We start from the raw sequence: 144,179 nt of genomic DNA, 5'->3' as shown, positions 1-144,179 counted from the left end.
TGCCAACAACATCATGTTCTCCTTCTACAGATGATACACTTGGCCCTGTCTTTCTGTGTTTAACCCTGTCTCTCTTCTAGACATAGCTACTGACTGAGCTTTTACTGTGACTAACTGTATGGACTCTTTCATACTCTAGACTTGAAAACTGGCTCTGTCCTTAATAAAGACAATAAAGGAGCTACTACTGCCATTTACTTTTTACTTTTCTGTAACATAGAAAGTACTCCAAGGCCAGTTGGTCATGGCAGATCCCCACTCACACTGAGCCTGGTTCTGCTGGAGGTTTCTTCCTGTTAAAGGGAGTTTTCCTTTCCACTGTTGCTACATGCATGGTCAGTATGAGGGATTGCTGCAAAGTCAGCGACGCAATACCAGCAACTGTCCACTTGCGCGACATGCCCATCCAGGAGGATTAAATGCTGCAAGTCATTGACTCGATGCAATCTGCCAGGTTTCCTTAAATAGAAAACTTTTAAAGAAATTTGAATAAAAATCTGACATCACTGTTTGATAACTATGATCAGTTAGAATGTGTGTACCTGACTTGGCATCTGTATGATTTGATTGACTTTTTTCAAATGTTTTTTGCAAAGTGCCATGAAATGATATTTGTTGTGACCTGGATTGAATTCATCAAAAGAGAAGTGCTCATCAATAGTTGTGTAAGACCTTTGACCTTTTCTAGAAAAGAGATGTGGACGTTTTAACATGACGTTTGAGAACCTCTGGTCTAAAAAGACTGAAAAGTGACATAGAGAAAAGAATAATTTTCTGCTTAGAAACACAAATTTTCTTTCCATTGAATTAATAATAATTTAACAATTTTTTGTTATTTGATAAGTTATAAGGTAAAGATTATCAGCTGAGGTGCAAGTTGTTATTTATCCTCTTTTCAAAGTTCCAAAATTATTTTCCCACACCAGAGAATCAACCCTGGGGACTCACCTTCCCACAGTGCAGTTCTTTGCAGACCATGTCAGCATTTTTTGAAGTCCAATCTGTCCCGCAAGTAGTTTTAATACTATTATTCACTTTTATTCTGACCCTACCATAGCACTTGGTTTCGCTGTTTCTGTCATTCGTCAGAACCACACTGACACGATCTGTTGTGAAAGAAAAAGACTGATGAAAATGCAGTTTATCTCATGGTTTATATTTCAAATATTAAAAAAGATTGTAACAATAATGTAACTGATCTGGAAAACAAAACTCACAATGGTTATGTAAAAGATTAACCTGATTACCTGGACAGGTCAGATGGTAGCCTTGGTCATCCTTTGTGAGGTTACCAGAGTCACCACAGTGCATTTGCTGACATAACTTATCAGAAGTAGATCTTTTTGGTTCAATAGATTTCCATTTTCTATCTTTTTCCATTTCCAGTTGTCCAGAACAAACATTTGACCCCTCTCCTGTCAGCTGCACTCTATCATGGCCTGTTTTAATGAAACCGGTTTGATCATTTACTGTTGTTACACCATGCATCAGCTGGATTTGTGCAACATGCTATTTGTTACCTTTACATCTGATCAATACAGGCGATTTGCATGATGGGGATGCTGATTGTACACACTGCCATGGATGAGTCACATTAGCAATGCCTGAACAGTTTATTTCCATCCTTTCCACATTTTGGAAGTCTTCCAAATGAATCCATTCAGATCTTAAAATCTCTGCGACCCCCCCACACCCAAAGTTTTTGCACAACATATTTGCCTCTTCGTTTCCTTTGAAATGACAATATATTACAAGAGATTCATTAGTTGTTTCAATAGACACTGGGTCATACAAAACATTTTGTGGGTTATTAGATCAAGATTGCCAAAGGATTAATTTTGCCTTTACATTTAAAATAATTAGATAGGATTGTAATTCATATAGACAATATGTTGACTTTTCCTTGAAGCTCAGGACATGATTAACAAATCATATTAAGTTTTACTGTGAGTTTACAGTTTACAGATGAGTTCTTACCAAACCCGTTGCTGCAGATGTAACCAGTTCTTTTTGGCTGTCCGGTCGACTGAACAGTGTACTCGACCGCTCCCTCACATTTATGTGGTTTCAGGTTGATCTTGATCTTATCTAAAAAGTTCGAAAACAGTTTTATGTCATTTTGTTTTGACTTTGTTTTGTTGTATATTAATGCATACAATAGGAAATATTAAAGACTCACTTGAACATGTGACCATTTTCACTGTGGGCTTTTTGTAAAAACTCACTTCTGGACCAGGCCAACCGTCGCAATCCCACAGACTTCTCTCATTCCCCTGACACTGCAGTTCGTTGAGCCAGACTTTGGTGTTGAGGGGCCTGTACACATCATTTGTGCCATTCTCAGGTTTCCCACAGTGTGTGCTCCTGCACACCACTTCTTCAGTTGTCTTGGTCCAGTATTTATCTCCAACATAGCCCTTTTCATTTCCATAATAAGCTTCCACATGTCCTTTACAGGGGCTGTCTTTGTTCTGTAGGTTCCGTAGGATAATCTTGCCTTGTTTTGGATCTGGTTACAGAGTATAGGATTTATAAAGTAGCACAGCATTTTCTGAGAGAGATAGCATCACACATGAGCATCATGTTTAAAACCAATCTTCATTCTGTACCAAGCAAAGGTTTTAATCCATCTGCAAGTCCAATTTAAATAAGTAGACATGTTTAAACACGTATCACTATTTGGGCTCCTCCTGCATGGAGTTTACACTTTGTCCAATGTTCACCCCAGTTGTACTCCCGCTTTTTCCAACATACCAGAAATTTACGTTAGGTTAATTAGTTTCTCTAAGTTGCCCTTAGCAGTGATTGTGTGTGTGTGTGCATGGCTGTCTGTCCAGTGTGTTTCTGTATTATCTATAATGCACTGGTGGCCTGCCCAGGGTGTACCGGGTCTCTCATACAATGACCACTGGAGACAGACAACAGTTACTCCGGTACCGAGTGGATAAGCTGGTACAGATGATGCGTGTCTGTATGGGGGTGTAGGGTTATGTCAGACTCCATACTTTTGTGCCACCTATATATTCTTCAGGTTTCTTGTTGGGAGTTTTGTTGTTTTTATAACCAAGTATAAAATGTATTTTCTCAGTACAACATAATTTGCATTTTGTTTTTCCCACAAATATTCCACCCCATCAAATTGCAATTTTGAATGTCTTTAATTGATTCTACATCTCTCCTGAAATACTTTTTTTTATATTAATTAATTAATTTGTGCGATCATGTTAGCTTTGGAACCTGATTGATGTGACTGATAGTGGCAAAAAAAGTTAATAAAACTCATGTGTGACTGCAATAAGCTTTAGGTGTCATGACTAAATATCTTATAATGATAATCTGAATTTAGAAGCAACACACTGTCACTTTGAAAGTATAACATCACACAGAGCCAATTAAAAGTACCTTCATCAAGGGGATGAAGTTTGGTCCATTAATGCTTAATGTGAACCGTTCCTTTTTTGGCATGAAATGATTTTACAAGAAACAATTTCAATACATTTTTAAAGTAAAGATTCTGTGCACAAGTTTCAATTTAGTTGTAATAACACAGACATGTTCCAATATATACATACATTTCAACTAAGATTCTGTTAAATATCCCTGTATGAGCTGCACCTTGAACATATGCTTTTTGTAGCCATTAACAATCCTCTGGTGTCATCTTGGCTGGATATATGACCTCTTTTCTTAACAGAACTGGTAAAGCTCATTTAAATAGTTGATTTCTTCCATTGGAGCTGTTTTATGAGGGGATGAGTGGTCAGCAATCCAGCCAGAGTTATAAGAGAACCCCATTAATGTCAACAAAGTGCATGTTGTCAAGGTGCTCATTGCCACAGAAATGTTACCAATTATTAGTCTTGGTGTATGTACTGAACGGTTCAAAGGCATCATTAAAACTCCCAAATTAATAGGACATTACCAGTTAGGACTGGATGTAAACATCTGGCTAGAAGTGAATGTGTTATAATATCAAAATAAGGACTGAAATAAAACAAATTTTATAAATAAAAAACTAAAATATTTTGGTTCTATTAATAAATATTTAAAATGTATTAAAATATTATTTGGCGGGACTAATGAAAGCATGTCTGATGCAGAAAAGCTGCTCTCTCTTGTCAAAATTATAATAAAGCTGATTTGAGTGGTAAATACAAATCTTTCCATAGCATTTACACATAATGTTAAAAACTATAAAATAAATATAACCCACCTCTGCATAATTTTCTTTTACAAAAGAGCAAATTACTCTATTTGAAAATTTCAGTTTACACATTCAAATATTGCATTTCAGTAGTTCAAAATTATTTAATTCATTTGTTCATAAAACATTCCTCAAATTTATACAACATATGATATATGGCAAAATCCAGGATGAAGAAATCTGATATTTTCAAGGTTTCCTTTGGCTAAAAATAACTCAGAAATGAAGGATGGCTATTTTCTAAGACAGGAGCAGCAGAAATATCAATTTTATAACATTAAAATAAATATTTCTTCTTTTGGAAATTCAGGATAAAATTTAACATCCCACAGAGCTATTTTGCATCAATACTTAAGAATAAAGATGAAACTGTAACTTGCCTGATGAGCTTGCCGGCCCAAAGTGAGCTAAGCTGTGGAGGAGCAGAAGGAACCACATCATCGCCACAGCTCATGACTAGCGACTAAGGAACACAGATGATCTGTGCGACTTTATATTGACAAGGAAGTGCCCGCCAAAAATGGATGTGAGCAGCAGACGGCCCATCTTGTGACACTTAAATACTGTTTCAAAATGGATTAAATGGTAAAAAAAAAAAAAAAACTGAAAATGTAAATGTGAATTTCCTATACTTTTTGAACTTTAAATATCTGCAACTAAGCTCCACTGTGATGATAAATGATTTGAGACATTTAAGAATGTGAAATATGTTCAGCCTTATAAAGAATTGACAAAGGCTTTAAAATCGGTGTATTCATTACATTTTAAACACTTTATTAATTTGTTAATTATTATTATTTAAGAACTTTTATAAACTGATGAATGAAATATTTTTAGTGTTTTCTCCTAGTTGTAACTCGATTTATTGAGCTTTTTTATGTAGAAAATGTAGTCGACTAAGTGTAGGACTAAGTAGTATAGAAACTTTTTAATTTATTGCTTGGCAGCTTGTATTCAGATTATTTATTATTTGAACATTGTAAATCAAAAGGAATCCTTATCTTTAAAACATCTAAAATGTCAGATCTTTCTTTCAAGTGAAGATTGCATATGTGATTAGTTTTAGGTATTAACATGGTAATTCTGATGTAGAATAATATTCACCTATAAAATGAAAAGTTTATTTTTGTCAGGTATCTGTCTCAGCAGTAGAAGAGGACTTTCTGTTCTTTCTTGAACAACATGAATAAGACGACTTGTAACAGACAAACTTTGAGTCCAAAAGGTGGAATATCTGTTTATTCTCGTTCTACTGTTTGATTGTTTCACCGCATTCAAACGGCAATGTTACAAATGTGAAAATATATGTGTAACAACATTTTTTTCATCAGTAATAATTAAAATATTGTTCTAAATTTTTAAACAATAAAAATATAGTAAATTAGCAACTTAATAATTTTATTGTAATTATAATTAAAATTCATTCATTCATTCATCTTCTATACCGTTCCTTCCATAGTGGGTCACGGGAGAGCTGGTGCCTATCTCCAGCAGTCTAAGGCCGAGAGGCGGTTTAGAGCCTGGACAGGTCACCAGTCCATCACAAATAAACCTGTGATCTTGTGATGAGGTTTTACCAATGTAAATATTAGGTGATTTTTTTTTTCTTTTTTTTTTTAAACGCTGTGCAATTAAAATCCACTAGCCTGTTTAACAATTACAATAATAATATTAGTTATTATTATTAGATAATTTTTAATCAGTAATATTGTTTTTTTTTTTTTTTTATCTCAGAGCTTTTTGTGGTATTCGTGACACCTAACAGAAGTTCTGTCACAAAATGCAAAGACTTTTCAACAGAGCAGTGAAAACGGTGGCTGTCAACAGAGGCAAATGTCAGATTACATCAGAGAAATGTCAAACTATTAATATTCTTAGAGGGGATAGAATATTTGTGAGGGGTTAAAAAATGATTAACATCCTGCTTCATGTTATCAGAACGCATCAGGAAACTAGAAAAAAGCTGCAATAGAGATTTTAAAGCACGCAAACTTGTCAAGATCAAATTGTTTATATTAGGTCATGATTAACCCAAGCACACATCTAAAATGCTTAATGTTTCCATTTTGTTTGTTTCAGTGCATTTACTGCATTTATTCAGCTTTGACATGGAAGGATGATGAATGACTGAACGTATCTTCAACATGAAGGTTGAAAACTCGCAGAAACAACAATGGATTCTTTGTGCCTATCAAGATACCACATCTGGTTATTTTTACGCCCATCCAGAAACATCCCATTCAGCATCGTACTGCTACGTTTAAGTCATAAAATGTCAGTGGTACTGTATGTTTCTAAAAAGTCAGTTAATCAAAATGGACCTCAGCATCCAAAGAGCTCGGAGGTCTGCTGACCAGAGCTGGCAAATGATGTTATTAAACCTGATGAAGATTTTAAGGACTTAAATTAAAAGAGACTATTATTATTCGCACACCTTTTAAAATGTGTGTAAAAAGCTTTAAAAAATAAATGCATGGTTATTGCTGCTGGATTATCTTACTGTAAAGTTTAGAAAGTCCTACCTTTATGCAAGTATATTTATTCATGTTGTGAAAAACATCCTGTTAGGTTTTCTTTACAAGCACCTCAAAAGTGTTTATTCCTGTAATACGTTTTCACATTTTGTCACATTACAGCCACACATGTCCATGTAGTCATTAGGTTTTTATGTGATTAACCAACACAAAGTGGGGCATAATTGTGAAGGAGTAGGAAAAGCATACGTGATTTTTCTACAGTTTTACACATAAAATCTGAAGAGCTGAATGCATATTTATTCAGCCCCTTTGGATCTGAATAAATAAATTAAATCCAGTGCAAGTCTCCCAATTAAGTTGAGTCTGCTTTTGTGTAATTTTATCACAGCATCATAAAGACCACATGGTACAGGTCAGGGAGAAAGTTGGGGACAGCAGGGTTAGGTTCTAAAACAATACCCTAAGCGTAGAATATCTCAGTGAGCATTATTCAATCCTTCATTTGACATGTCACAACTGCAAATCTACCTTGCTGACAGCCCAGGGAACATGACTCACAGAGACAGGCAAGAGGCCGATGGTAACTCTGGAGGAGCTGCAGAGATCCACAGTTCAACTAGGGGCACAGGGGCAACTATGAGCAGTGCACTCCGTAAATGTGGACTCTATGAAGGTGGCACGTTTGTTGGAAGAAACCCATAAGAAGTCACGTTCACAGTTTGCCACAAGCCATGTAAAGGTGCTCAAGACCAAAATCTAACTTTGTTGCTTTCATGCAAAGGACAACTTTCTGCAGAAAACAAACACTGCACATCACCCTCAAAACATCATCCCCACCAATAAAGATTACAATGGTGGCAACATCACGCTGTAGGGATACTTTCCTTCAGCAGGGAATGGGAAGCTGGTCGGAGTTGATGAGAAGATGAGGCCAGTCCTGGAAAAAGAAACCAGTTAGAGGCTGCCAAAGACTTTAGACTGGAGTTAGTTTTGATTCACCAGCTCACCTCATCCAAACTGTGTAATACTGAGCTATACTGCAAAGAAGAATGAGCTAAAATGGTGGTCTCTTGATGTTCAGAGCTGGTCGAAACATACACCAATAGACTTGGAGCTCTAATTGGTGGTTCTACAAAGTATTGGCTCAAATGGGTCAATTACAGAATGCCAATTTCTTCCAGTTTTTATTTGTAAATAAATGTTAAAACAATTTTTCATCCACATCACAATTATGCATTACTTTGTATTGATCACATAAAATCTCAACGAAACAGATCAAAGTTTGTGGTTGTGCATCAAAATGTAACAAACATTAAGGCTCATGATGCTTTGACACAAAGACACAAAATAATATTTAACAGGTGCTGCTAAAAATGTGTGTCATCTCAAAATCAGGAGTACAGTGCTTATTACCATCTAGGCTGTTTATACAGCTTTTTGTCAGTACGACAGCACACAGCACATCTTCAACCATTACTCCCATCTCTGGAGTCCTGGGTTATCTCTAATGCTCTCTTCTCTTCAGATCGTCCCCCAGGCTTTCTTCAGTGTTTCTAGTGTTTCTACGGTGTTTATATCTGCGGACTGAGATAACCATGGAAGAAGGTTCATTTGATGGGGATCATTAGTCTGCGGAAGGGGTTTAGCTGTAGAATGTGCCAGATTTTTATTTAAAATCTCCTTGGATTTCAATGTTTTCATGATTCCATGCACTCTAACAAGGTTCCCAGAACCTTTTGAGGAGAAGCGTGTCTACAGCATCACATATCCTTCACTGTACTTAACCATGACCAGAAGTTGCTTTTCCACAAATTCATCCATTGATTTCATACAAAAACCACCTGGTGGGTTTGCAGTTGAAAAACTAAATCTCATCATTTCATCTCAACATGCAACAGTGCATACTTTTACATTTGTGATGTGATCCCAAACAATCGGTTGGCATGTAGATGGTGTTTAATGGTTGCTATAGAGACCTTGTGACCATAAGATACCACTTTTTGCTGCAGCTCTCTAATAATGAGCTTTGGATATATATATATTTTTTTTAACCTAGCTTAGCTTTTTCCTCACTTTCCACGATGCCAAGATAAGTGTGGTTCAAGTGTAGCCTTGTATGTTACTGTGCCAGTTGTCATAAACTTTTTCATTTAATATGATGGGCAGGTTTAGCTGAAATATTCTTTTAGCCATTCCTGGTTTCGAGACATACTCTTCCTGCTTACTTTAATGCCATGTTCTCTTTTCTTTCCCACTATGAAGACTGTTTAAGACAAATAGACTTTTGTGTAATATTATTTATACCCCAAGGAACCAGGAAGTAATGGATTAAGGATTAAACGAAGTAAACCCTGGTAACTTGGATCAACATTTCCTCCTCCCCTTTTTAAGGACTGCGTTGGTTTATCTCTAAAATGTTCTATAAAAGATGAATTTGTTTTAGGTTTGTTGTTGTTTAGCTTTATTTGGGATGCCAATAACTGTGGAAGATGCTGCACATATGGTGGGAAATCCCTGCCTCAGACCCATAACTGCGCAAAACAGTTCAAGAAAAATTTAAAAACTGAAGAATTAGAACTCTCACACAGCCTACACCTATGATACACACTCTGCACCTTATTTTATTCTTTGTATTAGTAAAAATGGAAAACATGTGAGTCCGATCTAACATTTATTTGCTCTTACTTTAACACTCCAGTCAAAGCTGCTGTCAACGTTTCAATAACAGCCTACTACTACCATTGCTACCAGCGACCTTTCGACCTCGGTGTCAGATTTGACCTGTGAATATAGCCTGCACACGGACTGTGGAAACAGCAAAAACCTATGTCCAGGCTTCAGAAACTCTGAAGCACAGATAAACCTGCCAGTTAAGATCGGCCCCACTTTGCTACAACTCGCTGAAAAGAATTTGAAACAAAAAAAGGCTGTTTATTTAGAAAATCTTCAAAGCTTTGGTTCAGATTTTTAAAATAGGGGTTCTGTTATAAGGCCAATAAATGAGTTTTCACTTAACCTAAAAGCTAGTGGTTTTTCCTAGTGGGATAACACAAAAACTGCATCTGCCATGTTAAAACTGTTGTCTCTAAGTTTATCGGGGTTCTTGAGAACCCTTATTGTCCATATATAACCCATTTGAACTTTAAACTTTTTTATGTTTGCATTTCATGCAAATACATTGAGGCCCAAGGTTATTTACTTAGAAGAGCATGTTGGAAGAATCTGATCCCAGTACCTTTCTGAATTGTAGGCACTGAAATAATCAGAAAAATAAATATATTAAAAAGAAACATTAACAAATTTATTTGAAAAAGCAGCCAAAGTAGACAGTTACTTTGACTGTATGCTTCAGACACATTCTGTTTTGCTTTACATATTTCAGGCTGTGAACTACCACTGTTCTCAGTTGAAACTAATTACGTCCGTGTAAATAAGAATCTAATATAAATGTGAAGGACGATTGAAGAATCAATTTGAAATATTTAAGGAAGACGTTATTTTAACATGACAGGAAATAACTTGCCTCAGAGCCGTTAACTCTTGAACTAACTATCAGTTTAAGATGTGATGTAAAGATGCTAAGGTGAAGATACAGTGAGATATCGACTGTACAAACCTGCTTAAAGAAACCTCTTTTCAGAAAATCTGAAAAGCATGGGTGAATTTGGCATGTTTTTGAGTTGTTTGTTGAGTTGATGCTGTCAGAAGTACAAACTAAATACCTATTTTGCACTTAACACACCACACACAGCAGGATTACCTCATAATATTATCACAATAATCGGGGCATTATCTATTATGTTGTGAAGCCAAACCTTAATCTGACATAGAAGTTTTAAATTTTTCAAATTTGAGTTGCTTTAATTTATTTATGTGTTTCTCTAAACTAGGGGTTAAATTAAATGTTACACTCAAAGACAAAATGTTTTCAGCAAAGTCAAGAAATGGTGAAAATAATCTACCAAAGTCATATTCAGTAATTTAGAATATTATCGAAAAGTTCATTTATTTTAGTAACTCAAGTGCAACTCATTAAATAAATTAATTTCACACGCATTTTATTTCTGCAAATTACTCCACTTCCAGCTAATGAAAACGTGACATTTAAGATTGGAATGTGACATCAGGACAATACAAAACAACATTTTTAATACAGAAATGTAAATGAAAAGTATGTTTAACACCTGCTTAAAGGTTGTTACTTTCTAACAGTACTTGAATGTCTGACAAACTAACCACATTAGAACACATTTCTAATTAATCGAATCAACTGTATAAATACAATAAAACCTCCTTTAAACTTTTTGGAACACGTGTTTGAGAGAGTGAGGAAAAGCAACTTACTATAAAGCATTTTAAACTGTTCACTGTGTTGATGGAAAGTACTGTGAGGTATAATTTAAGGTAGCTGTAAGCACATCTAAGCTGAACTGAGGCGTATATCAGGCAGATTTTCCTTCTTATTTAAATGCATCAGAAAAAAATATGAATGGGTAGTATTAAAACTTGCATCCATTTTAAACTTAAAGCGTTACACAATTTTCTTAAATCAGATTCAATTCGTCTTAGTTTTCATTCTTTATTGTCTATTTTTAATTTACAGATTCATCAATTTTCTTGTTATTCCCGTCAATCGTACACTAGAAATTTTAAAGAAAAATAAACCATTAGCATTTTGAAATTCTTCCTGAACAACCTTTGAAAAAGATTTTATGCATTACAATAGTATTTAAAATATCAAACCCTGGCTTAAGAACTATTCATTTAAATTCTATCACATGCTTAAATTTATCATGTTATTTCCTTCCTGTAGTATTTCTGATTGTGATTTTTTGATAGCGCAGACTGGTAGCAGCTCTGCATTTTGTGATTTTTTTTTATTAAACTAAATACAGAATGAACACATAATCCAGTCTAACTCTGAAGTCATGTAACAAGGTCTTCAATTCTATAAAAATAGATTTCTGTCGCAGCATGAAACATCAGCCGTACGTTGATTGATGCAATAAGGTTTAAACATTTGAACGTAATATATATTGGATAAAATGTAATTGTGTATCAGTCAAAATGCCCCCTCCCCCACCAACATAAAAGAAGGTGTTATTTTGACAGTGGGTGTGAAATGTGTTAATTTTCTGCCGCTGAATATTAAAGCAAAGCATTCTGGGTGCCTGATTCTCTCAGAGCTGTCTTGACCACATGTTTTCCATTTATCAGCGCAGCGATCAGAGTTGATACATAACTGACTCAACCACCAACTTGTGACAGGAGCCAGTTTAGCAGAAAGCAAGCCACAAACCTTCTGGCTTGTGTGTTTGAAACCAGATCTTCTATCTTGGCAGGAAACACAGATCTTACACTTGCTTCTTCCTCACATGCATTCTCAGGAAACATGAAAGTACTTACTCTCGACTGTGTTCATTAGACTCTATTTCAATTATAAAATAGATACATATGAGCCTCTCATATATGTACCTTCATGTTAATTTCCATCCTTTTTTAAATCCAACTTAAAATGGCGTTAAAGGGCACTCTAATCAGCAGGTAATCTCTCCATTTGATAAAATCTTATATCAAAAAACAGAAATAGCGTGACATTTACCCGTCATGTTTACTACAAAATACCATTACTGGAAAATTTATTTCAGCAGTAATCAGACCTACAAAATAAAACAAAAAATTCAAAATGTTTTATTTATTCCCTATAAAAAAAACAAGCTATTAGTGGCTGATGCTTGTTTTTAATGGTGAAATACATCTGCTTGTATGATTTATGACCTCATCTAACAAAGGCACAAGGGAACAGATACAATTAGTGTTCAACGAGTGAACAAAAATGCTCACATACTGAAAATTTTATAAAACTAATTTATATAAATTTTTCTGATCATCAAGAAATCCAGTTAAAATACCTGTTAAATACACCTTTATCATATGTAAGACACAATTGCTCTATGACTTTAGTTTGACTAACGTGTATAACTCATCTCATCTAGAAAACAAATAACTGCATATAACGACATCTCAAAGATTTTAAGACAAAACGTTTTGAAGGTTTTGAAGAGGAAGAAAGAAAAATAATAGTGAGAATATTTTCCTTTTTTAGATGTGATATTTCTATTTTTAGCAAAACAGCAAAAAAACTTTTATAGTGTTTTTATTTTGTTGTTGTTTGAGGTAGACTGATAGGATATTGTTTGTTTGTTTTTTTTAAATAAAATGGAACATGTGAAAAAAAAAAAAAATAGGCTAGGATAACAGTACTGGAGCCTGGATACTTTCTACAGGAGTGAATTTCTAATGCCAAACATAAATATCTGCATCATTAATTAAATTTTTTTTGCTCATGCTCTCACATTTTGCAGTACACATGAAGCATATCAGCATTCTGCACATTGATTTATTTCTTGCAATTCTATTTCAGGTATAATATGACATTTTAGACACAATTACGTTACACATTTAAACATGTTTTTACCTCTACACACAACCATCGGAAACAGCGTAACCCCACCCAGTTAAGCCAAAGGAAGATTACACCATGTGTAATGTGTAATACCATGTGCTTGAAATGTTGCTGTTGCAGTAAAGGTTGTTCAGACAGTGACTGCTTTCAAAACTAGATTGCTTCTGCAAATAGCATGCAAATACTAAACGTTTGTTATTTTTCAAAATAATCACATTTGTTATAAATGACATATTCTGCTGGGGTTTGTGCTACAGTGATTTCTGTAATAAAGCATAAAGTTTACTGAAGTGTAGAACCACAGCTATGATCAAACTCTCCTTTTCCGTGATGCAAAAAAAAAAAAAGTTATTGTTTCATATATTTCAAAATATAATATACAGCTTTAAAGCATGTACTTAGACTTTTTTTGTAGTAAAGGATTGCTGTATTTTTTGTAGTTGTTGAGGGAAATCTTCAATAACATTTTTAATAAAGTAGCAAATACCATAGATGGGTAATAGTGATGTAAATAAACAAATGTAAATTGACAAATAAAATAGCAAATAATGATGTTGGATTTTGCATTCATAAATATTTATTTTTCGACTTTTTAAAGGTGCATGTGCAGGTTTTGTGGTGGTGTGTGAACCATGTCTGCAGATTCTTAATGCAGTGAGCTTTAAATAATAATATGTTAGATCTGCCTGGTTCTGTAACTGTGTTTGTCATTTAAAATGTTTAGAAAAACAATGTTCATTCCATTGCGTTTTAATATTTGGTTCAGTCTTGGTAATGTTTTTATTTATTTATTTTCATGAGGTTTTTAGATTAAGGTCTTCCTTTGATTAAAGCTGGAAATTTTTCCTCCATCAATGATCTTTATTAATTCAAAGTGTTTCTGTGCACTACCGCTGTGATTGCAGACAGCAGAGGCTAAATGCATGAGATGTTCCAGGGTGTAGCAGGTCCGTGACACCGACAGATTGTGGTTTATTTTAACTGTGAAAGTTCTTAAGAAAACTGTGGACTCTCACCACCAGCACCTCCCCCATTGATAGCTAATTTACTTCTGATAACAGCTTCCGTGCGTGCCTGTGTTTGTGAGTGGGCGGATGCTGGTGGGGATGTTGTTCGCTTTAAAATATACATCTGGATCTTAAAACTGGCCAAACTTGAGGAGAATTCGAGCTCTGTTGAAAAAGTGTCTGAGTAAGAGATTCTTACTCTTAAGCCCACAAATATCTTTCTCTTACAAACACACTTCTTTAGACGAAATGCAATGTTTTAGAGCGGTCCAGCCAGAATACAGACTTGATTCTGGTAAAAAAAAAAAAAAATAGGGCAATGCAAACAATGAAGTCAAAAATATCAGTAAATATTTTGATACTGTATTGCAATATTAGCTCAAATGTAAATAAAAATAGAGAAGCTTTTTTTTTAAACGATGTCCCTTGGACATTATCTTCTCTCCTTAGAGATGCTTGGTCTGGGCCTTAGTTACATGGTCATCGCTGTCATGGCTGTGATGAGCAGTGCCTGTTTTTCTCCAGAAATGTCGTTTTGAGTTTAGGCAAAAAAAAATCTCACAAAGTCTTGACACTTCATCTTATGGCCTGATTGGTGGAGTGCATCAGCAATGATTGATCTTCGGAAAGGTTCTGCTGTTTCCACATTGGTATGTGGAAACTGCTTTATGCCTGGTTCACAGAAGTTTTATGCCGATTTTTACCCTGATCTTCCCCATCCGATATATACGGATTATTATAATGGCTCTTAACATAATCTTATTAGATAATTCTACCGTGTGTGGTGTGTTAAGAGTGATTTAGTCTGCTCGGAAGCACGTCGGTAATGTTCCGATCTTAAATCGGGGATATTCAACATGTTAGATTTTCTAGCCCCTCTCAAAACAAATGAGCACGCAGCCTGTTGAATGTAACGTACAGCCAATCAGAAACACAGAAGGGAATTACTCTGAACTCACATTTGATCTGAGAGGGTTTGCCAGATTTCCCATCTAAAATCTGAATGTTTGAGTGAAATCTGTTCATGTGTGGTGTGTTGTGCTTGCCGTGTGGCTGGACACCACACAGTGTAAGACTGAATCTGTTACACCTATGATTTTTTATCGCCATTTGTGGTGTATCTCAGGTTTTGAACTTCAGCCGACAATTTAAAAATCCTGCCGCGTGAACCAGGCATCAGTGACCTTTAGGTTCCCAGTTTGTTCAGTTTGGTCTGTTGGACGGACCTAGGAAGTGTCATGGCGGTTCCATTTTTTTTTTCCTTTTCTAAATAATCAAGAATCACATTGCTTTTGGGACCTCCATCCACACTAAACCTTTTGGCATCCTACCTCAGATTTGTGCTTTGATTGAATTCAGTCTCTGAGCTCAAACATAGACAAACACTGAATTCTAATAGCCCAACCACATTCCTGTGTAATTCCCACTTTATAGATTTTGTCTGTTTTGGCTTATCTGTCACATTGAAATGTTTTGGATAATCAAACAATTTCAATTTCAAACAATAACCTGAGTAAACACAAAATGCTGTTTTCAAATAATGATTTTATTTATTAAGGGAAAGCTATCCACCCCAACCTGACCATATGTGATAAAAGTAATTTCCTCTAAACAAGATAACTATTTGTGTCACTCCTGATGTGAACAACTGCCATCAACCAAGCAATGAGTCTTTACCATTGTTGTGGAGAAATAGTAAACACCTTTCTTAGCTGAATTGTTTTAAAGCGGACATATCATGCTTTTAAATTCTTCCTTTCACACTTAAATCGCTCAGTTGTGGTCTCTATAAAGTGAAACTGCAATGCTTTGGTATGAATTCCTTATTATTGTAGCCTCACAGGTCCCTCTTTTACCTCTGTTCTGAGGTGTGTCTACAACTCGTTTTGGTGCGGTCTCTTTAAATGCCTTTGAGGCACCTCACACCCCGCCCCCTCCAGGTCAAGGTGCGCTCCACTTTAACTCGTTTGGCCATTTTTGTAGTTGGATATCAATCATCTAGCGCAGCAGAAACAAGACATAATGATGCTCCTGCTATCAAAACAATGGCCACCACGTCATAGCAACATGAAATAAATTAATGTCTAAGATAAAGTTTGTCATTTTAGTTATTTGCAGCTTACTCCTTTTTTTTTTGACTGTAGAATTTATTTCAGACAATGATTTCAGACAATTATTTCAGACAATGACAAATAACAGTAAATAAATAAATCAATTTCAGAAATGCTTAAAACAAACAAACAAACAAATATCCAAATACCATATGAAGAAGTGTTTGGTAAACATTAAATTAAATTAAATTTCCAGTTCCAAATAAATTAAATTAACTTGAACATAAATAGAAACTAGTAAAATAAACATTTTCCAATAAGTAAACTTGTCAGTATATTTAACCTGTGATCTGACATTGATTATTAATTAATATAAATTATCTGAAAAGGGGTATGAAGAAGTAAAACTTATTTTTCATACCCCTTCTCCCTCTAATTGCACTTAAATTAACTTTAAGTAACCTTCCTAATTAACATCTATGTTTTTGATCCAGAATTCACAAACAAAAAATGATAAATAAATATATATACACAATTATATATATATATATATATATACACATATACATACATACACATACATACATACACATACATACATACACACACACATATACACACATATACATATGTACATATACATACATACAAACATGTACATCCACATATATACATGTAACATCACACATGCATACCTACACACACACACACACACACACACACACACACAGTGCTCAGATGAGATACCATTCACCTCACCTCCTCATCCCAGTACCTGTTGAAAAACATCAGTTTTAGTCTTTTTTTAAACAGACTCATGCTTGGACATTGCTTCAGCTCTTTTTGGAGTTTATTCCTTCACACCACTGACTGAAATGCACATTCTCTTTATGGTGGTTCGAACCCTCAAGGTTCTGAAATTGAGGTTTTCCCTATAGTCATAACCCCCCACTCTATCAGTGAACAGCTTTTGAATATTTTCTGGTAGTTGTTTATTTCTAGCTTTATACACCAGCTGAGCTGTTTGAAATTCTACCAGATCTGGGAGTTTGAGGAGGCAGGACTCTATAAATAGTATGTTAGTAAGGTCGTGGAATCCTGCCTTATGAACCATTCTGATGGCCCTTTTTTGTAATGTGCATAATGGTCGCAGTGAGGTTTTATAGGTGTTGCCCCATATTTCCACACAATAACACAAGCTTTGCTGCGTCCATCGTTTCCACAGACAGAAGGAACTGACCTCTGAATCAGATGAAGTCTTTTAGCAAATCCTTCTTGATACTGGCAGAGGTTGCTGAAGAACCTGTCCTTGAATTGGGGGAAATAGGAATTTCCCCACTGATGTTGGAACATTTACATGAAAAACAAAATTTAACCAGGCACTTCAAAGAGGTTTTGATGCTGGGGGACAGTGTAATGAATTGTGTGGGTTAATACACACAATAACCGAAACAAACTTATTCTCTTTCAGCATATGCATACTTGAGCTTGGACTACAAAATCGCAGCGAGAAATAAATATGGGCGGATACGCGAAACTGATCAACCAGAAGTCCATGACCTTATTGTGCTGTTCTGCAGCAAATACTGTGACGTAACAGTTGAAAATACAGATAGAGAAAATTGAAGTGATTGAAAAATATTACCCAAACAAAATATAAAGATATCTCTGCAACACCTCGAGAAACTAAATTTAACTTTTCTGCTCTCCTACAGACTCCAAGTGCACGAAAATATATTTAAAGGCTAAAAAAGTGGATTTTGCAGGATGTGTCCCCTTTAATTCAGCTACATTGGAGGACTTTGCAGCATGAATGTCCTGTTTAAGGTCATGCCAGACAATCTCAGTTGATTTAAGTCCACAATTTTACTAGGCCCAGCTTTGACCCAGCTTTCTTAATTAGACTACAATGGACTGTTATTACTTAGTTCAACTTCAGTACCTGTAAAAGCAATATATTATTAGCACCTGGAAATGTGGATTAAAGCTATTATGTACCAGTGACTCAGCTTCCCTGGTTAGAATTCAGTGGAATGATGAGACTATCAATATTATCATATTCCTTTAGCATAAGATGCTTTATTATTAAGAGTGGCTTGGAACCAATTTCTACCAGTAAACTTGGAAGGATTATTAATTATTATTACTCCCAAGGATTATTATTGTAATTTGATTTTTTTTTCTGTGTCTGTATCTGTGTTTATTTTCTTTGTGATTGTATTGTAATTGTTCTTCCTCATGTACAGCGCTTTGAATGTCTTGTTACTGAAAAGCGCTATATAAATAAACTTACCTTACCTTACCTTACCTCGCCTCGCCTCGCCTCGCCTCGCCTCGCCTCGCCTCGCCTTACCTTACCTTACCATACCTTACCATACCATACCATACCATACCTTACCATACCATACCATACCTTACCTTACCTAGGCCTCTAGAACACCTTCAATGAGTTCTTTTTTTCTTTTCTCAGCCATTCAGATTTGAATTGCTGATCCGTCTTGCATTATTGTCCTGCTGTATACCCTACTGAGCATTTTCCCTCAGAATCTTCTAACAGAGAGCAGAATTCATGGTTCCATTAATTACAGCAAGTCTTAGTTTTATTTTTGTCTTGTTAGTCCAATGAATATTTCCCCAAATGTCAAGATGTTTATTGACAAATGTGAGAATGGCCTATGTGTTCTCCTGGTTTTGAGTGATTTTGGCCTTGAAACTCTGTTGTGGAGAATATTTTTCTCTTTCTAAATGTTCTAAATGTTGAACTGCCACCTAAACGTGGTGGAGGTGTTTGAGTGCTCGAATGACCCTGGAGGCTATGTTGTCCGGGGCTTAAATGCACCCATTAGGGTCTCCCTTGGCAAACAGGCTCTGGGTGATGGGTCAGACAAAGAGCGGTTCAGACACCCTCATGAGGACCACTAGAATGAGGCACGTGATGTTGCCCAGTATGGGGGAGCCGGGGTCTCACCTTGGAGCGAGCGCCTGTTGGCTGGGTTATTCCTCATTGGACCTGGCCATTCTAAGCCCAAACCAGTGACACGAGGCCATCCCTCAGTAGGTCCACCACCTGCAGGGGGATCCATGTGGGTGAAAGTGGAGACCTCGACAACCTGATAGCTGGATGCTTAAACTGACTCTAGGGACGTGGAATGACACCTTGCTGGGGGGAGGAGCCTAGGCTTGTGTAGGAGGTGGAGAGATATCATCTAGAAATAGTCAGGCTCACCTCTATGCACAGCATGGGCTCTGGAACCCAACTCCTCAAGAGAGGTTGGACTCTCTTTTACCCTGGAGTGGCTCGTGGGGAGAGGCGGGAGGCTTGGTTGGGTTTGCTTGTCGCCCCCCAGCTCAGCTGTCTCATGTTAGGGTTTATCACAGCGAATGAGAAGGTGGCATCCCTGCGCCTTTGGGTCAGGGACAGATCTCTGACTGTCGTTTCGGCCTCCGGGCCAAGCTTTGTTGCATACATTGTTCATGGACTGTGTTCTTTACTTCTTTTTTAATTTTTTTTTTTGCGGCACTAGAGGCCTTTATTTTTTGTTTTTTGACAGTATATAGACAGGAAATTCAATTTCAAATCAATTCAGTTTTATTTATTTAGTGCCAATTCACAACACATTGTCTCAAGGCACTTCACGAGGGTTTGGAATTGTATAGGGTTGTTGGGGAGGTTAGATTACACTACTGAGTGTTAGAATTTGGACATTTTAGAATGGGCTATGTGTATGGGTACTAAATAAAATAATGCACTGATAAAGTGTGTCCATGTAGAGCCCACTGGTCACCATTGTTATACTAAAAACCACAAGGATTGGGGGTACCTCTCTCTGTCAGACTGATTATAACCATTGGAAAAGCGAAGGGGTCGCACAGGTAGCAGAATTGGAGGGTGTGTTTACACCTCAACCATAACTAAGCCAGTTTAGGCTAAACCTGACTCCCACTTACTCTGACCAACAGGGAGGGAGGAAGGCTCCCTGATAAACTAAGCCACTTGAACTTTATTGGTATAGTCAGAGAATACAGTTACAAAAGATTTTATTACGTTTTCCAAGTAAAAACACACTTTGTAGTGCCAAATGGTGCAAACATGTGCCATACTGTGCCAATGGGCAAAACGCCAAGGGATGTGTTCACTAAAAGCTCTGTAACTTTCCTTTAGTTTATTTCAGCTGCATGAATCTTGGCACTAGTAATGTCCACAAGTAGATTTAGGGTTTTCAAACATTTTTAGCCCTATTCATGATATTTCTAAAAAGTTTATATATTGTATAATTCAGAAAAAACTGGCAAAGAAATAATTTATTTTGTGTTCCATCCTCATTATCTCCAAAACAATAGCAGCTACTGTGAAATTAATGATTCTGATGGAATCTGTGCTTTAATTTGACAGCAAGATTTTTAAATAGAGTTTGTAATTGCTGAGGAAAAACTCAATTAGAATTGGGCATGTTATTTCAGAATCAGAATCAGAAAAGCTTTATTGCCAAGTACGTTTTTGGACATACAAGGAATTTGTTTTGGCGTAGTCAGTCCAATACAGTACAAATTAAACAGTATAAATATATCTACAATATAATATAAATATATGTGCACAGTTTTAAGTGAGTGAGAGTAAATATAGAGCAGTATAAGATGCAAGAGCAATACAACAGTGCAGGTGATGCAAGTATGGCAGTGCAAGTAAAGCACAAACTTCACAAAATCCCCTTTTAAGTGGTGTAAAGTGCCACGAGAGTTTACTTAATGAGTACAACTGAGAACATATGCTTTACACAACAAGATGGGCAGTTTTTACATTTTTATCTCTCATTCAAGTTCCTTGCAATCAAATGCAGGTACTATCATTTTCCCAGAACCCACACACACACCCACTGACACAAACCACAGACACCTACACAAACAGGAACCATCTAATCAAGACCCTGAGAAATGTTTTTCACTTTAGTCACAGACATAAGTAAGAAAACACGACGACCACAGAACAGACTACTAAACTCATCATGATCATAAGTCTGGACCTCAAAGACGCTGTCAGATTAGTTTTAGGGAAAAACATAAACTAGGTGTGTGGTCTTATTGCAGATATGTCAGGAAAATATATCCTGATATATTACTTTTGGTGTAACTGGGTAAAAATAGTTTGTAAATTAAAGTGGGGAGAAATGGTCTTCTAAACAGAGACAGAGAAACATTTAAAACATTGCAGGACTGTGGGCCCTGAGGTCCAGGAGTTAACATTGAATACTACAAACATTGATATTTTTGGACTATGAGAGGAAGCTGGAAAACCCACACATGTAGTGGGAGAACATACAAAGTCCATGCAAAAAGACCCCAGGCAGGTATCCTAATTAAGGATTTTCTGATAGCTGGAATAATTAGGCATAGTCCCCTTTTCCATCCCAGAAAACCTCCAAAGGGAGGTTAAAAGACATCCGTATCAGTCTGAGCCACCTGAAATGACTCTTTTTGATGCAGAGGAGCAGAGACTCCTTCTCTGAGCTCCCCCTGTATGAGAGAACTTCAGAGCCAATTTTTAAAGGCTGCCAGAAATTCTTGCATAAAATTAATTAAAGTAAAAAAAGAAACACACGATGCCTGTACTTATGAGGTACATTCCTGACTTCTGCTGGTTGTTATGTAAGATAATACTAAGGGGAATGTTTGTTATGTGCCTGAAACATTATGATACAACCTAAATTAACCTTAACCTATACCCTTTACATGACCCACAGCCTTCATGCATTTTAATCTTACTTCTAAAATTAAGTTGTTTTTTTTTTCTCCAGCTGTTTTGTGACCTCTTAGTGTAATACATAATTTCAAAGACAGGAAGACTAATTTATGTATTTACATATCTCGACCACTAGATGGAAAAAGAGGATAGCAGATTGAGACTGAACAAGCCTTACTATAATTTCTGTAGATTTAATTGTTATAAAGACATTAAATGTGCAAAAAGGATGAATTCAGAAAAAGCATAAATATATTCAATGCAAGTAATTGAAACATGTTTCTTCTAGTGTTAAAACCTTTTTGTTTCTGTTTTAGGAGTGGTACCATCGCCACATTGCTGAATATATTTATTTTCAACATTAAGTAAATATTACACAAGTCCACATTATTTCTTGAACCTCTTGCACCAAAAGCCATTTCCACATTTAATTCCCCAGGCCTGATGTCAGCTTTGTTAAAGAGTGAGAGAATAAATCCCAGACACCAAAACTAATTTGGCTTGATGAATTAAGAGAATCCTCCTGATCAAATGCCATCCTAAACAGGGAGCGGAGCAGGCAGCCGAGCAGAGCACAGCCTGTGCTCAACGCTTCTATAAATGAACAGCCTTGCTCTGCGGGGCCCCTTTATTAGTCATCTCTGTGTTGCAGAGCAGAGAAAAAGAGCTTCAAACCCACCACACACATCCACACCTCAAAGCGAAACCAAAGAGTGTGTGTGTGTCATGTTCTGTGATGTTTTCACGCAGCATTTGCAGGGTATCAGATAATATTGCCTGTCCTGTTCAGATATGCTGCTCCAGGTGGAGGGGGGTGGGAGCAGCAGCAGAGGGCTCTACCTGAGCTTCTCTGATCATTACACCTAAAGATGCTCACTGTTATCACTTCTCTGCACTTGTTTATACATTTGTGAGCTGTTCACAATATGATCAGTCTCAGTGAGCAGAACTGGAAATATATGTGTAAAAGCCCAGGCACAAACTGTCAAACTGCTACTCCTTACGATGTTCATCCTGTTTGTTTTTGGAATACACAAATCCCTTTTAAGAACTGAAAACACAATTGTGGGTAAATAAAGTGGAATTAAATGCTGCTTTGTCGTAAAGTTGAGCTAAAATGATGAAACAACAAACCAAAAACTTCACAGGTATTACTGTTGCATATCCTCTGGATTTTACTATGAGGCACTACTTCCTAACATTATAATTGAACAACACAATTTTCTTCACCATTAGAGGCTTCAGCTTTCTGAGCTGTGGAGAATTAATTTTCTTCAGAAAAAGAATCCAACATAAATGAGACTGACACACAGATTACTTGCTGTCCAACTTGTTTTTGGAGTTTTTGCTTAACAGCTGATGGTGGTCAGAGGTCTCAATGTATGGTAGTCTCACTTCTGTCAGTCTGCCCCAGGGCAACTGTGGCTACAATGTACTCTACCACTGTCAGTGTGTGAATGAGTGTATGAATGGGTGAATGACTGATTCTGGGGGCTTGATAAAGCACTATACCAGTATAGGGCTAATACAAGTTCATTTACCATTTAACAGAACCTTTAGGCTCTGCTCTGTGTTCAAATGTACTTTGTTGGCAAACATATTTCTGCAGACTCAATAACTACAAAGCTCAAAACTTTATGTGCCTTTCAGATTAGCTTAAGAACAGAGTCTAGAGAGCTTTATACAATGTGCCTCGATGGTTGGGCAGCTGCACCCAATCCAAACATCATCAAGTTTAACGCAAAGCGTCGGATGCTGTGGTGGAATGCATTTCACAACTAAACTCTAGAGCAGTAGAGATGTGTTCTCTGGGGTGATAAATCAAATGTTTCTGTCTGGCAATCCACTGGAGTTTGGTAGTTGCCAGGAGAGCAGCAGTTTGTCAGGGGTTCGGCTCAGCTTCAACATAACACATTTTGGAGAATTGTTCCATTCTGACTCTATGGAATAAGTTTAGAAGTGGCGAGTTCAGTTCCAAGGTGATGTTCACCAGTTCACAAAGCACGGTCCATAAAGAGATGGATGAAGAACTTGAACGGCCTGCACAAAGTCCTGACTTAAACCTGTCAGAGGTTAATTATAGAGAAGATTATGAGCCCGGCCATCTTGTCAAACATTCCCAGAATAATTTTGTTTGGTTTGAATGTAGTCAGACTGTAGAGAGACATTGTCAGACCAACACAAGGTAAGTTGTCCATTCAGTTGGATTTCTGCTGCTCCACAGATAGTTTGACTTTAGTCTAATGTGGTACAAAGAAACTTTAAATACAAACCAGAAGGTCTAAAGCCCACTTCTTACAGTATCTGCTAAAAGATTTCACGCTGATACAAACATGTCACATTTTTAGGTTTGTCTTCCTCTCTAAGTCTGTACTGCTTTTTAAGTTTTAAAGGCTTTAAATAGTGCATAAATCAAATCTGTCTCAGGAGTCAGTATTTACAATGTCGTTGCTTCTTCTTTATAATGTCTGAAGTTCTGTCAGCCATTCTGCATTTCAACTTCTGGACCAAATCCAAAAGAACAGGACTGGTACACTCATGGTAGAACTCACTTTTTCTTTACAAGACAGTGCTCTGAGCTCCATCCTTGTATTTCCAGTAACATTTCCTTCTGCTGCTGATATGTTTTATAGACATTAGTTGCTTCTGGGATTGAAATTTTTTCTGCTCCCAAACCTGAGGTACAAAGGTATTTGATACTGTGTGTGTAAAAATGCACTCACATCCACTTGTTGCCAATGTTGGCATTATTTTGTCGCTCACTCTTCTGGAAAACACCATTCTGGTACTTGCCTTAAGATCTTGGATGTCAAGAAGATGTTGTTGCTGCCATTGAATCTCTGAAGTTAAAGAATATATTGATCAAGAAAAATAAATGTCAGCTGCTAAATTCTAAGCAACAGTTTCCTGTATGTGAATGTTCTTCTTTCAGAGGTAAACATTGCTAACACAAGAAAACAATTATTTTAAGCACCTCTGCCCTTGTTCAATTGTAGCCAAAGTGATTTCAGCTAGACACTTCCACAGCTTCATCAATGCTTATATTAAGCTTATACTGAAATGAAGCTTGTGCTAGCACAAACATACAGTAAAAAGTGGGTTTTGCTACTTAGTAAACCTTTAAGCTTCTTTGGAAAAGTATCACTCTGCACCATAATCCAAAAGCAAGTTCAACTTTCACAGCTAGAATCTGTAAATCCACAGTTTGCTAAACATAACATCTGTCTGTCCTCTCAAAAGTTTGGGCCCTGGAGCACATGCCCAGCAGAAACAGGTGTACTTAGCTGGTCAATCTTAACCCATTAAATCCATGCCATCTTGCATATAACCTTTCCTGGGAAGATTTTGTAAGTTATAATTGACAAGAAACTCAACATACTTGAAAATAACTTTTTAACAACAGTTACTGATAATGAGAATGTCTATGCACCAAAAAAGTGCATAGACATTAGAACTCAACATTATATCAAATCAAAGTAACTATCAAATCAAATATTAATGAGTGCAATTCTGGGATAGGAAAGGAGTATTTGGATGCTATTTGGTAGAATGTTATGTAGGTCTAAGGCTAAGTTTCTCTGCATATTAATAACAAATTTGACCACTGGATCAGAATCAAAGTGCCCTTAATGATTGATTGATAGATAGATAGATAGATAGATAGATAGATAGATAGATAGATAGATAGATAGATAGATAGATAGATAGATAGATAGATAGATAGATAGATAGATAGATAGATAGATAGATAGATAGATAGATAGATAGATAGATAGATAGATAGATAGATAGATAGATAGATAGATAGATAGATAGATAGATAGATAGATAGATAGATAGATAGATAGATGATAGATAGATAGATAGATAGATAGATAGATAGATAGATAGATAGATAGATAGATAGATAGATAGATAGATAGATAGATAGATAGATAGATAGATAGATAGATAGATAGATAGATAGATAGATAGATAGATAGATAGATAGATGATAGATAGATAGATAGATAGATAGATAGATAGATAGATAGATAGATAGATAGATAGATAGATAGATAGATAGATAGATAGATAGATAGATAGATAGATAGATAGATAGATAGATAGATAGATAGATAGATAGATAGATAGATAGATAGATAGATAGATAGATAGATAGATAGATAGATAGATAGATAGATAGATAGATAGATAGATAGATAGATAGATAGATAATCTATGCTAGTTTCATGTCGAGCAAAACAAAACAGCTCTTTATAACAGAGAGATTAAAAATAACCTGATGATACTGTGGGTTGCAGGAAAAGAATAACAGCATGTTTTGGATGAAAGAATTTCACACTACGCCAACATGTTCATCCGACCAAGAGTCATGATTTCCAATTGCCTTTCCTGCCATTTTTACTTTCTTTTTGTCAGCCAGGGTGAAAATAATAAGGCTGTCGTGGCCTGACAGCAACAGAAGTCAACGCTCATGCATCCCATGAGAAAGAGCCCTCATTAGTCCTGTCCACAATGCTTAAAAAAAGGCAACAGAAATCAGACAAAAGACACTAGTAATATAATATTTTTTACATGGTATCGTTCACTGCAACTTTAATATCATTTCCAGCCTCCTACCCATCTGTCTTTACCTGCATTTTCTTCTTCTGATTCCCTGCTGAGATGTTAATAAGCATCTTCAGCAACATGTTTATCATCCCTGGCATAGGACATTAATGGAATAACAGTAATTATAAATCTGTGTTGAAGCAGACTCCAGGGACCAGCAGGGTGAGAAGGATGATAGGATGGGCATAAATCTTTGATCACTAATTAACAGAAGCCATCACTGTACACTTGGAATGCTGCATCTTATTGGAGCTCAAAAAGGCTACCAGAACTTCCTCTTAATTGCCATGAATCATAATAAGTCATGAAAGTGTCTGAGAATAGCATTCAGCAGATTCATTTCCTACTCAAGGTGATTTGTCCAAATCATGTCACAAATTCTTATGCAGGGATGTTTCCTGCTCTTTACTCACTTTAACTCTAACCCGTTTAGCATGTTTTAGCATGATTTACCTACACCCTTTGTTTTTTCAGCTGAATATTACCCTTTTAATAATACTCCTGTTGGGCAGGAAGACAATTTACCTCCTAGATCAGTTCTGCTAAGACTATGAAGGGGAATTAGAAATAACTTCTCTTTAAAATAGGGAGACCACCACCCCGGCCTGGACCAGCAGACCAGGGTGGTGGTCCCCCTTCATAAGAAGGGTGAAGGGAGGTTGTGTTACAAATAAAGGGGGGTCACACTCCTCAGCCTCCCTGGTAAGGCATATGCCAGGGTATTGGAGAGGAGAGTCTGGCCGATAGTCGGATAGTTGGAAGGTCAGAAGATTCATATACTGATTGGAAACCCCGCCAAAACTCCGGCGCAGGTGAAAACCCACAGTGGTTTGTTTCCAACGAGGAATGAGGTTTCCTCCTTGTTGATTCAGTCAACTGCAACAGTTCCTCATGTTTTCCCCGTTTTGGACGGATGAGAAGTTTACCGTTTTTGAGTTGATCACAGACGCGTGTCACTCTGGCTCCCCACCCTATTTTTTCTTCGGACCTATGACCCATCCTCAAACCGGTGAAGAGAAGAAATCAACATCAAAGTAATTTCGTTCTTTTTTATATTAAATTGGATAAGAGCATTTAGAGGTCTGGGCAGGTTGAAGCATGGTTAAGGTAATTTAGAATCACCAGTAGTTAATTCAAGGTATCAACTTATCAACTATTGCATACAATACTGATTGAAGTGTCTTATGCTGAGCTGTTTGATTTGCTGTGCAACTGTGCTGAATTGCAGAGCGCGGATGCGATCAGCAAGGTACGTGTGTTTTTGTCTGGCTGATCCCAAATCAGCCAAGAGTTAGAAGTTGGACTTTTAAAAGTTTTCCATTCAAAGCAGCTGCAGTCTAAACCTTGTGGCCTGAACATTCCTTTGTCCCAGTTTTATTTTTCCACTGAGTTCCCACCTCAGAGTTTTATGACTCTTTGTTCAAGATTTTGGGCAATCAGCTGCAATCAGCCCCCCCCTTTCCAAGTTAACCCAAATTGTGCATTTTGTCCATAACACGGCACATTTGATCTCTATAGACACTCATTGTGCATATACTTTCTTTTATTATTATTGTTAGATAGTCATTTTTATCCCCCTTGTGTAGAAGGAGGATAAAAGTGCTTGTTAGTTAGGTGAAGGTTTTTGGACCAGAGTAGTTATTATTTTAGGGCTATATGGTTTCAAGAAATGTTCTCATTTACAGGTCCTTCTCAAAATATTAGCATATTGTGATAAAGTTCATTATTTTCCATGTCATGATGAAAATTTAACATTCATATATTTTAGATTCATTGCACACTAACTGAAATATTTCAGGTCTTTTATTGTCTTAATACGGATGATTTTGGCATACAGCTCATGAAAACCCAAAATTCCTATCTCACAAAATTAGCATATTTCATCCGACCAATAAAAGAAAAGTGTTCCCCCACCGATAGGTGAAGTGGCTGATTGAACAGTGACATTTAGCATGGTTTAATTAATAATGATCAATTATTAATGATACTTAACTAATTGTATTTATGAAGTGCTTTGAGCCCATAATCACAACACCAGAGGACATCTCTGACTTCTATTTGTAAGTAATGATTTTTGGTAAAAAAAAAAAAAGTTTTCTGATTTATGATTTTTAATAATACTTTTTGATAAATATTCATTAATCAATAATCATAATCCTTACACTGAACACAAGCAAATAAAAATATTGTACATACATTGTTCATATTAACAGTAGTTTATGGATGCTCGCAACATTGAGCGCAGCTCGGCAAGATCCGCTATTTCACTACCAAGCTCCCCCTCCGCGCTGTGTATTGCCCACTGTTGATGACTAATGCTTGGTTCCCACAACTGGTGGAAACGTGTGCTCAACAAAACACCAAAGTTCAAAGGCAACCAAACCGAATCGTTCAAGAACAAGAGTTTTTCCCGCAGGAAAATGCTGTGTAAAGTTAGAAAGATTCCCTTTTCTGTTGTAAAATGATGTCATCTCACTTTTAATTTGTAAAAAAGTGAAGAATTTTACAGAAGACTATTTTTAGATGCATACCTTCTTCAACACTCCGGAGTTAGATAAATGGCTCATTGCCAGGCCTCTGCAGAGCTGAATGACTCAATGCTTATGAGGGACATCAGCCATTTAATTCATGTATGTTGCCAAAGGGATGCACCTAAAAGTTGCAGGATAGTAGCTCTCGAGGACCAAAACTGGGCACCCCTGATATACACTTTCACAAGATACAGTTGATTAGCTCATTACTGTTTTGTTAACCAAACAGCATCCTTGTTACCACCCTAAAGTCACACTGCTTAAAGCTTCTGGCTGTATCAATCTGCCGACTTGCCGGTCCACTCTATAGCCACACCATGAGCTCCTGCTGCAAGAATCGTCACTTTGTATCTATTACTACATCACACTTGTTACTTAAAGTTCATGGTGTTTGTGACCACCTCCTGAAGTGGACCCGGTGTGTAATAGTGGTGGAGTGACTTCAGCCCCATATTCCTTGTCAGGACCTTACTGTTAATTGCCAGGTGTGTATCACAGAACAAATGGAAGCTCTGAAAGGGGCTTGAGACCCCCTTAAGAAGAAGAAGAAAAAAAATGTTTGACTTTGTGATTAGCTGTCATATGTGCTTTGGTAAATCTACAGGGGTTGGACAATGAAACTGAAACACCTGGTTTTAGACCACAATAATTTATTAGTATGGTGTAGGGCCTCCTTTTGCGGCCAATACAGCGTCAATTCATCTTGAGAATGACATATATAAGTCCTGCACAGTGGTCAGAGGGATTTTAAGCCATTCTTCTTGCAGGATAGTGGCCAGGTCACTACGTGATACTGGTGGAGGAAAACGTTTCCTGACTCGCTCCTCCAAAACTCCCCAAAGTGGCTCAATAATATTTAGATCTGGTGACTGTGCAGGCCATGGGAGATGTTCAACTTCACTTTCATGTTCATCAAACCAATCTTTCACCAGTCTTGCTGTGTGTATTGGTGCATTGTCATCCTGATACATGGCACCGCCTTCAGGATATAATGTTTGAACCATTGGATGCACATGGTCCTCAAGAATGGTTCGGTAGTCCTTGGCAGTGACGCGCCCATCTAGCACAAGTATTGGGCCGAGGGAATGCCATGATATGGCAGCCCAAACCATCAATGATCCACCTCCATGCTTCACTCTGGGCATGCAACAGTCTGGGTGGTATGCTTCTTTGGGGCTTCTCCACACCGTAACTCTCTCGGATGTGGGGAAAACAGTAAAGGTGGACTCATCAGAGAACAATACATGTTTCACATTGTCCACAGCCCAAGATTTGTGCTCCTTGCACCATTGAAGCTGACGTTTGGCATTGGCATGAATGACCAAAGGTTTGGCTATAGCAGCCCGACCGTGTATATTGACCCTGTAGAGCTCCCGACGGACAGTTCTGGTGGAAACAGGAGAGTTGAGGTGCACATTTAATTCTGCCGTGATTTGGGCAGCCGTGGTTTTATGTTTATTGGATACAATGCGGGTTAGCACCCGAACATCCCTTTCAGACAGCTTCCTCTTGCGTCCACAGTTAATCCTGTTGGATGTGGTTCGTCCTTCTTGGTGGTATGCTGACATTACCCTGGATACCGTGGCTCTTGATACATCACAAAGACTTGCTGTCTTGGTCACAGATGCGCCAGCAAGACGTGCACCAACAATTTGTCCTCTTATGAACTCTGGTATGTCACCCATAATGTTGTGTGCATTTCAATATTTTGAGCAAAACTGTGCTCTTACCCTGCTAATTGAACCTTCATACTGCTCTTACTGGTGCAATGTGCAATCAATGAAGACTGGCTACCAGGCTGGTCCAATTTAGCCATGAAACCTCCCACACTAAAATGACAGGTGTTTCAGTTTCATTGTCCAACCCCTGTAGGCCTTGTTGTTTGGAAATGATCTCGGACACTATAAACCAGTTTATCTGTTGAAATACATTTTGGTACATAGCCGAATCAATAAATAGACAAATAAATGAACTTTAACAGTTGGATCAGATTGAGATGTACTTATTCTGCCTATGAACCCCATCACACATTGCATGTACAAGGATCGTTATAGCTAACACTAGCTTCAGTGTCTGCACAGCTACATATTTAGCATTGAGGTGACAGTGTATGCTTGCTGTAGTGAAAACGCCATTGGGAAGTTTCCTCCCAACAAGCCAAACAATTTGGCCTCATCCTCCATCACTGTAGGATGGAGGAGGCAAACCTTTGTGTCCTCCTGTTACTCAGTGTCTTCTATGCATCTGAGCTGGCAAATGCACTTTAGGTGCATTACCCCCACTTACCAGTATGGAGTTTTAAGGGGAGTTTTGAGTGTTACTATTCTGTACAATAAATTAGGGAACTGAAAAAGGTGTGTTGTAAATGTTACTTTTTACTACATTATTTTTTTTATGTAATTAATTGATCAAAATGAATGCTTAAAGTTCCAGTGTTGATGCCATGCCAAGAAAAAAAGGAGTTTTAGTATGGGTAAATCAGGCTTGTTTGAATTGTAAATTACTGTTTATGAAGGCAGAGCTCATTAGGCTCAACAACATTACTCATTACCCTTAAATATGACCTCCTTTTTCTCTCAAAGTAAACATGTTTTGCACAAGCCTTTATCTGCAACCAAACTTTAGCTATGACAACAAAATGATGTTCATCCTAATTACTGTGCAGCCAATTAGTTGCTGTTAAGAGACTGAAAAGCTTTCCAATGATGCAGGAAACAGTGCATTATCTCCCTCATAGCACCATGGAGTCAGCAGCTGCTTCCTGAGGACTGCAGGTGGTATTTAATATGACACATATTCAGTGTGACAGGTGGTTCCCCTGAGAGTTTGAAGAAGAGAGAAGACTCATTTGGAGAAGCAGCTGACCATGGAGTCACACATCCAGTTCCTCCCACTGTAAGAGAAGAAATACGCTTCAAATTTTTGTCACACTCTATAGGAGTGCTTCATCTATGCAGCACATTTGAAGTGGGTTTTGACATCAGCTTCATCTATAATGGATCAGATGGCATTTCTCTGGTGACAGCACCCAACGCTCCTCTTCAGAGACAGGCAAGGAAACGGTCACATGAAACAAACAAACTTATTATCTGTACTCCTTCTCTTTCCTCTTTGTATCATACAGGGTGGGAAAAAAAGGTACGTACAACATATGGAATCAGACGACAAGTCAAAATAGTTTATTAGAGAACAGAATTCATAGTCGAGGCACAACCTCACATTTAGTATAGGCACTGAACTACTGCACTGGAGTCACAGCCTCAACTCGGTCTGAAAACCAAAGCCTGCCATAAACATCGATACTGGCTACAGCTACATGTACAACATGTCTTCGCCAAATCATCAGAACATATATCACTCAGAGTGAATGAGGTCATAACTCAAATCTTGCCATGTGTCAGTAAAAACCTAATTACATTGTAAATACACTATATTGCCAAAAGTATTGGGTCACAATAGCAAATCAATTAATTCTGGTGTTCCAGTCATTTCCATGGTTGCAGGAGTGGTGTGGAGAAACTTGACTGGCCTGCACAGTCCTGACCTTCATCAACACCTTTAGGAGGAATTATAGCAGAGGCTGAAATTCTGGTTTTTACATCTAAAAATAAACAAACTCCTAAACCTTGCGGAAGATGTTTACAAAAAAGTTAAAGTTACTATTGTTGGTAATGGTGGCCCCAGCAACAAATTGGAGATTATAGATTAAGAATAGGATGTTTTCAAAGTTAAAAAATCTGTTTCAAAGTTTCAAAGTCTGTCTACATGTAAAAGTAGACAGACAAATACTTTTGGCATTAAAGTGTAAAGAACCATGCTTTAATAAGGTAAATCTTGTTCACTAATGGGAAACGTTTTCCTTTGATGTTAAATTAAACGTTAATATAAAGATAACTTGCTTGCTAAAATCAAGCTAGATTTAGTCTAATTTCTAAACCCACAGGTGTAAATGATTGTAAAAACCACACTGTTCCAGTACACCCAGTATAATCAAAACACAATAATTAATGTTGGGAGAAGTATTGATACCACCTTTCGCTCAAAAAAGCTGTTTTTAAAAGTCTGCTTGTGGAATAAATGAATTTCGGCTAATGTTGTGAGCTAGTAGCTGGTAGCTTAAAATAGCTATGGTTACAACTATATTTCCTTCATAGATGAGAAATATCTTATATTTTAAACATTGCTAGATATAAGCTTGGTTGAAGTACGTTTTAATTTTCAGAACCATGTTTTAGACATTTGTTTTGACAAAATTTGTTTTAAAGACCTTTAGTCTATTTAGCTGTTTCAGTTCAGTTTGTTGCTTTGTGATAAAGGACTTAATTTCCTCTAAATGCACTTTTGTGTGTATAGAGGAAAAGCAGCCAAAAAGTATTGATCCTATCCACTTACTCAAGGCATGGGCCCGTTACTGATACCATGGTATGAAAAGTTAGAGTTTAAAACCTGCTAATATTTTTACATCATAGCATTCCTTTAAATAAGTCCTTATTAATGATTGACCAGAATTTTCTATACAGAGAATAATGGTGGAATATATTGAGAAATAATAACCTAAAAATACTATTAATTCAACAGATGTTTGTTCTACATACAGGTCCTTCTCAAAACATTTGCATATTGTGATAAAGTTCATTATTTTCTATAATGTAATGATGAAAATTTAACATTCATATATTTTAGATTCATTGCACACTAACTGAAATATTTCAGGTCTTGTATTGTCTTAATATGGATGATTTTGGCATACAGCTCATGAAAACCCAAAATTCCTATCTCACAAAATTAGCATATTTCATCCGACCAATAAAAGAAAAGTGTTTTTAATACAAAAAACGTCAACCTTCAAATAATCATGTACAGTTATGCACTCAATACTTGGTCGGGAATCCTTTTGCAGAAATGACTGCTTCAATGCGGCGTGGCATGGAGGCAATCAGCCTGTGGCACTGCTGAGGTCTTATGGAGGCCCAGGATGCTTCGATAGCGGCCTTTAGCTCATCCAGAGTGTTGGGTCTTGAGTCTCTCAACGTTCTCTTCACAATATCCCACAGATTGTGGGTTCAGGTCAGGGGAGTTGGCAGGCCAATTGAGCACACTGATACCATGGTCAGTAAACCATTTACCAGTGGTTTTGGCACTGTGAGCAAGTGCCAGGTCGTGCTGAAAAATGAAATCTTCATCTCCATAAAGCTTTTCAGCAGATGGAAGCAAGAAGTGCTCCAAAATCTCCTGATAGCTAGCTGCATTGACCTTGCCCTTGATAAAACACAGTGGACCAACACCAGCAGCTGACACGGCACCCCAGACCATCACTGACTGTGGGTACTTGACACTGGACTTCTGGCATTTTGGCATTTCCTTCTCCCCAGTCTTCCTCCAGACTCTGGCACCTTGATTTCCGAATGACATGCAGAATTTGCTTTCATCCGAAAAAAGTACTTTGGAACACTGAGCAACAGTCCAGTGCTGCTTCTCTGTAGCCCAGGACTGGGGAATGCGGCACCTGTAGCCCATTTCCTGCACACGCCTGTGCATGGTGGCTCTGGATGTTTCTACTCCAGACTCAGTCCACTGGTTCCGCAGGTCCCCCAAGGTCTGGAATCGGCCCTTCTCCACAATCTTCCTCAGGGTCCGGTCACCTCTTCTCATTGTGCAGCGTTTTCTGCCACACTTTTTCCTTCCCACAGACTTCCCACTGAGGTGCCTTGATACAGCACTCTGGGAACAGCCTATTCGTTCAGAAATTTCTTTCTGTGTCTTACCCTCTTGCTTGAGGGTGTCAATAGTGGCCTTCTGGACAGCAGTCAGGTCAGCAGTCTTACCCATGATTGGGGTTTTGAGTGATGAACCAGGCTGGGAGTTTTAAAGGCCTCAGGAATCTTTTGCAGGTGTTTAGAGTTAACTCGTTGATTCAGATGATTAGGTTCATAGCTCGTTTAGAGACCCTTTTAATGATATGCTAATTTTGTGAGATAGGAATTTTGGGTTTTCATGAGCTGTATGCCAAAATCATCCGTATTAAGACAATAAAAGACCTGAAATATTTCAGTTAGTGTGCAATGAATCAAAAATATATGAATGTAAAATTTTCATCATGACATTATGGAAAATAATGAACTTTATCACAATATGCTAATTTTTTGAGAAGGACCTGTATTTGCTTAAGCCCTGCATAAAAAAAAAACTAAAAAAAAAACTGCATTACAGATATTATTCTAATTGTAAAAATCAATATATCATTTTCGGAGCAGTTGCTTAATTGTTGCTCTAATTGTTGCTTTGTTAAAAGCAAGTAGATCTTATGCTTGTTTTCAAATTTAGCTTAAATACACTAATACTGTGGAGATTTTACTCATGGTTATTTTACCAGAACAATTGCACAGTGGTTATAGCCTAAAACAAATCATGTGGTCGAACAATACTATTTGTATGTATGTATAAATACACTGTACTGGTGGTGTTGGAATTAATGTCATATAGAGGCTTTATTTTATTACCAAGCTTCAATTAAGGCTGGTCAAACAACTTTGCCGATTAGGTAATTAGCTATTAAAAAATGTTTGTTTAGGGCTAGAAAACATACTAATTTCTTGTCTTGTCTGCTGCAGGTTAAAAGAGGGAAAACTCTGAAACCATTTGCAAAAGATGCAACATTTGGTGCAGACTTTCAGAAAACTTTACGTTGAAATTCATTCATTTTACAGTGATACTTGTTCATAAATTGGCTTGAGATAGTCACAGCCGATAAAGTCTCTAAAATGCACACACAATGATGAGCATCTCCTATCACAATTAATTGCCTCCATGAAACCCTTTTTATCCAGGGCTGTTTCCAGCATATTTTACCCAGTTTCTTTAGTATTCAATGTTTTTTTTCTTTTCTTTGCACCTGTTAGATCAAATTAGTGAAGATTTTTCCTTGATTAGCCTCTGTTTCACCCGTTTCCATGCGTTTGCTCCAAACTGTTTAGTTCTCAGTACTGCCAAAAAGAGAGAGAAAATCTTCCTTACCTTCTCCACAGCCTGCATTGTTTTCAGGGCAACATGAAAATCCTTAATATTGATTTGTTAATTGTAATCATATATCTGTAGTACAACAGATTAATCCTGCTCCAACACAGTGTTAATCCTTATCACTCTTAAACCTCCCTGATTTTATCAGTTGGTCGGACATTGAGTCTGCCAGACTTTGGTGACTTTTGGTGCCCTTGATGTTGAGAGACTTTTAAATCTTTAATTTTAAAAAGTGACCAGCTGAATTAAATTTTGTAAAGCTGCCATCACATGCAAAATTATTTCTACTTGGGTCTACATGTAAAACAAGTGAAGCATGAAAAAGTTAGTTTGGTGTGTTGTCTCTGTCTTTTTTTATACTAAATGATTGACTGACAATCTAGGGATGAAAGTTCACTGCTCCATTAACACTGACTGTAAGTGGCTCCAAGTAGTCGAATAATTATTAGCTGAATTAATTAAATAAAAGGTTAGGTCTCCCTCCTGTTGGAGCCACTCCAAAGGTTCCTCATGCTAAGGTTAGCATGTCTTCATCAGCACAAAGGGTCAGAACAGTGTAGCATGAGGTTAAGCAATATAATTATTGGGTTATTCTTGTGACAGTTGGTTACAGAGTATTACTTATGTTAATTACGTAGAAGGGGCACATAAGTGTGGTATATATGGTGTCTCTGTAACGGCCGTGCAACAAAGCTTGGCTTAGCTGGAGATCAAATTATATAAGCTACAGTGTAGGACTACAGGACATCTGTAGCTGTCAGACTTCCTAAAACATTTTTACAAATAAAGCAAACCACCCATCACCATCACATCTAAATTCTAAGGTAATTACTCTGGATTTTAAAGCTTCTTAAGACCGTATAAACCTAACTGAACCAATATGACAGGTTAATCAAAAAGGTCCTTTGAGACCAGAGTTCAGTTTAGTAGTTTAAAGTAAAAAGTGTTTCTTAATGATTTTATTTAACTATGTATTAATAGTACCTATCTTATATAGTATATACCTATCTTAATAGGTATTTAATAGGTATCTTTAGTAAATAATCTAGTAAATAATGAATATGGCTGAACAGACTCTGGTGCTGCATTGGTATTGCATTTATTGTCATCCAGTAATTAGAATCTGCCTTCTGCTTATTTCTTTATTTTTGGTTAAAAAAACAAACAAATATTGTGCGTTTATAATTTCACAGCCTGTACACTGGAAGTCTTCCAAATTTGCCACAATCCAGCCACTTTTAAAAACCCATAGTGGTCTTGATCCAGAATGAAGGGGGTGTGAAGAAACATCCAGTGTTGTAAAATCTCCATAATAAACTTGTTTTACTGTGAACTGAATAGGAATGTGAAACCAATGACAGAGTTGTGAAATTTGTGTACTGCCAGAACTAAAGAGATAAAACTATAAAGACCTTCTTGAGATTTACAGATTTGGTCGAAGGATGAGTACCAATGTCATCAAGAATTTAATGTTTCTCCTTTTGTTTCAAAGTCACTGCCTCATTTCATTATTCAGCTCAGGAACACGTTTCCTATTTCACTTCATCACCATATAGAAGAGTTATTGAGCTGCTGTTGAGATATGTTTTGTCTGTGGGTTCAGATTCTCATTGGTCAGGATGGGTCGAGCTAGATCCTACAAATCTTCCCTCAAGCATGCATTGTTCTCATTAAACCCCAATGACATCATCGGGCTGTAAAATGCTTTTCTCACACCCACAGGGGAATGTTACACAATCTCTAAAATGGTTAAAATAAAATGTGATCTTCATGTGGAAAATAACTGAATGTACGTTTAAAAAGATGAATTAGTGTTCTAAAAATATTGCTGAGACTCTTTACTGAAACAGATTGTCTAACTGAAAATGAATTAATAAACATCAGTTTAAGTGATTTCTGGATGAATTTGAGACATCTTAGCTGGGTTCACATCTGGCTTCAACTGTTGTTGGGGTCACCTGTAGTGTTTAAGGTGCATAATTCCTGTGTGTGGTTTGTTTCACTGGAAGTTTGGCACATATAATTTTTAAATGTTAATTTTGAGGGGTAAAAATTAAAATGTTAACCTGCTTAACATAAAGAAGGACAATATAACTGTCTCCACACACCATCTGAATTTGTCCTATTCCTTCACTATAACATTTGCTAGTCATTTTTAAGTTTCTCAAGCCTCCCAAAACACATTGTGTACACACAGAGCACATGGCAATACTGATCCACTGAGACCACAAGCGGTTGTCACCATATTTTCTACCATCACTGCAGGGAAACCGCACAGTACAGTGAGAAATAATAAGAACAAGTATATTCAGGTTTTTTTTTTAGGGGGTCCCAAAAATGTCTATACAAACCAGGCTATAGTTTGATATGAAGCAGTGAAATGAAACATGACACGTATGGCTCTACAATTGTGCAGGGTTCAGTTTCCATCACGGAAACAAAAGCAATACCCTTTGTTGAAATTAATTTGCTGAAACCCACAAAAAAAAAATGGAAATACAAACAAAATAATTCATTACTGAAATAAACTTTTACAGACTCGTCTACTTGGTTCCACACACTACAGTGCCATGTAAAAGTATTAAAACCTCCTGAAAACATTTTCACATTATGTCACATTGCAAGCATAAACTTTAATGTATTTTGTTGGGATTTTATGTGAAACACAGAGTATTTCATTGTCAAGTGGAGGCAAGATCATACATGATTTTCAAACTTTTACATAATTAAAAACCTGCAAAATGTAGCAAATATTTGTATTAAGCTCCCTTTATGTTGACACCCCTTAATAAAATCTAGTGAAATTGCCTTCAGAAGCCACCCAATTGGCAAATAAATTCCAGGTGTGTCCAATTAAATCTCAGTACAAATAAAGATGTTTTGTTAAGGTCTCAGAGGTTTGTTAGAGAATACACAGCATAATGAAGACAAAGGTAAGGTCAGGGAGAATATTACAGAGAGGTTTAGTAATTTCCCAACTTTATTGTTCCAGGAAACTAAAACCCTGAACACACCATTCCCACAGTAAAACATGGCAGTGGCATGTTTTACTGTGGGAATGGTGTGTTCAGGGTTTTGGAAGAATGTATTTATGGTGAATACAAATGCACACTATACTCCTTTCACTTCACAATTATGCACTGCTTTGTGTTGGCCTATCACATAAAATACCAATGAATTACATTGACATTTTTGGTTGTAATGAGACAAAAGGTGGAAAAGTTCAAGGTGTATGTATATTTTTGCAAGCACTGTATCTTTCATTTCATACATTTTACCGTTTAAAAATCTTTCTACTTAGTTCCACAGTTTATTATCTCTAAAAGTTTACAATTAAACATGTTTAGACATGTTTTTATCCATCTTTAAAAAATAGATTCAGCTGTTTGTACAAAAGCATTTTCAGAAGACACCACCAGTAACAAACACTTTGGGAGGAACCCAGCCCAGATCTGGGCAACAACACGACACGTCAGTCACCTCACAACCTCAATCCACAACACAAACACCTGGAGGGCAACAGAACGAGCATGAACATGAACAAATAGGAAATAAACAGTAAGGTGACTTATTCAGATCACAAGTTCAGTATGTATCACAAAGAATTTTTTTACTTTAAAAACAGACACAAAAAAACAGGAACACATGGAGACGATATGCTAATGCTAATATAAGAGAAACATATTTATGCTACCACCGGGTATGAATTCTTCCCCGTCACCCAGGAAACGGACATAAACCTGCCCACCCTGCAATTATAAAACAAAGAAAATTTAAATCTTCCCCCTATTTGAGAATTGTTATGTCAGAACCTGAGTCTTTGGGCCTTATCGTTGTAAACCAAGGCACAAAACATGCCCACATCAAAAACAGGTCTGTGAATGCATCTTGGACAAGATCGGGTGTGATGTATCTGCAGATCTGAGAGGTAATGATACACAAGGCAACTTTTCTGGGAGCAATGAAAGTCTCATCATGGCCTAAGATGAGTAATATGAGGGTGTAGTTAGTCAATAGTGCTTTGTTCTGTAGAGTATTAAAAACCTATGCAATAAATGTAGGGCATGTGTTCAGGTTCTGCAGATTTCTCAAACTCCAAATAAAAACATTTCATCATTTTAATTCTCTGGTGGTTGTAAGCTGGTGCACCCATACAAGACTCTGATTTGGCTTTTAAAATTCCCATTAGCTTGTGCGTCATTCGCCCTATGGCCCTCTAAAACAGTGCAGCATGTAATTAGCTGCTACCTGCACTGAAGCATCCTGCTCTTTTGTTCTCCATTTCAGCCTGCCGTCAGAAGAGAGATTTCATCCCGATGAGCAAACAGCCTGACACATGCTTCACATGAGGAGCCGTTGAGGCAGACCTGAGAGGCATGTCTTCAACTGGAAACAAATTTTAGATTTATAAGACATAATTTCAGTGCAGCATGCTCATCCTGATGGGGTAAGAGAGGCAGAGAGAAAAGGTTTTTTAAAAGATGTACGCCAACAACATGAGAAAGCTGGCTCTGGCAAAGGTCCAGAACTTCACCCAGACTGCAAGGTACGTGTAAAAAAAGAGAAAGCTGGAGAGACAGAATCCCTGCAAAGGAGGCTCTGTGCATCCACCAGACAGCTCGTGGTGTCTGTAGATTTGCATTCATACGCCAACGCAGAAGCATAACAACAGTTATATATCTATGAGGTGACACAATGACACAGATGCACATACATTTTAAATGTAAGTAGTCTTAGACACAGTGTGAGTGAGCCAAAGCTGCACATTTTAATGTTTTCTATTTTAAAGCCTGTGTGCGGTGATAATGCACAGAAAATCAGCTGCTTTTAACTACATTTGAGCTCGAATACATCCTGGAGGTTCTGTTTTTATTACCTCTCCTCAAGGAGAGCAGACACAACATTGGCTGGTTAAACATCTCCCAATCTAATGGAATATTCAGTGCATAAAGAATTTAGTCGTTGCATTTATTATACAGAATGAGTGTCTAAATGCAGCTTCATAAACTCGCACTGCAGTTTTTTTTTTTATTAAAAGCAATCATTAGTCCCATCCTTAACAATTCCTAAAAATAAAAATAATTGTAACTGATTAGTTTTTTTATATATACTTTGCTTTTTTAAGTTGATTGGTGTGTCTTTTAACCTTTTAATGCCTGAATTCATTTACAATTATATAAAATATAAAGAAATAAATGCTGTCAAGCAGCTGCTAAATTGGGTAGAGTAAATTGTTGATTTGAAAATAGTAAATCCAATAGATATAAATCTTCGTATGATGCAAATTTTTGACATTAAGAATAATACTGATCAAACAAATGTCTCCGGTGTGTAAATTATTTTGTTGATGCTGCTATTGATAAACAATGTTGTAAAATTAGACTACTAAATAATCCATTCTGCTTCACAGTATTTTAAGTACAGCTTAATACTGTAAAAGCCCAACTGGATGTTCTTCACACCCTGACCGCCAGATGGCAGTAAAGTGTTTCTAAGATGATTAGTAATTAGCAATTCATAAATTCCAGTTTTACGCCCTCCCTGTTTTAGACATGTCCATACTCCAACACATCTGAACCGAAGAGCTGACTCATCCCCTCAGCCTTTAACCAGTTTTTTAGGAGCATAATAATGGCCGGTTCATGTGATCTGGGTGTGTTAATGCAGGGAAACATCTAAAATGAACAGAACCTCAAAGACCACGAATAAACGAGAAAAGAATAGTGCTGTCCAGTTCGCAAAGGTATTGAAAAACTTTAAACAGAATAGGTGCCAATGAATATAGCAAAGGTGATTGTGTAAAAACAAATGTTTTGTGAGATTTTTTCCCTCTTTGAATAAATGTATTCTAAATTAAAGCTTGGCTGTTTCAAAAAATGTAAATCTGTTAAGTGTAAAAGACACATTTATTTTACACACCTTTACTAGCTGTGCATTATTTATTCCTTCGGTTTAAAATAAGCCCCTTGAATTTACTTTGATCATATTGCATCCATCCCAGGCTGTTACCCCATGCTTTGATGACCAGAGTGTGTGTCCATTCTGAAAATCAAAGCACCAGCTTAAAAATGTCCTTTTTACATTTCAATTAAAAGAGAGGGTGCTTAGGTTGACCATTAAGCTTAGAAAGTAAAGGTTGGTTGTCCTCAAATCTTAAACAGTTCTCCTTAAAAGTTGCATTATAATTTACATTAGCAAAGATTTAAAGACCCAGTCTCCTCTTCCACTTGGATTCCGCATCAGAATCAAGTTCTCTAGCAGAGGTTCAGGAGCTTGGAATATCTTAGCTCTTGCTAGGACTGCACTCCTCTGCACATAGATCTCAGAGGTTATTCCTGATATCAGCACCAAACAACTCAGAGGGACAGGCTGCAGAACGTTTAGTCACTAAAGAGTCATAGTTTCTCCAGGACTAGACACAGGTTGCCAGAAACATCACTACAAATGACCTGTAATGTTGCATCTTGTCTGCTGGATGTAGAGGAAGGCAGCTGCCGCCATATACACCAGAGCTTTGCCTGTAACTAGTTCAGCTGCCTCCAGGTAGCTACTTTATTTATTATTTTTCTGTGCTGAGGATTATTTTAATGTAACAAGCTCTCAGAGGAAAAGTGTGGCATTGCAATGCAACATTAATTAAATCCCCCACAGCTCAATAAAGTTATGCAAACATAATGAGTCTTTCCATATCATGTTCTTTTAATCCCTACCACTTTTGTTATTTGCGACTTAGTTCATGTAAGTAAATCTAATGTGCAAGGCACAAATATGCACATTTAAAAGGTGACATTTCCATATTTTTGTGTGTCCTCTCTTGGAATCTTAGGCAAATGGTAGGGTGGGTCTGGAAGCCTTGGAGTAGCAATGTCAGATCTGCTCTATAGAAGTGGGATAGTGAGACATCCCTCCTGTTTCACAAATAATTTATTAATGTATTGGCACAACAGGGTGAAATTCTACTCAAATTGAATGGACTATTGTGAGAGATGTGCAGGTGTGTGTTTCATCTGATATAGTGAACCTTTTATTTTATTTTCAACATAAACTTGCTGGTTTTAAATGTAAATACATGTGCTATGATGTGTTTTTACCTTGGGTAAACCTCAGCAAGGAATCAGAAGTTGAGGAAGTTCAAGAAAAATAAAAACAGTGCCTGAATCTTAACTGAGTTTCATTAAATCTGTGAAACAAATAGAAGATAAATTTGAGTATATGACGAAATAAATCAAAAATGATGCTTTTAGGCTTCCTTTCTGCATGAACAGTAGTGTGAAAAACGTTTTATGGATGCATACGTGATGACTGTGTCACTTGTACCTAACATATCCACTTAGGAGGACAGAGTGCAGCACCAGAAATAACCGACTGTCAGCTGGTATCTCATCTGAGGTCTCCAACAGCAATAGATGTCTGACTCTGTTAGTGAGGTTGACCACCAAACGGGCAAGAAAAACATAGGAGTTGGACGAGACAGTGAACATGGTGAGCGTATGTTTAATGTGGAGACAAAACTCTTTTAATGACGGCCAGAGGCAGCTCTCTCCTCATGTAATGCTTCTAAATCATGTGTAGTCATTTTACCTCATTTTATGCCTCATATTAAATTATTTCAAACTGTTTGAATGAAATTCAATGAAACTTTCTCCAGGCAGCAATAAACTCAAGCAAATTTCACTAAAGGAGCTAAACTGACTCCAGCTGTGATGGAAACAAGAATATTTTTGACATGTTTCACTTGATATTGGCTCAGCTTTACAATGTGAATTGTAATTTTTTGCTGCACCCCGGACCAGCAGAGACTCACTATTGATTAATGGCACACTGAATATGAATGGTGATGGAGAATGGCGCTCACTGGCTCTTTGTGTGCTTTCTAGAACAATCCTCCCAGTAAGTGAGGTGCAAGCCCTTCCTAAATAATAATGGTGAACAACAGCAGAGGCACTACAGCAACACATGACTTCATTCATTAACCATATTAAACAAAACCATGTGACACATGCCTACTTCATTGCTGTGGCATTTAAAAACCATTCAGCTAACTTTCATCAGTACAATTCAACAGTTATTCTACTTCTGCTGCCACAACAATTACTCTTCCGAGGTAATTGCCGATGCCTTTCCTTCTTAACATTGTGTTACCACACACACGTATGCTCTGCAATGAAAAAAACAAACAAACACTCCCTCTTTTATAGAGTTGAACACATCTGCTGACGTTCGTTCGATTGGCAGCAACTGATTGCTACTTTTACTCTTAAATCCTAAGAAAGCATTAATGGTGTAATTTTTTTTTTGTGATGCGTTTAAAACTGTTATGATGAGACATGAACATCCATCATCTGGCTGATATCAGGCTGACCTTTGTCATAAAGTGAACTGCTATAATTCAAGAGGAAAAGCCCATCATGTGACGGGAAGCTGATTTCCCAGGATGCTTCTGTGCGGCAGGTAATTCTACATTCACTCCACGAGCAAAATCATCCCTGCACTGCAGTGTGAGTGGTGGTTAAAGCTCACATTTTCTGACAAGTTTACCTACAATCTCTGTGTCCTCCGTCAAAGAAACGGTGATTGTGCTCAAGATGGGCTCCTGTTGGAGAAAGTGGATGTTTTTCTGACAGGCAGGCCTTTGACCTGCTTGTGGTGTGAAGGCATGTAAAGGACCAATGCTGTTGACGCACTTGTAGCTGCTAGCAGGTTCTTCACACACTTACAACAGAACAAAGAACCACAACCAGACATCCAGGTTCTCTGAATGCCACCATTTATAACTCAACCAAGTAAGGTTATAGAAAAGAGTCAGAGTGAACTGTTGCTGCAGAAGCAGAGCACAGCGCTGCTGTTAAGAAGAGTTTTAGATATGGCCCTATGTTCCTTTAGTATCCAGAAAAGTACCCTGCTTTTATTCTGAAAAATGCTCAACAGTTCAAAGCCGTGTTGTTTCTTCAGAAACCAGGTCTGTGTCAGTTTGTTGTTTGGCTCATTTGTTTCTCTCTTTGATTTCCCCAGAATATAAAAGCTGTCAGTTCTCAGTCTTTACCAGTCACAGCAACCTGCTTCAGTGTCCAGCTCCGAAACCCTCATCTCATAAAATTGTTAAATGCCGAAAGAACTCTTTGACATCCCAGTGTAAAAGACGAATAGATTGTTGGGCATCAAAGAGAGAACATATCTGAATGCAATCCAACTCGTGTGTGTTTTAGAGTTTCTGCTTAGACATGAAGAAAATATAGATGCCAATTTGCATTAATGCCAGTGCTTGGGTTTTTGTGCCTGCGTCACACTGTTTCCTGTAAGCAGAGGGCTTCCACAGCATTACTGGGTCCCTGGGCAACTCCTCCAATCACAAAGAGGATGCTGGCTGTCTGCAGCAGAGCAGAAGAGCATCGCGCAGTGGGCATAGGAACCACGTATTCCCAGCGCCGCTTCACTGGATTGTAGCTCTCCACTGAGCCCAGCGGTGATGGCTCATTACCTGCAAAACAAAGAACAAAATGCGAGGATGATGCCTGTTATGTTGCAAAGTCAGTCAGAAATAAGCATCATTCCAGTGAGTGAGTGAAAAAACGGTGATTATTACATTCCCAGCTGAAAAACCTTCTTTGGAAGAGCTGCTAGAAGAACTATGTTCAAAGAAAGTCATAAGAAGTCCTGTTTGTAATTTCTTCCATGCAGCCAGAGCTACAAGGATATGTTGGCATCAACTATGTACGAGGTCAGTATAAGATAAAATGGCTTGGGCCTGAACAGCGCTAAAGAGGAGCAGTTTAGGCAGAACGATCTTTGCTTCAAGAATATTCTATTTGAGAGGTGACGTGGCAGAAGTTAATAGTTATATCTAACCAAAAAAATCAACCTCAGCTGAACAGTTTTCTAGCTAGCCCTTCTCAATGAGCAGGGAAGCATTATCAGCATTACAAGCAAATATTTTGCTGGTTGTAGTACTCTGCATTTTAGCAAACAAACTGGCAGACGTTTAAACACAACCTTTTGTTATCATAGCTATCATTATATTTTAATTACACAGCAATGATATTGGGTTTTGAGATTATTTTGGTGAGAAAACTCCACTCCTTAAAATTCTGACTTTAGGGTGCCTTCGTATTTATTGTTCCAACTTGAAACTTGACATTTTTACTTCAAGCATGTCGTGCGAATTGATAAGAATGTTGTTTCCCTTTCATTCTTCTTTTTCCAAATTGTGGTGCCTTAAAATGTCTTGGTAGCATAGTGGTATTTTAGAGACTTAGCAGTGAGTGACGTGGTGATTGTTCTAAAAGAACGAGGATCACTGGTGTAGATCAAAACAAATGGATTGGTTAGAATGGCTCGGTCAAAGCCCAGACCTAAATCCTAATGTAAATTGATGTTGCTAGGCTCTCTCCGTCCAATATGACCGAGTCTCAGTTTTTTTTGCAAAGACAAACGGTGAAAAATGTCAGTGTCTAGATGCACAAAGTTGGAGACATACCACAGCTGTAGACTTGCAGCTGTAGCTGCAGAACAATTTATTGACTAGTACACAAATAAAAATACACGCCACACATTTGTAGTTGTGAAAGATTGTAACAGCCATGTATTATTTTTCTCCTACTAAATTATTCGTACTTTGTGTTGGCCTATCAAATGAATACATTTTAGTTTCTGGTCGTAACTTGACCAGAGATTTGAATATTGTATGTTTGCAAATGGTACTTGAACCTCTACTAGATCACATCATTAGGAACTGAACATTTCTGAGACTTTAAAACCAAACTTCATGAATTTACGGGAACATAGCTACAAACAAGGTAGCTGTTCTGACGTGTTAAAAGCCAAATACGCTTTTAATGGTGGACACAGTGAGACAGAGGCCACATTTTCAATGACAGCACTAAACTGGGTTTTTATTTAAAACATTTCTCACAACACAGTGAAGTATTTTAAGCCTGCAGTAATGTTGGACGGGTTTTTTTACTCAGGAAGTTTGAAGTGGAGCTTATCAGGTGATGAGAGCTGGGGGTTGTCTAGTTATCATTCAGTTAGGCAAATCCTCATTATCCATGCAGCTAGCAAGGTTTTAAAGATCCCACAACATAATGATTTGTATTCATCAATCGTCTCATCAGCAGCTTCTAAAAACTGAACTGACACTTTTCCTGAGGGGCAAGAGTGACATGCTCAGCAATGAACTTAACTCAGTCACAAGAGCCCTGAAAGCTGATAAGGATACCACGTCCTGGCACTGAATCCCACATAGTCACCTTCTGTTGTAGCACAGACACCTATCCATATATATATATATATATATATATATATATATAAGATGCCACTCCAGATCTGTTACTGAATATGGGAAACATTTCACACCAGATAGTCATAACTAGGTATAAAGAAGGTAAAGCCTCACATTTAGACAAATCAAGAATCCCAGATTTCCACCTTTTATGTATTTTTGAGCAGCTAAACAAAACCCTGTCATTTTTCCGTTTGAAGTGAGACAAATTTGAATTCATATTTTAGTTGGGGAAATTAAACCACAATGACTCTTTACCTGTCGTTGTGGTTTTTTTTTCCCCCTTTGGCATCAGTTTTAAACAGATAAATTAAAAGAGCAAAAGCTTTGGTAGAAGCTGGGCTGCCAGCTCCCATGATGCACTACTGGCAGGAAAACATCTTCAATCCTCACTCTACCCTCACAAACAACAAGCATGAGGATTTCAGGCTAGTGGAGAAAAGCGAAGATATTGTCTCTTAAGACAAAAAGAACCAACCAAATTTGGTGCAAGGAAGGAACAAAAACAAGCTGACATGTAATTGGCACCAAAGGTTTTTTTTATGCATTTGAAAAACATAACCTGGCAGAATAGCGTTGCCAGTATTCTAGGAAAATACTTATCCCGTAAAGTTGCACACTGTGTGGGCAGGCTGAACGTATGTCACTTATTTCCTGCCTGACCTCACCTAAGGATGTTTCAGTTTGTTGATGTTGGAGGTGAGGCTTGTCTGACTTTCTTTGTATGTCTGTTTGTTTTCAAGTTATTTTCATTTTGACTATTTGACTCTGTTACAGCTATATTTTCAATTGTGTAACAGCCTAACTACTCCCACTGTCCAGCATGTATCACAACCAGCAGGGCAATCATGACTTTTTTTTTTGCCTACAACAATATGCAAAACGTATGATAATGACCCAAACGAGCAAATTCAAGGGAGGAGGATATACAAATGTGATCCTTTACAACCCGTAATGTGATTTTCAAAGCCTGAAACAGTTTGCGGGCACTATTTTTGCGTGTGAATTTAGCACGTTTAAATGCAGGTGCTGACTGGGACACAAAACTGTCTGCTGTCACTTGGGCCAGAAGGAGGCATAGATAGAATGACAGATGACAGGGAGAAAATAAAAATATTAAAAATAGATAAGAATATACTATTCTATGTAGGATTAACTAAGCTCTGATTTGGAACCAATCACAAACAAAAGCCATGATATTTCTACTATGGTAAAACCCCTTGCAACACTTCATTCAATATCATTCCAGCGTAACATCGATGTCAGTGATCAGTTGTTGAACGTGCACAAACCTGACCGTGGCAAAATGCACACATCACTGATCAAACGCGCACAGCCTGTCATTGCATATCATGCAAAGATACACTGTGCTTTTATGTTGATAATATAATTAATAGGAAAGAACTAAAGACATTATAAGGTGGATTAAATCCTTCATTTGCAAACTAGATGCTAAAATTACTTCTTAGCAGGTGAAAAATCACCATTTTAAGGCAGCTTTTCCATGTGGTGACAAGACAGTGTATGCTTTAACCTTGTCAGTAAACCAAACACATTGCTTTATTGACAGTAGCGTTATGTCATTGCAAGGCAATAGGTGCTGGATCAGTTTGATTACTTTGTTTAAATGTGAACATACTTGTTTATGTGGTAAAAATAAATTTTTTGTCACCAAAAAACTATTTAAATAATCAAACACGTTGTATATCGTTAAAATATTGGCAAAACAAACAAAACGAATTTAGTAAAATAATTGTAAAATATTTTTTTTATAATTTTAATAATAATTTTTACATACATAAATATTTGATTTAACTTTTTTGCAGGATAGTTATGTGACGCTATGTTTTAAAATTAGCAAAGCTATAACATACAGATTGCCAACTCCTACAACAATCTATTTTTATGTTGCTAATATTACGTTCAGTCTTAAATATTGTGGCTGTTTATGATAAACTCCAAACTCTTCAAACATCTACTCTGAAAAAAGCAACAGAACCCGGTGAGTCTCCAAAATGAATTAAAAGGGGATTAAAAGGGAGACAAATCAATTAACAGACATATTTGTCTTTTATATTGTTAATATTGATTGGCCAATTTGTTGCGAGTTACGTCGAGAGTGAAATAATCTCATCAGGGCAGATGACAAACCTGCTTTAAGTAGCACAACAAAAGTTAACCAACTGTAACAGTCTGGAAAAACAAGGGCCGAACGGAACAGAAGGAAAAAATCAGCAACTGGATCATTTATATTGATGCAATCCCTGCATATTTCTAGCAACACAGCAGAGGATCTGTTCACTTTTCCTCTTGTTCCAGCTAGTAGCACACGCAATTTCCTCATTGAAATAGGGCAGTCTGCACCTGTTTTGAACGTGTTATCCATTGCACGCGCAATCTTTGAAAATTGCATGCAACTATTCTGTAATATATTTTGGTGCTAAGCCATTCGGTGATTTATAGACTAGACTATAAACAGAAGTATTTTAAAGTCTATTCTCTGAGCTACAGGGAGCCAGTGTAAGGACTTTAGAACCGGGGTGATGTGCTCCACTTTCTTAGTTCTAGTGAGGACACGGGCAGCAGCATTCTGGATCAACTGCAGCTGTCTGATCGACTTTTTAGGCAGACCTGTGAAGACACTGTTGCAGTAATCAATTCTACTAAAGATGAACGCATGAATTAGTTTTACAAGGTACTGCTGAGACAGTAGTCCTTTAATGTTCTTTAGGTGATAGAAGGCCGACCTTGTTACTGTCTTTATGGTGGCACTGTGGTTCTTCCACAGTCTGCATTTATACGGATGTCATTGAACACCTTGACAAGAGCAGTCTCTGTACTGTGGTGAGCAGGAAGCCTGACTGGAAGACATCGAAGCGGTTGGTTGTTGTTAGGAAGTTGTTTAACTGCTGAAACACAGCTTTTTCAATAATCTTACTGATGAAGGGGAGGTTTGATATAGGCCTGTAGTTCTGTAGTAGCAGCTTGTCCAAGTTGCTCTTTTTCAATAGAGGTTTGATAATTGATAATTGATCATTCATAATCAACAGATATCACAGATAAAAGCTCATTAAAATCACTGAAAAAGTTTGTTTTGGATTTAGGGGGCCTGTAAATATTCCAGAACATGGTTCGGACCGGGCTCTTTACCTGGAGAGCCAAATATTCAAAAGAGTCAAATTTGCCCAGAAATACTTTTTTACACTTAAGTAAATCTTTAAACAAAGTGGCCACCCCTCCACCTTTTCTTTGCTGTCTGCTCTTACAAAGAAAATTGTAGTACGGAGGCATCGACTCTATCAGAATGGGAGCTTCATTAAATTCATGTAACCATGTTTCTGTTAAAAACATAACATCAAGATCGTGGTCAGTAATGAAGTCATTGATTAAAAATGATTTTCCTGACAGAGATCTAATGTTCAGTAAAGCCATTTTATATGACTTATTTGGTGATATTAACTCTGTGTCTGGTTGTACCTGACAGTTTATGGCTTTTAAGTTTGATTGGTTATTATTGTCTCTTATCCTTTTGGCTTTGTTCTTTCTGTCACGTATAAGCACAGAGATTTTACAACTATCTCCTATTAGGGGCCCAAGTTTTTCCTGGACATGCTCATTTTTGATAGAGTTACCACTGGGGCCCAGACTGTATTTTGTGTAATAAACACAAAAGATGGTTGATATATAATCAATATGAATGCAAATCTTCCATTTGTTAAAACTGTCAGTGTAACCTCTGCAGGTAGAATCTAATATACTGTATTTCAGAGTACAATTTTTTGTAGTATGTTAATTGTAATATTCTCATAAATAAGGCATTTATTTAAAATGTATTCACAGAAAATGCAGAAATCCTCAGTATTTAAATGTGTTGCCTACTTTATTGTAACTAACATTCATTGTCTTTAAAATGCCTGTTCTGATCTCTCCTTCTTGTCTCCTCTCCTTTCTCTCTTCCTCTCTCATATTAGCAGCAATGCGCACTGTTATTATACATCAGACAGACCTAAGTTGTTGCTGTTTCCATGGAGACCCACATCGCATCCACTGAGTCCCCAAATTATGTGGCCTGGTTAGTGTGTGTGCATGTGTCTGTCAAAGAAAGACTAAGATAGTCATGTTGTTGGAAGAACAAAGTGCCGATGCCGACGTGACCATTTCAAAGTAATCCCGGCTTGCTCAGCCATCATCTCCTTTAGTGTTTTTTTATGAAGACACTTTCTCTTGAGGACACACACAAAGAAACATCTTGCCACAGGTTGCTCAAAGGCTTTCGTCATCGCTTTGATTCTCGACCCACAGGTGTCATGCTAATTCATTCATTGTTTCTTGTTCATTTGACCCTAGTTCTTTGTCTTCTTCACTACTGTTTACATTACCATTTTATTTTTACTTGTTGTTTATAGCTGTATTGTTTTTCTCTCCTGTGTAACTCTTGTTTTCTACTTCTACTTTTACTTTGCAAATCTTAGCCCATTTCTCCAGTTGGTTGCATCCTACTTGATTTCCTGCACTTATCCTTGTTTCTATCTTAGCCCTTTTCAGTTCTCAGTTTTCCTGTTCTGTATTTTTGTCTTTATTTTTGTACTTCTCATACAATTGTCTTTTTTTGTATGTCACCTCTCCAACATTCAGCCGCTGTTGCATTGTTCTCTCTCCTTTCATTATGTTTACTGCCTTTTCTGAAAATACCAATTATACCTTCTATTCACTTATGCACCCCAACAAAATAAACAAGCTCCTTGTAAACACTGTTAAGTTAGGACACAGGAACAGCAAAACTGGCTTTTAAAATACATCAAAGAAACTTTGACTCAGTTTCTTGAGGAAATCTTTTGCTTTCCTTGAGGATTCTTGCCATGTGACTCTGATGATTGTTGTCCTTATTTTATCTTTTTTTTTTACTACTCCCACTATCTTTTACACTGGATTAACAAAGCAGATTGCATTAAATACATGCAGGAACAAACCTGCCCATCAGGTTAAGCAGATGGAAGCAATTTACACCTGTTTTTGTATCAGGTTATAGATGTTTTCTCTTTCGCCACAAATACAGTAGATGCCAAAGAGATTTTTTTTAGTTGTTATTTTAATAAATTGGATCCCTTGACATTTGTTGGTGTTTCTGAATGGTATTTTTGCAGTATTTTGATGATTTCTTTTTTTTTTTCTTTTTTTGCCTCAATGGTTCATATGCGGGCTGCACGGTGGCGCAGTTGGTAGCACTGTTGCCTTGCAGCAAGAAGATCCTGGGTTTGATTCCCAGCCTGGGGTCTTTCTGCATGGAGTTTGCATGTTCTCCCCGTGCATGCGTGGGTTCTCACCGGGTACTCCGGCTTCTTCCCACAGTCCAAAGACATGCCTGTTAGGTTAATTGGTCACTCTAAATTGCCCTTAGGTGTATGAATGAGTGTGTGCTTGGTTGTTTGTGTGTTGCCCTGCGATGGACTGGCGACATGTCCAGGGTGTACCCCGCCTCCCGCCCATAGACTGCTGGAGATAGGCACCAGCTCCCCCGTGACCCACTATGGAATAAGCGGTAGAAAATGACTGACTGACTGGTTCATATGCTTTTTAAACCTAGGTGAACCTGTCTGTCTCTTCTGCAATTGATTCCTATTCAAAAAGTATTATTTGAACATTCTACTATTTCAGTTTGATTTTTACTTTCAATACCTATTGTGACAACTCTGTTGTGTGACATTAGGTTAGGTTTGGGTATGAATTATTAATGAACTATTAATAAGTATCAAAGCCAATTATTAATAAAGTTTGTAATTATAAACAAAATGACAAAAAGTCGGGGCACCACCTGAATATTAGGAATTAATAGCCAAATAGCTGTTAGTTTGAATACCTGCCTAGTGAGGTGTGGTATTAAGAATAGACGAAGGTGTGAATTTTTGCCCACACAGAATAAACAAACTTCTCTCCAAATACAAGCATATACAGGTCCTTCTCAAAATATTAGCATATTGTGATAAAGTTACTTATTTTCCATAATGCCATGATGAAAATTTAACATTCATACAGGTCCTTCTCAAAATATTAGCATATTGTGATGAAGTTCATTATTTTCATAATGTCATGATGAAAATTTTACATTCATATATTTTAGATTCATTGCACACTAACTGAAATATTTCAGGTCTTTTATTGTCTTAATACGGATGATTTTGGCATACATTGGCATACAGCTCATGAAAATTCCTATCTCACAAAATTAGCATATCATTAAAAGGGTCTCTAAACGAGCTATGAACCTAATCATCTGAATCAACGAGTTAACTCTAAACACCTGCAAAAGATTCCTGAGGCCTTTAAAACTCCCAGCCTGGTTCATCACTCAAAACTCCAATCATGGGTAAGACTGCCAACCTGACTGCTGTCCAGAAGGCCACTATTGACACCCTCAAGCAAGAGGGTAAGACACAGAAAGAAATTTCTGAACGAATAGGCTGTTCCCAGAGTGCTGTATCAAGGCACCTCAGTGGGAAGTCTTTGGGAAGGAAAAAGTGTGACAGAAAACGCTGCACAATGAGAAGACGTGACTGGACCCTGAGGAAGATCGTGGAGAAGGGCCGATTCCAGACCTTGGGGGACCTGCGGAAGCAGTGGACTGAGTGTGGAGTAGAAACATCCAGAGCCACCGTGCACAGGAGTGTGCAGGAAATGGGCTACAGGTGCCGCATTCCCCAGGTCAAGCCACTTTTGAACCAGAAACAGCGGCAGAAGCGCCTGACCTGGGCTACAGAGAAGCAGCACTGGACTGTTGCTCAGTGGTCCAAAGTACTTTTTTCGGATGAAAGCAAATTCTGCATGTCATTCGGAAATCAAGGTGCCAGAGTCTGGAGGAAGACTGAGGAGAAGGAAATGCCAAAATGCCAGAAGTCCAGTGTCAAGTACCCACAGTCAGTGATGGTCTCGGGTGCCGTGTCAGCTGCTGGTGTTGGTCCACTGTGTTTTATCAAGGGCAGGGTCAATGCAGCTAGCTATCAGGAGATTTTGGAGCACTTCATGCTTCCATCTGCTGAAAAGCTTCATGGAGATGAAGATTTCCTTTTTCAGCACGACCTGGCACCTGCTCACAGTGCCAAAACCACTGGTAAATGGTTTACTGACCATGGTATCACTGTGATCAATTGGCCTGCCAACTCTCCTGACCTGAACCCCACAGAGAATCTGTGGGATATTTTGAAGAGAACGTTGAGAGACTCAAGACCCAACACTCTGGATGAGCTAAAGGCCGCTATCGAAGCATCCTGGGCCTCCATAAGACCTCAGCAGTGCCACAGGCTGATTGCCTCCATGCCACGCCGCATTGAAGCAGTCATTTCTGCCAAAGGATTCCCGACCAAGTATTGAGTGCATAACTGTACATGATTATTTGAAGGTTGACGTTTTTTGTATTAAAAACACTTTTCTTTCATTGGTCGGATGAAATATGATAATTTTGTGAGATAGGAATTTTGGGTTTTCATGAGCTGTATGCCAAAATCATCCGTATTAAGACAATAAAAGACCTGAAATATTTCGGTTAGTGTGCAATGAATCTAAAATATATGAATGTTAAATTTTCATCATTACATTATGGAAAATAATGAACTATATCACAATATGCTAATATTTTGAGAAGGACCTGTATTAGCAAAATTCTTCAACTTCCAGTTAAAATACTTCAGTCAAGAAACTCTTCAACTACGTTAGTTATTTTAACTACTAAGTAAGATGAAAAAAATAAGGAAAACATAAATAAAAGGATGCCATGATATCATAGTTCAGTGTGAATAGGTTTCTTTTGAGGAATTTGGAATGAGGTCAAATCAGTTCTGAGGACAACAACTGCTCTGTGTTCAAACAACAAGCTCACAATGCAAAGCAAATAGGGAAAGAAAACACTATTTTAATAAAACAATGTTTTAAAAATAACTTTCTGAATTAGAAATGAATAATATTCTGGACAATTGATTATTAATGTTGTGTTAACTAGCCATCACAGTGACTGATTATATGGAGTTATGGACTAACAAGATGCCGTAGTGCAAAGGCCAACTGCAGTGTGAACAAAGCAAGCTCTGTATTAAACACAGGATAACAAAAGGTGACTATGGTCTTAGCAATAGCAGAGCTTTAGCATTAGCAGCTGGGATAACAGAGACACAATTTAGCGCATTTAGAACTACATGGACATATTTTATACAGGTTATTGAGATGGGAGGGAAGGGAATCACCAATAGCCTCAGCTCTAGCTTACTCCAGCCCAACGCAGTTTAATCATTAAAACAAAGCAAAACACAATGAAATAAAAATATTTAAATAGTTTTATCCTAAACTAGCTTACACTGCCCAGACACAACCTCTTACTTTGACCTGTTCTGATGAACAGAAAAGACATGGCGACTGATCTCAGTCTAGTGGCTGGAATGGCCATCTTCTTGGACCGGACGTCAGGTGTGCCGAGCTGTGGTTTCCAATGCCATCTTTTTCAAGGCATTAGAAGGAAAACTGCTTCGTCAACATAATTAGAGACTCAGTCTCTTCTTGGGGTATCTGTAATTCTTTCAGATCTTATTTGCAGGAGGCTACTTTCAGATGGCTAGTCTTATTTTTGCTCAGGTTCCGATCACTGGACACACAGACAAGCACACTGTACTTTACTTAGGATTCAAGGTTTCTTTGAAGATGCAGTTTTTTACTCAGATAGCCCAATCAAGATGTTCACGCATGTGTTCTACAAAACAGAACCTGTTGATAGCCATGGGCAGAGAGAAAGAAATGCTGCTGCACACAGAGTTTTGTAGCTCTATGACATCACAGGGATTCCAGCTGTGACTCCTCCTTTCTGGAACGTGTCATGAAAATGGGTTATTACCGTGCATTCTGGGATTCAGAGTTTTCATCAGTCTCTTTTTGTTCTCTGTGTGCAGGTCAGTCCTTGTTCTCTATCCATGGCTGGGCCCAACAACACCATAGTCAGTGTCCTCAGAGGCCTCAGAGGCCTATGGAAGTAAAAAATATACCAAGATAATACAGTAAGGGCTTGATCTTTAGCGCTAATTTGTGTGTAATATAAATAAATTGCATGTGCAATAAGTGATGATGATTTTGGCATACAGCTCATGAAAACCCAAAATTCCTATCTCACAAAATTATCATATTTCATCCGACCAATAAAAGAAAAGTGTTTTTAATACAAACAACGTCAACCTTCAAATAATCATGTACAGTTATGCACTCAATACTTGGTCAGGAATCCTTTTGCAGAAATGACTGCTTCAATGCGGCGTGGCATGGAGGCAATCAGCCTGTGGCACTGCTGAGGTCTTATGGAGGCCCAGGATGCTTCGATAGCGGCCTTTAGCTCATCCAGAGTGTTGGGTCTTGAGTCTCTCAACGTTCTCTTCACAATATCCCACAGATTCTCTATGGGGTTCAGGTCAGGAGAGTTGGCAGGCCAATTGATCACAGTGATACCATGGTCAGTAAACCATTTACCAGTGGTTTCGGCACTGTGAGCAGGTGCCAGGTCGTGGTGAAAAATGAAATCTTCATCTCCATAAAGCTTTTCAGCAGATGGAAGCATGAAGTGCTCCAAAATCTCCTGATAGCTAGCTGCATTGACCCTGCCCTTGATAAAACACAGTGGACCAACACCAGCAGCTGACACGGCACCCCAGACAATCACTGACTGTGGGTTCTTGACACTGGACTTCTGGCATTTTGGCATTTCCTTCTCCCCAGTCTTCCTCCAGACTCTGGCACCTTGATTTCCGAATGACATGCAGAATTTGCTTTCATCCGAAAAAAGTACTTTGGACCACTGAGCAACAGTCCAGTGCTGCTTCTCTGTAGCCCAGGTCTGGGGAATGCGGCACCTGTAGCCCATTTCCTGCACACGCCTGTGCACGGTGGCTCTGGATGTTTCTACTCCAGACTCATTCCACTGCTTCCGCAGGTTCCCCAAGGTCTGGAATCAGCCCTTCTCCACAATCTTCCTCAGGGTCCGGTCACCTCTTCTCGTTGTGCAGCGTTTTCTGCCACACTTTTTCCTTCCCACAGACTTTCCACTGAGGTGCCTTGATACAGCACTCTGGGAACAGCCTATTCATTCAGAAATGTCTTTCTGTGTCTTACCCTCTTGCTTGAGGGTGTCAATAGTGGCCTTCTGGACAGCAGTCAGGTCAGCAGTCTTACCCATGATTGGGGTTTTGAGTGATGAACCAGGCTGGGAGTTTTAAAGGCCTCAGGAATCTTTTGCAGGTGTTTAGAGTTAACTCGTTGATTCAGATGATTAGGTTCATAGCTCGTTTAGAGACCCTTTTAATAATATGCTAATTTTGCGAGATAGGAATTTTGGGTTTTCATGAGCTGTATGCCAAAATCATCCGTATTAAGACAATAAAAGACCTGAAATATTTCAGTTAGTGTGCAATGAATCTAAAATATATGAATGTTAAATTTTCATCATGACATTATGGAAAATAATGAACTTTATCACAATATGCTAATTTTTTGAGAAGGACCTGTATAGGTAAAAATAAATTATTTTCCAATGATTTTACTAAATTTGTTTTGTTTGTTTGCCCAATATTTTAACAATATACAACAACATGTTTGATTGTTTAAATTGTTTTTTGGTGACATAAAATCATTTTTTACCCTCCCTTGGCATATGTTCACATTTAAAGAAGGTAATCAAACTGATTTTGTTATTTTACGTGATTTTTCACCTACTAAGAATTGCTTTTAGCATCCAGTTTGCAAATGAAGGTTTTAATCTGCCTTATAATGTCTTTAGTTCTTTCCTATTAATTATATTATCAACATAAAAGCACAGTGTATCTTTTGCATGATGTGAGATTACAGGCTGTGTGCGCTTGATCAGTGATGTGCGCATTTTGCCATGATTAGGTTTGTGCCCCTTCAGTAGATGATCACTGACAGCAATTTAACGTTGGAATAATCTTATATGAAGTGTTGCAAGGAGTTTTACCTTAGGAAAAATATTACGGCTTCTGTTTGTGATTGGCTCCAAATCAGAGCTTCGATAATCCTACATAATATCCTCTATTATCTATTTTTAATATTTTTATTTTTGACAACCCAAATCTGTTGGCACATGTACAGAAGATTCTCTCTCCCTGTCATCTGTCATTCTATCTATCTATGCCTCTTTTTGGCCAAAGTGATAGCAGACAGTTTTGCATCCCAGTTAGCACCTGCATTTCAAACGTGGTAAATCCACACGCAAAAATTGCGCACGCAAACCATTTCAGGCTTTGAAAATCGCATTGCGGATGGTAAGGGATGACATTTGCATATCCTCCTCCCGTGAATTTGCGCGTTTGGGTCATTGTCCGATAGTTTGCATATTAATGAAGGCAGACACGCTAAAATGTTTTTGCCCGGTGTTCCGCTCATTTTATTTACGCAGTCCGATTACCACCTTGTTTGTAGATCAGCTTTCCTGACGCAAACAGGTTTGCGTGCGGTTTTCTACACGCAAATCTTTTGAAGATCAGGCCCAAAGTTTTTGCTTACCCCCCAAAATGATTTAATTCAGTGATTCGAGTCACTTCCATGGCCAAATCCTGCACCTGGACATGTAGACTGCTTCTATAAACATTTGTAAAAGAATTGGTCACTCTCATTGACTTTCAGCATGATAGTTTATTAGGATGACACCTGTGCAATAAGCTCAGCGGTGAAATTTCCTTACCACTAATTATTCAACAGTCAATCAATAGGAATATTAAAACAAAGTGGAAGTATTTGGGAATTATACAACTCAGCCTCCTAGTGGTAGCCCAGGTAAAATCACAGAGTCGGCCCAGGGATCCTGAGACACCTAATGCTCAGAGGTCGCCAACTCTTTGCCATATCACAAGTTTCATACATCCAAATTCCATGTAGCCTTCTGATTTGTTCAAAACAGAAGGTGGAGAACTTCATTAAATGAGTTTTCATGGCTAAGTAGCTGCTTCCATGCCTTACATTACCAGTGCAGTGTAAAGTTTCAGATGGGTTGGTGTAAAGCACGGCATCACTGGGCTCCACGAAGGAGTGACGGACCATGCTTCACTGTCTGGTATTCCAGTACAGTCTGGGTTTGGTAGTTTGCAAGAGAACTGTACTTGCCGGACTGCATTATGTCAAGTTTAATATTCAGTGAAGACGGGACAATGGAGTAAGGCTGTTTTTCAGGAGTTAGGCTCAACCCCTCAGTTCCAGTTAAAGGCACCGCTAATGTTTTGGTGTACCAAGAAATTTTGGACAATTTCATACACTTAACTTTGTGGAAACAGTTTGAGAATGACCCTTTCTGTGCCAAAATGACTCCATTGGATAAAGCAAGGTCAATAAAGACATGGATGGTCTGGAAGAACTTCAGTGGCTTGCACAGTCCTGACCTTAACCTGACAGAACACCTCTGTGTATAAATTAGAGCAAAACTGTAAGCCAGGCCTTCTCCGCAACACCAGTTGAAATCTCGCTAATGCTCTCCTGAAAGAATGATCAAAAACTCCTATAAGTGGATTCGTACAGTTTGCGGATAGCCCTTCCCAGAAGAGTTAAAGCTGTGCAAGCTGTGCAAGGCTGTGTTGACATCATAATAAACTCAATTGATTAGAAATGGAAAGTCCCTAAGATCCATCTGTGTGTGAAGGCAAACAGGCATGCTTGTAGGCTTTTGGTAATGCAGTGTCTGTCTGCTTTGATCTCAACAAATAGTTTCGATCATAAAATAGCATAATCAGATTGTGTGTTTCCAGATTTTACAGCCCTGTCATAATGTGATTCATGGAAACTTTTATCTGTGTCATAAGACTTGACATGGTGAATTTTACAATGTCACTCAGGCATAACACAGAATGACAGAATGACTCTAAAGTTAACCACTGATGCAACATCTTAGAAATGGAGAGATGGACTTGGCTTTCTTGGTTACAAGGAGAAATTAACAAATCTTTCTGGCTTTTGTCTTGTCAAGTTGCTCACAGTGCAGGTTTTTCTTAATATTCCAATGTAACAGACTTCAACTGACATAAGAAGGAAATGTCTGGGCTCCAATAATAAAGATAGAAATAAGCCAAAGGATTAGAGAATAGGTCTGAACCATTAAACCTCGGGACACATGTTCCACAATTTGTTCATGTCTGGAAGAACTGTAAGTGTATCAGATAAAAATGGATAAGTCCTGTATGTTGGCTTGCTTCCACAGACAATGCAAATATACAAGTTCAATTACATGGATGAAAACATGATTGCATCTTCAGTACATCCTCTGGAGCAGCTGGCATGCAGTCACAATTTACATGCATCAATGAAACTGTCAGTCACTGAGGCTAACACAATATACAAATACAATACCTAACATATTCAGCTGGAACATGTCAATGGCAAAATTACATTTCACAATTTGTGATAAACGTAAAAAAAAAAACGTCTTCTGGACGTTGGGTGACTTAATGCCAAAGCTTAGTCATACTTTAATTTGATAGTCATTATGATGAAGGGATAGAAATGTATGCGCCAAAGGTCACTCTGGCACCCTGAAGGGCAGAAGATAGCATAGTGTGTGAAATGATTCAATAATAAAAACAAACAGCAAGCGTACATGAAGAATTCAGGATAAACAGGATGTGGAGAATAAGACATGAAGCAGAGACATGGAGCAGTAAACGGAAGAAACCAGCAAATGAAAGAAGAAAACCAGACAACTTATATAAAGGGGGGAGTGAGTAGAAAAGGCATGGAGAGCAGGTGAGAGTAATCAAGTGGAAATGAGCAACAGCTGACAACAATGAAGGCAGCATGAACTGACGGAGAGAGAGGTACAATTAACAGGGCTAGACAGGGAGGAACATAGGGAAGAAATCTAACAGAATATAAATGTATATGGACACAAGAATGAGCCAAGACTAAAGTACACAATAAACAGAACTGAAATGGCAGCAATGGGAGAACATAAACAGGAAATAAACTGAGAAATTAGATAAGGATTATGACAGTTTTAGTCATTAAAAGTCAAAAGAAACTCACATAAGAATATATTTGTACTTTTTCTCTTTTTTATTTTTGCAAATGCTTTTAAAAAAAAGTTACTCTTTTGGGTCAGGAAAAAATCTTTCTTTAATACCAATATATGCTTGGATCAGGACATAGATAGTTTGAAGGCACTGTCCACACCTCAAGATCCTTTTTGTATCAATAAGCCCAGGCTACCATATTCAACCATACTTATATTTCTAGTTTGGATGCTAGTACACAGCAAAAAAAGCGACAGACTTTTTTGGTTTAAATCCAAAATTAGATTCTGTAGGTTTATCTAGAGTCTTCTAATGAATCATTCAATATAATCCAGTTTTTATTCCTCAGGTGCATTAATAGGACCTGGTCTATCATTAACCTGTTGTCCAGACATAAAACAACATTTTTCAAAGGGTTCCAGTCCACAGAAGACAATACATTTATTTTGTAATAGACTTTAAATGTCCATTTGTGTAAGAAAGATAGCCAAATACTGGTCATGAGAGAGCACCCATCCTAAAGTACAGTTGTAGAGAAAGCTGCCTATTAGAATTGGTCTTCTTCTACCCAAACAAGGCAAGGCAAGTCAAGGTAAGGTGAGTTTATTTATACAGCACATTTCAGTAGTAAGACAATTCAAAGTGCTGTACATAAAAAAAAAGAAAAAAAGACATAATAGGAAAAGTATATTGTAGTGCCATAAAGGTAATTAAATAATTAAAGAGAATAAAAAATGAATAATTAAAAAGATGATAATAAAAATTTATTAAATTAATAATAAAAAGATTGATGAGAAAATTAAAGGAAAGTTGGACTGAAAACGTAACTAATAATGCTTAGATGGCACAGTCAAAGGTCACTCTAAGTTTTTAATCTTGATTTAAAGCAACTTAGGGTGTTAGTGCTTTTAAAGTTTTCTGGGAGTTTATTCCAGATTAGTGGAGCATAAGAACTAAAAGCTGCTTCTTCATGTTTGGTTCTGGTTCTGGGTATGCAGAGTAGATTTGAGCCAGAAGATCTGAGAGGTCTGGGTGGTTGATACACTGACAACAAGTCTGTAATATAATTGGGTGCTAAACCATACAGTTATTTATAGACTAACAGAAGTATTTTAAAGTATATTCTTTGAGATACAGGGAGCCAGTGTAAGGACTTTAGAACTGGGTTGATGTGCTCCACTTTCTGAGTTTTAGTGAGAACGTGGGCAGCAGTGTTTTGGATCAACTGCAGCAGTCTGATCGACTTTTTAGGCAGACCTGTGAAGACAGCCTTGCAGTAATCAATTCACTTATAGTTACCCACTGACACAAAAAAGTCCCTGTCCTTCAGGTAGGATGTAAACCAACTGAGTGCTGTTCCAGAAAGACCGACCCAGTTTTCCAGGCGCTCTAATAAAATGGAGTGATCAACTGTTGAATGCTGCACTAAGGTCCAATAATACCACCACTGTGGTTCTTCCACAGTCTGCATTTATACTGATGACATTAAGCACCTTGACAAGGGCAGTCTCTGTACTGTGGTGAGCAACAACCCACTACTTCCCAAATTCCATCTTTGTGTCCATTTGAAGGAATCGGTCGATCTATCCTTAATCTTCTAAAAGTTTGTTCAGCCCCAATCAGATCATCCGTTCATTTCGTGATCTACACACGTTCTTTATGCCTGAAAATAAACTTTTTTCAGGCATAAACGTTTTTTGTCTTCCTTCCATACTGGAACAAGACAAGAATTCCAACTGCTGTTGAGAAGGAGAAAACTGCAGTATTTGTTGATATTAAAAAGTTTTTGACACAATAAATCCTGATTTACTGTAAAAAAAATTCTGGAAAGCTAAAGGATCAGAGGGCCTGTGTTACAATTGGTTAAAAGTTATTGGCAGACAGCATATGAGATGTGATTAGTGTTTGGACATTGCTTGTGGTGTTCCACAAGGGTCAGATTTGGGTCCTAAATTTTTATAGTTTGCAAAATATTTGAAGGTTGTATTATTTGCTGATGACACAAACATTTTCTGTATTGTAACAGTTGTAAAAAGATATCAATTAAGAAATGAAAAAGCTAACGATATGGTTTCATTAAAATTTTAACAAAAGCTAAATAATATTGTTCTGGAAATGTAAAGATGGACAAGGAACTGAAAATACAGATAAAGGTTCAAATGTTTAAATAGCAAACAAAGTAAACTTTCTTGGTGTTATTATTGATGAGGAACTGAACTGGAAACCTCACATCAGATACGTTCAGAAACAAATACCCAAAACTATTTCTATATTGCGAAAGGCCAAACACTTGTTAGATGAAAAAGCATTCAGCATTCTGTACTGTTCCTTAGTTTAACCATATTTAGGTTACTGCGCAGAGGGGGAAATGACTACAAAACACTGCTATCACTAAATAACCAAATGCCAGAAAATATAAAAAAAATATTCAAAAGAAAGGAAGTAGTTTGTGGGGGAAAGCTTTGGAACAGTCTGAATGTGGTGCTTAAGCAATGACCAAACATGAAACAGTTTAAAAGATGATTGTAGATGAATGTAAGACAAGAATCATCATTATTATTATTAATATTACTATCATTATTACAACTTATTATCTTTTATTTTGTTGTACATTGTATTATTGTCTTTAAGATGATATTCACAACGGTTGTACTCTATGGAATGCACTTATGTTCAATAAATTTCTCAATGAAATGTTTTTAATTAATTTTAGGATCCTCCTTTATCTGCCTGATCTTAAATACATTGATCGGCTGAATCCGACAGAGATATAAAAATGTTGAGGATAAACAACAACTTTTCCTCTGTTCTTATAGTGCCGAATGTGCTTTAAATACAACTGCCTGTATGAGGACCCATGAAAGCTAGCTCAGACTGATTAAGGACAAAATCTCCAACTCATACTTTACACATTTTGCTTGGGGGAATGCTGTAAGTTCTTTGTTTTCTGTTAATACCTTGAAAATAGTTAGCAAATGTAGGATCGAAAAATCTTCAATAGTCCATCTTATTGTACAGTCCTACTGAAATGGACAGATGATAATTCGCAATATAATATCTGCTGCCAGTGTAAGTGTAGCTGAAGATCTGTAATGGCTATACATTAAAATATAAGTGACTTAGGTAACTGATCTGATGCCATCACGTGTGCCATCATGCCATCATGTATTTTAATCTGAATAGTATTCACACAAATAAATATTATTTGACGTGGATGTAACTCTACCTGCAGACGTCATACAAGAATTGCCTATTTATTTCCTGAAACAAACTATTCCAACATGCTGAGCACCTGAGAGAAGACCCACCTTGAATCAACCTTGTTTTGAATCATTATGTTAAACAGAAACACACCTCTGGGATTGAATAAAAGTGTAATAAAATCATTTTACCTTTTAGACATTTCTAGGTCCACATAGGGTTTTCTCTAAATACTTGAAAGACTTTGCAACTGAACTCCGACCACTGGCAAGAAGCAGTGTAAAATATGTTGGCTAGCAGCTTACTACAACAATTGTGGGCATCAACAAAGTTTGGGATTAGGGTAATTAATTAGCATTATTTTTACACTGAAATCAGTGTAAAGTTATTTACCATCCTCTACAGTGTTTAAATTACTAATGCTCTTATCATGACATACATACATTAGCCTGGAAGATTTTGTTGGATGTAGGACTTTGCAAAGACTTCCATACATTTTACATTCATTTCTATGGCCAAACCCTGACCCTAACCTTAAACCTAGCCATTACAAGTACACACCGAACCCCTAAACCCTAAACTCAATTCAGACCTTAGTCTTAAACCCAACCACTAACCCAAAAACAGCATGACAAATAAGTGAAGACCAGGAAAATTACCTCTCTTTGTTGGTTAAAAATATTTTCTGATCCTCTCTCAGCAGCAAGTACAAGTACACACACATGCACATACACACACAGAATAATCCAAATATTCTGACAAATTTACCTGGGGTTCCTCACATTTTCTCGGACTCTTTTTCACAGAAGCATTTATTTACGATTCCATTTCCCTCAGTGTCTTGTGCTGAATCTCATGTCTGTCTTGTCAACACAAGACTGACGTTTTACTCAAATGTTCATGCACACACACACTCTGAACGGCTGTCGGGACAAATTATTGATCATCACCCTGAGCTCCAAGAATAGAAGAGACTGCTAGGTTGCATTAGTCCTTCATGTGAATGTGTTAAAATAAAACTGACAGAGGTTTCAATCATTATAAAACACAGCTAAAGCAGTAATATTCTTTAAGGGTTACCAAAATAAGACCCCAGCCAAAAAAAAAAGAAGTGGGCTTGGTGGAAGCTTTTAAAAAAATGCCTCAAAACATTATCTCTGCTGTGATTAAATGTACTTCTTAAGTGTAGGTTCAAAACAAAATAATGAAATTGCTCTTTGTCATTGAAAAAGACTAAACTCAACAGACTTTCAGTAAATAAATTATTGGTTTTCTGAAACTTTATCATAAAGGCAAATTAACACTGTGTAGCAAAACAGGGTGGCTCTGTAAAAAGAGTAGTCATTTGGCAATCTGAAGGTTGTGCATTTGAGCTGAAGTTCAATATCTTGTCTTGTTCTTGGTCAAACAGTCTGAACAGTGTGTCCCTGAACCAGTGATACTGATCCCTGAGTTGCCTATCAATTTTACATATAAATGAATAAATTTCCCAATGTTGTGAGTGCAAAAAGATACGTTACTTGCATAAACAAATCTACAGAGTAAACATGCTGTTTTGTGGCCTGTACAACTAGAACAGCACTAGATATGTTCCATCCATTCACAGTGTTTGAGCAGAAAATCAGAGCAAGGATTTTATCATGATATTTGCTGTAAAAATCCACTTAAAGAAAAACATTTTGGCTTAAAGAGATTTCTTAAATTACTAGACATTTTTTTACAGTTGACATAATAATTTTCATGAATGAGTTAAACGGCTTATAAATGTGGTTTCAAACTACTACCAGTCACAGCCTATTTACTCTTTGTGAGGATATCAGGGAGGAGGATTCAGTGCCTGAAGTGTCTGCAGCAGTTAAAGAGCTGCATATGACTCTAGGGTGTATTACCATCAGTAAACCTGCTGGACCTATCATACATGCTGTGGAAAACTATTTCCTCCTTACAGATTTCTTTAGTTTTTGCTTTTTCTGTCACACTCAAATCTTTCAGATCATCCAACAAATTTAATATCAGACAGAGATTACTAGAGTAAATCTAAAAGGCAGTTTCAGATCAGTATTTATTTTGCAGTAGGATTAAATGCTGCCGCTATTATGCTGCTTTGGGACCTGAAACACTTTCTGTAATTAAGGAACCATTAATTTTGCTCTCAACTATAAAAAGCTGAAAGGCCTTGACCCGAACGCACTTGGAATGTGCAGCAGGTGAATGATAAAAAGCACATCCGTCATGGTAGGTGAGGTTGTTGTTGCACCAAACCGTAGGAAAGAGCAAGGAAGAAGCATGGCAAGCAGGTGAATGAATTTAATAAGAAGTAGACAGGAGTAATATGCCGTATAGTTTTTTTTAGGAGGAGAACCAGTGGAGAACAAGTGTTTGAGCAGAAAACAAGAGAATTGACAAATGGACAAAAACAGAAGCTGATGTTTGTTAGCGAACTGTAAGAAAGGGGCTGAAGAAAATAGGATTTATGCCCAGAAAAGCCAACTAGAACTACCATTAATGAGTAAACAGATAAAGACAAGGTTCCAATGTGCTAGGTGAAGTAGTCATAGACTGTGGATGATTGGATGACAAAGGGTTTTAGTTATGAAAACCAAATCTGCATTGACTAAGGAGATGATGCTGCAATTCATTTTTGGTTCCATCACAATGAAACATGCGAATAGAACTGCCTGAAAGAAACAAGCACATTTCCAAGGTAACTGATGATTTGGGTCTGCATTTCAGGTTAAGGAACAGGGCTGATGCCAGTTATTAAATCTACAGGACGTACACAGGCAGACTTTCACATTTTAGTGTCAAACTCCTGTACTCAGGGCCGTTTTCAGATGTGTATCTGCTTCAAATCACCGTAACCAAATAATTAGGTCATTAGCAGGACTCTGATAACTTGATGGTGTGCTGAGGAGGTCATTCGGTTGTTTGATTAAAGTGAGTGGGAGCAGGTGCACATCCAAAAGTTGCAGGACACCGGCCCATGGGGAATGGATTTTTTTCTCATTTTACAGGATGATGCTGTATCTTTATGTTAAGGAAATAGCCTTAAAATGTTTCTTCATAAAAGGCAGATCAGCTGGGTCCTGGATCTCAATCCAACTGAACTTTTATGGTGGATATTGAAAAAGAGGCGTATAACAAAGGTCTATCCTGCAAATCTAAGTTCTCATCAAACAAACAAAACATATTTGAATCTGATTGATGGTGAAGTTCATTCCTCAAAAAATTCAAGCTTTAAGAAAAGCCTGAGGAAGTTCAACAAAACAATAATCCAAATTTTTTTTTTAGTTATCATTTTTTTTTTTTTTTCAACACATTAATTCCATAGTTTTATTCTCCATGTGGTCAACAAAATATGTGCAATTAATTAATCTAGTACCAGTGTTACAACCAGAATATTGCACCCTGCAAAGTGACACTTCAGTTAAATTCAGCAAGACATGTTTCCTATTAGCTTTAACATCTGTAATTTTTTCAAGTCCTGCAGATTTAGGTTTAGCCTAATACTAGTCCAAGACCGACACAATTTGAATGGCAACTCAAATAAAATTTCTTATATTACATTCATGGGACATGCTGGCTGAGTAGCTATTATGCATTTCCTGTCTTAGTGTTTTTAGTCAAAGGATTGTCTGTCCTTAACAGCAAATAGAAAAATGAGGAGATAAACAGAGAGATACTGACCCAGACCACCAGCTACGATGACTCTTCCTCCAAGACATCCTGCCACAAAATCTGCCCTTTTTTCCCTCATCCTGGATGTTCGGCTGGGCTTGATCCAAACACCTACCAGAGGAGGAAGAGCAAGCATTACTGTTGTTTACCTCAACATGTACTGTTACATGTACCGTTTACTTTCACGTTTCCTTGAGGTCCCACATTGTCATACATTGAGAGTGATATGGCAAAAATATCACATCACCATTTTTTTAAATCCACTAAAATCAGAGCAAGGATTTTATCATGATACTTGCTGTAAAAATCCACTTAAAGAAAAACATTTTGGCTTAAAGAGATTTCTTAAATTACTAGAAATTTTTTTACAGTTGACATAATAATGTTCATGAATGAGTTAAACGGCTTATAAATGTGGTTTCAAACTACTACCAGCCACAGCCTATTTACTCTTTGTAAGGATATCAGGGAGGAGGCTTCAGTGCCTGAAGTGTCTGCAGCAGTGAAAGAGCTGCATATGACTCTAGGGTGTATTACCATCAGTAAACCTGCTGGACCTATCATACATGCTGTGGAAAACTATTTCCTCCTTACAGATTTCTTTAGTTTTTGCTTTTTCTGTCACACTCAAATCTTTCAGATCATCCAACAAATTTAATATCAGACAGAGATTACTAGAGTAAATCTAAAAGGCAGTTTCAGATCAGTATTTATTTTGCAGTAGGAATAAATGCTGCAGCTATTATGGTGCTTTGGGACCTGAAACACTTGCTGTAATTAAGGAACCATTAACTTTGCTCTCAACTATAAAAAGCTGAAAGGCAATCCTCTGCCTTGACCCAAACTCACTTGGAATGTGCAGGAGGAGAATGATAAAAAGCACACCCGTCATGGTAGGTGAGGTTGTTGTTACACTAAACTGCAGGAAAGAGCAAGGAAGAAGCATGGCGAGCAGGTGAATGAATTTAATAAGTAGATAGGAGTAATATGCCGTATAGTTTTTTTTAGGAGGAGAACCAGTGGAGAACAATGACAAAAAGGGAGTATATGTACTGAGGGAGAGTGGAGAATGGACCAATGGACACAGGGATTTGATCAGAAGGGGATCAGGATCAGCTAGTGGGGGAGAAACTGAAGGTAACTGAGGGAGAGTGGCTAATTAACACTAATGAGCAGGGTGTGCAGGAAGGTAACAAAAAACATCTAAGTAAACTGAAATAAGTAAACAACGACACTACCAAAATAACATAAAAAGGGAGGAACAAGATCTATAATGAAATACAAACTAAAACATCTCACCTAGGAATCCAAGGAAGTAACAATAACCTAAACATCAAAATTAAGTTAATAAACTTGAATAAACTGAAAAAAAGCAAGTGAAGAACATGGCAGAATGTAAATAGTGCACAAACTGGATTTTAAAGACTATCAAATTGGTCTTTTAACTCATTAGCAAAGAAGGAATATACATCGCATCAGTTTTTATCACCTCTCGCTACCCTATAAAGGACATTATAGAGAAAAATATTAACTACAAGAACAATCACTTGACAGAGAGAGAGAGCAGAAGCCAAAAGGAAAGCATACATGGAGGGAAAACTGAATTATGCACAACAAGATCTGCCTCGGGAGCTCCCCAGCACACTGCTCCCTTGCCTTTCTCTGGCTTGAAACACCTAACAGATTAAATTTCTATATTTGGACTATGATACAAGGTGATGCATTGCTTTTCCCACCACACCTGGTCTACTATGCTAAAGGAGTCAGGGAAGGAGTTGGAGATGGCAGTTTACACAATAACAAAAAAAAGCCACAAAAAAAAATCACAGCAATATTATTAAATTAAAAAAGCTGTAAGTGGGTTGATTTATGAAACTATCACAATCTGTACACATTCTCTTTGCTTGGGGTAGACCCTTGTTGAGGTCTCCTACATGTAATACATTTTATTACTCAACTTAAGCAGGAGACACACTACACGACTTTCACAGTCTGCACAAGTTTTGAAAAGACACCAACAGACTGGTTTCAGCAGATTTTGTTTCACACTGAAAGACTGAGGTTCATACATTTAACAACTGGATCTGCTGAGGGATCACAGACAACAGGATTCAGCAGACCGCCTAAAGCCGACTGAACGCAGCGAACTCGCGAGGTAGACACTATGTTGAGTAAACAAACAAACAAACCAGTAGGTGGTTGTAAAAGAAGATATTCTCAGAATTCAGACATAATACAATAATGTTCCCCTTCCCCATAAAATGAAAGTTATATAATTTTTCCAAACAGGAAATTCTTCTAATTCAAATGAAATTTGGATAGTATAAATTTTATTTTGTCATACTCATGTTGAGATTTTGGAACATTGATTTTATGTGAGGTTTAATTAAATTCAGTTCAATTCAAATTTAATTCAGTTTAATGTGTATAGCGCTAATTCACAATACGTCGTCTCAAGCCACTTTAAATAGTCAATTCAATCGAATCATACAGAATTCAAGTCAGGTACATACATTCCAGTTAATCCTAACTATTAAACAGTGCAGTCGGATTCAGTTTATTATTCAAATTGGTTAAAAGGTTTTCTATTTAAGGAAACCCAGCAGATTGCATCGAGTCTGGGTGTCAGGTTGTTGGTGGATTTTGGAATGACTTGGGTTTATTGTAAATAAGTTATTAATATATCCTAACACAACAATATAATGTTTGAACTGGATTGTGTTAAAAAAAAATTAATTTATGATAAATACATTGATTCTAATTGGAAAATAATTTATTTAGAAATGTAAATTCCTTAAATCAAGCCCATACTAAACCACTTTGTTTTAATTATTACGGAGTTGTTAATGTTGTTAATAAGCATATTTACCCTTATGTTCAATATTTGTAATATTTGGTTTGTTTTCAGAAGCCCTTCATATCTTATTGTATTTTAGTCTTAAATATCTGAGTGTCTGAAAGGTTTGTTAGGAAACATTTGTGAACAAACTGCATCATGAAATCAAGGAACAGAACAGACAGGTCAGGGAGAAAGGTGTGGAGAAGTTTAAATCAGGGTTAGGTTCTAAAACAATATCCTAGGCTTTGAACATCTCAGAGGATGGTTCAATAAAACATCAATAAATGCAGGTCAAACAGGAAAAGCAGTAATCAAAGTGCCAGACAGGAGGCAGTAGTATCTCTGAAGGAGCTGACCCCTGAAGGTCCCATTTGTATTCGGCAATAACCCATGGAGGGGACATGAAAAACAAGTGAAAATGTGCTCTGGACAGATGAGACAAAAACTCATACGTTCTAACCTATAAGCAAAACATTATTTGTGATTGAAAACTAACATTGCACATCACTTTGAATACACCATCCCTGCTATGAAACATGGATTAACAAATGTTCTTCTGATTTACTATAATGTATTACTTGTGCCTGAATAAGGTCACAAGTAACATTTGGTAGGTTTTTATTACAAATCTGTAAATTTCCATATATGTCCAATCAAGTTTCGAATACAATGCTGCAGCTCCAACCTTTTGCCCAAAAAATGTCTGTTTCCACTTCCACAAATAAAGGGCTGGTGACCTATTTAGTTTTTAGACTGACAAAGGTCAGCCTAAATACTAAAGAGCTCAGTAGTATTTAGACTACTGAGCTCTCTTTCTAGCCATTATCCACTCTTCAGATATTGCAGAGTCGTGTGGAAAGGGACTTGGAAGTGAATACATTAATTCCTTAGAACGTCTAAAACAATTTCATGCTCTCCAACCAAGAGTCACTCAGGCAGACTTGGATGACCTCCAGTTGAAGTGTAAAATGCTAAATCCAAAGAGCACTTTAAAGGAGCAGTGAAGGACACTGCAGCTTGGTCTCCTGGGAGGAGAACGGACGAGTCAGGGAAGATATCTTATTTGCCAGCCTGATAACAGATATCTCATTGAAGGAAAAAAGCTGTTCTTTTTAAGAAAACATAGTTAAAGTTGATGAAAAGTGAAATTCAATGTTTCACTTTAAATCCAATTCCAAGCTTCAGCTGAAGATTTTCTATTCATCAGTACCTGGGATTAACAGAAAAATATTATTTTGTTTTAAACTGTATTTTTCCCATTGCTATTAGCTGGCAATTATGCAAAGAGATGGAAAACAACTGACTTTAACTGCAATTTAACTACTAACTGGATAAGACAACAAAGCAGTAAGACTATTTTAGAGAGAAAACACACATTCCTACTCTTTATTATTATGTTTTGTTTTATTTATTTTTCAATTTTGGTTTAACATCTGTTAAAGGTTAATGTAGTGATCATCTACCTTTTTGGATAAATGGGTCTTAATGGTGTTTAATTAGCTGACTTCGTCTAATACAAATAATATTTCAGGAATTATTATTTAGGAAATGTTAAAATAATATTTGAGAAAATATGATTTTGAATGAGGACCAACAACCTTTCTGGGTAGCAGATCTTCAGCTGGCTCATAAAGTGGGCGAGCACGTGTTCTTAGCCGTTAGTGGTTGGAGCTAACAAAAGAAGCTCATAGTAATTACCAGAATCAAACATGTACCTTTTTTAAAATACCACTAATATGGCGCATTATGGCTGATCTGTGTTTAAAAACCACCCTTTAAATAAAGTTTCCCTTAACTTTAAAAACACAACACATCATTAGCTGAGCTTCTCAACACAAACAAAAACAAACGTCATTAAACGCACATTATTTAGGTTATTTAACTCTAAACTAATCTTCTCTGCCCAAACACTACCTCTTACATGAACCGTGCTGAGGAGGAGTTATCCTGGCCGTTGAGGAAAACATCCACGTGTGGGTAAACAAGGGGTTAACTGTGGGGTGGGGGGCTTTTGGCTGGCCGGGCCGAACTGCATGCGAAGCGGCATGCTGTGTTGCAGTACCTTTGTTTTTCTTCAGACCGGGAAACCGCTTCACTCTGTGTTGTAGAGGGTCTCTGCTGAGAACTCTCTGGAACACAGTCATGTCAAGCCACACTTGTACCTTAATTACCCCGTTGTGTGAATGGATACTGGATACAGAAACAGCTATTCATTCCTACTTAACTTTGTGCATATGATCGTACGACACTCTTGGATCCAGTTTGAAGAGTTATGTCTGTTTGCTAGCAAGGAGATATGTGCACATGTGCCTCTCCTGTTGGTTCCTGTGGGGATCCGCATGGAAAGAGATCTGTTTGTTGGAACGCGGGGTTTTTATTCAAACAGTGACGTCACGGGAAGTCCGTTCTCCTTCTGTTCCTGGCTGTGCTGGAAGTAGGTTAATGTGATTTATTTTGAAAGTTCCAGAAAAGTTCTTACTGGCCTTTTAATGTTGTAACGTTGGCTGGGGTCCCAGCAGTAGGAAGAAGTGCGTACAGTTTTTTTTTTTTTATCTGACATTGCATCTATGGTTAAATATATGTGCCATAACTTGTTTAGTGTCTTGAGAATGATCTGTTGGGCTCTATGGCATTTGATTGTAGAACTTGTGGGCTGGACACAGAATGTGAGCTCTTAACATTGTCAGTATGGCTGAATTCAGAGAGCTTGCCAAAAGACAAAACACACAGCTGTCACATCTTTGGGCCAGGTTACCAATTATTTTACTGGCTGTTGGATAATGTTAGTCTTTTTCATTTTATCACTGCTTGTGGTTTGGGCTCAGAATTGCTCCACAGTATCTTGATGAAAGTACACAAACCACTTTGTTGCCTGGAAGTAGAATCTTAGCTGTTAGTTTCGCTAGTTTGTATAGCTGAATTCAGAAAGGTTGCTGTGGAGCCGGTCAAAAACAAGAACACAGCAGTCTTGTTTCTGCATGTCTACATGCTATATGTGTGACCTTAATGGCTAAATTGGTGATCTTACTAGCCTAATGTGTGTTACTGTTTGGACTAAAACCCAAAAGTATGATATTTCCAACTTATTTTTGGAACTGGAGAAGTCTTTGGATTGAAGGATAAAATGTCTTCAAGAAACAAGAGTTACCTTGTATTTAAGCAATTGTAATTTCTTAGATGACTGATAATCTACATCAGCGTAAAATAAACAAGAAATATTAAGAAGGGAAACATAGTGCTTTAAGAAAATCCTCATTCTATTTTCAAAATATGTTCATATTTGATTTGAGAAGGTCATCACAGAATAGGAAAGGGGTAATTTGTTTTTTTCAAGATAAATGTGTTGTGCTTGCTGGAGGAAGTAAAGCAGTTGCAGTGCAGCTAAATCTTAATCTCTCTGTCAGAGGAGAGATGGCAGAGCCACCAGCAGCTCACCAATAGATATGCTGGCTGCGGTCCAGCTCACCCCAAGCCATCTCGATTGGGTTCAGGTCCGGTGTCTGCGGAGGCCAGGTCATCTGGTGCAGCACCCCATCACTCTCCTTCTTGGTCAAATAGCCCTTACACAGCCTGGAGGTGTGTTTGGGGTCATTGTCCTGTTGAAAAATAAATGATGGTCCAGCTAAACGCAAACCGGATGGAATAGCATGCTGCTGCAAGATGCTGTGGTAGCCATGCTGGTTCAGTATGCCTTCAATTTTGAATAAATCCCCAACAGTGTCACCAGCAAAGCACCCCCACAACATCACACCTCCTCCTCCATGCTTCACGGTGGGAACCTGGCATGTAGAGTCCATCCGTTCACCTCTTCTGCGCCGCACAAAGACACGGTGGTTGGAACCAAAGATCTCAAACTTGGACTCATCAGACCAAAGCACAGATTTCCACTGGTCTAATGTCCATTCCTTGTGTTCTTTAGCCCAAACAAGTCTCTTCTGCTTGTTGCCTGTCCTCAGCAGTGGTTTCCTAGCAGCTATTTTACCATGAAGGCCTGATTCACACAGTCTCCTCTTAACAGTTGTTCTAGAGATGTGTCTGCTGCTAGAACTCTGTGTGGAATTGACCTGTTCTCTAATCTGAGTTGCAGTTAACCTGGGATTTCTGAGGTTGGTGACTCGGATTAACTTATTGTCTGCAGCAGAGGCGACTCTTGGTCTTCCTTTCCTGGGGCAGTCCTCATGTGAGCCAGTTTCTTTGTAGCGTTGATGCGACTGCACTTGAGGACACTTTCAACGTTTTCCCAATTGTTAGGACTGACTGACCTTCATTTCTTAAAGTAATGATGGCCACTCCTTTTTCTTTACTTAGCTGCTTTTTTCTTGCCATGATACAAATTCTAACAGTCTATTCAGTAGGACTATCAGCTGTGTACTGTATCCACCTCCTGCACAACACAACTGATGGTCCCAACAACATTTATAAGGCTTGAAATCCCACTTATTAAACCTGAAAGGGCACACCTGTGAAGTGAAAACCATTTCAGGTGACTACTTCTTGAAACTCATCAACAGAATGCCAAGAGTGTGCGGAGCAGTAATCAAAGCAAAAGGTGGCTACTTTGAAGAACCTAGAATATAAGACATATTTTCAGTTTTTTCACACTTTTTTGTTCAGTATATAATTCCACATGTGTTACTTCATAGTTTTGATGGCTTCAGTGTGAAGCTACAATATTCATAGTCATGAAAATAAAGAAAACTCTTTGAATGGGAAGGTGTGTCCAAACTTTTGGTCTGTACTGTATGTATATATATATATATATATATATATATATATATTCAAAATGAGGTGAGATCTTTCCATGTAATCCATGCAACATTTAGTAACTGCTCACAGTTAACTCCATAAAAGTTACAATAAATATTCTTATATCCTTATGTGTAATCCATGCAATAATTATTAAAACACACAGTTGAAGCAGTGGGGAGTGAAACAAGCATGTTCTCATATTCTGGAGCTGAGAGACTGGAGAGGCCTGTGTGGAGCCACATATTATCTGCCACATGTTATCTGTCTAATCTTTTGCAAAAATATAAACAAGTATATCCAAAGAAATGATGTATGATGATTTTATATTCTTTCACATGTATTGAATAAAATTAGTAGTCTTTGATTAACAAGTTAAAAGATGTATGATTGAAAAGTGGTTAAGAACTGAGAATTAGAGGAAAAACATTAAGGTTTGACATTCTCAGTCAGCTATATATGAAAGAAATATAACATTAATCATTTGTAAAGCATGAATAAAAAAATAAAGTGATGGTTTTGCAACGGTGTTTTAAAGTGAATGCTGACAGCTAAAGAATGAAATGTGTAATACTGTGTAAAGTTTAAAACTGAGCAGAATAGGGAAAGATTGGAGGATGACAAGGAGTGACGAGAGCCTGCTGCATGCTGACAGCGACGGGAGGATGCGACTACAGACCAGGGTGGCGATTATTGGCATCTCCAAGGCTGAGAAGCAGAATCAGTAGGTCACAATGACCATGACTAAAGTATTGAGCAATAATCAAGAAGCTGAGCTGAATAGATTGCGCAATAACTAAGAAGCCTAATAAGGGCCTGACCAGTGAAGGCATCAAGCGCTTTAAAAACAATGCTGAGAGCAGAAATGGGGTTGTTTCCTCGCAGAAGACCAGGAAACAAGTTCGGACGGAGAAATTATGCTTGGATGGAAAAGGAACAGAGACACAGCCCCACTGATCGACTGCATTAAGAAGAGGATCAACCCGTGTGCCCAGAAAGGACTGTGCCTCAAAATTAATAATCTGATTTCATCTAAAGCCTTTTTATCCAGACAACAGAAGTGAACTTGATCGGTGAACAGCTGATTGCTCTAAGTTTCAGGCTTCTGGAAGTCCTGAATCAACTTCATTTATGTCCCCGGGTTTCCTTCAACTCTTCAGCCTCTGGAAACTACTGCCTTCGGAGACATATAACAACAAAGATCCTGTTTAACCATTGAAGCCTGGAGCATCAGTACCTGCCACTTAAGGAAGAAGACTGAAGATTGAGTTGTATTCCCTTCAAGAAACCACTCGTTGTTACCAGAATAATTTTTCTCCATCAGGTGCATGGATGAGACTCCGTCTTCAAAGCCTCTCCAAACTCACTAGTTTCAGCATCAGGGAAAGACAGGTTGAGTTGATTGATTCATTTCTATTATTGAAATTATTTTGTGTTGCCGAATTTAAGCTGTTACTGGCCACTGCAAAAGCATCACTAATTAAAGAAAGCATATAAAATTCTAGTTAAATTGTGGACAATCAATTATTTGAGTCACCGTATTGTTGGCTTTTCATTGGTGGTAAAAAGTCTTCTTGCCTGGTTCCAAGATATTTTAGGAGGTTTTTATAGGTTAACTTAACCAAGTTTGTTAAAACAGCACCATTGGGGCTCGTGCTGAGTTACTAAAATTAACCTAGCCCATATACCAAGAGCCAGTTGTAAATTAGGGAATGAGCAGCCGTGAACAAAAGTGACTGTCGAAGGTGTGGATGACTGCGATAGGCTACTCGGTTGCCCGGACCTCCAGTTGAAGAAGGGCGAGACTTTCAGATGAAGGCTGTCAGAGGCTAGGTGAGTCATTTCCCGACACCAGCTTAAACAGAACTTTCAGTAAACCTGCTTAGTAAGATCTTTCAGGTTTAGGGAAGTCCGGACCCGTGAGATGGAGAGCTGGAATGAGCAATCCCTTTAGACATGGGGAAGTAGGAGGGAGGGGTTAGCTCATCAGACAATGAAAGGTGGCACACAAACAGGGACCCTGAAAGAGAATATATATATATATACATACATATATATACCTCTAGCACTGCACCACCTGAGAGATTTGTTCTGTTTTTACCTTTTTGTGACACTTACATATTTCGGATCATCAAAAACAAATTATTCTCAGACAAAATGTCAGACTTACTGAAGGAACAACAAGGCAACTTCTGTGGAAGCTTCAATAAACATCATTGATTAAAAATAATCAAATTATTGTGTTATTGTGGTAAAAAAGACATCATAAAAAAAAATCTAAATGTTAGTGAAAAGGCATTAAAATCAACTTATCAAGGAATGATTTACAGACCAGGACTAAACACACTCCGGTTTGTTTTTTTTCCAAATAAAAAAAATGACCTGCATTTGCTTTGAGCCTCTTTTACTCAATATTTTGTAGACACCAAATATAATGCCATATATTTTAGTTCCACTGTCTTTCTATGGTGGTGCCAAGCTACCCAATCTCTGTTGAAGAAAAGTATCTTCACACAATGATTCTATCAACACCATATTTTGCTGTGTGGAAACGACATGTTTGCTATGTTCCCCTATAAGGTGGCAAACTGCAAACAGTAGGGCAGATTTGTGGAGTGCGCAAGTAATAATTGTCCCGTCAACGGTTTTCCCAAATGCTCTGAGATGTTCAAAGCTTGGGATGTTGCTTTAGAACCTAACTCAGCTTCAAACTTCTCCACAACTTCCTGACCTGTCCGCTGTGCCCATTAGTCTTCATGATGGTGTTTGTTCACTAATTTTCATTAACAAAACTTGGAGGCCTTCACAGAACAGCTGGATTTATACTGAGATAAAATTATAAACAGATGGACTCTATTTACTAACCAAGTGACATTTTTAAGGCAGGTTGTTGTCACTGGAATTTATTTGGGGATATCAGAGGGACAAAATTCAAACTACATTTTTGAAATTTTTATTTGTAAAGAAAAAAGAAAAATCAAACTGCGTATATTTTTCTTTCCACTTCACAGTTCTGGACTACTTTGTGTCTGTCTGTCTGTCACATGAAATCCCTATACAATAAAGTTGATGGTTGTAATGTGACACAATATGAAAATGTTTAAGGATGCAGGATAGTGCACGATACTTTTGCAAGGCACTGTATATTATGTCTAATTCTACGCTAATTAATCTTTTAAATAATGATATTGTCAGTTCTGGTACCCACCGCTTGGCCCTAATAAAATTAAACCGAGTTTCAGAGAGATGCTTTGTGTTTATAGACGAGGAAGGAGGTCTCCCTGTATATGTGTGCATTCTCACCTCCACTGCTTCTCACAAGGCTCGTCAAGCAGAGAGCAACCAAGAGAAAGAGCACACCATTCTCCCATGAAAAAGAAAACAGGCAGCCAAGCAACATTCTTCTCTGCTGCTTTAATGCTACAAGTAGGAAAGATGAGCCACTTCAAGGAGAAAATGCTGCTGCTTGTCAGCACGAATTATTAATTCTATTGCTCGATCCAAATCCGATGTTTGGAGAGAGCAATGAGGCGGTGATTTATGTTGGCTGACATTACTCTTGTTTCTGTTGGGCCAGCTGGCTGCCAGGGCTGCGCTCACACAAAGCGTCTGTGGTGGTGCATGCAGGCAGCTGATTTGAGTGACATGTGGGGCAGATAGATCTCTGTTGGACTCAGCTGGAGGAGAGGAAGAGTGTTTATTTAAAGCTCAGAATCAATCGTGTTCCTTCCCCTGTTTCGCCCTCCCATGACTATGCTGAATATGGCCTGTACACACCTTTAGAAAGCCAGAGAAAATTTAAGGCTGCGTCTCTCACACACACAGAGATACAAATTGTTGTGAAAAAGTGTTTGCCCCCTGACAGCTTTCTTCTGTTTTGACTTTTTTGTGATGCATTTCAGATCATCAAACAAAGTGTGTGACCTGATTTTGAAAAAAGAAAATGCTACTTTCAACCGATTGTTTAATTTATTAAGGGGTAAAAGCTACCCAAACTAACATGGTTCTATGTGAAAAAAGTACTTGCCCTTAAAACCAGATAACTGATTTTGTCACCCCCGGCAGCAACAACTGCCAAATAAGAGCTTGTGATAACAAGCATTGAGTTTTTACATCACTGTGGAGAAATTTTGGCATATTGTGCAGAATTGTTTGAATTTAGGTTTTCGATGATATAGCATCTCAATCAGATTTAAATCTGAACACTGACAAAGACACTACAAATGCTTTGTGTTCTTTTTTAGCCTTTTAAAGGTTTATTTGCTGATGTGTTTCCGTTGAGCTCATTATGTTTTTGGCCAGGCCTTGTTTTTGTTCAACATTGTTTTTTTACCTTTTGGATCTCTCCCATGAATACCATTTCTACCCGGTCCCTCTTGTAGAATCATGAACACTGACCTTAACTGAGGTTCTATAAACGTTGTCCAGGGTTATTTCTTTACTTCCTGGCCGAGTCATTGATTCAATCTAGGAGTCATTTTGTGGAGCAGTCACTCCTGGAAAGGTTTACCATGGTTCCATATTTTCTTAATTTGTGGATAATGGCTCTCTGAGTTTTGGTGCAGTCCTAAAACCTTAGAAATGGCATCGTAACTCTTTTCAGCTCTTCCTGAATTTCTTTAAACTAGGGCATAATGTGTAACTATTTGAAATCTTTAAACCTGCATCATGTTGTCAGACAAGTTCAATTTAAATGATTTCTTGTTACTACAGCTCTGGCAATATGCTGGCCTGGGTTTGGCTCTTTGGATTGAATTCAGGTTTGTCACAAAATGGGGATTATTTCAGTGAATTTAAAATTCAAACATGGGGTAATTTGGCTTTTAATTAGGTTGGTTTGAATATCTTTTTTTGCTTAATAAAAAAAAAGAAAATGCTGTGTTTTGAATTTTTCTCAGGTCTTTGTCTTTGATATTAGCATTTGTTTGAACATCTGAAACATGTAAGAGGCACAAAAAGCAAAAATAGAAAAATCTTCAAGGGACCAAACACTTTCACCGCACTGTATACATATAAAACACAACGTCAGGACCTCCACATATACACTTCACTTTCATTCTAACAGACAGATCCGCATATTTTGATATGCATGAAGGTAATATTATCAATGCATAGCAAAGCTCAACACCAACTCAGTGATTGGCTAAGCTAAACCTATTCTAAAATACAATCACAGGAGAGAAATTGAAAGATGCGAGTAAGGAAAAAAAGTAAAAATAACACCAGGCCCCCTCCAGGAAAATGCTGTTGATAGATAGATGCCCAGGTACCAAAAGCAGGTATTACACTTGTACATTGAATGTAATCACAGGCAACAAACACACCAGGCCAGCCAGAATACAGCTCCATTTATAAAATAAAAATATGCTTGCAGACATTTGCTAGTTTTCTTAGCTGCACATAATATGACCACAGTCCTCCTCCCTTGAAGAGGATGAAACCATTTATTCCGAATGAATGAGACACTATGGAACTGTAACATTTCTATAGAAAGTCTCTACAGACCCTAAAGTCTACCACTGTTGAACTCTCACTTTATACTGAGCTGCAATAACTGGACTTTGGCCTGATAATCTCTGGGGTTTGGTACAACTTGTTCAGCCACTGCTCATTCTGTCCAAACACACCACCTGACCAGTATCTGAAAGCAGGAGACATATCAAGCACATGAGTTTGTTGTTGCTCATAAATAAAAAATTCAAAGATGAACATTACATCTTCTGACATGCTCTCAGGTGAATTTAGCATCACCAACATTACCAGCCTCTACACCCCTTTACTAAATGCGATTCAGTCAGGTTTTATATCTAAATCTAACTAAAATACAAGTAAAGCAAGGGGTAAATGCAAAGTTAAGGCTGATGCATATAAAAAGGAAGAACACAAAGGATAAAAAATGTTTGTGTTCATGAAAATCTGAGTTAATTTTGCATTACTGCATAAATAAATGCAATCCATGATGTCCAATGTTAGAAGTATTATTGTGGCACACTGAGTAGATACTGAGAGGGATTTTACTCCACAGATATCTTGTTAATTTTCAGTTGTTTAATAAAAATTCTTCATGCTTTTGAAATCAGCCCCCTTTACTGTGATACCCCAAAATGAGATAATAGAAGCAGTGTGAAGAACGAAAAGCAGCGTGAAGACCAAAGATACAGGGATACATTTATGGTATCAGTTTAAAGCAGTATGTTGTATAAAACAATATTCAAAATTTTGAACAGTTAACATAGGTTTGTTCAGTTCATCATTTAAAAATCATATCAGTATTGTCTGCCCAAACTGACAGGCTGGCCAAACAGAGCGTTAATTAAAAGATCAGCCATGAGAGGTCCATTAAAACTCTGGAGGAGCAGCAGAGATATTCAGCTCAGGTACACAATCTATTGACGGTTACAGGTATTAGTGAGGCACTCCACATATCTGGATTTTATGGAAGAGCAGCGAGAGGAAAGCCAATCCTGATAGAAAGTCATAAAATAAAAAGTCCCATTTTGCTGTTTTTGCAGCTGTTAACACCCTGTCTTCTTGTCTATTAGCCTGTTTTTAGGTAGGTGTTTAACAGCATTTAGCTGCGACTTTATTGGCGTCATTTTATTGTATTGAGATCACACTCATGTCCTTTAGTCGAGCAGCTGTCTGACTAACCTCTGATCTGCTGTATGAATGCTTGTTTCCTTGCCTATCAACCTGTTTTAGGTGGATGCTAAAACAGCATTTACCTTTCACTCCTGTTTACTAGATGACTGCTGAGACTTCATAAACAGCCTATGTTTTTTCACATCACCCTGATGAAGGTGGTTTCCCACCTTCCTGTCCATTTCAGAGCAGATTTATCATCCAGCATGCCAGCAAGCAGATGCAGATCCCTGGACTGTACAGGGACAACAGCGTGTGATGTAGCCCAGTCATGGATGTAGAGGCAGGAAAACCTTTCTGACAGTGATAAACAGCTCCTGTGCATTGCAAGCACTACTCTTCAGTCTACAAACATGTTTTCTGTTGATTTATATAGAGTTCAGTGCTCAGCTAGTCTGAATGCTGTACTGACAAAATGTGACTTTAGAGATCAGAAGATAATTTTAAGTTATACTACATCAAAAATGATGGCACCAACATGGTTTGTCTCTGTGAACCATGGTGGTGACAGTATCATTGAGTGGGCATGCTTTTCCTGATCAAGGAGAAAACGGCTGGTCACTGCACATTACCCTGAATATACCATCTTCATGCTAAAACGTGCTGTTGGCAGCATTATGCTGTGGTTTCTGTTCTTGAGCAGGGAAAAGTAAGCTGAACAGAGTTGATGGTAAGATAGATGGAGCTAAATACTATCTTCAATCTTAGTCTGGACCAGGGTCATTCAGGTTTGGGCAGGGCCAGCTCTAGTCTGGGCTGGTGCTAGGGTGGCCTGTCTGTCTCCACCCCAGAATGAAGGGGACCGCCTCCTGGGTCTGGGGGCTGGTAGGCCCTTTGGGGTTTTGGCACCTGGACCTGGGAGTATAGTGTATATATGGGGATTGTGAGTGAGTATACGAAATCCATTGTTGTGTGTCTTTACGTTGAGTGCGTGGGTGTGGGTGTTTTTATGTGTACCCATGAGGGTGGGAATGTGTGATTGTGACTGTCTGCGCATGTTTTTGTGTCAGATTGGGTCTTGGGCCACTCCCTCACCTGGATCAGCTTAGAGCCCCCATCAAATATGCAGCCCATTTCCTCCCTACCACACTCCCTGCCGGTGGCTGATGTGTCTGCCTGCTAAAGTATTGATGGTTCTCAGTGTCCGGGGCTGGTTGCTTTAGTGTGTGCCGGCTCACTCCCGGTGGCTGCTTCCCAGGGCCTGGCCCCCTGGCTCTGTTGGGTCTCTGTTTGGGGGATGATGTGCCCTAGGATCTCAGGTCTTTGGGTTCATGGCTGGATCTGTTCCAGTGTAGACAGCTCCCGGCGGGGCAGGTGGGTTTGTCGCTGCAGCTCCCTGGGGCTTCTACACTGTGGCTGCTGGGTGTTTCCCCTGGTGCTCTCCTATGCTCTCCTCTGGGGGGTTGCGGTGGGCCTGGCGGTGGTCCTCCCAGGGTTCCCGTGCTCTGGGAGGCCATTAGGTGTCTGTGGTTCAGACCTCCTCTGTGTCAGTCTCAGGTCACGGGGGGACAGGTCTGTGGCTCCTCACAATCACTATTGCATATTTTGATGGAGAAACCTTATATACACAAGCACACTCACATTTAAACCAATACCTGTTTGGATTCAGGTGTTAACAGATACACAGATGTTTTATATTGAGCTGCAGCTACCACCAAATACATCTTACATTCATTAGTACGTGCACTTTTCAGGAACATTGCTGTTGTTATAAATGTTTCTGCAGGTGTAGAAGCAGTCTTCTAGCATCTTGTTTTCTTTTCACCCTTCTTTCTCTCCTCTATTATTTTCTCCTTCTCTCCCTTTTTACCCTCCCTTGGTAGTCAAGATGCATTTCATTACCTCACATCTGAACCCATGCTGAAGGGTTTCTAGATAACCCAGCATGCATTGCAAACAATAGGCAATGCAACTTTTGACTTACAGGTCTGCCTTTATTTAAACATAACCTAATGCAGTTGTTTTTGTGTATTCATATAAAAAGCTAAATCCCATCAAAGTCATCCTGAAATATGAGTCACATTATGAAAATACAATTTTGTAGAGGTAATGCATTATCTCATCTACAAAGTCATATGTTCCCATTTCAGCCTCCAGCAGTAAGACTATTACAGAACTCCACTTAAAACATCAGGTAACATGTTTGCAGAGTGAAGAGAAGTGAAGTGTTTGGATTAAAGCTGAGGTGTTGCAAACGAGGTTAATCACTGTCAGTAGGGTTTTCCTGCCTCTGCATCCATGACTGGGCTGTATCAGCCTTCACGCTGTGTGCGCTGTTGTTCCTGCACAGTCCAGGGGATCTGCATCTGCTTGCTGGCATGCTGGATGATAAATCTGCTCTAAAATGCACAGGCAGGTGGGAAACCAGCTTCATCAGGGGGATGTGAAAAGACGTAGGCTGTTTATGACGTGTCAGCAGTCATTTGGTCGGCAGCAAACAGGAGTGAAAGGTAAAAGCTGTTAAACACCCACCTAAAACAGGCTGATAGGCAAGAAAACAAACATTCATACAGCAAGTCAAAGGTCAGTCAGACAGCAGCTCAAGTAAAGGACATGAGCGTGATCTCAATACAATAGGATGACATTCATAAAGTCACAAATGAAAATGACTGAAAGCTAGTGAAGCAACCAGTGTTTCGTTTTGAATTGGTAGGGTAAAATGACTGGAACATTGTTAGAAGTAAAACACCAAGAAGTTATCTCCAGTATAAGTATGAGGAGGAGGTTAGCAGTATAGATCAATAAGCTCTGAGCATATTTTTTTTTTCCTTTGACCTTTTTTGTTCAGTGGTGATGCATGCAAAATGCAACAGTCGGAAGCGGCTTCTTTCTGCTGAAATTTACATTCCATGGGAATAACTTAGAGCAGAAGGAGACTGATCAATATTCAAAAGGATGCACCCAGAGGAATGGTCGGATGGCACATGACTGTTTGCAATATGAATAGTAAAGTAAGTGAGTTTTCTGTTAAGCACATTATTATTTTCTGTACATTCACAAACAATCACAATTCTTTCATTCAATGCATGAAAATCATATTAAAACCTAGATTATTAAAATATCTTTTTCACTTAATTTACTACCTGAAATGCACAAGGGGGGGAGACGTGTGGTATCGCAGTGTGGGAGATCCAATATAGAAAGTTAGTCCCTGATGCAGACCTTTGCTGCATCTCTACCCCTCTCTATCTGCCCATTTTTAGTCTGATTAGTGTCGTTAATGGCCACTAGCACTAGAAAATCAGTTTGTGACCAGACCCGTCCAGTTTTACCAGTTCTAATCGGTCATCAGCCAGTTGGTAACTAAAACCAGATATTTTTTTCCAACCAATGAACAAATCACACCTTAGTACTAAATGGTTGGGCTGCCGACAACGTTCCTTGGTGTGGAGGTTATCACTGGAGGAAGAAGTTGGTAACTTTTGGTATCAGTGTCTTAAATGAATACAGAGGGAGCAATAAGATGTAAGAAGCTTTTAGAAAGGACAGTGTATTTCCTGCTCAGACTCATCATTTTTTCAGCCTTTTGAATAAATCAGAATTAGAATCAGAATCAGAAAAGCTTTATTGCCAAGTATGTTTTTGGACATACAAGGAATTTGTTTTGGCGTAGTCGGTGCAATACAGTACAAATTAAACAGTATAAACATATCTACAATATAATATAAATATATGTGCACAGTTTTAAATGACCCAAAACTAAATTTATTTTAGCAAAGCTGCTCTGTTTTATCCATTTGGAGAGTCCAGTTCTTTCGTGAAACATGCCAAATTAGGAAACGGTTCAAGTGTCTACTGACTCTACAAGAAATATTCAATTCAATTCAATTCAGTTTTATATACATAGTGCCAATTCACAGCACATGTTGTCTCAAGGCACTTCACAACAGTCAGGTACATACATTCCAATTAATCCTAACCATGGAACAGTGCAGTTGGAGTTAGCTTTTAATTCAAAATGGATAAAAAGTTTTTCTATCTAAGGAAACCCAGCAGATTGCATCCAGTCAGTGACTTGACAGCAAATAATGCAACATTGGAGAGTAGTGTGAAAATGTAGCGAAGAGGGTGAAAGTGGTCGTTATGTCGTCCAGCAGCCTAAGCCTGTAGCAGTATAACTACACGGAGAGTTTTTGTTCAGATTATTTAGTTAAACTGTGCTTATTTATAATATGCACGGAGACTGTGTAGCTTTTGCTAATCATGCTAATTCTGCTACTTGGGGTAACAATTTTAACAGCTCATACAGAATGGGAACAGTTTTAAAAAACAGCTCTAAAACTACACTGCTCAAAAAAATAAAGGGAACACTTAAACAACACAATATAACTCCAAGTACATCAAACTTCTGTGAAATCAAACTGGCCACTTAGGAAGCAACACTGATTGACAATCAATTTCACATCCTGTTGTGCAAATGGAATAGATAACAGGGGGAAATCTTTGGCGATTAGTAAGACACACTCAATTAAGGAGTGGTTCTGCAGGTGGGGACCACATACCACTTCTCAGTACCTATGTTTTCTGGCTGATGTTTTGGTCACTTTTGAATGTTGGTGGTGCTTTCACACTCGTGGTAGCATGAGACGGACTCTAAAACCCACACAAGTGGCTCAAGTAGGGCAGCTCACCTAGGATGGCACATCAATGCGAGCTGTGGCAAGAAAGTTTGCTGTGTCTGTCAGCGTAGTGTCCATAGCCTGGAGGCGCTACCAGGAGACAGGCCAGGACACCAGGAGATGTAGAGGAGGCCGTAGGAGGGCAACAACCCAGCAGCAGGACCACTATCTCTGCCTTTGTGCAAGGAGGAACAGGAGGAGCACTGCCAGAGCCCTGCAAAATGATCTCCAGCAGGCCACAAATGTGCACGTGTCTGCACAAACGGTTAGAAACCGACTCCATGAGGATGGTATGAGGGCCCGACGTCCACAAATGGGGGTTGGGCTCACAGCCCAACACCGTGCAGGACGCTTGGCATTTGCCAGAGAACACCAGGATTGGCAAATTTGCCATTGGCACCCTGTGCTCTTCACAGATGAAAGCAGGTTCACACTGAGCACATGTGACAGACGTGACAGAGTCTGGAGACACCGTGGAGAGCATTCTGCTGCCTGCAACATCCTTCAGCATGACCGGTTTGGCAGTGGGTCAGTAATGGTGTGGGGTGGCATTTCTTTGGAGGGCCACATGGCCCTCCATGTGCTCGCCAGAGGTAGCCTGACTGTCATTAGGTACCAGATGAGATCCTCAGACCCCTTGTGAGACCATATGCTGGTGTGGTTGGCCGTGGGTTCCTCCTAATGCCGGTGGTTGGAGTCTCTGCCTGCTGGTCTACTTGTGGTTCTTGGTGTCCACTTAGGTGTGTGCTGGCTCACTCCCGGTGGCTGCTTGCCAGGGCCTGGCCCCCTGGGCTCTGTCGGGCCTCTGCTTGGGCGGTGATGTGTCCCAGGGTCTTGGGCCTTTGGGTCCATGGCTGGATCTGCTCGGGCATGGACGGCTGCTGGCGGGGCCTGTGGGCTCGTCGCCACGGCTCCATGGGGCTTCTGCACTGTCGCTGCTGGGTGGATCCCCAGGGACTCTCCACTGCTCTTCTCTGGGGGGGTTGCGGTAGTCCCGGTGGTGGTTCTCCTGGGGTTCCTGGGCTTTGGGGTCCTTTAGATGTCTGTGGCTCGGATCTCCTCAGTGTCCGTCCAGGGACCATGGGGCAGGTCTGTGGGTCTTCACACTCGCTATTGCATATTTTTGTATATAAAAGCACGTCCACACTCATACTCACAGTTGTTAAGCTTCAGGTGTTGACAGATACACAGATGTTCTATATTGGGCTGCACCTCTAACTCAGTACATTTTACTTTCATAATTACCGTGTACTATTTTGTTAAAAAAAAACAAAAAACAGCTGCAGGTGAATAAGCAAGCAAGGTGTAATCTTGTATTCTCCGCCTCCTTTCTCTCCTCCGCACTTTTCTCCCCTTTTTCCCTTTTGCCCCATCTCTCTCTATTTTGAGCTTCTTTTTTTCCTTTTCATTTCAGTCTCCGTGTCCGTAACAATTGAAATATTCCCAAAGAAGTTTATAATAAAGTTTATTTTATAAATATCAAGCAGAGCTTTAAAGCATTAGCTGTGATGCTCCGCTTTTAAAATTAAATCTGTTGGGCAATTTCTTGGCACTCAGACAACTATTCTGAGCGCTACTCTGCCGGACAGGACACGGTAAAAAAAAAAAAAAGATTTGATTGATTTTTACTGTAAAAATGTTAGGACAGTTAAACTTTCAGTTTATGTATAATATTATTTATAGGTCTTTAAGAAAAATCGGAATATGTAAAAATCTGAATGGGTAGGTTAGAGTTAAATAAAACATGGTGCAAAGAAATTGGCTAAAATCTTTGATCGGTGCATGTCTATTACCAGTTTTCATGTTGCCTGTGTTGTTTTATTTCTTTATTACCTCCAAAAAGGCCAATTTAATTCCTCTTTACTTGTAAATTCACCAAAATTCTACTAGTTTTACCACATTTTATATTTTTGTGTGGGTATTTTTAACTCTGCAGTGAATCACAGTTTCCATGCTGCTACTAAGGCCATGAATCTCTTTTGTCTTTCCCTATCTGTTTCTTGGTTAATAGGTTTTTGTTTGGATCTTCTTTGTCTCAAACAAATCTCCTTGTTGTCACAATGGCTTTATCTGTCATTTGTATATACCCTCTTGTATTCTGCAGCCAAATGTGTAGCACACTGAAAGCATGGATAATTACATTTACTCCAGGAGGCATATTAATTTACAAGATGAGGCCGTTTTTGCAGTGCGGATGTGATGAAAAGCACTCTACAATCGATTACGTGGATCGATGGTCTAATCCGTATACTCTCAAGCCTTATTAGGATGGAGAGGATGCCAAAAAAAGTGGGGGAAAAGTTTTTGCATGTGCAGTGATAGGAATCCATGATTATCTGTTTCAATAGGACATTTTTACAAGAGAAAGGAGAGAACAGCTCACACCTGAGTGTTTACCTGCTAATTGACGGAGGATATTACCTAGCTCATGTAGGATTTAGGCGGTGCCTCTGGACCAGAACCGCAAAGAAAGGCCGGCACAGGCTGCAGGATCCTATAGGGTCTGCTAATGAGAATCTTTGGCATGTGAATGATCCCATAAATATCCATGCTCTGTGCGTGGCAATACAACAAACTGTGGGCATATAAGAAATATTCATGTCATACTGTGGCACCGGTGAAATTTTGTTTTCTATCATTCCTGAGTCGAATTCATCTGGTGTTGTATTGTAACAAGCAACAAAACAATGAGATCACAGAGAGAAGCTGCTTAAGATAATTATTATCTCTGCTTAAAAAAGTGTGGTCATGTTAACATCTAAATATCAAAGTTTAACTGTCTTTCGAAATAAATCGCATTAACCTACTTCCAGCTCAGCCAGGAACCGGTGGAGCAACAGCGGACTTCTCGTGATGTCACTGTTTGAATATAAACCCCACGTTCCAACAAACAGACCTTTTTCCATGCGGATTCCAGACGGGAACCGAATAGGAGAGGCACCACACGCGCGTATGATTCCTTGCTGGCAAGTAAACATGACTGTTCACCACGGCCTGGAAAAGAAAGCCGGAACCGCACTGCATGCCTTCCTGCGTGCACGTCCAGGTAGCGAACGTGCCTTCTCGTACGGTTCGGCTGGGCCAACAAAAAGCCCTTTACCACAGCTATGGATGTTAGCTGCGAGCTAACCCTTTCTTTACTCACACGTGCCTAGGACAACTTATCTTCAGCACAGTTCACGTAAGAGGTTGTGTTTGGGCAAGATTAGTTTAGAAGGAAATAATCTAAACAATGTTTGTTTTATGATGTTTGGTTTTTGTTTGTGTTGTGTTTTTAAAGTTAAGACACATTTTATTTAAAGGGTGGTTTTAAACACAGAAGATTGTCCATAACCCGCCATCCACGCTTATGCATTTCAAACATTTTATTAGTGGTGTTTTAAAGGTATGTGTTCTGGTAACAAGCTATAAGCTTCTTTTGTTAGCTCCAACCACTAAGGGCTAAGAACACGTGCTCGCCCACTTTATACATCAGCTGAAGATCGTTTACCCAGAAAGATTGTTTCCTTCATAACATTTCCTCAAATATTATTGTACTAGACAAAGCCAGCTAACTAAACACCATTGAGAGTCAGTCATCCAGATCATTCTTTAACATTATTTTATTAAAATAATATTTAGGTCTAGTGTTGCAGTGTGATTGGTCACTTGAAGGTACCAATTATTACCTCAGTTAGTTCCAAGACTAACTTAACCTCATTTCCAAACCCCTCAAGATAATCCATGGTTCTCAAAGATAAACATTTCACGGTAATGTCACATCACTCTTTCAGTCATGATATTCAACCATTTTTAATCAACTTGTTTATATTGTACATAGCCCACTAGTCTTCCTTGTTCTTTCATTCTGCTTAGTAGTTTAGTTGGGTTGTTTCAGCATAGTAAAGGGTTTGTTGATTGAAAAATATCTGACTTTGAGTTGACTTATTTTTTTTATCTCAACCAGTCCATTTTTAGCTCTGTTTAGGTTCATTGTCCTGCTGGAAGGTGAACATTAGCCCCAGTCTCAAGTGCCTTGTAATAGGGTTTTATTCTAGGATTTCCCATTTATTTTGCTCCATTCATCTCCCAAACACATTTTTCCAGCTTCCCTACCAGATAAAAGCCTTCCACAGCAGGATGCTCCCATCACCATGTTTCACCATTGGAAGGGTGTGTTTGAGGTATGGTTGGGGGAGAGATACATGTTTTCATAGATCAAGATGCAGAAATTAAAAATTCTGAATCAAATCAAATGCAGATATTAAAACTCAATTATATTGATGTTAATTATTTACTTCATTTGGATCAGTCCAAAAGGTAGAACTCAAATCCAGCTAAGTTTATGGTCAACACATAACGAGTGTAAAGTGACATGGATATGGTCAGCCCCCTCTGCAAGAAAGGGAACATTAGTTGGACAAGAGCCATACCCCATGCAGGGTATGTAAAACTAACGTGAAATATTCTGAGACATGACAAATGTGAGGAAAGATGTTACACACCTCCACCTACAGATAGAGGAAGAACAGCTGATCAAATCCTGCCATCAAGAAAGTAATGTCACTACAATGCAAAGACAAAGTCACGGCATAAAAGGTTGCAAGTAGGACAGCTCTAAAATGCAGTGCATGGACAGCCATTCCCAATGAATTTTATCTCACCATCACTGCACATTTGATGCGTTGCAGTTAGCATACTGTGTGTGCTAAACAAAACGGCGAATGAGTCACATGGTTTATCCGGCTTTGCACATGTAGTACCTGAAGTTTCTGACCATTTTTCTTTGCAAAACAGCTCAGACTGTAACATTGGATGGAAAGCATCTGTGACGCCACTACATTTTAGCCCTAATAATATGAAAATTTTCTCTTGTGTTTTTATTTGAACAGAAGTAAAAGTTGTATGTTGGTGGTCTAACTGGCTGTTTCTCATAAACTCAAACACTTCTGTGATTTATGGCTCATAGATCACGTATTATAAAACTGCAGAAATGTCTCCAGTTACGATGACTAACCCATTTCGTCCTGGCTCCCACCTTTTCTGCCTTTGACAAGCAGCAATTCTCAGCTTTACTTTGTGCGTTACGAAAGGAGCGATAACAGCACACGCTGGGAAGACAAACATCTCCAAGAGAGCAAAACCTTCAAAACTGCAGGGGACCAGGAGTAAAGATAATAAAAATCTATCCAATATCTAAACATCAAGATCTCAGAGCACTGACAGAGCGCTTTCAAGTCGAAATGTAAACATGACAAAAACAATTTGGAGAGGGGAAGACAGGTCTGTGGTTCAAAAAGTCCATCAACAGTTGGTGGGTTTTGAGTAATCACTGCAGACCCCTCCGCTCCCCTAGTGTGGAAGAATTTCTCTGATTTCAGCACACTGTAGTTTTTCTGCAGGCAACACTTTAATAGAAAGAGATGCAATCAGCAGGCTGCCTGGAACATTTTACTAAAAGTCAGTGCAATCACAACATAATACCAGCATTAGGTCGAGCTGAATAATGGAAGTGGAGCTTTTTGTTTTTTGAAGCCAGGGTGAATTTTTAAATGCTGCCAGGCTGTTTCTGTTTCTGGCCTGTACAATGATCTCACCTATTTTGCTTTTCAAAGTTTGCTCCAACACTCATTTTCTTTTTGACCTTTTATTTACAGAGCCTTGAAAAATTATTAATATCCCTCAAAATTCTTTTTTACATTTTGACACATTACAACCATGTTACAAACTTCATTGTAGGTTACAGAGATTTTATGTGATGGACTAACACAAACTAGAGCATAGTTAGAAAGTGGAAGGAAAAGAATACATAGTTTCCAAATTGTTAAAAACTGTACAAATGTGGCGTTCATTTATATTCAGTCCCACTGAGTCAATATCTTTTGCTGCAAGGTGTATGATTTTGCCGGCTTTGCACATCTAGAGACCTTCTAACCTATTCTTCTTTGTAAAATTTAAGCTCAAATATAAAGGTCACACGTAGTCAGATTGGAAGGAGGGCATCAGTGAAGAGATGAAATTGGATTTAGGTCATTCTATGAGTACCGTTTGAACTAAAGTATTGTAGCTTTGGCTGCATGTTTGGGATCATTTTCCTGTTAGAAAGTAACCCTCTGCATCGTTTTATGATGGGAATAGCATCTCCACAGCATGATGCTGAACACTACCAAGTTTCAACACATTAGTGGTGGGTTCAGGGTGGAGAACTGAAAGCAGGACATTTTTATAGCTTTCTTTTGAATCCTGCACCATAAAGGCCAGATTTGTGGAGTGAACAACTAGCAGATGTCCTGTCAGCAGTTTCTCTTCCCTGTGCTTTAGATCTCTGCAGCTCCTCTAGAGATACCACGCTTTGAAATGTCTTGGCTGCTTGTATGATCATTGTTCTCCTTGTCTGTTGTGTTTATTTAGATGGACGGCAAGTCTTGGTAGATTTACAGCTGGGCCATGCTTTTCCCATTTTCAGATGATGGATTGAACCTAACCCTGCTTTAAACCACTCCACAACTTCCTCCTGCCTTGTTTGCTGTGTTCCTTGTTCTTCATGTTTGTTTGCTAATGTTCTCTCTCAAACCTTTGAGGCTTTCAAATAACAGGTAAGGTGGCTCTAGTAAGTAGGTAACTGATTGCTGCAATGCATTGTATTTAGGTGCATGAGAGTAAAGTGGGCTGATCACACGGTACACTTTTTAGATTTTTAATTGTAAATTGTTTGAAAGACACAACATAATTATGAGCTACATTGAGTTGGTCCATCACATAAAATCCCAATAAAATACACTAAACTTGGTGGTTGTAACATGAAAAATATGAAAAGTTTAAAGTATGTCAAGCCCTTCTTCACAAAGTGTGCATGGTGCTTGATGTCACTCTGACGTCACTCTGTGAGACACAACCATTATTATGAGACTGCACCCCATCAGCCTGTCAGTGTGTTCACATGTTTGTTGATTGAAAGGGTGGTAGGAAAGAGTCTGAACTCCTATCAGCTCTGTACTTTTGATGTTGGTGTGCTTTCGTCTGCTTCCTATGTGGGAGTTTTTATTTCAAATCATCTCCCTTCAGTTTATCTTCTGTAACTTTTACATTTAGCCAGCCTGTTTGGTCTTTCAGCTCATCTTCAAACCAAAACACTCAGATGTGTTTCTAAAATGTGCCATCCAACTGTGTTTCCACAGGGCAGAAAATCTACAAAATGTGTTCTGAAATTAATATGAAATAACTGGCTTTGATGAATGTCTTCCACAGCTAAGAACACAATGTCTGACACATATGGTGATGAACTCATTCTGTGTGCATGGTAAGTTAAACAGCACAGAGCTAATGTTAGAAATCCCCCTGACCTTCTTTAGTTTTCTCATTAAGGGAAATGTGATTATTTATCACTAAGGTTCATAATTGTTTTGTGTGCTCTGAGCTTTTTGACCTGAAATAAAACAAAGAAATGTGCACAGCACACCTCAGTGATAGCTGCTGCACAGAACCTAACTAGTTTGGTACTTCTGGTTTGTTTTGTTTGATGGGAGAAATCCCTCTTTTACAAGTCAGCTCATAAAAAGGCACTTAACCCAAGTTTGAATTGAATAATGATTTTTTTTGGCATTTATGGACAGTATCAACATAAGGAAGACGTCCAAATAAGAAGACTTTTACGTTGTATAGCCTAAGAACTTCAAACATTGTTTTACTAAAGAGGAAACAGACTTCATTTATGTTAAACGCTGCAGGATGAGTAAAGATGGGTTTTACAGTTTCAAACAAAAAAGAACCTTCTCCTTGAACCGCCACCTTAACGTGGTGGAGGAGTTTGAGTGCTCGAATGATCCTAGAGGCTATGTTGTCTGGGGCTTAAATGCCCCTGGTAGGGTGTCCCATGGCAAACAGACTCTAGGTAACGAGTCAGACAAAGAGCGGTTCAAGAAACCCTCATGACGACGATTAAATCGAGGCACGTGACGTCTCACGGTGCGGCGGAGACGGGGTCTCAACCTGGAGCCAGGCCTAGGGTCGGGACTCGTCGGAGAGCGCCTTGTGGCTGGGTTGTTCCTCGCGGGACCCGGCCGGGCCAAGCCCGAACAAGAGCCACGAGGCCATTGCCCAGTACCACCTGCAGGGGGAACCGTGAGGGACTGCTGTAAAGAGGATTGGGTGGCGGACGAAGGTGGAGACCTCGGCGGCCCAATCCCCAGATGCTTAGGCTAGCTCTAGGGACGTGGAATGTCACTTTGCTGGGGGGGAAGGAGCCTGAGCTTGTGCGGGAGGTCGAGCGATATTGACTAGAAATAGTCGGGCTCGCCTCCACACACAGCGTGGGCTCTAGAACCCATCTCCTTGAGAGGGGCTGGACTCTCTTCTACCCACGGAGTGGCCCACGGGGAGAGGTGGTGGGCTGGGGTGGGTTTGCTTGTTGCCCCCCAGCTCAACCATCTCCTGTTGGGGTTTACCCCGGTGGATGAGAGGGTCACATCCCTGCGCCTTCGGGTTGGGGACAGGTCTCTGACTGTCGTTTCGGCCTACGGGCCGAGCGGTAGTGCGGCGTACCCGGCCTTCTTGGCGTCCCTGTCAGTGGTGCTGGATAGTGCCCCTCCCAGGGACTCCATTATTCTGCTGGGGGACTTCAACGCCCACGTGGGAAATGACAGTGACACCTGGAGAGGCGTGATCGAGAGGAATGGCCTCCCCGATCTGAATCCGAGTGGTGCTTTGTCACTGGACTTCTGTGCTAGTCACGGATTGTCCATAATGAACACCATGTTCAAACATAAGGGTGTCCATCAGTGCACTTGGCACCAGGACACCCTAGCCAGAAAGTCAATGATCGACTTTGTTGTCGTATCATCAAACCTTCAGCCGCATGTTTTGGACATACGGGTGAAGAGAGGGGCTGAGCTCTTCACTGATCACCACTTGCTGGTGAGTTGGATCTGCTGGAGGAGGAGAAAGCCGGACACACTTGGCAGGCCCAAGCGTATAGTGAGGGTCTGCTGGGAATGTCTGGCGGAGCCCTTAGCCAGGGATGTAATCAACTCCCACCTCCGGGAGAGCTTTGACCAGATTCCGGGGGATGTTGGAGACATAGAGTGCAAGTGGACCGTGTTCTCCACATCTATTGTCGATGCTGCTGCCCGTAGCTGTGGCTGTAAGGTCTGCGGTGCCTGTCGCGGCGGCAATCCCCGAACCCGGTGGTGGACACCGGCAGTAAGGGACGCTGTCAAGCTGAAGAAGTCCTATCGGCTGTGGTTGGCTTGTGGGGCTGCTGAGGCGGCTGACGGGTACTGTGAGGCCAAGCATACCGTGGCCCGGGTGGTGGCAGAGGCAAAAACTCGGGCATGGGAGGAGTTCGTTGAGGCCATGGAAAAGGACTACCGGTTGGCCTCGAAGCGATTCTGGCAAACCATCCGCCACCTCAGGAGGGGAAGCAGTGCTTCGGCAACACTGTTTACAGTAGGGGTGGGAGGCTGCTAACCTCAACGGGACATTATCGGGCGGTGGAAGGAGTACTTCGAGTACCCTCACCATCCTCAACAACACTGTATCGGCCGTGGACCACTTCAGGTTCTTAGGAACCACTATCTCTGAGGACCTGAGATGGTCTTCACACATAGACACTGTTCAAAAGAAGGCCCAGCAGAGACTGTACTTCCTGAGGCAACTCAAGAATTTCAACCTTCCACAGGAGCTGCTGGTCATCTTCTACACGGCCATCGTTCAATCTATCCTGTCTTCATTCATCTCAGTGTGGTTTGGCTCATCCACAAAACAGGACAGGTGCAGACTGCAACGAATAATCAGGAATGCAGAGAGAATAATCAGGGCTGACCTTCCCTCCATCCAGGACTTATACAGATCTAGGGTCAGAAAAAGAGCTGCTAAAATCTCTGCAGACCCCAAACACCCTGCAAATAAACTGTTCAGAGCTTTACCTTTCCCTGGTGGAAACAGAGGATGGGGACTCGGGGTTGGACTTTTTCATCACCCAGGCGGAAGTCACCAAGGTGGTTAAAAAGCTCCGCGGTGGCAGGGCTTTGGGGGTGGATGAGATCCACCCTGAGTACCTCAAGTCTCTGGATGTTGTGGGGCTGTCATGGTTGACACGCCCCACAACTACAGGGGGATCACACTCCTCAGCCTCCCTGGTAAGGCCTACGCCAGGGTATTGGAGAGGAGTGTCCGGCCGATAGTTGAACCTCGGCTTCAGGAGGAGCAGTGTGGTTTTTGTCTCAGCCGTGGAACACTGGACCAGCTCTATACCTCCTACAGGGTACTCGAGGGTTCATGGGAGTTTGCCCAACCGGTCTACATGTGTTTTGTGGACCTGGAGAAAGCATTCAACTGTTTCCCTCATGATGCCCTGTGGGCGGTGCTCAAGGAGTATGGAGTCGGGGGCCCTTTATTAGGGGCCATCAGATCTCTGTACAAGCGGAGCAGAAGTCTGGTTCGCATTGCCAGCACTAAGTCGGACCTGTTCCCGGTGCATGTTGGACTCCGGCATGGCTGCCCTTTGTCACCGGTCCTGTTCATAACTTTTATGGACAGGATTTCTAGGTGCAACAGAGGGCCAGAGGGGGTCTGGTTTGGGGACCAGAGGATTTCGTCTCTTATTTTTGCATATGACGTGTTCCTGCTGGCCCCCTCTAGCCAAGACCTACAGCATGCGCTGGTGCGGTTCAAAGCCGAGTGTGAAGCGGCTGGGATGAGGCTCAGCTCCTCCAAGTCCGAGGCCATGGTTCTCGACCAGAAAAGGGTGGCTTGTCCTCTTCAGTTTGGAGGGGAGTTCCTGCCTCAAGTGGAGGAGTTTAAGTATCTCGGGGTCTTGTTCACAAGTGAGGGAAGAATGGAGCAGGAGATCGACAGACGGATCGGAGATGCTGCCGCAGTAATGCGGGCGCTGTGCCGGTCCGTTGTGGTGAAGAGAGAGCTGAGCCGAAAGGCGAAGTTCTCAATTTACCGGTCGGTCTACATTCCTACCCTCATCTATGGCCATGAACTTTGGGTCATGACCAAAAGAACGAGATCCCGGATACAAGCGGCTGAAATGAGCTTCCTCTGTAGGGTGGCCGGGCACTCCTGTAGAGATAGTTTGAGGAGCTCTGCCATCCGGGAGGGCCTCGGAGTAGAGCCGCTGCTCCTCCACATCGAGAGGAGCCAGTTGAGGTGGCTCGGGCATCTATACTGGATGCCTCCTGGACGCCTTCCTCGGGAGGTGTTTCAGGCACGTCCCACCGGGAGGAGGCCCAAGGGACAGCCCAGGACACGCTGGAGGGACTATGTCTCTCAGCTTGCCTGGGAGCGCCTTGGGTTCCACCCGGAGGAGTTGGAGGAGGTGTCTGGGAAGAGGGACGTCTCTGGGTGTCACTGCTGAGCCTGCTGCCCCCGCGACCCGGTCCAGGATAAGCGGAAGACGACGAGTACGAGTACAAAAAAGAACACAAGATAACTTGTGGATGGCTAGCTATGATCACTCAGTTATCCCATTCATTTTTCACACTTTTAGATTATTGGATCTGAAATGTCTCTAAATACAATTTCATTCAAAACATAAAGACGAGAGGTTCACTTACGTTGAAGAAGGCCTCACGACCTTCAGAAATGTTTGGGAAGCTCCACTAACAATTTGGTGCATCTGTGTATTTTTCCAGCATTCCAGTGGCACTTTGTCACAAGGTAAAGGCGAAGTGGCTGATAGATCAGGACATTAACATTTTAGACCTTTGGATAAGAATCTACTTGTAGCTGAACCAGTGGCTAAGTCTCAAAAAGCAGGTGGATGAATAGCAATCAACAAACTGTGATTCAACCTCAAGACAAAAACTGTAAATACTTTATTTCTACTTAAATTTAAAAGGATGCAGATAAAAGCCTTTAATAACCCTGAAAAAGTTTGAAATGGTTCTTAGTATAGCACTGAAATATGTAAAAAACAATCAAAAAAATCTTAAAGCCACAAATTACAATATTTATCTCACAATTGGTTTAAACTTTAGACCAATTGACTAATTTTTAAAAAAACAACTTGCTTTCTTTGTGTTCTTTGTGCATGCTGTGGTCTTTTTCACTCTTTGCTTACCTTAAAGGCTGGAGTTTGTTCTTGTCTAGTCAGCCTTCACAGTTGCCTGTAATAATTGTTTTAAGTATTCTGTTTAATTAAAGCATACCAGGGGTTCCACGGTGGCACACTTGTTAGCACTCATTGCCTTGTAGCTAGAAGCTTCTGAGTTCAAAGCCCAGCCTGGGGTCTTTCTGTGTGTTTGCATGTTCTGCTCGTGCATTCGTAAGACCTCTCCAGCTCCTCTTCCACAGTCCAATAATATAACTTTTAAGTTAATTGATTTCTCCTAATTGACTTCAGAAGTGCCAGTGTGCGAGCATGGCTGTATGTCCTGTAGGGCTTGGCGACCTGTTCAGTGTGTACCCCACCTCTCACCAAATAACCACTGGAGGTAGGTAGCAGCCCTCTGTAACCATGCAAGGATAGGTAGGTATAGATGCTAGATGGATAAAACATACAACTTGCCAAATTTTAGAGAACATTAATAATACAACAACAGTTGACAAAAGCTACATTGTGATTGAAAAAGCCCAGGACTACACATTTCTGTTCAATATGGGTGATCACTCTTCAAGACAGGTCTGAACCTACTATAGTAGACTGGGTTGACACTAAAGTAGTCTGATAAATAGTAAGTAAAATGTTCTGAGTTTTCTGTTCAAATGTGGGTTTTATGTCAAAGAACAGTGAGAAAGGCTATCTTTTCCTTCCTAACACAGTTAAGTATATCTCTAATCCAGAGTATGGGAAGGATATTTCTACTTGAACATAAATCTGCCGGCTGGATATTGAAATGATAAAAGCTATGAGGCACTATGTAAGCAGGGGTTGTAATAATCCAGTGATTCAAATTAGATTTGACAAAGCTCCAAGTTATCCTTAAAATGATGAAAAGATTTCCTTTCAGAAAGATCAAAACTAATGTACATCTAGAGAATTCTTTTTGTTCACTAAATGGTACTGGTCATTTCACACCATTCCCATTTCATACCTTTGCAGTTTTGATCATAACTTAGCAGTTATCCAGTTAGAAAATGGTGCCATCTACTGCAGGGTATTTCATACTGACATTGTGTCAATTCATCCCCACACGGCAAACATTTCACCACTCTTCCCCCTTTTTTCTGCCGTCTTTACTTGTGCTTACTTTTTAAAACAACATCACACCTGGGGTTATGCTTTGAAAAGAAAGGAAGCACACATCGGTTGGGAATCATTTACAATAGGAGCATACTTGCAAAGCCCAGTATGCAGAAATAATAATGGTGGTCCAGATCCAGTGTGATGTTCTTTTTCTAAAATACTGTTAATTTTACAAACACACACCCCCAAAAAAAAGTGTTACTTTAGTTTGTCAATTCACAGAGTAGCTTTCCAAAAATCCTGGTGATTTTGAACATTATATGATGTTTAATAGGGAATGTGAGATGGGCCTTAGGTAGTTTTAGGTAAGCAGTGGCTACCGTGAAGCCCACTGGAACTGTCCAATGGGAGTTATTTTTCCTGTTACTTTCTTATTGTTGAATCATGAAATTGAACTAAACTGAGGCAAATGAGGTCTACTGTGCTTTAAAGGTTTATTGTAGGCACTGCATTTCATATATACTCAGGTTTTCTGAAATCAAAAAGAGAAAAATAGAACAGATCTGTTAGAGAGAAAACACTTTTTCACAGCACTGCATATTAGCCCTATAACATAGGTTTGATGAACATGTTGGATATTTTGACTTTTGTTTTAACTATATAATTTCTCTAATTGGGATTACTACCTCAGTTCATTGTTATGACTGCTGCAACAAACTGTGGTAGATTACCAACACATAAGCTAATAAATGCATATAGTCTGGACTGTCTGGAAGTGTTGTTTCTATTGTTAGGTGTTGATTCTTACCTTGTTCCAGTTTTAACACTGACCACGTTCTAGAAAAGATTTTTCACCATAAATTATACAGTACAATTATTTTTTTGTCTGTGTTTGTTGAGATGTTGGAGTGCGGCCCTATCCTCCAGTAAAGATGACATGTTCTGCACATGTCTTATTATGACACCGGCTTCAGCAAAGCATATGGCACTGCATAATGAATTTCATTTCCATTCCTCCCTCCATCTAGCTTCCTGAAATGCTCTGCTGGATTTGGCCTCAGCTGCAAATCTCTGCTGCAATGACTGAGGAAGCTTTCTGCCATCATTTCAGTATAATTTTATATTTCACTATTCCTCCTTGCCATTTCCACACATCATCCCAGCACTGCTCTCATCCTCTCAACACAAGATAAATAGGCACATAAATAGGAAAATCTACACACACAAATAAAAGCACACACAGTCATCACCAGCACTCCCAAGGGTCTATTTATAGGCTTCATGTGACAGCATGTCCAACTAGATAATAGTCTGAAAAGCAAGCTGATCCTTTAATCATCATCTTAGTTAACATCTTTAGCAGTGAAACAGCTTCATACTTCACATAATTATAGTAGTTTGCAGCACCTGTCAGTTGGAATACCAGATTAATATGCATGAATATATTACCTCCCAGTCAGTCAGTTTGGGAACAGATACATCTGCAGTGTTGCATGGTTGCAACCATGGTGCATGGTCACTAAAACATGTAAGATAAGTAACTGTGTTTACCTGCTGCATTTCACTTTCACATTTTCAGCTCCTAAACAAGTACAACCACTTTGGTTAATATAGCTTATATTCTGCATCAACTAACAAAGGGGAGGTGATTGAAAAAGGTAGTGGTGGTGAGGAAGTGGCAGCAATTGAGAGAGACAAATGAGAGCAGAACATCCACTGATGGCTCCTCTGGATTTGTTTGTTTTATCGACTTCAGCTCGGCATCCCGTTCCTAATCGACAGGTGCTAAAATTAAAAAAAGCATTAACAGCAGCTGAGCTATTTGTCTGGTTATTGATGTCAGCACAGAAGATGCAGAAGGTCATAAAAAATGCCATTAGTAGTAGAAATGAGTACGAAAATCCAATTTCCTTAAACTATGAGTAAATACAAGAACAGAAAAGCAAAACTCTGAGATATCTATTCCACTGACACTGAAGGTGGCAAGTGAGCAAATCTTAATGGTTTAGTAGATCATTTTGAGAAAAAAGTAGTTTGAGATGGTAAACCTTATGAAGTTTGTGTTTCATCACCCACCCACCAAGATGGAGAAAGTACCACAGCTGTGGAAGACCTCCTGTGTGAGTGCCAAAGAACAAAGATCCAAAGGACCTCAGCAGCTACAGGCTGGTAGCATTGACCTCTTATCTGATGAAGACCCTCGAGAGGTTGGTCCTCAACCATCTTCGCCCCCTGGTGAGGACTTTGTTAGATTCCTTTTAAGCATGCCTACCAGCCTGGTATCGAGGTGGATGATGCCATCATCTACCTCCTGTACCAAGCTTTGACCACCTGGAGAAGCCTTGAAGCACTATGAGGATAATGTTCTTTGATTTCGTCTGTGCTTTTAATACCATCCAGCTTCTAGTTATACCTCTGATTCTTACCCAGCTTGGTTGAATACCCGAATAGGCTTCAACTTCATCCTTTCAGGGTCTTCCTTTGCAAATCTACATGGATTTGAATGGACTTTACTAATTATCAAACATGTCAACCTTTTATATTTATGATGCTTGCATGTTTGATCATCCAAAATAAAGCTTATCAAAGTCTAAAATCAGTTTTTATAATTTATGAAAGTGTTGCTGTATCTTTTTTTTTAGCTTTTAGTAAATGATACTATATTTTCTGCCCAGAAATGACTCACTGACAGTCAGCACCAGAACATCCATTAACCTCGCTTGACTATGTGTTTCACTGCAGCACTGACTGCTGATGTAGAAGATATTAAATGCAAATCAGTGATTTAAACTTTTCAGTAAATATAGAGAATGAACAGGTAATAAACCTGCTGAGTATTTGCACTGGCTTCCAGGGTTATAACCTCTATTAAAGAAACTAATCACACATTATCTTTTAGATTCACAAACATGGCTGTGAGTCACCAAATTTCCCTCACTAAATCAAACATGAAACTGAGCTGAGCATGTTTAGTTACTTTCTGCTCTGTGTTGCTGCAGTTTTCATATGAGTAGGAAACTGCAGTTGTGAATGTTGCTTTGATGGCTAACCTCTTTATATTTTTATCTGTGGTGCCTCTGCTTTCAAGATCTATAATCTCAGCATGTCAGTCACAGCAAACGGTGCCCCGGTACATCAACAAGAAAACACTTACAGGAACATAAATGAAAAAGAGATTGACAGAGATAAAAAGCAGTAAATCCCAAACAACAAAGGGGATTCACAAAGAAATGAAATGCACCTTATAAGAAAAGAATTGAAGCTAAAGATCACACAAAGTGCACAAGTAAGGAGCATCATTGGATGTAAAATACTTAAGGTCAAAAATACTTGAATAAGCTTTTATGGCCTACCCAACAAAGGTCATCACTTGATTTAACCAGTACCCCTGTTACACTATTGTGCATCAGTCTTTCATTTGGAAGCCATTGGAATCCGTTACCTCACAGCTATATTTGTGAATCTAAAAGATAATCCCTTCCATGGAGTCTTTAAACATGACAAGAAATTCCACAACAATAATGCCACTGGCCTCCTATATCAAGTATGCATAGCATAGAACCATACATGCAATGCAATTGTGAGTTAAAGGTCACAACAATGGCCCAATAATATAATTTATTCTCACATTATGCTATGTAGATGCCTCACTCACCTTAGCATGCTATATACATAAAACTCAAAATGAAATTGCATCACTTAATGTCTAAATAATTCATCTGACCACTTGGAGCATATAAATGTCATTCTAAGATGGTCAGCAGATCAATTCATAGAAACAAATAAGAGAGACAACAATGTCATGGAAAAGTAACCTAACCACTCTTGACCCATCAGAACACTATGAACCCTACTGATCCATACATAAATTATGCAGAACGTGGGGGCATCAACAGTGACAAATACTTAAAAGATATGACAGGACTCAATGTTTCATAAAATCCCTTTCATTTATTTATGTTTAGACTCACGTGTTATGTGTATTTCAAAACACCAGCATACATAGGAAGATAAGAAACATTGTGAATGCAGCTTAAAAAAGTGCAGTGTTTGTCAGACGTTTACATACACTCACTATGGGCGTTAACAACATACTTGACATTTTTTTCTGGGTGGAAGGATTAGGCATACAGGGGTTGGGCAATGATACTGAAACACCTGGTTTTACACCACAATAATTTATTAGTATGGTGTAGGGTCTCCATTTGCAGCCAATACAGCATCAATTCATCTTGAGATTGACATATACAAGCTCTGTACAGTGGTCAGAGGGATTTTAAGCCATTCTTCTTGCAGGATAGTGGCCAGGTCACTACGTGATACTGGTGGAGGAAAACGTTTCCTGACTCGCTCCTCCAAAATACCCCAAAATGGCTGAATAATATTTAGATCTGGTGACTGTGCAGGCCATGGGAGATGTTTAACCTCACTTTCACCAGTCTTGCTGTGTGTATTGGTGCATTGTCATCCTGATACACGGCACCGCCTTCAGGATACAATGTTTGAACTATTGGATGCACATGGTCCTCGAGAATGGTTCGGTTGTCCTTGGCAGTGACGCGCCCATCTAGCACAAGTATTAGGCCAAGGAAATGCCAAGATATGGCAGCCCAAACCATCACTGATCCACCCCCATGCTTTACTCTGGGCATGCAACAGTCTGGGTGGTATGCTTCTTTGGGGCTTCTCCTTTCACGGTGTGATATTTTGGACTTTCTTTGTGGTTTTTGGTTTGTGTCTTTTTATTAATTAATCCCTACGCCCATGTTTAGTCAATGCATTAGTTTCACCTGTTCCTTCTGTCTCCCTGCCTCCATGTCTCACCTGTTCCCTCTTCCTTTTGATTAACTGCCCTTTGTATTCCCTTAGTATATTAGTTAGTCTGTTTCATGTGTTGATTGCTGGTTCCTCGTCTCTCAACTCGGGTCTCTATCCTTGACTGCCATGTGTTTCATGTTCCTGCAGTGATTTATGTTACGTTTCGATACCTCTGAATAAAGCTGAAAATCACTCAACATGCGGCTGCCCAGCTCTTACCTGCACTTTGGTCCGACAACAAATATTAATGTGACATCTCCACACCGTAACTCTCCCGGATGTGGGGAAAACAGTAAAGGTGGACTCATCAGAGAACAATACATGTTTCACATTGTCCACAGCCCAAGATTTGCGCTCCTTGCACCATTGAAACCGACGTTTGGCATTGGCATGAGTGACCAAAGGTTTGGCTATAGCAGCCCGGCCGTGTATATTGACTCTGTGGAGCTCCCAACGGACAGTTCTGGTGGAAACAGGAGAGTTGAAGTGCACATTTAATTCTACCATGATTTGGGCAGCCGTGGTTTTATATTTTTTGGATACAATCCGGGTTATCACCCAAACATCCCTTTCAGACAGCTTCCTCTTGCGTCCACAGTTAATCCTGTTGGATGTGGTTTGTCCTTCTTGGTGGTATGCTGACATTACCCTGGATACCGTGGCTCTTGATACATCACAAAGACTTGCTGTCTTGGTCACAGATGCGCCAGCAAGACGTGCACCAACAATTTGTCCTCTTTTGAACTCTGGTATGTCACCCATAATATTGTGTGCATTTCAATATTTTGAGCAAAACTGTGCTCTTACCCTGCTAATTGAACCTTCACACTTTGCTCTTACTGGTGCAATGTGTAATCAATGAAGACTGGCTACCAGGCTGGTCCAATTTAGCCATAAAGCCTCCCACACTAAAATGACAGGTGTTTTAGTTTCATTGTCCAACCCCTGTAAATCTTTAGTGTATCTATGACACTTTATCATGTTTAACAATTATTATAGGCCTTCTGCAGAAACAATGTCTTCATAAGAAGCAGTTTTCTTGCATACTGCCACCACACAAAAAAAATAATGGATTAAACCAATCGACCACTTGTTGAGATGCAAGAAGACTGAACCATAAAACTAATCCTTTAAAATAAATTTTATATGCATCAGATGAATAGGAGCGTGATTAGACTCTATGAAAAGATTATAGCATTCATCAGTGCCGCTAAAAACCTGTGAAACACCAGGAGTCTGATTTTTGTTGTTTTTATCATATATAATTACAGACTATTATTATATATGAGAGCGCAGCAGCTCTGTTTTGAAGGTGCTTGAAATGGGCTTTGGAGAATATGTAATGCTAGCACAAAAAGCAGAATCCAGTTGTACCAGTTGCTCCAGTTTTTCATTGTAAATGAACTCTAAATAAAAGAAAGACTAATAACTATAGCCCCATCAAAGGCACGTTTACCTCATTCAGTCACTACTGATCAGGAATCCTTATATTCCTCAGCATAGGAACAAACAGTCAAAGCCATTGTCCTGGGAGTTATTCTCATGAGAGCAAAGCAGACAAAATTATTTCCATGATGGAATGAATGAATCAGCATCATCGAAAACAGCCAGAAAGCCACGCATTGATTTTTTGGACTGATTTGGGCTTTAACAGAAGACGTTCCTTGATCGCTTGCATCTAGTACAAAATGCTGCTGTCTGACTGATGAGAGGTGTGAGAAAAGGTACAATTCCAGTTTTAGCCCCACTCCACTCATTTCCTGTCTGCTACAGGAGAGATTTTAAGATTTTACTGATTGTTTGTGAAGCCCTACTTGGGCTGGGTCCTGTTTATTTAAAGTATTTTTTTAGTCCGCCATCCTCCACCAAGAGCCCTTAGGTCTGATAACCAGATGTTCTTGCAAACACAAGCACAGGAGTGTCTTGACTGTGCGCCAGACTTACTCTATAGAACAACTTACTAATGAAAACACAGGACCGCTTAAAATAGGTTCTAAAAATCCTTTTTATTTTCATCATTTTTAATGGAGTCTGATGTTTATATATATATATATATATATTTTTTTTTTTTTACCTTCTTGTTATTTTGTTTTATTATAAGTTTGTAAATTTTTTGATTTACATCATCTTAATATGCAGCACTTTGGTCAAACTTGTGTGGTTTTAATTGTCCTTTGTACATTAGTTATCACAATGACAACATCTCACCTCTTACAAATGTAATTAGAAAATGAATTGTTTAACAGACTTATTACTTTTGCTTCACCTAAAATTCTATACACCCTACAGAAAGTGATTTATAGAAAGTAAACAGGAAAAAAACTGCGTAACTTAAATTAACTGCTAATTTAAATGTTTGATCATCATCAAGTAGGTGCATATCTACTGATCATGTGTAAAACTTTGTTCTCCTTTTTTAGGTCAAGGCTTTAAACTGTGCTTTAACTTGAAACAAATGATACTGCTTCACAATGTAAACTGGTCCACCACACAGACTATGTACACTATCTGGCCATTTGCTTTGGAAACACAAATCAATCAATCACATGGCAGCAGCTTAGTGTCTTTAGTTACTTTGAATGTGGTCTTGGTTTTGGTGCCAGAAAGGCTCAATAGAGCTGCTAGGATCTTCACAGACAGCAATCTCTCAGGTTTACAGAGAAAGGTCCAAAAAAAGATATCCAAGCAGCAGCAGTTGTGTGAAATAAGAATGGGCAGACAGGTTTGAAATTGTGGAAAAGCAATAGCAGCTCATTACAACCAAGACATGCACATTATTATCTCTGAAAGCACAATATGTTAAACCTTGAGGCAGATGGGCTACAGTGGTAGAAAGCACACAGGCCGTCACTCCTATCAGCTAAGAACAGGAAACTGAGGCAATGGTTTACACAGGCTCTCCAAGAAGGGACACTGACAGACTGAAGAAATGTTGACCAGCAACTGTGTCATGTTCATCAATTTAGGCCAAGACATCCGAGGAATGCCGCCTCATGAAGTGGCTGACAGGTACCATGAGGCCAAGCGTGCCACGGCCCGGGCTGTGGCAGAGGCAAAAACCCGGGCCTGGGAGGAATTCGGGGAGGCCATGGAGAAGGACTACCGGTTGGCCTTGAAGCGATTCTGGCAAACCGTCCATCGCCTCAGGAGGGCGAAGCAGTGCTTTGCCAACACTATTTACAGTGGGGGTGGGGGGCTGCTGACGTCGACTGGGGACATTATTGGGCGGTGGAAGGAGTACTTCAAGGATCTCCTCAATCCTGCCATCACGCACTCCCTAGTGGAAACAGAGGCTGGGGACTCGGGGTTGGACTCTTTCATCACCCAGGTTGAAGTCACCAAGGTGGTTAAAAAGCTCCACGGTGGCAGGGCTTCGGGGGTGGATGAGATCCGCCCTGAGTACCTCAAATCTCTGGATGTTGTGGGGCTGTCATGGTTGGCACGCCTCTTTAACATTGCGTGGCAGTCGGGGCCTCTGGACTGGCAGACTGGGGAGGTGGTCCCCTTCATAAGACCAGAGGGTGTGTTCCAACTACAGGAAAATCACACTCCTCAGCCTCCCTGGTAAGGCCTAGGCCACGGTATTGGAGAGGAGAGTCCAGCCAATAGTCGAACCTCGGCTTCGGGAGGAGCAGTGTGGTTTTCGTCCCGGCCGTGGAAAACTGGACCAGCTCTATACCCTCTACAGGGTACTCGAGGGTTCATGGGAGTTGCCCAACCGGTCCACATGTGTTTTGTGGACCTAGAGAAAGCATTCGACTGTGTCCCTTGTGATGCCCTGTGGGGGGTGCTCCAGGAGTATGGAATCGGGTGCCCTTTATTAGGGGCCATCCGGTCCCTGTACAAGCGGAGAAGGAGTTTGGTCCGCATTGCCGGCACTAAGTCGGACCTGTTACCGGTGCATGTTGGACTCCGGCAGGGCTGCCCTTTGTCACCGGTCCTGTTCATAACTTTTATGGACAGGATTTCTAGGTGCAGCCAAGGGCCGGAGGGGGTCTGGTTTGGGAACCAGAGGATTTAGTCTCTTCTTTTTGCAGATGACGTGGTCCTGCTGGCCCCCTCTAGACAAGAGCTACAGCATGCGCTGAGGCGGTTCAAAGGCAGAGTGTGAAGCAGCAGGGATGAGGATCAGCTCCTCCAAGTCAAAGGCCATGGTACTCAACCGGAAAAGGGTGGCTTGTTCTCTTCAGGTTGGAGGGGAGTTCCTGCCTCAAGTGGAGGAGTTCAAGTATCTCGGGATATTGTTCATGATTGAGGGAAGAATGGAGCGAGAGATCAACAGACGGATTGATGCGGCTGCCGCAGTAATGGGGGCACTGTGCTGGTCCGTTGTGGTGAAGAGAGAGCTGAGCCGAAACTGAAGCTCTCAATTTACCGGTCGGTCTACGTTCCTACCCTCATCTATGGCCATGAAGTTTGGGTCATGACCGAAAGAACGAGATCCCGGAGACAAGCGGCTGAAATAAGCTTCTTCCATATGGTGGCCGGGCGCTCCTGTAGAGATAGGGTGAGGAGCTCTGCCATCCGGGAGGGGCTCGGAGTAGAGCCGCTGCTCCTCCACATCGAGAGCAGCCAGTTGAGGTGGCTCGGGCATCTATACTGGATGCCTCCTGGACGCCTTCCTCGGGAGGTGTTCCATGCACGTCCCCCCGGGAGGGGGCCCAGGGGACAACCCAGGACACGCTGGAGGGACTATGTCTCTCGGCTGGCCTGGGAACACCTTGGGTTCCACCCGGAGGAGCTGGAGGAGGTGTCTGGGGAGAGGGACGTCTGGGTATCTCTGCTGAGTCTGCTGCCCCCGCGACCCGGTCCCGGATAAGCGGAAGATGACGAGTACGAGTATAAGTACGAGTATCATCTGACTGAATTATAGCTGTGTTTAACTTCCACTCATTGGGGAAACTCAACGGGAGTTTGAAAACGATGTGCTGGGAGTCAGGCGTTTTCACCCGGTATAGCGAGCCTCAGCCGCCCGGTCAACTGACAGCTGGTGAGGCGAGCCGGCTGTTAGCTCAGCGGGTGAGGACATTTCCGAACATGCCGCAGCACCTTTGCAATCATGTGATATCTAGTTAAATGGAGCAGATATTTCAGGTTTACACAACTAAATTCTCACCTGAAAACATTGTAAAAGGTATTCATGTTCCACAGAAAGCGTAATATATCCAACTTTATAAACAGCTTTTCTCTCTCCTCTGCTATTATTTCTTCCATTTCAAGAATCTGCTTTGATCCGCAATGAACCATGGGATAAGGTAGGCCACGAAGAATACACTGGACCCATCCTTCATATCTGGGGAAAAGTAGGTTGCATTTGTTGGCTCCCTTTGGAGGGACTACGAGTACGAGTAAGAGCACGAGTACATCCGAGGAATGTTTCAACACTTTGTTGACTCTTTTCCCTGAAAACAAATTAAGGCAGTTCTGAAGGTTAAAAGGGGTTTAACCTGGCACTATTGATATGTACCTAATAAAGTGCATATTATCTATTCTCTACAGTTTAGGGTCCGGCCCAAGTTTTATAACAGAAATTTAGCCGATCAAAAAACAGAGGAAGTGACAATGTTAATTTAGAAGATGTCCCTAAATAAATTTGAAATTCTATTGACTAACAATCATACAACCCAGTGGATTCCTTGGGCTATAACCCCCCAAATTGTTGAGGGTGAAGAAGATCTAGCTTAACTCAATAGAAACGTTTGCAGCACCAGCAAAGAACGTTTCATACACGTTTGCAAACATGAACTATATTGTTGCTAGCATTAGCGCTGTAAAAAGGGATGAAATAACACCAGCTAAACAGTCTCCTTTTGTTAATCCTTTTTAAATATATGTTAACATTAGCACTGCAGTAAGGCTAGCTGCTACAGGAAGTTAGAAAAGTAGCTAAAGTCCCATGAGTTGTTGCCTCAGAAGTATGAGGTCATCGCTAAAGAAATAGTTTATAATCTGTCTATGTCAGAATCTGCCTGTGTTTGGGGTTTTGAGTTTTGAGATCTGTTTACTCTGCACTGCCATTATTTCAGTTCATTCAGGTTTATTAGATTCATTTTGGTGTTTAGGTTTTTGCCAGTCCAAAGATATGCCTGTTAGGTTAATTGGTCTCTCTAAATTGCCCTTAGGTGTATGAATGAGTGTGTGCATGGTTGTTTGTGTGTTGCCCTGCGATGGACTGGCGACTTGTCCAGGGTGTACCCCGCCTCTCACCCATAGACTGCTGGAGATAGGCACCAGCTTCCCTGCGACCCACTGTGAAATAAGCGGTAGAGAATGACTGACTGACTGACTGTTTAGGTTTTTGTTCCTTCCCTGGATTCCTATGTGAGATGTTTTAGTTTGTATTTCCTTATAGATCTGATTCCTCCCTGTTTTATGTTCTTTTGGTAGTCTCATTGTTTTCTTATTTCAGTTCAGTTTATTTAAAAACAATCAGACGTTTTAAATTGTGTTCCATATAATCACTTTCCGCTCCACCTAACCTGACAATGAGTTAAAAGGAAAAGACAAAAAATAGTTATTTGCCCACTCGCAGCACCACGAATGCGCAACTACGCACACAGTCAGACACGGACTCGATTCTGGAGAAGTCCAGAACAGCAGTTTACTCCAGGTCGACCATGCTCCTTCATTACCTGAAAAGTTACACTGAGCGCCTCAAACAGGGCTCATTTCAGAGCAACCGTGGAGCCAACCAGAGAGTGGGAGCCTGGTGCGTGTGTGTTCAGGAACAGGTGGAAGCAGAGCGGTTATAACCCAGGAGAAGATAGTGGTAAAATCTGAATACTGACTCAGAACGGGCTAATTGTAAGTTACAGCTAATTACTGATTCACTCAACAAGACATGAGGTGGAGGTTCACTCTAATGAGCATCATCAGGGTCATGATGAGGAACTTTCACCTGAGCTACAGGTGAAGTTAAATTATCTGTCTGTGATAGAAAACAGTAGCAACCTTCTCTGTGAGCTACTAGCTGGATTTGCATCATAATGTGAAAGTATCTGGTTCTTTACTTCAGTCAAAATAAAAGCATTTAATCCTAACGTAGCTGAACACATTAAAAGGTCCTTCAGATCAACACATTACATCTCATGGCTGCAGCCAATCTTAAGTCCAGTTCTACATGTAGACAGGAAAAGTGTTGCTCAATAAACCAGGAAAATATCTCCTGGTGCCAGTAAGACGTAGTAGAAAGTATAAAAGTAAGCCTCCCTCTTCTCTTCCATATTTTCTGTGCTGATTCTAAACATACAGCTCTGGCTTTAAAGATGCAAGAAAATTAAGAAATAAATCATAGCAATTAATCACAGGTGGACCATTAATTAGTTAACTATTGTCAGTCAGTCATTTTCTACCACTTATTCCATAGTGGGTTGCAGATGCCTATCTCCAACAGTCTATGGGCTCACAGGCATGTCTTTGGGAGGAAGCCAGAGTACCCGGCAAGAACCCACAGATGCATGGGGAGAACATGCAAACTCCATGCAGAAAGAACCCCAGCCAGGAATTGAACCCAGGACCTTCTTGCTGCAAGGCACCAACTGTGCTACTGTGCAGCCTGTCAACTATTGTATTTTTCTGAATTACTCATGTAATATTATTTAAACTGAACTAATTGAACAAGGATACAGTTTTACTGAAGGTGAGACATACATACTATATGTATACAGTTATTAATAACTGTAATATTAGTACTAATAAGGTCCAGGATGAGGCTCTATGCTATATTTTAAACACCACAACTTAACACCCTTTCCTCTCAAAGTGTTTAATAGTAAGAACTGCACTAATGCCTCACATGCTCAGGGCAGAACAAAAGACTGTTGAAAAATGTTTCTTTTATTATTTTTGGCAGGCCAAATTTCTTCAGTAGTGGAATGAAGGGCTGAAAAGATGGTGATAAAAGAGAACAGGTTCATAAAATAACAATTTTAATAAAATGTTTCGAAAGCTCTTGGCATAATAAAATAAACGTGTTTTAGGATTTTACCATTTGACTAAGATTTAGGAAAATCAACCTTATTCCACTTTCCTTTTTTGAAATAAAAGAATAAAGACAATGGAGCCTTACACTTTGATGAGAATGTAACATTTAAAAAGGTAATTTATGTAGATGACAAAAGAAGCACATTTTTCTGGCCCAAAGTAAACATCTCTGAGTTTAAGAAAAACTTTTGTCACCAAAAATTCAGATTACGCTCTTTTCTAAATACCTCAAAATGTTTCATTATTTGCTTCAGCAAAATGGTTTTTCATCAGGCCTAAACTATGTTTCTCCTTGTCCTTCATTCAGCTTCTAACAAAAGTAAAAAGTGAAATTATTGCAAACCTTATTGTTTAATTTACAATAATTTACATTCAGTCTAAAACCAGCAGAAACAGAGAACTGGTACAATATGTCCTATATTATTTTAATTTTAAATGACCTATAAATTGTCTTATTTAAATCTAAATATTTTGGATTTGGGCTAAAACCCCCAATGTTTTGAGACCCTACAAATGCCCCTGATGAGCATAATATAATAAAAACAAAATAGTACCTTAATGCCAGGACATACAGTTCAAAAACTACATACCTTGATCCAGATCAAACTCCTCCATGGTGCTGACAAAGTGAGGTCGGGAGTAGAAATTATGAGGTCCCGGCTGCTGGAGCCCACCCAGGCTGAACAGGCTTCGCTCATTCGCAGCGCAGCAGGAGAAAGCCCTCCGGCTGGGAATGCAGGGGTACCGAGTCCAGTTCTTCATCTCCAGGTCGAAAGCCTCCAGTGCTGTCACTGGCATCTTTCCCTGACGACCACCTGGACGAGGAGAAAGAATTATAAAACACAATTTTTTATAGCATAGCTTTAGAGGCTTACAGACATATTCAGTGCTGTAAACAAGTATGCTGTCCTTTACAGATTTTCCTGTTTTTGCTGTTCTGTCAGCTTAAATGCTTCAGATCATCAAACAAATAACAATATCAATACAAAGATAACCTGACCAAATACCAAATGCAGTTTCCAAATTATGATTTCATTATTAGGGAAGAAAAACTATCCAAACCAGCCAGGCCCTATGTGAAAAATGAATCGCCCCCCTTAATGTAAAATGGTGGTGCACCCCTTGGTGCAAAAACCTTCATTCTGGACTTGCTGGTGTGCTTGGGATGATTTACCTGCTGCATTGCTGGGGTGTGGTTGAGCTTAAGGTCATGAACTGATGGCTGGACATTCTCCTTTCAAGACTTTTTTCTAAAGAGTAATTATTGTTTTCAGACAAAACAGCAAGTAATCCCATCACCATGTTGGACTGTTGGTATAACCGTCTTTTGCTAAAATAGTGTTAATTTACACAAGATGTAACAGGACAGAAAAGGTTCCACTTTTGTCTCGTCAGTCCATAGAATGTTTTTACAAAGGTCTTTGTGATCATCAAGATGTTTTTTTTTTTTTTGGGCAAATGTGAAACATTGTTTGTGTTTTTTATTTTTTTTCTTGATCAGCAGTGGTTTTTGGCCTTAGTGTTCTCCAGTGGATGCTATTTTTGCCCAGTCTCTTCCTTATTGTTAAATCCTTACTACAGACCTTAACTATGGTAAGTGAGGGCTTAAGTGGTTTAGGGTAACATAGCACAGCAGGTCTTGATGCTCAATTTTGATTTTTTTGCTGAAATCTGATCTGATTTCTGTGTGGTCATTCAAACTACTAATTAAATGAGACTGCCATCAGACTTCAGTCTCAACAGTTCACAAGCCCGAAGCAGCCCCAATACGAACAAGGAGAATGTAGATTTCACACTGCAGCACACTGTTTATGGAGGTAATAATGGATGTTTTCATCACTGTATCAATAGAAAGTCGTTGAGCAAATCCAGCTAACAAGATTTTGGCTACATCATAACATGATGAAGAAAGGTCAGAAAAAAAACCCAACATCAACAGCCTTTTGTGGAGCAGTGACTGCTACTATTGTTACAGAAGTAGCAGTAGTAGCAGTCACTGCTCCACAATGGCCTTTTGTAGAGCAGTGACTGCAACTTCTATAGAGAAGTCTGTGTTGATGCATCGGAGCCAGGACAATGACGTGAAATGAGACATGACCATTCAGATTGTGAAGGTTTTGAAAACAATGGAATACGTATCAGTACGAATATTGAATTGGTAAAAAAAAAAAAAACGGAAGTGGGCCATTCTCATTGATATATGGCTGTCTCTCTTGCTGTCTCTCTCGCTCCACAGTACAGGTTAAGGGGCACGTAACCTGGTGTGTGTGTTTCTGCACTGCTGAGACATACAGCCTCAGAAAAAGAAAGGATGGGGCAAGGAGGTGTATGTCTTCAGTCTGGGAGTTTCAGCGTTTTGGGATTATGATTATTGATTAATTAATATGTGTCAATAATTATAATTAAAAATCATAATTTGAGAAAATTTATTTCTTAACCAAAAATCCTCATTTATGAATTGAAACCAGAGATGTCTTCTGGTGTTGTAATTGTGGCTCAACGCCTTTGATAATTACAACCGTTAAATACTCAGTAATAATTGATAACTATTACCAGAGATGTCACTGTTTAATCAACCATTTCTGAAACGTGGGGAACTTTAACCTTATTTTGACTGACAAATCACTCTTGCACAAAATAAACACAAACAACTTCTCTTTATCTACGTGAATCTTTATTGAATCAACCGCCTGATCAACCGCCTGATCCACTTCGCTATTCCGATTCAATGATCTTCACCTAATCAAACATGCAAAGTTCTACACAGAAGGGTAAAATATCTAACTAAACAAAATAAAGCAAAACAGCAGTGGGTGCGTATGGAATCAACCAGCAGTTATGTCAAAAGTGATAATATGACAATGGAATATGGTGTTGAACAAAGCTTTGGGAGCGCAGCCTGCCAGAAAGTGTAGCTCAGTGAGATGCACAGTCGTAAACCTTCCCCCCAGCAAGGTTGTAAACCCCGAGGACACAGGATAATAAAACTTTTGGCGGCAAGCCAGTAAGCAGGAAAAGTTGAAGACAATGAAAATGGTTGATTTTCACCATAAGGTTATTATAGCAGTCCAGTTTCACAGCACGCCTGCTCTCAGGTGTTCACACAGTAAAAGCACAATCTTCGAGTTCCACGCGTCCGCGGATACTCCAAGAAAGTGGTCAATCTCCGTCATTTGGCCTCCTTGGCGAAAAGGAAAAAATATGATCTGACCGTCAGCAGTCGACTAGTATCACGCAAGGAGGGAAAGTTGCATCTCCTTGAAACTCCGTGGTTTTTGGTTACGTATTAAACTCAGGTCTTCGATTGGCAAAGTGAAATGTCTGGCCTTCTCATTCCAGAAACCTCTTTCATGAATTTTTCGTTGGCCAACGAATTAGAATAAATGAAGAATCCACGTGGGACCTCTTCTTCTCCAGAGAGAGATGCTTCAGATGTTGGTCCGGTATCCAACGTGAAAAGCTTTAAAGGGGGCCACCTTCATTTATGCTTTCCCATGACGTCAGACTTGGGACGCCCCGTCATGTCAGCCGTTGTGGCCGCTGGGATTTGTAGTAACGGACTGTCCTGGGATACAAAATGCCGGACGGTCTGGTAGCGTCCAGCAACGTGCAAATGGTCCAATATTCAGCAAACAAGTGGTCCAACAAGCGAGTCAGATACCTAAGTGAGCCACACGAACGGCAATGATTGTTAAAGTAAAAAAATCAAGTGTGACCCGAACCGAGCCTTTGGTCGTGCCCGATGGCCAGGCCAGGCCGGTGCTCCCGATAGCCAGTCCACCCCTAAGCCTAGGTGACAAGAGTCACATGAACCCTGTTTTAAGGTATCAGTTTACAAATTGTGACACAATAATCACAGCTATGCAGCTTGAGCTGTTAAAAATCAATTGATAGCATGAGGATCTTTATAGCACAGTAAGTATACCTGTCCACACTATAATGCATAGTTCTCACACTGCTTATAAATTTATGTTTAAGAGTACATATTTGAGACATATTTAATTCAAATTGGATAAGAAATAAGGGCGCAATGACCGTTTTTATTGCAGATACAAGCTCATCCCGCCTCGGAACACCATGGTTTTGTTGACATACATCAATGCATAGCAATGGTGCCTGCATGCGCACATCACTATCTATAGCAGCTAATAATCCATTAGTATATATCAATGGTTCAGACAGCCATGAACATTGGAAATGGGTCACATTTAGGCAGAAAAATATGAAAGTGTGAACTGGCCTTGGATGTTGTTCCGGATTGCTTTGTGAACTCCTGGACAGTAACGTGCAGTCAGGGGAGGCAGGTGAGACAATACCTCACCAGTCATCATGAGAAGTAAAATCATGGCAATGATAAGACAAAATCAATGTGTCCTTTTAACTGTTCTAAGTATTTGTTTTATCTATGATTTTAACATTTTTATAGTCAAAATTGCTAAATTTATGCTTGATTCAAATACATAGGAGAAAAGCAAGTTGAGGCAGTGAATAGGTGTGCCTCACCACTGATGCCGCTGTGTCACACTCCCTGACTGATACAGGCAGTTGGCATATGCCCATTGCTGTCTCTCTTTATATCGCTAACATGTATGCTGGATTACACATGTACTAAACATATTGGTGTTACACAGTCTGTCCAATATAATTAATGAATGTCATCTCAGTCATCAGTCATTTTCAACTGCTTCTTTCATAGTGGGTCGCCAGGAAGCTGGTGCCAATCTCCAGCAGTCTATGGGCGAGAGGTGGGGTACACCCTGGACAGGTCGCCAGTCCATCGCAGGGCAACACAGACACACACAGGACAAATACTCAGTCACACCTAAGGGCAGTTTAAAGAAACCAATTAACCTAACAGTCTGTGGACTGCAGGAGGAAGCTGCAGTACCCGGTGAGAACCCACACATGCATGGGGAGAACAGTGGGGCAGTGCTGAGCCCCATAGACACAGACAGCTAACGGCATGTTAGCTTCAGTTATGCAGAGGGAAGGGGTTGTTTCACTGACAAGTCCTGTAACCATACTCTTATTTAAATTTGGTCTGACTAAATGGAAGATTACTCGGAACACTGGGAAAGGAGGTTTTAGAAAGAGGAAGACCAACTCTGGAGCTGAAAGATCTGCTAAACAAGTGGGAGAAAGGTAACCCACTCTTTTCATCAGGAGTGCTATACCCAAAAAGAGTGTGGATTCTACAGATTTTACTCAGCATTGAATGGGCAGCACAGACTGAACATTAGTATCCACAGCGCAAAAGTGAGGGAGAACCAAGAGATTTTAAAAGACTTGATAAATGCAACCTTCTTCCATGGACTTCGTATACAAATAAATATAAGATCATACACAATTTTCAGTTTTAACCAAAAGATCAGTGAAAATTAAAAATAATTTTCAATAATCAAATTTGATCTTATATGTCATCGACTGTGGCTGTAGTGGACCAAAATGCAGACAAGAGCTATGCAGCAGCATGTTCAGAGAAAGCTTCATTTTTAATTAAAGGTTTTTCCAAGCTTTACACGAATAGCTTTCAAACTTTGTTTTTTCCAGGAGGAAACATAGCACCAACAGAACTTAAACAGGGGTTGTGAACGGGGTAGAACGGAAGGAACCAGCGGAGAATAATAAGAACAACCAGGTATATAAGCAGGGAGAGGAAGAGAGTGGACCAATGAGAGGAAGCTAAGTTAATCAGAGGAGAAGTGGGAACAGGTGCGGGAACTGGCTGTGGAGGCTGAGGGAATGAATGGTTACTATGGTGACCGGACTGGGAGACACAGGGACACTGGAGAAACTAAACTATAAAATAAGCCAAAGGGAAACTAGATCTAAAGATAAAACACTAACTCACAAGGAGGAGCAGGGAAGCAAAAACCAACAATCTAAAACACCAACAAGAACGTAAAGGGAAGTAACCAATAATTATTACAACTGCCAGAGAGGAACTAAACACATAGAACTATACAAACATAAGGAATCAGGGAGGACAAATAATCTAAAGGGAAACAAACCTCTGGGTAAATAATAACTGAAGGGGATCTAAGGACAAGGGGAGGAACAGGGAAAAGAAAATAATAAACTATAAGAATGCTGCAAGAACAAATAACCTAACAGTAAACAAGCACAGAAACACTAAGCGAGAAACGAAACTTGAAAACCCAAAGAAGCAAAGATAACTTTTCTTTTCTTGCTATGGTATTGTTGAACAGTATGGAGTTGATTAAAGCATAATTAAAGATTTAAAAAATAATTAAATGTTTCAATTAAGGTCAAAATTGAAATATAAGCCTCTATTTTGGTTTCATTTATTTGTATATCCGACCCCATAGGAGTCTGTACCTCAAAAGTCATAAACCTATTGAACGTCATAGCTCCTGGATGAGTCATTAGTACACTCTGAGTATTTTTGTTATACAGGCAACTCTTGGAAAGGTTCATCACTGTTTCATGTTTTCTCTGCTTGTAGATAACGAGTCTTACTGTGATTCACTAGAGTCCCAATGCCTTAGAAGTAGCTTTGTAACCCTTATTATACTGTTGGGTGTCAGTGACCTGGTTTCTGATCTGTTCTTGAGTTTCTTTAGATCGGGGCATGATTTGTTGGTTTTCAGAGCCAATATTTACAAAGATTCTCAAAGCCTTCTCAGAGAGTTCCTATCCTAGTCTAAAAATTCTTGCCAAGGAGTTTTAATTTAAGAGTGATTCAGCTAACTGCCGAGAGCGACTCTGAGCAAGAAGACAACAGAAATTCCTATGAGGAGGTGTGGTTGACCCCTTAGCAAGGTGCGACACTGTCTTCTAAGAACTGTGATTGGTTGTTGAAAAAGACTAAAATAAAAAAAATAAAAAATGTGCTGCTAGTAATTATTGGAGAGAAATTAATTGATCATAGAATTTAGAATTGATTCGGAAATGCAAGAATAAATTAATTGTCACACAGCATCAGAATGTTTGAATCTTATTTACATACTCATTAATATTTTGATTTGCTTATTATGTTTAGGATGTGACATTTTGGACTTTGTGTTTTGTTTTGTTTACTGATTATCATATTTCTCCAGCCCCTCTGGTTAGGTTGTGTTTACTTGTTTACATTTTGTTTGTTTACATCCTAGTCCTTGTGTTCTCTGCTTCCCTTCCTGTCTGTTCAGTCTGTGTGGTGTTAGGTTTCATGACTCTGTAATCTGGTTTGCTTTATGGGTTCCTTGTTCGTTCTTAGATTTGGTGTTTCTTATGTTCCCTTCAGTTTCTCAGTTTCCTTCAGTTCATGTTTATCCCTGATTCTTATGCTTTATTTTTTATCTTTGTTTATAGTTTTGTTTTAGGTCTGCTCGGTGTCTTGTTAATTACTTGTATTAGGTTCACCTGTTCCCTCTGCCTTCCTGCCTCCTTGCCTCACCTGTCCTTAGTTCCTTTGATTACCTGCCTTTGTTTTCTCTCTGCATATTAGTTGGTTTGTTTCATTATGTTTTGTGGGTTCCTTGCGTTACAACTTGACCCTTTATCCACGTCCCTGCCTTGAGTCTCCATGTTCATGCAGTGTCTGTAGTGTAAGTGTTTGGATCTCGACCCTGTTCAGTACCTGCAGTGTTTTTGTTACGTTTTGACCATTTTGATTAAAGCTGAGAGACTGCTTTTTTGAAATGCTGCTTCCAAGCTCTTGTCTGCGCTTCGGTCCACTCCAAAACCCCACCGTGACAAAATATTTAAATTCTTCTGTACTATATTGTAATTTTGTTCACTCCATATTCATGGTTATTTATTATTGTTTCTATTATTTATCTATCCTTCCTAATATGACCGTACTAGTGGTGCACCTTTAATCTGTCCTGCTGCTGAAACTATTTAATTTTCCCCTTAGGCAAATGATAAAGTTTATCTTATCTCTATATTAATTATTGTATGATTGTTATAGAAGTTTGCTCATTTACTTGACTGTTTAGAAGGTGGATCCCAGCAAATTTTATTAATTGACTTTATCATTGTACAGAGAATATCTCTGCTTTCTCTTGGTCTTTTCTCCATCTTCTCTGCTTAAGACATTCTTAGGCTCACTAAATGTCCTCCTCACTAACATTTGTTCACTTTAGGAGCTGTTTTAAGGCATAAGATGCTTTGTGAATAAATTCTGTCTTACCAATGTAAAATTCTAAGAAAAATCTTAGAATTCAAGACGTCCTTAGATTTTTCTTAAAATGATGTCACTAGGAGCTACTTTTAGTCTTAATGTTCTTTGTGAATTAGGACCCAGATCATTTAGGCTATTTTGTGTTGTTTCAAGGTCTGAAACATTTGCAAGTGACAAAAAAGCTAATTAAAACTGAACAAATCTGAATGTAGGCAAATACTTTAAAACTCCACTGTCTTTGTTCAATTATAAGAAATTGATTAATTTTAATAAATCATATCATAGTAAAAATACACAAAATATAATAATAAGTTATCATAAACTGTGGTATGCCTTAAAAAATGTAAATAAATAGTTTATAGTTTATATATATATATATATATAATTACAGAAATGTTCCAGGTAGGGCATTTACATGAGGAGAGATGTAGGGATAAATAAACAATTTCTGATATTGTTAATGCAGAACTTGTCTTCTCAACTGTCACATAGTTTCTGTCACATTTATATCAAAATCTACCAACCATGTAGACCAGGTCTGAGATTACATTTCAGTTTGGGCTACAGAGAAAAGCGCAGCAGTAGGTTGCACCCCTAGGATGAGTTATTTACTGTGACAAATCATAACTTAACCTTGAAAAATACAGCTACAAAAGGAAAGTAAAATGGTAATAGAACACTGAGTGAACAAGATGGATTCCAAGGGAGGAACAAAGGAAATGTGCTAAAAGGTAAAAAACACAAAAAGTTGCAGTTGCCAGGGGTTACATGATTCGAGAAAGATCAATGGAGGATAAGAGAGTGCAAACCACAGAAAAAAGGGAGGCAAATGAGAGAATGACAAAGAGAAATTGTGGAGAGAAGTGACTGAAAGAGGAGAATATGGGGGAGTGAAAGAAGATAGTTGAAGAGGGTCAGCTGGAGTGGGCAGGATAACATGCAGATCGATAGTTATAGTGAGACAAAGAGTAGGGAGACAACTGAGTAGGAAGCATTAATGTGAGAGAAAGGAAGGAGATTCTGAGCAAAAAGAGCAGTTAAATGCTGTAGAATACTGTGGATGGGTTTCTGTGAGAATCAGCAGGTATTTGGATGTTAAAGTAATATTTTACAATACATTTGAACTCTGGCAGAAGTGACCATACCCCTTTAAATCCTCCACATTTTCTCATACATTTTGGTGGATTTTGTGTGATAGACCAACACAAAGTACACTTTAAAACATTGTTGGAACAGCAGAACAATCAATACATCAATCAACAATTATTTATATAGCACTTTACAAAATCCAAAAGGTGACTAAAGATCTTAACAGTAAAAATTGGGGGGTAGCTTATTTCACATCTTAGGGACAATCCCCCCGCTGTTTGAGTATTTAATGTTGGTGGATTCACTAAGGTCAACTACCAATGTCAAGGTACAATGTATGGCAGAGTTTATTTTAGTGTTCACTCTGTCTCTGGGCTGTTCCGCACCAAAGCCAGTTTTAGTTTCTTCATAAAGCCAGAGGTTTTGAACAGATTCTCCAGCAAGAAATCCACTTCGTTCATCTTTCATCTTTTGCTCTTTTGACATCAGTGCCCTATTGTGTTTATAAAGAGTGATAATTTCTGAGAGATAAGATATTTTATGTCCTTAAAAGCAACCATTAAAATCTTCATCTTATTTCTAAAATCAACTGGATGCCAGGGAGGTGATAACAGCACTAGGGTGATGTGGTTGCACATGTATTGGTTAAAAGACGGGCAGCAGCATTTTGGACAAACTGAAGGCAAAGACTGGGGGAAAGCCAACATAAAGAGCATAGCCATAATCAACTCTTGAACTGTTAAAAACAAAAACAGCTTTTTCCAGGTCATAACAACTAAGAAAAGATTTAAGTTCAGCAAAGTTACAAAGCCAGGAAAAGCATGCTCTGACAACAGAATCAGTTTGCAGCTGTGAAAAGTAACTTCCAGATTTTTTACTTTCTGCATGAAAGTTGGGGCCAAAGTATAAGGGGTCATTAGGAACATTATTCTGAATTTACTCTCACACACACTACTGAAATGCTCTTACACACACTACTGAAATGTTACATGCTTTTACACACATTACTGAAATGTTACATGCTTTTACACACACTACTGAAATGTTCCATGCTTTTACACACACTACTGAAATGTTACATGCATTTACACACACTACTGAAATACTCTTACACACACTATTGAAATGTTTTCAAATTATTTCAGTAGAAATGGAAGTTGCAAAGGCGAGATGAAAGGCTGTGTCCTTCTAAGGCGGCATTTGTGGGCCGATTACGTCACAGCGATGCAACAAAGGCTGTTCAAATTCGAAGGCTCCTCCAAAGGGAGCCAACAAATGCGACCTACTTTTCCCCAGATATGAAGGATGGGTCCAGTGTATTCTTCGTGGCCCACCTTATCCCATGATTCATTGCAGAGGACAGAGAAAAGCTGTTTGTAAAGTTGAATATATTACGCTTTCTGTGGAACATAAATACCTTTTACAATGTTTTCAGGTGAGAATTTAATTGTGTAAACCTGAAATATCTGCTCCATTTACCCAGATATCACATGATTGCAAAGGTGCTGTGGCATGTTCGGAAATGTCCTCACCCGCTGAGCTAACAGCCGGCTCGCCTCACCAGGTGTCAGCTGACCGGGCGGCTGAGGCTCGCTATACCGGGTGAAAAAGCCTGACTCCCGGCACATTGTTTTCAAACTCCCACTGGGTTTCCCCAATGAGTGGAAGTTAAACACAGATATTATTCAGTCAGATGATACTTGTTAGGATTATTAATCTGAGAATATTAATTAATATTTAATATTAATATTTTAATATTTTATCAAATAATATTTCGGTCTGTTAAGGGTTGTCCTGTGAATACCAGCCCAGTAAGGCAATGGTATTAGGATAAAATGGAAAGGTGTCCACACACATGGAATGAATTCACACAATTTCTTAAAATACAAGAATTTATTAACAAAAATAAGTCAACTCAAAGTCAAACATATTTCAATCAACAAACGTTTTACTATGCTAAAACAATCCAACTAAACTACCAAGCAGAATTAAAGAATAATGAAGACTAATGGGCTATGTACAATATAAACAAGTTGATTAAAGATGGTTGAAAATCATGACCAAAAGAGTGATGCAACATTACCATGCAACTTTTATGTTTGAGGACCAAGGATTATCTTGAAGAATCTGGAAATGAAGTCAAGTTAGTCATGGAACCAACTTAGGCAATAATCAGCAAATGTTTAGACAACCGTTCACAATGCAAGATCAGATAAAATATTCTTTCAATTAAATAATGTTTTAAATAATGATCTGAATAAAACCAACCTTCTGGATGACCATTTCTCAACGGTGTCTAATTAGCTGCCATTATTTATTAAAATAATATTTAAAGACATATTATTAAGGGAGTATTTTGAAAAAGAGCCAAATCTTTCTGGAGAAATTGGGCTTAATGGTGTTTACTTAGTTATCAAATTTAGTAAAATGATGTTTAGGGACTATTATTCACTAGCTTGAAAACTAACAACCTTTCTGTTAAATACTCTTTGGTAGCAAGCACGTGTTCTTACCGGTTAGCAGTTGAGCTAACAAAAGAAGCTGATAGCTTAGCACCAGAATCAAGCACATACCTTTAAAATACCAGGGTTAATAAAAGGGTTAAAACGCATAAGCGAGGACGGCGCGTTATGATCAACCTTCTGTTTAAAATCACCCTTTAAATAAAGTTTGTCTTCACTTTAAAAACACACAAATAAAGACCACAACCTGAACACATGTACTGCAGATATTCTGCTAGCACCCAGATAGCTGAGTTCAACACAGACAAAACCAAACTTCATGAAATGAAAAACGCTTAGATCATTTCAATCTAAATGTTTCTATTATTGTTCTGCCCAAACGTAACCTCTAACCATGCTGAGGAAAAGCTGTCCGGGGCGGCGAAGAAGTTTGAAGAGAGCTCCGTGGATGAAGCGGTTAGCTGCCAGCTAACCTCCGGAGCAGTGGCTTGGCCGCCCGTTCTGTCCGCTGACCACACTGCACGTTAACTGCCGTAATTCGGTTTCCGTTGTCCTTCCTTGGGAAACCTCTGCACTCGGCGTCATGCTGGGAACTCTCTGGAAACAGTTCGCTTCTGCAGATCTCAGAGAGAACAGTCAAGCAATGCTTGTACCTTGATTACCCAGTTCATGAATGAAAATCACCGGATACGCAGACAGTGATTTATTTCTACTTATCTTGTGCATATGATCGCATGATCTTATGACACCCTTGGATCCAGTTTGCAAAGTTTATGTCTGTTTGCCAGCAAAGAGACATTAGCGCGCCTGTTTCCCCTCCAATCCCGATGATCACCGGCACGGAATAGATCGGACCATTGGAAAGGTGGGGGGTTTTTACGGACAGTGGCATCATGGGAAGTCCGCTTTCACGTTAGAGACTAAAATACACCCTTCAATCAAACCTTTTGACAGGTGACCTTTGACCTGAAAGGGGGTCATGGGGGATTGAGATCAGGTGGTGTGAGGGTGTGTCCGAGGGGCATAACCGTGGATGCTGATTGGTTGTCGTCATTAGGGGCGAAACCTTAAATGAACCAATAATAATACAGGGGTGTGTTTAAGGGTGTTACGGGGAAGGCCTTAAATGAACCAATTACAACTCAGGGGTGTGTTTAAGGGTGTTATTAATAATCTGTATGTTTTTCAGGCGTTAATACATCTAAAAAAGACATGCATCCTTTTATATTTTTAAAGGTATAATCAACTTAATGCTGGCCTGTCACATGAAATCCTAATAAAATGAACTGTGTAACCTGACAGAATTGTAAGTTCATTTTGCTTTACAGCAGGACCTATTTGCTGAATATATGAGCCAGTCGAAATCAGTTCAAAATAGAAAAAGACCTAAAAAGTAAATAAAGATTGTGCTTCACTACAGTGGTAGAACGAGCAAACCTTCCACTTCTGCGTCAACAGACTGGAAACCAGGAGAAAGAGGTAAGACAAATATGAAATTAACAGAAAAACTTTACGATCCCTCTGTATACTGTTTCCAAGTTATAAATTGACTCTAGCAATGATGTGTTTGTTTTGAATAATGAGAGACTACATTTTAGGAAAAGGAATGATAATTTTAGTTACCTGTAGCTTTTCTAAAACATTTTTTTTATTTTTCATCTTAGAGCAAATGTTATTCTGTAACTGAACTCCCAGTCAACATCATCCTTGGCCTTTTGATTCAATTTCCTGACCAAGTGTGTAACACAGGGCAATAAAGTAATTAGAACTCTCTGAACCCCCCGCTCCAAAAGAGTCAATACATAGATTCATGAACAGGTGAGACCCCCAGGGCCTGATGTATATCAAAGTTTGCTGGTTTCTCATTGCTAATACGCGCTTCTAAAAGGAAATTCTTGTTTTTGATTTTGGTAAAGTTTATAGACACAGCGTCCCCATGTCAGAGCTCACTGAGTTATGAGTTATTGAATCTGCTTCTAACAATTCTCAGAAGTACAATGTCATCTTTAGAAGTAGGTATTCATCTTTAAGAAATCATTAAATGCATGTGAATGTTCTCTAATATTGTTTATATATATATATATATTGTTTCTTTGTCTTAGAACCCACCACTGATGACCTTGAGGATTTCATCTTGACTCAATCAGAATATGGTAAGTAATGTTAAATGCAACAATATTTTATAGTTAACAAATAAATCAGCTAACATTGAACAAATTTATAGATTTGATAAGAGAGGTAAACCCAAATGATCAAGTTGGTGGGATCAGCGGCAGGAATCGGCCTTCCCCGCGACAATCAAAGTTGAGAAGGTGGATTATCTTCAAAAATGAGAACCCGACAACATCTGAACTTTCTTCTAACAAAGAATTAAAATCTGAATTGTTAAATACGCCTCTGCAAATTATCATCATTTCCCCTGAAAACACACCGGATAAGTTACCAGCTGCTCCTGGGCCAGAAAGTAAGCCCTGAAAAACTATTTGTTTTCTTTGAGAGTGAATGTGTGATTATTAGAGACTTGTTTTAAACCTCAGATAAAAACTGTTTACAGATTCGACAGAGAACGCTCTGGAAGAGAGCAGCACCAGCTGATTTGATCAAGCAAACTAAAGCCGAACTTGGAATACTGCCATCAGCTGTCGAGCAGCAAGGTGGGTGAAAATACATAGAAAACAACAATATATATAAATATGTCTTTTGAAGCCGCCCACCAGAAGGTCGCTTTTCAAAGATCAAGGCAGCGTTTCACACAAGCGCATCAGTCCCGTACAACAAGACGTGAAATCTGGAGCGAAGCGAAATTCATCGCACAGACCCTTCCCCGGAGTAAGTTATAGTATTTAAAATTTGTTTATAAACCTACATGTAATAAAGTTATAGGAATTCACTTCCTCCCTTAAAAAAACTCGTTTATTTTAAAACTATTATTATCATTTATTTATGAGCGCTGTGCTGTGTAACTTTATTTTATTTTGATTTTACAGAATATTTAACACCAGCCAACTTCTCCCTCCAACCCACTGGAGAACTCTGATCGAAGCAGACTGGCCTCCCTTTGACCAGGATGGAACCTTTTCCTCCCAGGGTTTTGGTTCTTCCTTGGACTTCCTAGCCTTTTCTTGGCCTGGTGCTGGCTCCGGTTGCGGACCCGGTTCCTGGAGCCCCTGGGGACCAGAGCAACGCTTGTGAGAGCCTTAATGAGCAGTACATTTAATTCTTACCTACTGAATTAATTTGAATTCCCCTTTTTTTTTTCTGCTTTAATTTGTTTATTTCAATATATATATTTGTTTTGTTGTTCATCCTTTTTTACAGAGGTAACGTTAATGGTAGGACAGATCCGATCCAGACCCGGACAGGAACGTCGCAGCAAGAATGCCTCTCAAGCAGCAGCACGGGACCGTCGGAATAAGGCCTCTTCGTTAACGCTTCTGGCTGCATGTCAGATTCTGTTACAGAAGCAGTTTGGTGACATCAAGGTGATTTTAAACTGAACTGATCCACTGTTTTTTTTTTGTGTTTTTTTTTTTCTGTTGGGTTGTTTGATTTTTCTTATGCTCATATACAGGTCCTTCTCAAAATATTAGCATATTGTGATAAAGTTCATTATTTTCCATAATGTCATGATGAAAATTTAACATTCATATATTTTAGATTCATTGCACACTAACTGAAATATTTCCGGTCTTTTATTGTCTTAATATGGATGATTTTGGCATACAGCTCATGAAAACCCAAAATTCCTATCTCACAAAATTAGCATATCATTAAAAGGGTCTCTAAACGAGCTATGAACCTAATCATCTGAATCAACGAGTTAACTCTAAACACCTGCAAAAGATTCCTGAGGCCTTTAAAACTCCCAGCCTGGTTCATCACTCAAAACCCCAATCATGGGTAAGACTGCTGTCCAGAAGGCCACTATTGACACCCTCAAGCAAGAGGGTAAGACACAGAAAGAAATTTCTGAATGAATAGGCTGTTCCCAGAGTGCTGTATCAAGGCACCTCAGTGGGAAGTCTGTGGGAAGGAAAAAGTGTGGCAGAAAACGCTGCACAACGAGAAGAGGTGACTGGACCCTGAGGAAGATTGTGGAGAAGGGCCGATTCCAGACCTTGGGGGACCTGCGGAAGCAGTGGACTGAGTCTGGAGTTGAAACATCCAGAGCCACCGTGCACAGGCGTGTGCAGGAAATGGGCTACAGGTGCCGCATTCCCCAGGTCAAGCCACTTTTGAACCAGAAACAGTGGCAGAAGCACCTGACCTGGGCTACAGAGAAGCAGCACTGGACTGTTGCTTAGTGGTCCAAAGTACTTTTTTCGGATGAAAGCAAATTCTGCATGTCATTCGGAAATCAAAGTGCCAGTACCCCATAGAGAATCTGTGGGATATTGTGAAGAGAACGTTGAGAGACTCAAGACCCAACACTCTGGATGGGCTAAAGGCCGCACTTTTCTTCACAACTTTTGTTTAGTGTACAAAGCCATATTTAGTCTCAACTATATACTGTTTTTATATTTTATTAGTGTCCAACAGTTGTACTGAAAAGATTGTGGCAATATTAAAATGAGAGTTAATACAGACAGCACACTCTATCATGGAAACATAGATAGAGTGGCACTGCCTCCATAAGACCTCAGCAGTGCCACAGGCTGATTGCCTCCATGCCACACCGCATTGAAGCAGTCATTTCTGCCAAAGGATTCCCGACCAAGTATTGAGTGCATAACTGTACATGATTATTTGAAGGTTGACGTTTTTTGTATTAAAAACACTTTTCTTTTATTGGTCGGATGAAATATGCTAATTTTGTGAGATAGGAATTTTGGGTTTTCATGAGCTGTATGCCAAAATCATCCGTATTAAGACAATAAAAGACCTGAAATATTTCAGTTAGTGTGCAATGAATCTAAAATATATGAATGTTAAATTTTCATCATGACATTATGGAAAATAATGAGCTTGATCACAATATGCTAATATTTTGAGAAGGACCTGTAAATGGATAACCGAATCAGACTTGCCCTGGATGAAATAAAAAATTTTGTAACTGAGCTTAACGAAATCCCTATAGCTGCACATGTTTTAGAGGATGAAGCATCTCTTGTTAACAACCACAATGAAGATCAGCACGGTGACTTTTTAAACTTAATCGATCAGGCTCTTGAAGATTTAAACAGACCGTCTCCACCTGACCAAAATTTAAACGTATTAGATCAGATTCATGAAAATTTAAATACACCGTCTCTACCTGACAGTCATCAAAATCCTTCAACATCACACAATGCTGATCAGCATGGGGGTAATTTCAATCAGGAGGTAGCAGTCAGTTCTGATCAAATAGGGCGAAATCCTCCAGCGGTTGTTGAACGTGAATGTTTTAATAACTATGAAATAAGGAGACCTTTTACCATCCCGCCGCCCTGTCCAGGTAACGTTCCAGATCTAGCTGCATTCTATACAAACATCTTGCGTATTGTCATTGAATTAGCCGACGCCGCAAGATCTTTAACCAGACGTAACAACGTTGTGCAGCTGGAATTAATGGGTGAAAATCTCAATCGTCACGTCACATTTACTGTTACTGATGATGGAAATATGATCCTGCCTGCTTTCGAGGATTTTTTGGACGATTTAATACAATCGAATGCAGATGTACCTGTAGATAATAACCTGGAATTTGTTCTTCAGGTAGTTAATAATCCAACAGGAGGGTCGAAACGTAAGGCTACAGGAACGTTAGACTGTGAACTGATTAATAAGAAAATGCGTCACCTGTATGTTGTAGATAATACCGGTAATCAGTTATACTTTGCAATCTGTCTCGCACACGTCTCTGACCCTGAGCTTACTGATGACCGTGCTGTAGAACTGGGGAGGAAATGGCAGGACCAAGCTGGCGTCGATGAGCAAACAGCTGTTACTTTTAGTGATATTGATAAATTTGAAAACATTCTGAAGAGAAAAATTGTAGTGTTTCACAGAACCACAAGCTCTACAGCTCTGTGTAAATTTGAGACCAGTTTCCCTGATTGTTCAAACCCTCTGTTTATGCTGTTATTTCAAGGTCATTACTATGGGATAAAAAATCTCAAAGGTTTTATAGGGTGCAGATATGTCTGTGGGTACTGTTACAGCGGATATGAGAATACAAACACACACCATTGTGAAGGTTATTGTCCAGTGTGTCAAACATATAAATGTATGCAAGAAATCGCGTAACCTGTGCAGGCTGTCAAATAATCTGTCGTAATTCTTCATGTTTCAGCAGACACAGCGAACCGCGCAATAGAAATAATGCTGACAGACCAATGAGTGACTGTGAGTTGGTAAAACTGTGTAAAGTATGCAAAAGGATATACGTTATTCCAATCAGTAAACCGAATAAACCACATGTGTGTAATGTAAAATGCTGTATTTGCGGTGAAAATGTACCTTCCGGCCTAGACATTACATGCGATGATCATAAGTGTTACATTCAGCCTTGCAGTGCAATTAATCAGCTTGATGATAAACTGATTTTTATGATTTTGAATGCTTCATCAATGAGAGCGGCGTGCACACCCCCTTTCTGGTCTGTGCTAAAACGTTGAAAGGTGATTAATGGCACGCTTATGGGTTAGACTGCACCCAAAAATTTCTTCTGCATTTAAGGAGGCTGATGTACAGACGCTTCACCTTAATAGCTCATAACGCACGTGGATATGACAATACCTGATTCTCACAGCTATGCTGCAGTTAGGTATTAAACCTCATCTCATCATGCTAGGAAGTAAAGTTCTCTGTTTAACCGACCCTGATTACAGGTTAAAATACATTGATAGCCTGTCCTTCATGTGTATGAAGCTGAGTGCCATGCCGAAAGCATTAGGCTTTACCGATCAAAGCAAGGGTTTTTTTCCCCACCTATAACAGCGCCTCCAATACGTGGGGTCATACCCTGCTTCATCTTGTTACGCTGTAGAACGCATGAGTCTTCAAGAACAACAGGTGTTTAACAGCTGGTACAGAGAAGCGAGCAAAGAGGTCTTTGACTTTGAGAAAGAAGCTATTCGTTATTGTAAAAATGACATTGAAATTCTTTCTCAAGGCTGCTTAAAATTCAGAGACGAGTTCTTTAAGGAGACAAGTGTGGATCCGTTTAAATCCATCACAATAGCATCTGCGTGCATGAAGGTTTTTGTAACCAATTTCCTTCCTCCAAAAACCTTAGCCATTCCATCACCTCTGGATTACAGACGTAGCAGTAAAACGTTCTCCAGCGTGTCCATTCAATGGCTCGGCTGGATTGCAGACAGCAGAACCATATTTATCGAGCATGCTTTAAATAGGGGTGAAAAGAAAATTGGTCCATATTCTGTGGATGTGTATACAGAGATTAACGGTGTCAGTTGCGTTTGAATTTTACGGCTGTTTTTTCCACGGCTGTAAAAAGTGTTACATGCCTCATGACAAGTGTCCGTTGAGAGGGGTCGCATTTGAACAGTTTTACGCCGCGACATTCGAGAGAAGCAAGGTGCTCCAAACTGTGTATGGCCTTCGTCTCCAGGTAATCTGGGAGCATGAGTGGACTGAAATGAAAAAAACCCACCCGGGGGTGATCAGCTTTCTTGAGCAAGTTAACGCACCGTTATCACCCCGGGATGCTCTGTATGGTGGACGCACCTGCGCTATGAGACTGAGGTACACAGCGGGGCCAGGTGAAACTGTACATTATGTGGATTACACATCTCTGTACCCTTATGTAAACGCCAACTGCGTTTTTCCCCTCGGTCACCCCACCATCATATGCAAAGATTTTGATGACCCCAGCAACTACTTCGGTATAATCAAAGCTGTGGTCTACCCACCACGAGGCCTGTTTTTCCCCGTTTTACCTTACAGAACATCCCAAGGTAAACTTGTGTTCACTCTCTGCTGCACATGCGCTGAAATAAATAACCAGTCAGGTCCCTACATGCATAATGATGAGGACAGAACTCTGACAGGTGTGTGGGTGAGTGTAGAGTTTTGTAAAGCATTGCAGTGTGGTTATCGCCTCGCTAAAATCAAAGAGCAGTGACACAATCTTCAAAGGGTATATCAACACCTTCCTGAAATTAAGCAGGAGGCTTCAGGCTACCCGTCTGAAGCAGTGGATCAGGAGAGCAAGTCAAAGTATGTAGCAGACTACAAACTCCATCAGGGTATCCAATTAGACCCTGAGAAAATCGAGGTGAACCCTGCCAAAAGGCAGGTGGCAAAACTGTGTTTAAACAGTTTTTGGGGGAAATTTGCACAAAGAAGTGATCTGTCTCAGACCACAGTCATCACTAACCCTGATGAATTTTTCAGCTTCGTGTTCTCGAGTAAATATAGAGTGAACTACTTTCATTTTTTCAACCCTGAAATGTGTGTAGTGCAGTGGAACTTCAGTAAACGTGTCATCTCTCCACCAAACAAGGCAAACAATGTGTTTATTGCTGCATTCACCACCGCTTATGCACGTTTAAAACTTCTCAGGAGCATGGAGAAGTTACAGGACAGATTGATTTATATTGACACGGATAGTTTGATTTATGTGACAAAAAGTGGTGAAACTCCTTTGGAGCTTGGAAATTATCTGGGTGATCTTACTGATGAGTTAGATGGTGCCAGCATTTTGGAGTTTGCATCAACAGGACCCAAGAGTTATGCATACCAAACTAAAAACCGTAAAAAAGTAGTGATACGTGCTAAAGGCATCACTCAGACGCATGAATGCAGCGAGAGGGTCAATTTGGACAGCATCAAAGGGCTGGTCGAGGCCTACTTACAGGGGTCAGGTGAGGGTGTCATTGAAATTCCTCAGCACATGATCAGGAGGGATAAAAAGAGATTCCGCTTGACAAACGCAACATTTCTTAAAAGGTTTCGATCATACCACAGCCTATCTTTACCCCCAAAACGTCCCGGATTTGAAGGGCTATAATATACTTTCTTCATCAGCCGCCTTCCTGCCATCTCTGCCTTATGCTCACTCTGACGATTATTTGTTAAATAATGAGAAAAAAACACACCTTTTTTTTATTTTTGTATTTAATAGTAAAACAAACAAAAAAAGAAGAAGAATCAGATAATGCAGATGAATTCAAACACTACTAGCTTGTAAACAACACTTTTGGGAAAGGTTAATATGTTCCTACTTTAATTGTATTTAATAGTAAAAAGAAAAAAAAAAGAAGAAAAATCATATAATGCAAATTAATTAGAGTACTGGAATACTAAAAATGATAACAACAGGTCATCAAACATGTGAGATCAGTTTGTCAGTCCGTAGCACTCTGAAACAGAGTTAAGTTGTTTGAGATGTTTCTCTTCGACCATGTGATCATAAACGTGCGCTATTGCACTGTGGATGCCTTGTACCAATTTCAGTTCATATAAAACCGTCTCTGCAATCGTCTTCACTCTGAAGTCATCCGCTTGTATGCGTCGAAGTACCAGAAGATTCTGAATAGCAGGAACGAGTTTGGGGGTTACGAGTTGTCGTACGATGCGTTGAAAGTTGACTTGGTAATAATCCCCCCCAATACCTCCAGGCATTGGTGCTGACGCTGGCTTGGGTGGTTCGTTATGCACCCATAGCAGGTTTCTCTAAGACAGTTCAAAGAGGTTATGTTGAATAAATGAAGTATCGCTGTTTTCACCATATTGATGAGGGTGGTTGAGAACCAACCGTCAATTTCGTCCCCCTGGTTACTCTAATCCTCCGCTGAAGGCTGAGGGTCCTCCATCGGTTCCAGGGTTTGTGTAGGGGCTTCGGTAGAGGGTGAGTAGCTGGTAGCTACCTCATCCTCCACGACCACCTTCATGTCTTCAGGCAGGACATTTGCGTCTACAGACTCAGCCATGAATAACAGCGATGGTGAGCAGAGGTCTGGAGAAAGCGGTTGATACATTTTCATGTTGTATCCTGTAGGTGATGCAGGACTGAAGCGGGTCTCTGAGAATGAGGACGTTGAGGTGGATGGTGAGAAGAGGTCCGGGGAAGGCGGATAATATGGTCCATTGTTGAAGCTTTCATCATGGTCAGGAGAGTAGTGGATCTCTGCTCGGTGGTTGTAGAGATCCCTGTATGGTGTTGGCTCACTCATTATCAGGATTCAGTTCTCAGTGTCTGTGAGCTTGCTGTTACCCCCCCGTATATATATCATAGGAAGGGGGCGGGTCCTCTGAAGAGGGTTTGTTCTAGACGTAAAACAGGAAACGTCAGCCTTTTTTTTCACTGACATGACATCGATCCAACTGCGTGAGTTGTGGAAAAGGTCGGAAAGACGCTGTCCAATTTCACTCATCTTCTCTGCCCAAGCTTCAAACGGCGGAGCCAGCATTGTCTTGAATATGCCGCAGTCCTGATTGAAAGCCTCCAACACAAACAGATCTGAGGGGTTCGTCCGGTTGTTCCTGCGTCTGCTTGCCCGGAAAGACCAGCGACCATTTGCTGTGGTTTTTGACCCCCACACTGCGCTAAAGAGAGGTTCTCTCTCAGCTATTTCAACATCGGATGGTATATGAAACATTCTCGCCCTTTTTGCAGGTCGAGGAGACAGTTCATTTTCTTCTTCTTCTTCTTCTTCCTCCCTCTCCTGCATTGAGACGCGGTGTGGGATTGCAAGCCTTAACACAGCCCAGTTGCTGTGGGTGAGAGTACACAGAGCCAGTGATCCATTAAATACCTCGTCTTGATCCAATTGATACAGGCAAAGCTCTCCTATTTCATACATGAACATATAACCCCAGCTACCAATCAGGCCATATGGCTCCAAAGACCATTCTTTCTGCAGAGTGTTGAACGGGGGTCTTTGTACCCTGCAGATGTAGTATGTTGATTTCTTAGGAGCATTCAATTCACGGGATGAATGCTGGCAGACGGTCACTGGGGTTTCGCACAGAACTGACATACCTCTTGGCCGACCCGAGGTCTGATTTTCAACCGTGGTTGTTGAAGTTGATGTTGGATCCTCATCATCGGTAGAGTATGTTATGACGGGAATTCCGATAGGTATCTCAGATGAGGAAGTAGATGATATAGATGATGCAGTTGCTTGTTCATCATCTTGGCACGCGTTGCGTTTCTCCTCCGCTTGACGATTAACTCTCTTAACTCTACCCATTGCTGAACGGGTGTTCTTTTCCAATGAACGCTGTATGTAAAGTGCAGTTTTATTTCTGTATTTAAAGTAAACACTAAAGCACGCCCCATTGTTTTCATTGGGTTATTCAAGGTTTAACGAGGCTTACAAACACACCCCTCTATTTTGAATTGGTGCTGATGCCATACAGTTTCTGATAATACCATATTTGTCTTGTTCTTTTATAACATACACACCCTTGTGTTTTAATTGGTCCATTTAAGGCCTTCCCCGTAACACCCTTAAACACACGCCTGTATTATTATTGGTTCATTTAAGGTATCGCCCTAATGACAATAACCAATCAGCATCCACGGTTACGCCCCTCGGACACACCCATGTTGACCCCATGACCTCCCCGCCCCCATCACCCATGACCCCCCTTAAGGTCAAAGGTCACCTGTCAAAAAGTGTGATTGAAGGGTGTATATTAGCCTCTCACGTTGTAACCATGGCGGTGGGTTCCAACATACTCGTACTCGTCGTCTTCTGCTTATCCAGGACCGGGTCGCGGGGGCAGCAGACTCAGGAGAGACACCCAGACGTCCCTCTCCCCAGACACCTCCTCCAGCTCCTCCAGGGGGAGCTGAAATTTTAGCGTTTAAGTTGTTAAAAGTTTTACCAATAAATTTTATTAAATGGTATCTGTCATTATCAATATACTTTATATACAGTGTTATAAAATAAAATAAAAAAATAATTAGAATATTTTAAATGGTTGATTTATAAACAATAATAAAATGAATAGATAATAAAACAAGAACATTTTAAGGAATACAAGCTCATAAGCCATCAGGAATATGTAAAAGGGGTACATAAAGACCATGTGTGTACCATTATTAAAATGTAAAACTATACAATGTATTATTTATTCATGGTTAGGGTTAGGTTTAGGACGCAACGTCCTTCAGTTTCTACTGAAACATCTTCCGTTTCCACTGAAATAATTAGAAAACATTTTAATAGTGTGTATGAGAGCATTTCAGTAGTGTGTGTAAAAGCATGTAACATTTCAGTAATATGTGTGAGAGTAAATTCAGAATAATGTCCCTAACAGCCCCTCATACCAAAGAACAAAGATTTGACAAGCTAGTGGTGGAAAATAAAATATATTCAGTCTTCTTATTACTTGTTAAAATTTCTGACATTCAGAGCTTGATTTTACTTATGCATCTCCGCAGAGTGCTAGATGTTATGCTTTTACTGGTTTTAACTGTCAGGTTATCAGCTGGACAGACAGATTATGTTTGTTTATAACATGGGCTCTGGGTATAAGATCGTGGACACTATTATGTGTTTGCACTCAGATTTTTATTGCAATCAGTACGTTGATCCTTGAATTGTTGGCTTTCTATTTATAGGTTGCACGTGTACTGATCATCATCCCTGACCTGGCTGCTAAGGACCATTCATATAACTCGTTTCCACATTTTCTCAGGCTCACACAGTGTCAATCCTGATGAATTAGGCCGAATACCGGTAAGTTACTTAAATCTCATACAATGTACACCAAAGAGGATTCAGATACCCACGGACCCTAAAACACCCCAAACAGGAAGAAGTAAGAAGGAACTGAAGAGGCAGCATGAGTGTAAAGGGTAGGGTCAACTTTAGGGCAAATGATCTGATGTTACATTCACCCAGCTTGTTAGAGAAGAGGACACAGAGCTAAAGAAAGAAATTGATGGAGACATAATGAGCAGTGCTTGCAGTCATGAAATCAGCAGCACAAATATCCCTATAGATTTGTAGATAATGAGATTAGATCATCCGTGTACCAGGTTTGTGTGAGTCATGACTGACTGCGCTTTAAATCAGCCATCCTTCTCTGCCTCATGCATTGCCTGGCATCATTAACTCCAGTGTTTCTACGATGGATTAGCTTCCTGAACCCATTTTCTGCATTTTTTGTAGATTGTTTTAGAAAAGAAGTCTGTCTTCAAACGGGACGAGCAATGCAGACACAGTCCTGTCCACCAGTTTCACATGCACACTCTGAAACCCAGCAAAGGGTACTTCATTTAGTGGGTCATAAATCACACAGCATTGCTGTCAGGAGTAAAGATGAGTAAAGCTCGGACAATTTCGACAGGCATGTCAAAAAATCCTTTGTCTTTGTAGTGTCACACTCTGTGAGATTTCTGTTTAAAGCCTGGAAGAGGGCACAACAATAACTATAAAGGTCGAAAGATTCAGCAGGTAGGATTCTGAGTCAAGTGTGTAAGAGTTTAGAGCCTGTAAGACTAAAAAGGTTTAAACAAACACATTTACATTGTAAGAAACACATGTATGGAGAAGTATAAGTAAAGTCTAAGTCTCTAATGACTAAACTTCAAACACATGCTATCTTGCCTGCCTATCTATGATGAGTTTCTGAAGAAACTCCGATGATTACAGCTCATTCAACACTTAATTTCCCTTTGGGTTTTAAGAAGTACTTTTGAAATGAATTGAATGTTCTACCACACTGTATAATTCTGTTTCTCTGCATTGGCTGTTTTGGTGAGGAATGGAAATAAATATATATAAACATGAAGAAAGAAAACTTTAATTTTAAACTACACTCATTCACTTTTTCACTTAAGAAGCAAAAGATATAAATGAATATAGAAGCATAATTGGAAGATAATTAAAATATTTTCAGCTTTTGAATCTGAAATCCAATTTTTTTATTGTAAATAGAAGGATCGATATGAGGATATAGGCAGGCAGAAGGGAAACATATATTTCATGTAGGTAGGAAACACCCACTAGAGACAAACAAGATGTCTGTTAGGTTGATATAAACTGCATCCTGTGTCAGATGGCACAGTCTGACCCATTTTGTACCCAAAACTGTTGGGCACAAAATGACAAAAATTGTAAAAATACAAAACTGCAAATTAAGAAATTGACCAGCACCTGTGCAAAGTAAGATTTATTTTGTTCTAATATGAGCAAAATGTATTTGTTACAGAGCTTAGTTTGAGAGTAATCCATGTCACCATCCCTATGATGCTACAACAAATATGAACAAATTACTTTGGATCATTAAGAGATCAAAGTCCGCAAATGTTTCTGGTTAATAAATAAAACAAAACCCACAACTGTCCCTTTCTTACAATTAATCATTACTCAAATGATCCACAGTTACTGGTTTATATTCACCCCCAATTAAGTCAGAAGAAAAAATCAGACCTCGAATCTAAGTCAGTGCAGAAAGGAGTCATATTGCCTTTAATTCCTCCTCTGTCGTAACTCGGCTCACAGCTGACATCAACTACCCTCAAAATCCAGCTGATTGGTGCTTGGTCAAATGTAACATATGAGCTGAACACACACATGCTTGATCACAGAAAGTTTAGGACGACTTCCCAATAAGGTTAGGGCCTACCACCTACGACCTTTGGTTCCCTTTCAAGTTGTGCAGATGAGTTACCACACCTATTGCTGGTCTTCAAATCACTCCAAAATGGAACTACTCCTTCTAGGTACCAATACTTTTTTGTAGTAAGTATTATGACCTTTGTGCATCACCTATAACATAGAGTTCACTGTGTTCTTAAACTCCTGAAAACTCACCAAGATCATCCACATCCAAGCTGTTTCTAATGTCCAAGCAGGGTCTTCATCCAGTGGGAAGAGGGTGCAAAAGTTAGGATGTGATTCTAATGGAGTCTAACAGCGCCTTGAGTGCCTTTTTGCTGAAAAGCGCTATATAAATAAACTTGACTTGACTTGGAGTGTACAGGTCAAAATAGTGGCATTTTACCCAATGTGAAAGAGCAAGCACAGCCTTCTAAAACTTAAAAAAGATAAAATAAAGTTCAGGTGAAAGCGGGACATCAGTCACTTAACAGACGTTGGCTCTTTTTCTAATGTACAGGGCCTCCTTCAGCAGAAGCTCATCCCTTCTGGGGGTTACTGTACAAAGATTTAGAGTTTCCTTCAACCTGAGAAACACAACCCATTTTCCCAGCTCAGCGTCAATATCTGGATAAATACAAAAACAAAAGCACACTATAAAATTTACGAGCTTGCCAATCTTAAATACACATTTACATACATGAAAGAATGCCCCATTCACAGGAGCTTCAGGAATTTTAGAATTTCAAATTGACCCATGGATGGTGTAAAACATTAATGGTTAGATCATGTTATTTTTCATGAAGAAATTAGCAAAAATATAAAAATATATATATTTTTAAATATCATAATTACAGTTGCTATAATAAACATTTCAGAATATTTCTTTTTCTTTGAGATGAGTTGTATCAAACATTTTCCTGAAAACCAATTTCTTCGTGAATATGCAGTCTCCATTTTGGCATTCCTTCGAGCATTAGAAAATCAAATAATATTTCACTATATTTTTCAAGTTTTCACAGCATATTACAGATTGTAACCAGCAGCTGGAGAATGTTACATGCATTTCATTTACAGATTTTTGTTAAACCATGACAATGCAAGTGTACTCATGGAAAGAGAATGCTGTTGTATTATCATACCCATCATGTAGATTCTGTTTCCTATTACAAAGGGCGTGGCTCCGTAGCGAGGCGTAGGCATGGAGGTGGTTGCCTGCCACTGATCCTTCTCTGCTTCGTAGACTCTAACAAAAGCCTGAGGTGACGTGTCTGCTCCCATACCCCCGAGGGCATACACCTTCCCATCTGGAGAGAGACATCCAAGAGAGACCCAGTATTTATTAAAAGCTTCATAAGACCCTAAGATTATGTTACAGGTTTTAGTGAAACCATACATCCATTCATCCATTTTACATCACCTCTGTTCCATCAACCTCTAGTTGATGGATGGGTGTTTAGATAATGGATGGAAGAACAAACAGACACTTAAATAAGAATAAAGTCTGATTCCTATTTGTTTTTTTCCATACTTTTCCAGACATGGAAAATAAGTTTGTATATACCTGGAATTCCATACCTTTACAAACAATATAATCTAAGAAACGGGGCAGACAACCATATACACACATTTTCATTCAATCATGGTAGCCAGTCAAACTTGTATACATATTGTTGGATTGTTAGCAGAAACCAGAGTGTCTGGAAAATACATTCCTTATAAAGACATGCAGCTTCCGCACAGAAGGAATCCAGCTGAGATTTGAATCCAAAACCTTTTCACCGTAAAGCAACGACTAAACAGTGCTGCACTGTATAGCGCCAGTGAAGCCATGAGCAAACACTTTTTAAATCAAAGTCATCTGTTAATTGAAGTAAATGGATAAAAATCTTGCCCATGCCTGCAAAGAGCCAAAGAAACTGATGCATTGTTGTGCCCTTTAGTCCTGTCAATACTGCTCTAGCTGTGATATTGACTTTCTGTCTCACCTCTAAGTCATCCACACAATCTATATTGTTTATTTCACATGTCTGAGAAATGACCCGTGGAAAAGGTTTTTACAAGGACGCATATGAACATCTTCAGCTACCGCAGTGCCATTAGAATACAGGAAGGAGGTGGGGGAAATAGGGAGAAAACTGCTGAGCAAGCCATCATGATGGTCCTGCTGAAACACTGCAGGGGGAGGAAGAGAGGAGATAAGAACAAATAAACAGAACAAAAGGAAACAAGTATAAAGAGTATAAAGCAAAAAAAATTAACTGATGAAATGATTGTATGAATAAACCATTAGCACTCTGAAAGTTGTAACAAGACAAATTTGGTAAAGAACAAGAGAGAGAAAATAAAAGCCAACAGAGGAGAAAAAGAAGTTAATCAGGGGGAGTCTTAGTCACTCAGACAGATGATGGATACTCTAAGCTGGGACTTAACTGTGAAGAACAAAGCAATAATAAATCTGTCTCTCAGGATGCAGCAATCTGCACGTACTTCTGCTCTGAGGACTGTGTATATCCAATTTTACTGTTGCGCATAAACCAAATGGTGCAGAAAGAACACTCATAGCATGAAGCATGGCATAATACATGCATCTGGAGAGGAGCTGCAAGGCAGGGTAATCACATCACTGCAGCGATTTTAAGCACTACCACTGAATTTGCTTTGGATGCAGTTTTAAAAATCTCCCAGAACCCGGCAGGCATCCATCAGCAAGGCATGGCGGCTGGAATTTCGAAAGGAAAAGGAGAGGACGGCAATGCCCTCTAGTGAGATAGCCCCATGGAGGCGAACAGAAAGGTATCCCCACCAGAGCCCAGCCCAGTACCAACAACTCACAGCTGTCCCCGAAAACCATGCCACCAGCCTGTACCCCACACAAAGAGCACCACACATATAGGGGTGGCCTGCTGGGCCCTCTCCCATGACAGCAGCAGAGTCCTAGAGGTCATTCCTGTTGGGACCCCATCCATAGGTCACAACATCAATGAACATGGACAGTGTACACAAAGGCCAGTATGAACTCTTCTACACCTTTCAGCGTCACACTAACTTATGACTAGCCCAGCCCAGGAAGAGGAGTCATAGCTGACTCCCCATGACGTAATTGTTTGAATAAAGACGCTGTGTTCCAACACACTTCTTTCCACGTGGGTCTCAGACGAGAACCGAACAGGAGAGGCTCAACGTGCGAATGTCTCCCTGCAGGCAAGCAGACATAACTCTTCACCTTGGATCCAAAAGTGACTACGATCATGCCCTTTGTTAAAGCCCACATGTGGATTGCCAGGACAGTTTTGCTTTTCAACTCGTCGCCCTTTAAAATGGTTCACTTAAGAGGTAGTGTTGGGGCAGAGAAGATTAGTTTAGAGTGAATTAATCTAAATAATGTCCGTTTAATGGTGTTTATTTTTTTGTTTGTGTTGAGAAAACTCAGCTAAGTGCTAGCAGACTAGTTGCTCAACTAATGATTTGTTCTGTGTTGTGTCTTTAAAGTTAAGACAAACTTTATTTAAAAGGTGGTTTGTAAACATAGACCGGCCATAACGTACAGCAGGTGGTTATGCATTTTGATCTGTTTATTGATGGTATTTTAAAGGCACATGTTTGATTTTAAAGGGATGATAATAAGCTATAAGTTTCTTTTCTTTGCTTCAACAGCTATTGGCTAAGGTAACACGTAACTTATGGCATCAGCTGATGAATCCATTAAGAATCATTTATCCAGAAAGGTTGCTAGTTTCCAATCTAGGAAACAAATTTTTTTCCCTAAATATTATTTTACTAAATGTGACAGCTAATTAAACACCATTGATAATTAGTCATCCAGGAAGTTGGTTTTATTCAGCAAATAATTCTTTAAAATGTGGTTTTATTAAAATAATGTTTAATCTGATCTTGTATTGTGAATTGTTGTTTGAAGGAATACCAATTATTGCCCAAGTTAGTTCCAAGACTAATGATAATGTTGCATCACTTTATTGGTCATGGATTTTAACCATCTTTGATTCATTTGTTCATATTGTATATAGTTCATTGGTCTTCCTTATCCTTTGATTCTGCTTTGTAGTTTAATTGGATTGTTCTAGTATAGTAAAGAATTTGTTGATTGAAATATGTTTGACTTTGAGTTGACTTATTTTTGTAAATAAATTCTTGTATGTTAAAAAATTGTGTGGATTTATTCCATGTGTGTGCAGAGTTTTGTTGTTCAGTAATGCCAGAGCTTGGCTCACCCTTTTCATTTTTGTCCTAAGATCACCGCCTTATTGGGCTGGTATTCACCGGACAACACTTAACAAACCGAATTATTATTTAATAAAATATTCAATTATTAATATTAAATAATATATTCATAATAATAATCACAACATAATAAATCATAATACTAATTACAACATACCCACACCACCAATCTCTATTGGAGTGCATGCACAGGCTGAGGCAGCAGGAGGTTTGGCGGTGCTCCCCTGCAACTTTGCAGCTTCGGTCCCTGTGGCAACAGTTCACAATATTCTTAGATTGTTGTGTAGACTGACCAGTAATTTATTGCAAAAACTCTATTAGCTTAAAAAGTTTACTTTCTAATGAAAACTAATTTCTTGCCCAGGTACAAAACAATCAGATAACTTCATTTCAGTACCGTCATATCATCAACACAGATGAAGCTATGCAAATCATTTTGTTATGATTCTGGCACGTCTGCTGTAACCTGTCTCCCTGGCTGCAATCAGCAGATTAGATGCACCTGGTGGCTGCTGCAGTGTAGTGCAATCTGTGGAATGCCAAGCACCTGTGTCTTCCCTGATATATACTGACTCTGACAAGCAGACGGTGCTAGATTTTTGAAAGCCATCGTGTGAGTAGATATCCAGCGTTCCTTCCTGTCTGATCATTGTTCTTGACCTTGCCTTGACTTTTGGATTTATGCCTCTGCCTGCTCCCTGTCGGACT

The 144,179-nt window shown here is 39.2% G+C and overlaps 2 protein-coding genes across 2 annotated transcripts in view; both read right to left on the bottom strand.

The window, feature by feature from the left end:
* LOC124875213 (antigen WC1.1) overlaps nt 1–4,690 on the bottom strand; it is a 17,499-nt gene extending 12,809 nt beyond the window's left edge. Inside the window, exons 1-6 of the mRNA XM_047377217.1 lie at nt 4,585–4,690; nt 2,180–2,509; nt 1,978–2,088; nt 1,521–1,730; nt 1,248–1,439; nt 949–1,106 (exon numbers count right to left, since the gene is read on the bottom strand). Coding sequence (XP_047233173.1) covers nt 949–1,106; nt 1,248–1,439; nt 1,521–1,730; nt 1,978–2,088; nt 2,180–2,509; nt 4,585–4,645 — 1,062 coding nt within the window. The 5' untranslated portion in view covers nt 4,646–4,690. The remainder of the gene's footprint in view (nt 1–948; nt 1,107–1,247; nt 1,440–1,520; nt 1,731–1,977; nt 2,089–2,179; nt 2,510–4,584) is intronic.
* A 34,704-nt stretch (nt 4,691–39,394) lies between these two features.
* klhdc8b (kelch domain containing 8B) lies at nt 39,395–140,526 on the bottom strand. Its single transcript, XM_047363998.1, has 4 exons — nt 140,372–140,526; nt 113,640–113,864; nt 68,301–68,402; nt 39,395–45,582 (listed from the first exon to the last, which is right to left on the bottom strand). The coding sequence occupies exons 1-4, from the start codon at nt 140,508–140,510 to the stop codon at nt 45,386–45,388; spliced, it is 663 nt and encodes a 220-aa protein (XP_047219954.1). The 5' UTR covers nt 140,511–140,526; the 3' UTR covers nt 39,395–45,385.
* Between the last annotated feature and the right edge of the window lie 3,653 nt (nt 140,527–144,179).

This window comes from Girardinichthys multiradiatus, chromosome 1 (genome assembly GCF_021462225.1).
Source record: "Girardinichthys multiradiatus isolate DD_20200921_A chromosome 1, DD_fGirMul_XY1, whole genome shotgun sequence".
Taxonomy (NCBI): domain Eukaryota; kingdom Metazoa; phylum Chordata; class Actinopteri; order Cyprinodontiformes; family Goodeidae; genus Girardinichthys; species Girardinichthys multiradiatus.
Note: the sequence above shows the minus strand (reverse complement) of the source record. Positions and strands in the feature narration are given on the sequence as shown.

Bases quoted from the DNA above. Each gene is read 5' to 3' on its own strand.
- klhdc8b (XM_047363998.1), bottom strand. From the start codon at position 140,510: ATGGGAGCAGACACGTCACCTCAGGCTTTTGTTAGAGTCTACGAAGCA. The intron at 68,403-113,639 runs GTATGTAGTTTT...CTCCTCTGGTAG, and splicing joins GGAGTTTGATCTGGATCAAG to GTGTTTGGATCAAGCCCAGC. The intron at 45,583-68,300 runs GTCAGTATCTCT...TTTGTTTTGCAG, and splicing joins CATCGTAGCTGGTGGTCTGG to GTAATGAGCCATCACCGCTG.